Source organism: Scyliorhinus torazame, chromosome 7, assembly GCF_047496885.1.
Source record: "Scyliorhinus torazame isolate Kashiwa2021f chromosome 7, sScyTor2.1, whole genome shotgun sequence".
In the NCBI taxonomy this organism is placed as follows: domain Eukaryota; kingdom Metazoa; phylum Chordata; class Chondrichthyes; order Carcharhiniformes; family Scyliorhinidae; genus Scyliorhinus; species Scyliorhinus torazame.
Window position 1 is genome coordinate 14,950,296 of NC_092713.1, and position 144,179 is coordinate 15,094,474.

At 50.4% G+C, this 144,179-nt stretch overlaps 1 long non-coding RNA gene across 1 annotated transcript; it reads right to left on the reverse strand.

Annotated features, from left to right (window-relative positions):
- Window positions 1–37,721: 37,721 nt before the first annotated feature.
- Window positions 37,722–115,232, reverse strand: LOC140427254 (uncharacterized). The gene is made up of 2 exons (XR_011948409.1): window positions 113,953–115,232; window positions 37,722–38,152 (listed from the first exon to the last, which is right to left on the reverse strand). It is a non-coding gene; the product is annotated as an uncharacterized lncRNA (long non-coding RNA).
- Window positions 115,233–144,179: the final 28,947 nt, after the last annotated feature.

Genomic DNA, 144,179 nt, shown 5'->3' on the forward strand with positions numbered 1-144,179 from the left:
CCTGTTGGAGGTGCGGCCTTTCAGGGGAGACATGAAACGTCTGCCCTCTCGGGGAGACGTAAAGGAGTACATAAGAACATAAGAACATAAGAACCAGGAGCAGGAGTAGGCCATCTGGCCCCTCGAGCCTGCTCCGCCATTCAATGAGATTATGGCTGATCTTATGTGGACTCAGCTCCACTTTCAAAGTGGAGTCTCGGACACTGATCCACCAACAGCGGAGGGCTTCTTGCTTGGTGGCCTGGTCAATGTTAACTCCTCAACCAACATCAGCAGGGCAGTTACCTGGTCATTCATCACGTTGTCTGTCGGACCTGGCTGTGAAGAAATTGGCTGCCGTGTTTCCCTACATTATAACAGGGACAACACTACAAAGGTGGCTGTGAACTGCTCATACCCCAAAAGTCACAATATAAATCCATCTGACTTGTGATGGCCGTTGTCTGTCCACATGCACTTCCTCGTGCATGCTAATTTGTCCATGATTTATGTATTTTAAAAGTGGTACAATTTAAATATTTAAGGATTTTGATGGAAGACTGTTACATCCTGACTACTTCCTTCAACAGCGTTGGGAACCTTAAACATTTTGCGTCACTTTTTTCCTTTCCTATCGTTATCTTTTCCAACTGGTCCATATGCTGCACTCAGATGCACTCATTATTTGTCAACTTTGAAGCCAAATAGAGGAACATAAGATAAAAGGAACTTGCTGCGGATGCTGGAATCTGAAACCAAAAGAGAAAATGCTGGAAAATTGCAGCAGGCCTGGCAGCATCTGTAGGGAGAAAAAAACCCGAACGTTTCGAGTCCAGATGACCCTTTGTGAAATCTAAAAGACAGAGATATTTATACTGTGGGGTGAGGGAATGAAAGATGAGTCATAGCCACAGAAAGCAAGGGGAAAGAGTGCTAATGGCAGTCCTCAGAGAGAATAAAAGGTGTGAAAGGCCAAACGGCAGAGAAACTAAAATCAGAGGGTAAAATGTAGATGTGAGGGGGGAGGGGGGACATGGGTGGGAGAGAGGGAAGCAAAGGGGAGAGAAGGTAAAGATAGGACAAGGGTAATGGCGCGGGAGATGGACCTCATGCTGTTGAGGGCCCTGCCACCAACTGTAGATGGGAAATCACGGTTGAGGAAGATTGAACACATTTTTGAAGCACCAATTTGGAAAGTGGCATCGTCGGAACAATGTGACAGAAGCGAAGGAGCTGTGAGGCCTCCATCCCTTTCTCTCAGCTTCTTGCCCTCTGTCGCCTTTGTTCTGATGATGCCACTTTCCAAAGTGGTGCTTGAAAAATGTGAGGCAGCAGTGCTAACCACTGTGCCACCGTGCCCGCTACGTAATTTAAAATTTGGCGCCAGATATCTTTCTCGTAAATCTACGCTGTCCTTCCTCCAATGTTAACAGCCCTTCCTAAGATATCTCTTTCGAAAAATATTTGTTTGGCCTCTCTACCATGCCTTCATCGACTACATTTAGTTCCCTTACCTTCTGTTATAGTCCACCAAGCAAAATGGCGAAGGATGGAACTGGACCCAATCTTTACACACGTTTAGAAAAATTCACAGATGAAGATAAACATTCATGTCTGAGAAGGACGAATGTGCAGGGTTACGGGAGAAGACAGGAGAATGCATCAAGGGAATTGGTCTGTAGCCGAACCAGATTGCATGATTTGGTCAAGTGCTACAATAAAAAGTGCACAATGATGGAAACAACGGATGTCCAGGCACAAGGCCTACCATGGTGAACCACAAGAAAGATCAGAAGCAAAAGATAACAATTTTGTAGTGAAAGGGAGGAAGAGGCTTTGGAACTAGACATTGTAATCAGACAACAGGACACTGAGAATGAGGGTCATCTGACTTTTGTGGTTGCAAAGAACTAATAAGGTGGCAATTGCATAGGGAACGTGAAACAGATGTGTCCTGTTTACCAGTCATCAGGAAGATTGACCGCAACCACGTGAGGGAAGTGCAGATACATCATCGAATGTTCGAGAAAGTTGCAGAATCATATAAAGGAGGAAGGGGATTGAAGCCTCGGGAGCAAAAACCTTGGGAACAACCATCACAGAAGACGACCCCGAGTCAGTGGCTCAGAGATCAGTGAAGCACCCCGGCGAAGGGCCTAGCCAGCCGTTTTGTTATGGTGATACTTGAGTTTGATTCATGAGATGAGTAACATATATTGGGTTGAAGAGTCTGTGCGACATTCATTGAGTTAAAGAGTTAAGTGACATACATTGAGTTAAAGAATGTATGACAAAATAGTCGGTGTGATATATTAGTACAAATGTAGAATCTTTAAGTGAATACGATCAGTCTTGTGTAGTTTGTGTGACATGTCAGTTGTGAACCCTCAAGGAGTAGGTCATTTGGACGGCCATTGCAGACACGATGGGCCGAATAGAACAATAGACCATTACAGCGCAGTAGAGGCCCTTTGGCCTCATTCAATGCTGTATAGTCTATGTAATTCTCGGTATTGCTTCATTGGCTGTGAGCCACTTTGGGATGTCCCGTCGTCCTGAAAGGCGCTTTATAAAGGAAATTATTTCTTTTTAAACAATCTTTAGGCTTTTAAAACCACTTAATCAGTAATTTGTAACTCACCTTGTCACGTTTTAACAAAAACTCCTCTTCAACCTTCTGGTGCATTCCGAAATAGTCATTGGCCCTTCCCCTCAATTTCTCAATGTAGAGAAGATATTTCCTTTGTGAATGACCCTCTATGACTTATTCATGACTTCCTAGTGTAAGAGTTCTTGGGATATTTTGTACAGTAAAGTCCTCAGGGTAATTACTGACATTCTATATACAAAGACATGCGATTTTAGTAGTTAATGAATCATTTGTGAGCATTATAAGGGGCAGCACTCTGCATATTCAGGTGGGCCCGTAACAGGCACAGCACACAACAGAATATTAATGAAAAGGGATTAACTTTTTTTATGAGATAAACTTAGATCAACTCATATTTCAGTGCTGCTAAGGGCGTCAGGCTAATGGTATAATGTGGAGATAAAATATTCGCCTGAAAGTGAAATTCACTCGTTGCCAAGGTCTAACTGCAAATCATGAAAAATGCCTGTGGAAATTTTTTGAGCACTGAAACTGGTTCAGATTAGTTTGTTTTTCTGACTCAAAATTTATTTTCCTTAGTTCAGGAAGAATGGGTTACCCATTGGAGGGTGACAGCAATCCAGCACCATGGGCATTTTAAAGTAAAAACTGGTTAGAATTTCCCCCTGACATTTCATTCCACATGCTGCTACCACAGCAGGGTGGCAGGAGAAGGTTTGGCTGTGGAATTCCCACTTGTTCACAATGTCATGCCTCGATCCAGCGTGAATTGTACACATCCAGACGGCTGACAGTGTCAAGTCTTCATTGTTTCCTCCTTGACGATATGGTACTACCACACCATGCTGCATTTCAAAGTAAGGCTTTATTTATTGAGAAGAAAAAACGCTAATCCGGCATGCTCTCAGGGCTAAACAAAGTAGAAGAGAATAAAAGGAGGAAAGGACACCGAGAAGGGTGCAGTTGGGGGCTCGGGATGAGGAGTATGCAGCGGGGATGAAGACTTTCCCTGTAATAAACTGGGCCATGCCAACTTATTATGCTGACAGTTAAAGAGCAAGCTAGTTGGAGTTATAAGTCTTAAGAAAGGAAATATTAATTCAGAGACGGGAGGAGAAGAGAAACTGGTAGGGTTTGCACATAAAGAGGAACAGACAATAGAAGTGATTGAAGGGGTGAAAATGTATGCATATCTTGTACAGGAGCAGAGAGAACAGCAGGTGCTGATGTGTTTAAGGATTTTGTATGTGAGGTAAAATGTTTCCTATTTACTGAATGGATAGGGGAACGATATTAGAATTTTAAGAGATACAGTGTCAAGTTAACCTCTAATGTTTTGTTTAAAATGTATTTGTTGTTCAAAAGGGGCATTGAAGGAAGAGATTCTGGTTAGCAGTATTCAATGCAAGATAAAGAAAATTCCTCTAGTGAAAATAAACTTAAGGAGTAGTTTGAAGATGGGAGATGCGATTGTAGGAGTGGTAGAAACATTGTCCATTATGGAGATTTAATTCATTTTCAGCAATGATATAGTTGGATCACATATAGTCGACTTAATAATAATCTTTATTGTCACAAGTAGGCTTACATTAACACTGCAATGAAGTTACTGTGAAATTTCCGGCGCCTGTTCGGGTACACGGAGGGAGAATTCAGAATGTCCAATTCACCTAACAGCACGTCTTTCGGGACTTGTGGGAGGAAACCGGAGCACCCGGAGGAAACCCATGCAGACACGGGGAGAACGTGCCGACTCCCCACAGACAAGTAACCCAAGCGGGGAATCGAACCTGGGACCCTGGAGCTGTGAAGCAACGGTGCTACCACTGTGCTACTGTGCCGCCCAGTACTGTGGTTGAAAATCCGGTAGAAAATCAAGCTGCAGAGAAATTACCAACGGACCATCCGGGGATATTTTCTGATTGTGCGGTAATGAGAACACAGGGACATAAAGTGGGACAAGAGAAGGAGGAGGTAAGAGTACAGGATGAAAAATGTGGGATAAGGTTATCTGATACGCTCTTTCATAAGTTGAGTGAAGATGGAAAAGGCGAAGGGAAAGAATCAGATGTGTTAAGCTCAAAGAGATTGATAGAATTGCAGCACGGCGATAACAAGTCTGTTAAATGGCTGGCTCGGAATTGGAGGCTCAGTGTATTCCTGAATGCTATTATGTAAAATATCACATATTAATGAGGAAATGGCATCCCACACATATTAGTGCAGATAAATGGGCAGAATTACATCAAATTGTATTACCTCCTGAGTGTGGGAAATAAATATTAAGGATTGCTCGTGAAATTGCATCAGGAGGTCTTACACGACCCTGAGTCAATTCCAGCCCAGGTGCCCTGGAGTCACAGCACAATTGAATTAACCAATAATTCTTATAAACATTCCCTTGGATGCCAAATCATTACAGTCACCAGGTTTGCAAGTTGAAATATAATTTATAAATAAACACTGTTTATTTATAACAAGGCTAATGGTGAAATATGCAGCAGATACCGTTGGTCAAATATTAATAATTACCGAATTCCTGTTGCAACTTGTCTCTCCCCCCCCCCGCCACCCCGCCCTCTACACACACACAAAATACAGACAAACACAGAGGGGGATGGGGGAAAAAAACGTAAATGAAAGAGAAAAGAGCCTTTGCTTCAGATGATGGGTCCTTACAGGCTTTCTCCACAGTAAGCTTGGGAATTGTAGTCCTTTGCAGCCTGTAATCACAATTTTCCTGGTAACACAGAGACCCTGTTGCATCAGGCTTTTCTCTAGGTTTGTGGCCTGCCTTCAGGCCCTGTTTTAAGGAATCTGACACCCACAGGCTCATTGGAGAGAGAGAATTAACTGGATCTTTTTTGGAGAGGCTCGGCAACAGTTTTTAGAGCATAGAACATAGAACATTACAGCGCAGTACAGGCCCTTCGGCCCTCGATGTTGCGCCGACCTGTGAAACCACTCTAAAGCCCATCTACACTATTCCCTTATTGTCTATATGTCTATCCAATGACCATTTGAATGCCCTTAATGTTGGCGAGTCCACTACTGTTGCAGGCAGGGTATTCCACACCCTTACTACTCTCTGAGTAAAGAACCTACCTCTGACATCTGTCTTATATCTATTTCCCCTCAATTTAAAGCTCTGTCCCCTCGTGCTAGACATCACCATCTGAGGCAAAAGGCTCTCACTGTCCTCTCTATCTAACCCACTGATCATCTTGTATGTCTCAATTAAGTCACCTCTTAACCTTCTTCTCTCTACCGAAAACAGCCTAAAGTCCCTCAGCCTTTCCTCATAAGATCTTCCCTCCATACCAGGCAACATTCTGGTAAATCTCCTCTGCACCCTTTCCAATGCTTCCACATCCTTCCTATAATGCGGCGACCAGAATTGCACTCAATACTCCAAATGCGGCCGCACCAGAGTTTTGTAAAGCTGCAACATGACCTCATGTCTCCGAAACTCAATCCCTCTACCAATTAAAGCTAACACACCGTATGCTTTCTTAACAACCCTCTCAACCTGGGTGTCAACTTTCAGGGATCTATGTACATGGACACCGAGATCTCTCTGCTCATCCACACTGCCAAGAATCTTACCATTAGCCCAGTACTCTGTCTTCCTGTTATTCCTTCCAAAATGAATCACCTCACACTTTTCTGGAGAGGAATTTGCTGGATCTTTTCCCTCTGCTACCAGAACTAAAAGTGAAACTAAAATGAAACCTCATGGCTCTGAGAAACATTCCAGAGGGATGATATCCAATCACCTCCTGTCACCAGGCAGAGCACAGCCCTTTGGACCAATTCATTGGCCGCCAGCCACATCAATCAAGCCAAGTTATCACCGAGGCCAACCAATCTACAATCACCAGACTAAAACAGCCTCTGGATCCTACTGTTTGAATTAAAGGCACGGGCCATCGCTTTCTTCTGCTTGAATTAAAATGGCAGGTTGCTTTAAAGACTCATGTCTATAAATCGTCCATGGATCAAAAATGTAACAGCAAAAATAAAAGAAAGGGGGAAACAAAGGAATAGTCAGGGAATAAACAAGAAGGAACATCAAGGACCCTCACATCTAGGACTAAAGAAAACACAAGTGAAGATGCAGAAACTTATTTACTGGTCGGGACAACAGAAAGATGTAGTTAAATCTTGTCGAACATGCCACACATGTCAAGCAATAGGGAAACCACAAGTTTCAATAAAACAAGCACTTTTGATCCCAATCCAGCTTTCGAAGAGTCTTTTACAGGAGTTCCGGTCGGCTGCATTGTGCCACTTTCAATAACGTGAAATAGAAATCAATATAGGGCTGGTTTAGCACACTGGGCTAAATCGCTGGCTTTTAAAGCAGACCAAGGCAGGCCAGCAGCACGGTTCAATTCCCGTACCAGCCTCCCCGAACAGGCGCCGGAATGTGGCGACTAGGGGCTTTTCACAGTAACTTCATTTGAAGCCTGCTTGTGACAATAAGCGATTTTCATTTCACGACCGTCACCAACTTCGACAGATGCACCATAGAAAGCATTCTTTCTGGTTGTATCACAGCTTGGTATGGAGCCTGCTCTGCCCAAGACCGCAGGAAACTACAAAAGGTCGTGAATGTAGCCCAGTCCATCACGCAAACAAGCCTCCCGTCCATTCACTCTATCTATAATTCCCGCTGCCTCGGAAAGGCAGCCAGCATAATTAAGGGCAGCACGGTAGCCTTGTGGATAGCACAATTGCTTCACAGCTCCATGGTCCCAGGTTCGATTCCGGCTTGGGTCACTGTCTGTGCGGAGTCTGCACATCCTCCCCGTGTGTGCGTGGGTTTCCTCCGGGTGCTCCGGTTTCCTCCCACAGTCCAAAGATGTGCAGGTTAGGTGGATTGGCCATGATAAATTGCCTTTAGTGTCCAAAATTGCCCTTAGAGTTGGGTGGGGTTACTGGGTTATGGGGATTGGGTGGAAGTGTTGAACTTGGGTAGGGTGCTCTTTCCAAGAGCCGGTGCAGACTCGATGGGCCGAATGGCCTCCTTCTGCACAGTTTATTCTATGATCTATGATCTATGATCTATATTTGCTGGCTATTATGTATGTACCCACTAGATTTTTGAGGCCACACCATTAAGAAACATTACAGCTAAGAATGTGGTAGTGGAATTAACCGAGTTCGTTACTAGATAGGGCTTTACTGAAAGAGATATAATCAGTTCAGGGATCAAATTCCATGGCATGAATATTTAAAGAGGTCACAAATAGCCTGGAAATAAAACGGTATAAATCACCCGCGCATCATCCAGAGTCACAGGGAGCATTGGTGAGGTGGCATCAAACTTTGAAAACCATGATCAGAGCAGAGAGTCAAGATTGCCTTCATTATTGGAACAAAGGATTCAATTTTTATCATATGCCATTAGAGATGCACCAAATGATTCAACAAGACTTAGACCTTTTGAATTAGTTTATGGAAATGGCTTTAGAGGATGTCATAATATGCACCCATGCACATCATGAGGTAAAAGCAGGCAGTGACAGACACCCAAGTGAGCCAATCAACATACAGAACAGAACACAACCAATCACCAGACAGAACACCAGAGGGGGACTTCCAACTATAAAACACACGAGGCATCGGCACTCCGCCTTTTTTCCACTGGTGACAACTGTAGTGACAGTCAGGGTGTACAAATCATTCAACACCTTCTACAAGTGGATCAGAGCTAGCCTGGTCTAGATAGTTAGAGTTAGTTTACTTAGAGTTGTAGAGAGTCAACCCACAGGTAGCTGTGTGTTTCTTTACTGCAGTTCAATAAATCTTATTGAACCAACGCCTACGTTTGGTGTATGCTTTATCGTTTATCTGCATCCTGTTGCAGTCCGTGTTACCCCAGGGTGAATAACATGACAGAGGACATGCTAATAACAATGATCATTATTATTGTCACAAGTAGGCTTACATTAACTCTGCAATGAAGTTACTGTGAAAATCCCCTATTCGCCACACTCCGGCGCCTGTTCGGGTACACTGAGGGAGAATTCAGAATGTCCAATTCACCCTAACAGCGCGTCTTTCGGGACTTGTGGGAGGAAACTGGAGCGCTCGGAGGAAACCCACGCAGACACGGGGAGGACATACAGATTCCGCACAGACAGTGATCCAAGCCGGGAATCAAACCGAGGACCTGGAGCTGTGAAGCAACTGTGCTAACCACTGTACTACCGTGCTGCCCGTCCTGAAGTTACAAAGAAGAGAGCAGCTTTTGGAATAGAGAGTAATAAGGAGGCGACCTTATTGAGGTGTTCAAAATTATGAACAATTTTGACAGGGTGGAGAAGGATATCCTGTTTCCACGGGTTGGTAAGTCAGTGACTTGGGATCACAATTTCCAGATGGTCAGCAAGAGAGCGAGGAGTGAGATGAGGAGAAATTTCTTCACTCAGAAAGTTGTTGGGATTTGGAATGCGCTGCCTGGGAGAGTGGTGGAGGTGGATTCCATTGGAGGTTTCAAAAGAGAGCTGGATATATATTTAAAAGTGATGGATTTAGAGGGCGACGGAGATAGGGATGGGGAATGGTTCTAGCTAGGTTGCTCGTTCGAGAGCCGTTGCAGACACAATGGGCAGATTGGTCTCCTTCTGTGCTGCAAATAACAAATCAATAACAAACAAATAACCATCCTGGATAAGGCAACCTGCCTGATTGGCACCCCATCCACCACTTTTACACTAACCCTCTCCACCACCAATGCACAGTGGCAGCAGTGTGCACCATCTACAAGATGCTTTGCGGAAACTTGCAAGGGCTCCTCTGACAGCACCTTCCAAACCCTATAACCTCTACCACCTAGAAGGACAAGAGCAACAGACGCATGGGAACACCACTCTCTGCAAGTTCCCCTCAAACACACAGCATTCCCCCCCTCCCCCGACTTGGAGTTGTATCGCCTTTCCTTCACGGTCATTGGGTCAAAATCCTGGAACTCCTTCTTTAACAGAACTATGGGTGTATCTGCACCAGGTAGACTTCAGCCCTCTAAGAAAGCTGCACACCGATACCTTCTCAAGGGCAACTAGGGAGCAGCATCATTGACATTGTCAATGATGCCCACATCGCATGAAAGGATAAATAAAAACAGAGATGAGAATTGTAAAATTCAGGCATTGCCAGACCCGGATCATAGCATCATAGAACGTACAGTGCAGAAGGAGGCCATTCGGCCCATCGAGTCTGCACCGGCCCTTGGAAAGAGCATGGTAACCCTATCCCCGTAACCCAGTAACCCCACCTAACGCTAAGAGCAATTTAGCATGGCCAATCCAGCTAACCTGCACATCTTTGAACTGTGGGAGGAAACCGGAGCGCCCGGAGGAAACCCACGCAGACACGGGGAGAACGGGCAGACTCCGCACAAACAGTGACCCGACCATGAATTGAACCTGGGGCTCTGGCACTGTGAAGCCACAGTTCTAACCACTGTGCTACCGTGCCGCCCATGTGGATCAGTCAGGGTGAGGGGTGAACGGCATCTGGCGCAAGCTGGGATGTGGCAACAGAGTTTGAGATGAGTTTTAAAATGCTTAAAAATGCACCAATATTGCAGCAGCAGACATCTCTTCACAGTCTCCGTGATTTTCAATTCGTGACACGGAGCTATCATGGTGGATTGTTTGAGATTTTTCTTTTAAAAATCAGATGCGAATGTCAGCTAAAGTTATAATTAAGGGGCAAATCAGTAACAATTTTAATATCTGATGTAAATAATTACACAATGACATCTGTACGATCAATTTCGGTGCGCAGTGTGCATAATTGTATCATGAAAAATCGACCCAAAATCCAGGTGCCCGTCTCAGCAACTGTGTGGTGTATGCAAAATAATATTATAATGACAGGGTAGCGCATGTCATTTCTCGAGCTAATCTCTCATTTCAAACTCAGAGCAGATTTGCAGAAACAATAGCTAATTAGAAAGGTATTTACAGCAAGTTTACATCCTAATCCCTTTCAGGCCTCTGAATGACACCCTTTGCAATGACATTTCAAAGGCAGTGCGGCAAGGCTCCGGCTTGCTTTTAACACTTTCACTGGTTGAGTATAATATGGGCTGCTGCTGCACTACATTGGTGCTCATACCGAAAGGGTTTTCTGCAGCTAGCCCAATGCCAAATATTCTTGCCAACTCTGGCTGGTCATATTCCTGGAGGTTATGTCACATGACCTTTTACCTCGGACAACCCCCCCCCCCCCCCCGCCCACCCTCCACTATCTCCAATAATTTTGTGACTAATGAACAAAAAATAAGAATGCTCCTGAAATATCATCCGAGGTGCTCGTTTTACGGAGGTTGATTTTCAATTCCAGCAATCTCTAGGGCAACCCTAGAAGTTTGGCAACCTAGTTTCACTATGGCCAGTGGTTGGGGAGACTTGGGTCGGAATCTAACCTAGGTGATGGGGGCCGTGCCTGCCCGCTGGAGAGCTGGAATGATCCCTGCTTTTCCTCTTTTTGGGCAGGCCTGCCACATAGCGTGCCAATTAGGTCCTTAGCTGGGCAGCAGTGGGCCTTTCTTGGGGATCAGGGAACCCGAGGGGGCAGGGGGTCCCACTGCTGAAAGCCTCGGGCCAACCAGAGCCTGCCATTGCTCATCAGCACCAACAATGCACCTACGCGGCGCTGATGCGTATTGTTTGAAGAATAAAGGGATTAAGGGTTATGGTGTTCGGGCCGGAAAGTGGAGCTGAGTCCACAAAAGATGGCGGAGCAGGCGGGAGGGGCCAGATGGCCTACTCCTGCTCTTAGATCTTATGTTCTTATGATAGACCCAGGCTGCAAGTGAGCGATGGGAGAAGGGGTATTGCAACTGGGGTTTGGGGGGGGGGGGGGGGAGGAGGGGGGGTCAGTTGCAGGATGGTCCACCAACGCTACACCCCCACCACAAAAACACATTTTCGCATTTAAAAAAATATATAAATTTAGAGTACCCAATTAATTTTTCCAATGAAGGGGCAATTTAATGTGGTCCATTCACCGACCCTGCCCATCTTTTGGGTTGTGGGGGTGAAGCCCACGCAAACACGGGGAGAATGTGCAAACGCCACATGGCAGTGAGCCAAAGCCGGGTCCCCGGCGTTGTGAAGCAGCAGTGCTAACCACTGTGCCACCGTGCTGCCCTCATTTTAGCATTCTCATCACAACGCTTCTTAATTCCTACATTTCACAGTGACTAACTTTCAAAATACTTTGTTGGCTGCAAGGCATTTTGACGCACCCTGAGGCGTGGAATGTCAGTGGATGAGGTGAATAGCATTGATACGTTTAAGGTGAGGCACAGTCGGTAAATGAGGGGGAAGGGAAGATAGGGTTTTACTGAATGGTCTAGATGAGGACATCCATCATCGTGTTTTGTGGCACTACCACCATGCGAAATTCGATAGACTTCAAACAGATCCAGCAACTCAAAGCTGGGCCTCCATGAGACGCTTTAGCCCAGCAGCAGAATTGAACTCGGCCATAAACAGCAACCTCATGGCCCGGCATATCCCCTGCTCTGCCATTACCACCAAGCCAGGGGATCAACCTGGGTTCAATGCAAAATGCGCGAGGGCATGCCAGCCATACATAAAAATGAGGCGCCAACCTGGTGAATCTACAACATAGAACAATTTGCATGCCAAACAACATAAGCAGCAAGCAATAGTCAGAGCTAAGCATTTCCAGAACCAATAGATCAGATCTAAGCTCTGTAGCCATAAGACCATAAGACATAGGAGCAGAATTAGGCTATTCGGCCCATCGAGTCTGCTCCGCCATTCAATCATGGCTGATATGTTTCTCATCCCCATTCTCCTGCCTTCGCCCCATAATCTCTGACCCGTTATTAATCAAGAACCTATCTATCTCTGTCTTAAAGACACTCAGCCCTGCCCCATCCAGTCCTGAATGGTAGTGGACAATTTAACAACTCACTGGAGGAGGAGGCTCCACAAATATCCACATCTTTAATAACAATAATAATCTTTATTAGTGTCACAAGTAGGCTTACATTAACACTGCAATCAAGCTACTGTGAAAATTCCCTAGTCGTCACACTCCTATTCGGGTACACTGAGGAAGAATTCGGGATAATGGGGAGCCCAGCACATCAGTGCAAAAGATAGAGTTGAAGCATTCGCAAAAATCTTCAGCCAGAAGTTTCTCTTTTGAAACCATCTCAGTCTCCTCCGGAAGTCTCCAGCATCACAGATACCAGCCTTCAGCCAATTCGATTCACTCCATGTGATATCAAGAAATGACTGAAGGCACTGAATACAGCAAAGGCTATGGGCCCTGGCAATATTCTGGTAATAGTAGCAAAGACTTGTACTCCAGAATTTGATGCACCTCTAGCCAAGCTGTTCCAGTACAACTACAACACTGGCATCTACCCGGCAATGTGGAATATTGCCCAGGTATGCCCTGTACACAAGAAGCAGGAAAAACCCAACCCGGCCAATTATTGCTCCATCGTTCGACTTGATCATCAGTAACGTGATGGACAGGGTCATTAAAGGTATTAACAAGTGGCACTTGTTTGGCAATAACTTGCTCACTAATGCTCAGTTTGGGTTCCGCCAGGGTCACTCAGCTCCTGACCACATTGCAGCCTTAGTTCAAACATCGACAAAAGAGCAGAATGCTAGATGTGAGGAGTGACTGCCCTGGACATCAAGGCAGCATTTGATCGAGTATGGCATCAAGGAGCCCGAGCTAAACTGGAGTCAATGGGAATCAGGGGGGAAACTCTCCACCGGTCGGAGTCATACCTGGCACAAAGGAAAATTGTTGTGCTAGTTGGAGGTCAAACATCTTAGTTCCAGGAGTTCCTCAGGGTAATGTCTTCAGCCTAACCGCTTTCAGCTGCTTCATTGATTACCTTCCTTTTATCAAAAGTTCAAATGTGGGGATGTTCGCTGATGACTGCACAATGTCCAACACCATTCGCGACTCCTCAGATATTGAAGCATTCCGTTTCCGTTTTTCTATTTTTCAATGGGCCCCTCCCTTCCACCGACCGTAACATGTACATTCTCAGTATGGTCGACGAGTACTCCAGATTCCCCTTCGCCATCCCAAGCCCCGACATGACGTCTGCCACCGCCATCAAGGCCCTCAGCACCATCTTCGCCCTGTTCAGTTTCCCCGCCTACATCCACAGTGACAGGGGATCCTCATTCATGAGCGATGAGCTGCGTCAGTTCCTGCTCAGCAGGGTTGTAGCCTCCAGCAGGCCGACCAGCTACAACCCCCGGGGAAACGGGCAAGTAGAACGGGAGAATGGGACGGTTTGGAGGGCCGTCCAGTTGGCCCTGCGGTCCAGGAACCTCCCAGCCTCTCGCTGGCAGGAGGTCCTCCCTGACGCTCTGCACTCCATCTGGTCACTATTGTGCACCGCCACTAATAAGGGCATTGTGGATAGCACAATTGCTTCACAGCTCCAGGGTCCCAGGTTCGATTCCCTGCTGGGTCACTGTCTGTGCGGAGTCTGCACATCCTCCCCGTGTGTGCGTGGGTTTCCTCCGGGTGCTCCGGTTTCCTCCCACAGTCCAAAGATGTGCAGGTTAGGTGGATTGGCCATGATGAATTGCCCTTAGTGTCCAAAATTGCCCGTAGTGTTGGGTGGGGTTATTGGGGTATGGGGATAGGGTGGAGGTGTAGACCTTGGGTAGGGTGCTCTTTCCAAGAGCCGGTGCAGACTCGATGGGCCGAATGGCCTCCTTCTGCACTGTAAATTCTATTGAACAAATAACACACCCCATGAATGTGTTTTTACCTTCCCCAGGAAGTCCACATCCGGGGTGTCGCTCCTGACTTGGCTCGCAGCTCCAGGACCGGTCCTTCTCCTTAGGCATGTCCGGCTCCACAAGGCTGACCCCTTGGTGGACAGGGTTCACCTGCTCCACGCCAACCCTCAATATGCCTACGTTTAGTTCCCCGACGGCCGCCAAGATACTGTCTCACTCAGGGACCTGGCACAGTCAGGTTCCACCCCAACACACCCCCCCCCCACCAATGCGCCCCCCCCCCCCACCTCCCACCGCGCCGCCAATATTGACCCCACCAGAACACCCCCCCCCATCCTTTTCCGCACAAGAGGATGAAGAGGACTTCTGCACGCTCCCGGAGTTCCCCAGATGACTGGCCAGCATCAGCACCGCCACCACCGCCATCGCTGCCACCTCCACCACCGCCAGCACCGACTTCGCCGCCACCGTTACGCCGCTCCCAACAAAGCACCAAAGCACCGGACCGGCTGAACCTTTGACGGACTCCGGACCGTCAACATGGACTTTTCTTTCCCTACCACTGTACATAATTGCACTAATTGTATACAGTTTCACGTCACCCCCGCCGGACTCATTTTTAACAGGGGGTGAATGTGGTGAACCACTGTAATAGGGGATGTATGGTAGGGCCTGCACTACAGGTTCGCCGGTAGCTCCTGCCAGCTGGCTCCGCCCAGGGAGAGCTGTATAAATATGCATGATCTCCAGTGCCCTGCCATTTTGCCAGCTGCAGCAGGAGGCCACGCATCTGACTGTAATAAAGCCACAGCTGTACCCAACTTTAGTCTTTGTGCAATTGATCGTGCATCATGTATCTGGTCCTTACTTCGAGTTGGAAAAGCAAGTTTGTTAACTTTTTATTCTGACTGCTGTAGATTGTGTCTTAGAACAAGCTGTTAAGGTCACAAACAAAAACATAAAATACTGGCCAATCACAGCAGGTCTGACAGCATCTGTGGAGAGAGAATGGAGCTAACATCTCCGGCCCTGGACTCGTGGTTGGACGAGGCAGATGTTGCTTTGCCTAAGGTGATGCCGAGCGGGCAGGTGCGCCTCCCATTCCTGTGTCTATGGTCATCAGTCCCATAAGAATGGATATGGCTGTTAACATTCTGTAAACAAGCAAATTACCTCCCCAGTTGTCACCGGTCAGCTAATGTTAATTTTCGATGGACAATTTTGATTGTCACAACTTTAGTTGTGATGAGTGTCTCCGGCGCCCTCCTCCTTGCATGTCCACGCAAGCACATGTATCACTGGTCTTCATTATTTCGCACTTGTGTGGAGTACGGGTTGCTAGGTGACAAACTTTTTAAAGCCATTTTCGCATCCCATAATTGTCCCAAATTCAAATGACAGTGTGGTTGGCTTTCAGATTTCTCACTGAGTCTCAACACTTTCCCATCTTGTGGTCAATTGTTACTAATTGTCCTTGACCTTTGAATTATTTCAAACAGGAAGTCCTTTTTTTCTCCATGATAAATTTAAGATTCTCTGAAGGTTAGTTTCTCTGTTGCCTTGATTTTTCCAAACGTTTTTATTAATTACATTTTTTTTAAGGTTGCCTTTAAAACTCTGATCTTGCCTGTGTCGGGATATTATCAAAGCTTGCTTGTAATGTCGTTAGAAATTGACTGTTGTTTTAAAAGGCAAATAACGGTGGCCCTGCTGCCTCTCATGCATCATTCGCAGAATCCCTGCAGTGCAGAAGGAGGCCATTCGCCCCATTGAGTCTGCACCGGCCTCTGAAAGAGCACCTGACCTCGGCCCAATCCGCCACCTTTCCCCCGAACCCCACCTAGGGGCAATATGGCCAATCCACCTAACCTGCACATCTTTGGACTGTGGGAGGAAACCGGAGCACCCGGAGGAAACCCACGCACACACGGGGAGAAAGCGCAAACTTCACACAGTCACCCAAGGCTGGAATTGAACCCGGGACCCTGGCGTTGTGAGGCAGCAGTGCTAACCACTGTGCCACCATACCACCCCAATAATTCAATAATTATTCTTGAACCTTCTCAAACCTGACTTAGTTCCCATCTTATTCTGTTCTGCTGTCTGGAGAGACTGCACCGCCCAATGGCAAGTTCTCATAACATTTTTAAAGCAGAAATCAAACATCCCTGTTTGATTCCAATCATTAAAGCATTTAATTTTTTTTGCCTTCTTTCCCTGAAACAATGTTTTATTTCCCAAAGGTAGCCCGCTAAATTATGTGTCTAACTTCCTTTTTAATTTTAAAATCGTTCCCGCAATACTTTGAGCTGCCAAATCTACTTTCTGAGCAAAACACAGGGGTCCACTGTGCTTGAGGTGGACCGGTTAAATTCCTCAATCTAAAAGTTTGAGCTGAGAGTAAACTCCGTTTTCTTTTTGTAGGAATGTCTGATCCAGAATGCCTCTTTTTCCTCTAGTAATTGTTCCTTTTGCCGAGTTAGCAGCCCTCCCTCTGATCTTCCCGACCGACACATATCGAACGTAATCAATGTTTTTATCTTAATAAAAGCAAATTACTGCGGATGCTGGAATCTGAAACGAAAGAGAAAATGCTGGAAAATCTCAGCAGGTCTGGCAGCATCTGTGGGGAGAGAAAAGAGCTAACGTTTCGAGTCCGATTACTCTTTGTCAAAGTTTTTATCTTATTGCTTCCTTTCATTTCTTTATCCCACCCGACATTCCTTATGTTTCTCTGGGTCTCAAGCTCAGCCCCAGTCCCCCTTTGTCATTTTTACTGATGATCCCCTTATTTTCTTGGCCGAATCCAAGAATAAAATAAACCCATGAGCATTCACTTAAGGCTAAAGCAACACACATTCTCAAGCTGTAACTTTCAAACTCGGACCTTAAAGGCAGAACACTGCAAACTCAGCAAACTCACAATCCCAGACCACACCTTTATCATTTATCACACTTTCATCATTCCCGAGAAGCACGGGACACACGTATTAAACAAGCCAGGAGTAAACTTAGGTGACATATAAGACCAGACTGCAAGTGGTTAACAAGTCATTAATTTGCTGACACAGGCAGCACTTACAGACACATGAGGAATCATTCCCACACAAAAAGATTTGCGTTTACTTTCCTCTCTTTCTCTTGTTGCCTTCTCGCACGTCATTTGAACGATAACGTGGGCTATGAACTTAATTCCTTGCCCTTTCCCAACTATCTTAACCTAACTTGTGACGAGGTGGGATTTAGATTGTGGGAAACAGATTTGTGTTTTTTTTTCATTTCGTTCAGGCACACCAGTGGCTGGAGGATCAGCTCGCTGTCATCTCGTCTACTGTAATTATAGCTATTACTATTTTCCCAATTCCCCTTGTAATCTCATTATAACTTAGATTTGTTGTTCCATTTAAGGAAATTGTTAATAGCTGATTTGAAGGCTTTGCCTATTCTTTGCTGATTCACCATCTCAGATACATTCTCAAGCAAACAAATTGCCACCTGTAAAATAGCTTGTTCCTTATTTGGGCGATGTGACAAACATAATATAATTCTCCGGCTTATTCCAAATTCCTCTGGGCTATGCTTAAAATTTCCACATTTCTGGGCGGCACGGTGGAGCAGTGGTTAGCACTGCTGGCTCACATCACAGAGGACCCGGGTTCGATCCCGGCCCTGGGTCACTGTCCGTGTGGAGTTTGCACATTCTTCTCGTGTCTGCGTGGGTCTCACCCCCACAACCCAAAGATGTGCAGTGTCGTTGGCTTGGCATCGGGTTGCTGTGGGTGTGTTGGCGAGGCTTAGCTGATGCTCGAGAGAGAGAGGGTCAACAAGCCTGCGCGGCTTCAACACACCCCTCATGTCCGCCCCTACACGTGGTAGTGGCTGGGCCTCTCTCGTGTGACTTTGCCCCCACAAGCCCACCTGCACAGCTCAACCACCTACCCTGTTGTCTCTCACTGCCCTGAGACCTCCTCCCACAGGTTTTTATTGATACTTGTCCAGATTGTTTCAGGCAGGCCTACTGCACTAACTATGGGTGATGGATAAATATACTCACGCTTTTTGAAGAGCCTTTCTGATTATCCAACACAAGTACCCTGCTCGCAGCGCCAATTGTCGTGTTTTAATCTTTTCCATTAATTAATCGGAGGAGTCTCAGATACCAAATGATTGTTTATTGACCAACACGTTTGGCGAGCCCAGCTTCAGAGATAAACCTCCGGCGTTGACTCTGTCAGTGTACAGAATCAGGCGACATTTATACAGAATATGGTTACGTAGGTTAGGTAAATAAGGATATTATTTACATTAGATCATACCTGTTTAAAAGTTTACATTAAGCAAGTTATGCACAGCCAGGCTGCGTGAGTGTTGTCTACCCTTCAGTTTTCTATGGATCGCTCCCTAACCTCTCTACTTGGTGCGAAACCCCCGATAAATGTGTCTGGTCCTTAGGTCAAGTTAGAAAATTATGTTTGTCAACTTTTTATGCTGACTGCTGTAGATGGTGTCACGTCAGCTTTTAGCTGCCATTTTAATGAAAATTGTTTTAGAAATGAAACGAAAATCGCTTATTGTCCCAAGTAGGCTTCAAATGAAGTTACTGTGAAGAGCCCCTAGTCACCACATTCCAGCGCCTGTTCGGGGAGGCTGGTACGGGAATTGAACCGTGCTGCTGGCCTGCCTTGGTCTGCTTTCAAAGCCAGCTAAACAGCCCCTCGTATACTGTACTAAACTATATAGATCCAAAATCTCTTAGAATAAGTGCTGGTTGTGCCAATAGATTGTTGTTAATAAATCCAAATCATTTTTCTTCCCACAACAGTGTCCAAATGCAGCAAGACATGGGCAATATCCAGCTTGGGCTGAGAGATACTCCCCGTGTTTGCGTGGATTTCCTTTGGTTGCTTCAGTTTGGCTGTTTAGCACAGGGCTAAATCGCTGGCTTTGAAAGCAGACCAAGTAAGGCCAGCAGCACGGTTCGATTCCCGTAACAGCCTCCCTGAACAGGCGCCGGAATGTGGCGACTAGGGGCTTTTCACAGCAACTTCATTTGAAGCCTACTTGTGACAATAAACGATTTTCATTTCATTTCATTTGAGTTTCCTCCCACACTTCAGATGTGCAGGTTAGGTAGTTTAGCCATGCTAAATTTCCATTCGTGTCCAGGGATACGCTGTTTCGGTGGGGTTATAGTGTTACTGGAATGGGGTGTGGGTGTGGTCCTTGGTGGGGGTGTTCTTTCAGACTCGATGGACCGAATGGCCCACTTATGCACTGCAGAGATTCTATGATGAGGTGGCAAGTAACATTCACGCCACACAAGTGCCAGGCAATGGTCATCTCCAGCAAGAGGGAATCTCACCATTGCCCCTTGACATTCAATGGCAATACCATCGCTGAATCCCCCATTATGAATGTAGCACCGTCAATATGACGCAAGGCAGGTTGAGGTAATGTCAATTGAAGGCTTTATTAAGCAGAACTTTATCCCCAGCAGCGTGGTTACAGAATGCAGCTGCTGAGGGAAATGGAGGGAAAAGCTGGGTTCTTATACCGGCATTTCTGGATGGAGTCCAGTAGGTGGCAGATCCTATCAGGACCTGGCATCCCTCCACCACTAGCCTGTCGACACGTGGTGTACCGTATTACGCCTAATACATACCACCACATTCACCCTTTGTTGAAAAAAAACCCGGCGGGATGGTGGTTTGCATGGTGGTAGGCGTTTACAGAGTCGGTACTGTGCCGTAACTTTGAACAAAACACAAAATTATCGCTTCAACTGGGCCAACGGGCCAAACAGGGTCGGCATGATGCCATAACTATAACAAGACACAATAACTGAAAACGTTGAGAGTTAAAGTGATTCGATGAGCAGGATGGGCGCCCTGGTCGTCCTTTCCGATCGTCTCGGGCGTGGTGGTGATGGCGCTGGCTCGAGTCCCGTCGACTCTGGGAGCGTAGCGCTGTCCCCTGTGTCCTTACTCCTGGGCGGGTCTGGGAGGAGAACCGAACCCCCTGGGAAGGGGGTGGCTGCGGGATGAACCGGCGGGAGTGAGGAGGTGGTGATTGGTGTTGGGGGGGGTGTGGGTAGCTCCGGCGGGCGCCAGGGAGCTCGCAGGGAGACCGTGTCCTGTCGGCCATCGGGGTACTCCACATAGGCGTATTGCGGGTTGGCGTGAAGGAGATGCACCCGTTCCACCAACGGATCTGACTTGTGCGCCCGCACATGTTTCCGGAGCAGAATGGGTCCCGGAGCTGCTAGCCAGGTTGGAAGTGGCGTTCCAGAGGAGGACTTCCTAGGAAAGAGGAGGCGCTCGTGAGGCGTTTGATTCGTGGTGGTGCACAGCAGGGACCGGATAGAGTGAAGGGCATCCGGGAGGACTTCCTGCCAGCGGGAAATTGGGAGGCTCCTAGACCGGAGGGACAGCAGGACGGCCTTCCAGACCGTTCCATTCTCCCTTTCTACCTGCCCGTTCCCCCGGGGGTTGTAACTGGTCGTCCTGCTCGAGGCTATGCCCCTGCTGAGCAGGAATTGATGCAGTTCGTCACTCATGAAGGAGGACCCCCTGTCGCTATGGATATAGTCGGGGAAACCGAACAGTGTAAAAATGGTATCGAGGGCTTTAATGACCGTGGACGCTGTCATGTCGGGGCAGGGGATGGCGAAAGGGAAACGGGAGTATTCGTCAACGACATTCAGGAAGTACGCGTTGCGATCGGTGGAGGGGAGGGGGCCTTTGAAATCCAAACTGAGGCGTTCAAAGGGTCGGGGCCTATCACTCCATTACACACTACGTAGCCCAGGATGGCTAGACGATCGGTGCGGAACACGCATTTTTCTTTGTTGTAAGTGAGGTTCAGGGCGTGAGCGGAGTGGAGGAATTTTTGGAGGTTGGCGTCGTGGTCCTGCTGGTCGTGGCCGCAGATGGTGACGTTGTCGAGATACGGGAACGTGGCCCGTAAACCGTGCTGGTCAACCATTCGGTCCATCTCTCGTTGGAAGACCGAGACCCCGTTCGTGACGCCGAATGGAACCCTTAAAAAGTGGGAGAACCGCCCGTCTGCTTCGAAGGCAGTATAGTTGCGGTCACCGGGACGGATGGGGAGCTGGTGGTAGACGGACTTGAGGTACACGGTGGAAAAGACCTTGTACTGTGCAATCCGATTGACCATGTCGGATATGCGGGGGAGAGGGTACGCATCTAGCTGAGTGTACCTGTTGATGGTCTGACTATAGTCGATGACCATCCTCTGTTTCTCCCCGGTCTTAACAACTACCCCCTGGGCTCTCCAGGGACTGTTGCTAGCCTGGATGATGCCTTCCTTCAGCAGCCTCTGGACTTCGGACCAGATAAATGCTCGGTCCTGGGCACTGTACCGTCTGCTCCTTGTGGCGACGGGTTTGCAATCCGGGGTGAGGTTCGCAAACAAGGAAGGCGGTTCAACCTTGAGGGTCGCGAGGCCGCAGACAGTCAGTGGGAGTATAGGGCTGCCAAATTTAAATGTTAAACACTGGAGGTTGCATTGGAAGTCCAACCCTAGGAGTGTGGGCGCACAGAGATGGGGAGGACATACAGCCGGTAATTTCGGAACTCCCTCCCCTGCACCGTTTGGTTAGCAATGCAGAACCCCGTGATCTGAACGGAGTGGGATCCCGCCGCCAGGAAAATTTTCTGGGTGCTTGGCCGAATTACGAGGGAACAGCGCCTTACCGTGTCCGGATGAATGAAGCTCTCCGTGCTCCCAGAGTCGATAAGACACGCCGTCTCGTAGCCATTCACTAGGACTGTAGTGGTTGCAGTCTGGAGCGTCCGGGGTTGCGACTGGTCGAGGGTCGTCGAAGCCAGACGTGGTTGTTGAAGTTGAGCATCGTAATCAGGCAGTATGTGGCCGTCTGTGTCGGGGTCCTTCAGCCAAGATGGCAGCGTCCACGGATCGAGCGCGGTCGGGGGTGGACAAAATGGCGGCGCCCATCTCTCCTTCGTGGCGTCCGGGGTCCAAAATGGCGGTGTCCGTTGGTCACACGTGGATCGCTGGGGGGGCTGGGTCTGTGGTCCCGTTTCTTCCCCGGAGATAGCAGCGACCCCGCGGGACTTGCACACCGTCGCGTAGTGGCCCTTCTTCCCGCAGCTTTTGCAGGTAGCCGCACGGGCCGGGCAGCGCTGCCGAGGGTGTTTCGGCTGGCCGCAAAAATAGCAGCGGGGCCCCCCCGGTTGGTCTGGTGTTTTGGCCGCGCAGGTTTGCGGGCTTGGGGGGGTGTCGGAGAGTCGACCGCAGCGGGGGTCCACGGAGCCCAAAGGGCTGTAGTGCGGTCGGGGGCGTAGGCGCAGGCGTTACATGAGGCCACATCGAGGGATGCCGCCAGGGCCCGAACTTCTGTAAGTCCCAGAGATTATTTCTCCAGAAGCCTCTGGCGGATCTGGGAAGAGGCCAAACCTGCCACATACGCATTGCGGACCAGGAGCTCTGTGTGTTCACTCGCTGTTACCGCCGGGCAGTTGCAGTTTCGACCCAGGATCTGCAGGGCGTTATAATACTCGTCCAGCGATTCCCCCGGAAATTGCCGTCATGTGGTGAGCAAAAACCTGGTTGGCGGGCCGTATGTAGATATACTTCAGCGCGGCGATCGCACCGGTGAAACCGTCCTTGTCCTCGATAAGGGAGTAGACGTCAGGACTCACCCTGGAATTGAGGACCTGCATCTTTTGTTCGTCTGTCAGTGTGCCGGGGGCTGTTCGGAGGTATCCCTCAAAGCATGCCATCCAGTGCTTGAAGATAGAGGCCGAGTTAGCTGCTTGGGGTGTGATGCGCAGGCACTCCGGGGTGATTCGGAGCTCCATGTTCCCACGTCGTTTTCTTCAATTTAAATTCTGCTTAATAAATTGTAGCACTGTCAATATGACGCGAGGCAGGTTGAGGTAATGTCAATTGAAGGCTTTATTAAGCAGAACTTTGCCCCAGCAGCGTGGTTACAGAATGCAGCTGCTGAGGGAAATGGAGAGAAAAGCTGGGTTCTTATACCGGCATTTCTGGGTGGAGTCCAGTAGGTGGCAGAACCTATCAGGACCTGGCATCCTTCCACCAATAGCCTGTCGACACGTGGTGTACCGTATTACCCCGAATACATACCACCACAATGAACATCCTGGTGGGTTACCTTTGACCAGAAACTGGCTATGGCTTGCCATATTTATACTTCAGCTACAAGGTTTGTTCAGAGGCTAGGATTCCTGCAGTGAGCAACTCATGTCATGACTCCCCAAAGCTTTTCACCATCTACAAGACAAAAGTTAGGAGTGTGACGGAATACGCTCCAGCTGCCTGGCTGAGTGCAGCTCCTACACAAGAGGCTCGTCACCATTCAGTACAAAGTAAGAATAATAATCTTGATTATTGTCACAAGTAGGCTTATATTAACGCTGCAATGAAGTTACTGTGAAAATCCCCTAGTCGCCACATTCCGGCGCCTGTTTGGGTAGACAGAGGGAGAATTCAGAATATCCAATTCATCTAACAGCATGGGTGAATGTTTGTGTTTGAGGTGTCAATCAAGCAGGCTTTATAGGGTGGCACGGTAGCACAGTGGTTAGCACTGTTGCTTCACAGCGCCAGGGTCCCAGGTTCGATTCCCGCTTGGGTCACTGTCTGTGTGGAGTCTGTACGTTCTCCCTGTGCCTGTGTGGGTTTCCTCCGGGTGCTCCGGTTTCCTCCCACAAGTCCCGAAAGACATGGGGCGAGAAACTCTCCGGTATCGGCGCGATGTCCGCCAACCGGCGCCAAAAACAGCGCAAATCAGTCGGGCATCGCGCCGCCCCAAAGGTGCGGAATCCTCCGCATCTTGGGGGGCCCAGCCCTAACCTTGAGGGGCTAGGCCTGCGCCGGACTGATTTCCGCCCCGCCAGCTGGCGGAAGTGCCCCGCCAGCTGGCGCGGAAATGACATTGCCGGGCGGCGCATGCGCGGGAGCGTTAGCGGCCTTTCACGGCATCCCCGCACTTGCGCTGTGGAGGGAGTCTCTTCGCCTCCGCCATGGTGGAGACCGTGCCGAAGGCGGAAGGAAAAGAGTGCCCCCACGGCACAGGCCCGCCTGCGGATCGGTGGGCCCCGATCACGGGCCAGGCCACCGTGGGGCCCCCCCCCCCGGGGCCAGATCGCCTCGCGTCCCCCCCCCCCCCAGGACCCCGGAGCCCGCCCGCGCCGTCTTGTCCCGCCGGTATGGTAGGTGGTTTAATCCACGCCGGTGGGACAGGCATTCTAGCAGCGGGACTTCGGCCCATCCGGGCCGGAGAATCGCGAGGGGGGGCCTGCCAACCGGCGCGGTGCGATTCCCACCCCGCCGAATCTCCGGTGCCGGAGAATTCGGCAACCGGCGGGGGCAGGATTCACGCCAGCCCCCGGCGATTCTCCGACCCGGTGGGGGGTCGGAGAATCTTGCCCCATGTCTTTCGGGACTTGTGGGAGGAAACCGGAGCACCCGGAGGAAACCCACGCAGACACAGGGAGAATGTGCAGACTCCACACAGACAGTGACCCAAGCGGGAATCAAACCTGGGACCCTGGCGCTGTGAAGCAACAGTGCTAACCACTGCGCTACCGTGCCGCCCTAAAAAGCCTGCTTGGTTGACACCTCAAACACAAACATTCACTCCCTTCACCACTGGTGAGCAGTAGCAGCTGTGTGTACCATCTACAAGATGCACTGCAGGAACTCACCATTATTCCTTAGGCAACACCTTGCAAGCTCCTGACCGCTGGCATCTGGAAGGTCAAAGGCAGCAGATGCCAGCCAACACCGTCCTGGAAGATCCCCTCCAACCACTCAGCACCCCGAATCGGAAATATATCTCCATTCCTTCGCTGCCGCTGGGTGTAAATCCTGGAATTCTCTCCCTAACAGCTCTGTGGATGAGCCTCCACCTCAGGGACTGCAGCGGTTTAAGAAGGCAGCTCACCAGCACCTTGTGAGGGCACTTAGGAATGGGCCTAGCCAGCAATACACACATTCCGTAAATGCATTTTTAAGAATAAAGAAGGATGGGAGGACCTTTGAGTGGAGCGTAAATGCTGGCATGGGCTGTTTGGGCCGAATGGCCGGTTTATGTGTTGTATATACTATTGTCCGATGTAATCCTGCAGATTAACCAAACAGGAACCTCAATGCAGGTTGTACTGTTTTTCAGAAGAGACATTAAATGGAGGCCGTTTCTTTGAGTTAGCTTCATTTCAAAGGAACCATGAGCACCCCTCAGTGTCCTGGCCAGAATCTGTAAATGTGGATTATCTGGCAATCATCACGTGGCTGTTTGTGGGAGGTGGTTGCGTACAAATTGGCTGCCACCTTTGCCCACTGATGGCATTTCAAAGAATTACATTGTTGGCTAAGCTCTTTGGGTATCCTGAGGACTGGAAACATCTTTTTGAAATGAAAGTTCCTTCTAGATGCCAGTGGTCAGGGGCTTGGAAGGTGCTGCCTACGGGATAATGGTGAGTTCCTGCAGTGCATCTTGTAGATGGTACACACTGTTCACCAGTGGATTCACCTGAGGAAGGAGCTGTGCACTGGAAGCCAGTGGTTCGAAACAAACCTGTTGGACTTTAACCTGCTGTTGTAAGACTTCTTACTGTGCTCACCCCAGTCCAACGCCAGCATCTCCACATCTTGTCCAAACTGGATGTTTGATTTAGGTCTGGACAAGTATACTCATGGAACTGGTGCCTCGGTGTGCCAGGGGGTGGAATAGAATCATCAGTCTACTTTCATACCACAGAAAACAATTGGAAAGGCATTGTGAAAACAACATAATTAAATAGGCTTGACCCTTAAAGAAGCATGGTGGACCAAACCTTCCATTCATATCGCTGAAAAGCGATACATGCCACCGAAGCTTTAATCTAACTTGTGAATGAATGAATGAATGAATATCGCTTATTGTCACAAGTAGGCTTCAAATGAAGTTACTGTGAAAAGCCCCTAGGCGCCACATTCCAGCGCCTGCTCGGGGAGGTTGGCATGGGAATTGAACTGTGCTGCTGGCCTGCAATGGTCTGCTTTCAAAGCCCGCGATTTAGCCCTGTGCTAAACCAGCCCCGTTTCCAGCCCACTTGTTGTGGTCATTTGAAATTTGGCATTCTTGTATTTGTCCAATGAGTGCAGGATGAAAATCTTCGCCAACATGCCTCTCTTTTGAAAATTATTCAAGCCCTACATTTAACTCAGGTAAACCCAGAAACAATTTAATAAAAGCCCAGGGTCCTTGTTATTCCCCTGTTTGAGCTCTTATGGGGTTTGGCAGGATTGATGCAGGAGGGATGTTTCCCCTGGCTGGTATGGTATAAAACCAGGTGACACAGTCCCAGAATAAGATGCAGGCCATTTAGGACTCAGATGAGGGGCAATTTCTTCAGTCAGTAGGTGGTGAATCTTTGGAATTCTCTGCCCCAGAGAGCTGTGGGGGCTCAGTCCATTGAGTATGTTCAAGACAGTTTGATAGAATTTTAGATACCAAAGATATCACGGGATACAGGAGCAGTGCGGTGAATGGTGTTGAGATAGAAGATTGGGCGCGATCATATTGAACAGCATGGCAGGCTCGAGAGGCCGAATGGCCTATTCCCTTTCCTGTTTCCTATGTTTCTACGTCCCCTCAAATAAATAGTTAACTAAGAATGGGTTGGGAAAGGGCATGATTGGAGAGAAGTTGTGAAGGGAAAGAGCCACAACTTTTTTAAAACACTGTATAAATTGAAGTAAGCTAATAAAAGGAGTAACCATCCATGGTAAATTCATAACCCCTGCCTCTGGAGTTTGCCCACTTCCTTGACGTAACACTGTTCTACTCTTCCCTCCCTCCAGACGAAAGCTTAAAGTTTGAAACTTTGCATGGTTCCACTTTCGCACAGAAAATGCTATTGGCGTTCTCGGAGCAGCATCTACTAATTTATTCTCAGTGGAAGCTGCTGATTGACGTGGGAGATACAGCCTTCCAAAAAGATATAATGTACGTGGACTGGAGATGATAGGCATTTTACCAATGAATAATATATAATGTGCTCAGAGCCCATTTTCTAGACACTCAATAAATTAATCATTCATTTTGTGACCTCTGGCTTATGCAAAATAAAGCTAAATCCTATTATCGAGCAAAAAACAATATCCACATCAGGGGCGGGATTCTCCAACCCCCTGCCAGGTCGGAGAATCGCCAGGGAGCGGCGCGAATCCACCCCCCCCCCGCCCCGCCCCCTGGGCTGCCGAATTCTCTGGCGGGGGCGGGAATCGCGGCGCGCCATCGGTGGCTGGTGGTAGCGCCCCCCCCCCCCGGCGATTCTCCGGCCCGCAATGGGCCGAGCGGCCGCCCGTTTTCGGCGGGTCCCGCTGGCGGAAAGCACAACAGGTCCTTACCGGCGGGACCTGGCTCCAGGGGATGCCTGCAGAGTCCTCGGCGGGGGCACGGGGGAATCTGGCCCCAGGGGGTGCCCCCACGGTGGCCTGGCACGCGATCGGGCACGCTGATCCGCGGGCAGGCCTGTGCCGTGGGGCACTCTTTACGTCCGCACCGGCCGCTGTCAACCTCCGCCGTGGCCGGTGCGGAGAAGAACCCCCCCTGCGCATGCGCTGGAATGACACCAGCACACGCTGGCGCTCCTGCCCTTGCGCCAACTCGTGCCGGCCGGCGGAGGCCCTTCTGCGCTGGTTGGCGTGGCACCAAGCCCTTCCGCGCCAGCTGGCGCGGCGGCAAACACTCCAGCGCCGGCCTAGCCCCTGAAAGCGAGGAGGATTCCGCGCCTTCGGGGCGGCCCGACGCCGGAGTGGTTCATGCCATTCCTCGGTGCTGGAGTGGCCCGTCCCGTCGGTTTGTGCAGAATCCCGCCGTTCTCCAAGCTACCATTGCCTGTTCAACTTTCAAACCAAACATTACTTTTAATGAATGCACACATCAAACAAGAGGCATATTGAATTCTTCACTTACAGTTTTAATGAGGCGGAAATTCTTAGACAGGGGATTACTATGGGTGTTAGAACTTTTCTATTTCCCCATTCCGCTGAGCCTCAGTGGCACAGACCATTTTGAAATATATTCAACGTTCTTGTACATAACTGAAGCTTTCTGAGTCTCAAATTAGCTGCATTCGAGCAAAAGTATGTTGCCGTCATAATGAAGCAGGCTGATTAGTAAGTCATTAAGAGGGACGCACCAAAGCATTTTCGGGAAAAGTCAGCAAAGGTTAGGGAAATGGTGGCTGGGGAAGTTTGGATAGTTCAGATGACGGCTTTCTATCCTGGGACATATTCTTGGCTTTGCACCTCGTCGCCCGTGACGAGGAAAGTGTGTTGGAGCGAACACACCAGCAACTCGAGTTTTAAACCGCTTCCCCTCGATTCTGCGAGTTTCATTCCTTGCCACTTCATTCACCTTTGTGCAAAGTTTCGATGTTTCCATTTCGAGATTAGCCTTCAAAATCTGACTTCTGCGTTTCGCACAAAGAGAGGAACAAATAGATTGCTTTGGGGGGGGGGGCGGGTTCGTGGACGAAATGAGATGGTGATTTATCGCGGGCCCAGGATGCAGAGGCCGAGCTAGAGATTGGCTGCCCATTATTTGGGGAGGGAAGTGGCAGGCACAGGAATAGTGAAGCCAAACATATCCCAATATTGAGGCTTGTCGACTCTGGAGGGACTGGTTCCTGGAGCTTCTGTCATCGTACCGTTATTGAATGACCATTGACTATCAGTCAAGCGGTCTTTTTTTGGTCACCTTAGATGCTTGTTATTATTTGCAGCAAAATTGTTAAAAACTCCTCTCGTTTTAAAACATTTTCAATTTCTGTCTTTCTCCAGAGTTGCTCTCCCTGGTGTCCTAGAGAATAGCCTTTAATTCCTCCAGATTTGAATCAAGTTGTTGATGTGTTGGGTGTTCTGGATCACATACAGGTCACCAACACTTGAAGTACTGCAACACTATTTTATTAAAAGGTTAACTATTTAAACATACTTGAACTGTGGATAAATATGATACTAGCTTTAACTAAAGACCTTTGCCTTGTCCTAACCAGTTGATGCACTCAGCACAAGGTGAATGTCCGTGTTGCAGGCTGTGAGCTCTGTGCTCCTAGCTAGCTGCTACTCGAAAGAGCGGGAACTCTGATGCCCCCTGTCTTTATAGTGCGTGTGCTCTCACTGGTGATTGGCTGCGGTGTTGTGTATGTTGATTGGTCCCACTGTGTGTCCATCAGTGTGTGTCTGCACCATGATATACTGGTGTATATTACGACAGTTGTGATCTGGACTGTACTTGCTTGAAAATGTAGAGGAGGCAGACGCCATAATAACTTTCAAATGGGAATTGGGTCAAGCGACAGTGGGAGGTCATTCAGACCGTCAAGTCCATAAGACCATAAGACCATAAGACATAGGAGCGGAAGTAAGGCTATTCGGTCCATCGAGTCCACTCCACCATTCAATCATGGCTGATTTCAACTCCATTTACCCGCTCTCTCTCCATAGCTCTTAATTCCTCGAGAAATCAAGAATTTATCAACTTCTGTCTTAAAGACACTCAACGTCCCGGCCTCCACCGCCCTCTGTGGCAATGAATTCCACAGACCCACCACTCTCTGGCTGAAGACATTTCTCCTCATCTCTGTTCTAAAGTGACTCCCTTTTATTCTAAGGCTGTGCCCCCGGGTCCTAGTCTCCCTTGCTAATGGAAACAACTTCCCTACGTCCACCCTACCTAAGCCATTCATTATCTTGTAAGTTTCTATTAGATCTCCCCTCAACCTCCTAAACTCCAATGAATATAATCCCAGGATCCTCAGACGTTCATCGTATGTTAGACCTACCATTCCTGAGATCATCCGTGTGAATCTCCGCTGGACCCGCTCCAGTGCCAGTATGCACAAAGTCAATGCTGGATCGCCATTGTGCAGCCCATCCATCACTCCCATTCACCCACACTATCCCTCATAGTCTTGCAAATTCATTTTCTTCAGCTACTCAACTAATTATTCATGGTACCCTCGTAGGCAGCAAGTTCCAAATCATTATCACTCACTGCGTAAATAAGCTTTCCTCACATTTTCCCTGCATCTCTTGCCCCAAACCTTAAATCTAGTGTCACGCCAGGAAGACTTTAGGAACATTGGATTCTAAGTATTGGGCATTTTGAGGGTTAAAAGCCTGGGGTTAGAGTGTGTTTGACTGCAGTGGCCATGTTTGTTTAAAAATAATTCTGTTTTGCAGGGCCTGGATGCTTACAGCAGCCAGAAGGTGAAAATGACAAAGAAATGAGTTTTTCAGTCTGAGCTAATGGACTGCAGTTTGACTGGGAAAGTCCCTGGGGTATTAACGCGCCTTGCAGCCTGCGGAGATCATTTGTTTTTCAGTTTGGGGAGATGTCATTGCTGGGTGAAGTGAAGGGATGCAGAAAGACATTTTAAAAAGCTTTGGAGAAGAGTTTTTAGTGGAGAAACCTTGGAGAGAGGAATTGACGCTGAGTCCACAATTCTCCCACAGTAAGGGAAATTGAGAGTGTCTGTTTCTTTTCTTGATGTTTAATAGAAAATTGAGTGGTAGTGTTTAAGGTGTAAATTGTAAGCTGTTCTTTTTGGGTGTGAAAAAATACCAAAGCCTAATTTTTTTCCTGCAATCACTCCTGGAGCGAATCATTCTTTCTGGACAAAAATAACATTAAATATTGAGGTTTTGGTTCAGAACCCTAGCCTTAAATCTAAAACTAACATTATCCCTAACCTTTCTCTTGTATGTTTACTTACAGGTCTGAAGATGCTCTGACATCCATGAGCCGGCCCACATGACCCAACGTGACCCGACCCGGCAGGACCCCTCCAGCGACCCAACGCTGACCTCACCCTGGAAGTGGACGAGGCCTGAAGTGGAAGCCTGACTCCGACCGTGCGTGGAAAACGACCCAGCTTCCAGAGCGCCCGACCCGGCCGAGGAAGCGACCCCAGCCCCTGAATCGCCCGACCCGACTTCTGGAACGGTCGACCCGCCCCTCGACCATGAGACCCGGGACCGAGAGGCACGTCCAGCCTCCCAACCTACCAGCAGATGAAGAAGAGGGGTATCAACGTGGAGGTCAGACCAGGCCTACTCCAAGGCCTGATTCCAGGAACAACTAACCAGAGCACCGACGCTGGAACCAACCATGTGACTCAGACCGACCTGACCCAGGAAGACCCTGCCAGCGACCCAAACCCAGACTTAACACGCCCAAAACAGCAAAGACCCCACGTGAGTCCCCGAACATGCTGAAAGGTAGACCCGCCCTTGCGGAACCCCGGGGCCTGACCGGATCGTGAACATGCCCCCTCGGCGACACTGGAATCGCTACCAGCTCCCGGGACCCCGCCAGACGCAACCACTTACCTTCCACAAGGTCAGACTTCTCTCATCTGATCCCAGGACCATCCAGAAGCAGCCACCAACCGAGGAAGCGAGGGAAACGCGGCGGTCTACAGGTGAGACTGAAGCAACGCGGTTTCAAGTCTCCTCTCCCCAGCGTACTCCTGGCAAACGTCCAAGCGATCGAAAACAAGCTGGACGAGCTTAATGCTAGACTGACCTCTGGAGGGAAGTAAGAGACTGCCGAGAGTTCTGTTTCACAGAGACATGGGTCACCCCCGCCTCACCGGACTGTGCCGTGCAACCTCACGGCGTCTCAATACACTGGATGAACCGCACGGCGTTATGGGGCAAAATGGAGGCTGGAGGGTTTTGCCTCCTCATTAACTCCTCCTGGTGCTCGGACGTGGCGACCCTGGCGAACTACTACTCCCCGGACCTGGAATACCTGACTGTGAAATACAGCCCATACTACCTTCTATGTGAGTTCACTTCTGCCAGCACCACGCAGTCCACATCACACCCCAGGCGGAAGTGAAGAAGGCGCTTGATGAATGGTACATCACTATAAATAACAATGAAACAGAACACCTGGAGGCCTTGTTCATCGTGGCCGGGGACTTCAACAAGGCCAACCTCAAGAGTGTACTGCCAAAATTCCACCAGCACATCTCCTGTCCCACCAGGGGGCCCAACATCCTTGACCACTGTGACACAAACATCAAGGGCACCACCCCGGACTGCATGGAAAATTGGACCACAAGACGGTGCTCCTTCTCTCGACACGCACGCAGAAACTTAAGCAGGGGAATCCGGTTAAGAAGCTCCTACGGGGCTGCTTGGAGTCAGTGACTTGGTCCATATTCAAGAACTCAGTGGCCAAAAGGAGTACGCCACCACTGCCACAGACTTCATCAGTAAGTGTGTAGGAGATTGCATGCAAAAGAAGGTAGTACGTATATTCCCCAACCGTAAACCATGGTTGAACCAGGAGATTCACTCCCTACTGAAGGCCAGGTCTGAGATGGTCGAGACAGGTGACCCTGACCTACATGGGAAATCCAGGTACAACCTCCAAAAAGTCATCAGGGCCGCCAAGAGACAATACCAGACTAAGCTAGAGTCACAGACTAACGACGTGGACTCTCGTCGGTTATGGCAAGGCTTAAAGAACATAACAGGCTACAAAGCGAAGCCGAGTAGAATCTCCGGCAGCAGCGCACCCCTCCTTGATAAACTCAATGCATTCTACACTCAGTTCGAGCAGGAAACCAACAACCCATTATCAACTGCCCCACCGCCTCGGACACACCCATACCCACCGTCACAGCTTCCGAAATCAGATCGGCCTTCTTGAAAGTGAACCCTCGGAAAGCAACAGGTCCTGACAGAGTCCCTGGTCATGCACTCAGATCCTGCATGTACCAACTGGCAAGTGTATTCGCTGACATCTTCAACCTCTCCATACTCCGTTCTGAGGTTCCCAAAAGACCATAAGACATAGGAGCACAATTAGGCCACTTGGCTCATCGAGTCTGCTCCGCCATTCGATCATGGCTGATATTTTCTCATCCCCATTCTCCTGCCTTCTCCCCATAACCCCTGATCCCCTTATTAATCAAGAACCTATCTTTCTCTGTCTTAAAGACACTCAGTGATTTGGCCCCCACAGCCTTCTGTTGCAATGAATTCCACAGATTCACCACCCTCCGGCTGAAGAAATTCCCCCTGTTCTCTGTTTTAAAGGATCGTCCCTTTAATCTGAGATGGTGTCCTCTGGTTCTAGTTTTTCCTACATGTGGAAACATCCTCTCCACGTCCACTCTATCCAGGCCTCGCAGTATCTTGTACTTTTCAATAAGATCCCCTCTCATCCTTCTAAACTCCAAGAGTACAGACCCAGAGTCCTTAAACGTTCCTCAAACGACAAGTTCTTCATTCCAGGGATCATTCTTGTTTCCATCTGCTTCAAGAAGACTGCCATCATAGCGGTGCCAAAATAGAACTAGGCAACGTGCCTCAATTACTACCGTCCAGTGGCCTAGACATCGATCGTGATGAAGCGCTTCGAGAGGTTGATAATTAGACACGTCAACTCCTTACTCCCAGAATGTCTTGATCCACTGCAATTCGCATACCGCCACAACCGGTCCACAGTTGACGCCATCTCCTTGGCCCTACACTCATCCCTGGAGCATCTCAACAACAAGAACTCCTACGTCAGACTCCTATTTATTGACTACAGCTCTGCCTTCAACATCAACACCCCAGCCATGCTCATATCAAAACTCTAAAATCTAGGACTTGGCTCCTCGCTCTGCAAATGGATCCTCGACTTCCTGACCCATAGACCACAGTCAGTAAGGATAAACAACACTTCCTCCATGATTGTCCTCAATACCGAGATCCTGCAAGGCTGCGTGCTTAGCCTCCGACTATACTCCCTGTACACACATGACTATGTGGCAGAATTTGGCTCCAACTCCAACTACAAGTTTGCTGATGACACGACCGTAGTGGGTTAGATCTCAAACAAAGATGAGTCAGAGTACATAAGGGACATAGAGCACCTAGTGTCATGGTCAATCTCTTCCTCAACGTTAGCAAAACATAGGAGCTGGTCATTGTCTTCAAGAAGCAAAGTATCGCACATAACCTAATCTGCATCAATGGTGCCGAGGTGGAGATGGTTGACAGCTTCAAATTCCTAGGTGTGCACATCACCAACACTAAGGAAATTCGGCATGTCCACATTGACTCTTACCAATTTTTACAGATGCACCATAGAAAGCATCCTATCGGGCTACGCCACAGCATAGTATGGCAACTGCTCGGCCCAAGACCTTAAGAAACTACAGAGAGTCATGAACACAGTCCAGTCCATCACCCGAACCCGCCTCCCATTCATTGACTTTGTCCCCATCTCCTGCTGCCTTGGGAAAGTGGGCAGCAGAACTAAAAACCCCTCCCAACCAAGTTATTCTCTCTTCCAGAATCTTCCATCAGCAGGAGATACAAATGTCTGAGAACACGCATTAACAGATTCATAGACAGCTTCTTCCCCGCTATCACCAGACTCCTAAACGACCCTCTTATGGACTCAACTGATCACACATTTTCTCTACTGAGTAATACTACACTCCGTGTGCTTCACCCGATGTCTATGTCTATGTATATACATTGTGTATTTGTGTTTGTCCTATGTTTTTTCATGTATGGAACGATGTGCCTGGACTGTACGCAGAACAATACTTTTCACTGTACCTCGGTACACGCAACAATAAATCTAAATCCAAATAAATCTAAATCCATTGTTGGGGTGTGGTCTGGGATGGTACTACGAGACCCCTTGTCCATGTACCATCAGCTAATGGGAACATCGTTTCTTTGGACAAAATCTCTTGGCTGTTTACACCGGCGGGATCTTCCGGTCGCGCGCCCCCTTCGTGGGTTTTGGGCGGCTTTGGGTGGATTCAATGGGAAATCCCACTGACAGCGACAGAAGATCCCGCCACTGGTCAACAATGTGCTGCCCCCCACTGCCGATAAACACGCCACAGGGAAATCCCGCTCTCTCCAGCTTGCAAGGCTCTTTAGAAAGATCATTCTTTGTCTACTTCCAGCGCTTTTGCCATCGATCATTCTCATCAGGTTCAGACTTTCTAAAACATGATTCCTTGTTACAAGTCCACAGAAACTCCAATTGTCTCTTCCTGATCTAGTTGATCAGTGTTTTTCTGGTCTCAGGTTATACCAGCACCTCTTTGTTGGTGGTGCGACTTGTCCACGATAATCTTCATTATCCACCTCAAAAACCACAGCTCTGCGGCCTCAATTCATCTCTGCGTCACTTCACTGATGGTCCAACGCTCACTTCCACATGTCAACATTGATGTCATGTAGCATTCCGGAATTCTCAGATTTGTTTTCATAGAATCATAGAATTTACAGTGCAGAAGGAGGCCATTCGGCCCATCAAGTCTGCACCGGCCCTTACAAAGATCATCCTACTGAAGCCCATGTATCTACCCGATCCCCGTAACCCAGCAATCCCCACTTAACCTTTTTTAGGACACTAAGGGCAATTTAGCATGGCCAATCCACCTAATCTGCACATCTTTGGACTGTGGGAGGAAACCGGAGCACCCGGAGGAAACCTACGCAGACACGGGGAGAATGTGCAGACACCGCACAGACAGTGACCCAGCCGGGAATCGAACCTGGGACCCTGGAGCCGTGAAGCAATTGTGCTAACCACTATGCTACCGAGTTGATCATAACATTTTTCATTAGCAATTCCACTCCTTTGGTTGCACATTCCATTCAATGTATAACATACTTCCAAGGTAACTAAATTTGTCTACCTGTTTGACCTTTTCCTGCTTCCCCGTGACCTCATGTTCTGGTATGATTTTCGTTTTGAACCTGACTGGAAATGTTGTTTTCTTACAACTTATTCTCAGCCCTTTGTCCTCGCTTTCACTCACTGCTCCATCCAGAACCTTTTGCAATTTCGCTTCAGAGTCGGCAATAAGAAGGGTCTCATTGGCGAATCTGATGTTACTAAAGTTGTAACCTCCAACTAATAATCCAGGAAGGTCTCCAGACTCCCTAAGAATCTTTTCACACCACGAACCGATTTGCCCGTAACCTCCGGCTGGCGGCGGGAAGCCACGGGCCGTCGACATTGAAAGAGAAAGGTGCGCACTTACCTGCCCTCTGATGATGTGTCCCGCCTTCCTTTGAGGCCTCCTGCGCCCTGGACTGCGCAGACTCCAGCGCAGCGCAGGAGGAGTGCAGCCCCACCACCTTATGACACAGCCAGTTTGGAAACACCCATTGAGGAGAGGCATTTAAAGAGATAGAAAGCAACAGGCAACTATTTTAACAAGTATTTTAAAGGTATGTAGACGTTTGTTTTTAAATAGTTTTCCTCGGCTCTTTCTGTTAAACCGGCATTACTATTGTTGTTGACTCTTAAAGTAATTTTAAAAATATTTTTGTGATTAAAGGTGATTGTTGATAAGTGAACATCAGTTTGGTTATTTGGTTTAAATCTGTGAAACTATTTAAATCTGCACTATATTATTATATAAATTTACCTGTGCATTGCTTAAAAATGTTTGTATGTTTTAATTTAGATTATGACCATATGATTTTTAAAGTTCTCCAGGGCTTTGTGCTCTCACTGTCCTTGTAACAGCTGAATTTTGTTTTGATTAGTGTTCATAGAATCACCGCAGTGCAGAAGGCTACCATTCGGCCCATCAGCTCAGCACTGACATTCCAAAAGAGTATTCTACCCAGGCCCATGCCCCGCCCTATCCCCACAGCCCCACCTATTCTTTAGCCACTAAGGGCAATTTAGCATGGCCAGTCCACCTAACCTGCACATCTTTGGACTGTGGGAGGAAACCTGAGCACCCGGAGGAAAAGGCAGTGGCAAATGGCACAGTGGTTAGCGCTGCTGCCTCACAGCGCCAGGGACCCGGGTTCAATTCTGCCCTCGGGTGACTGGCTGTGTAGACTTTGTACGTTCTCCCTGTGTCTGCGTGGGTTTCCTTCAGCTGCTCTGGTTTTCTCCCACGGTCCAAAGATATGCAGGTCAAGTGGATCGGTCATGCTAAGTTGCCCTTTCGTGTCCAGGGATGTACAGGTTAGGTTTCAGGAGTAGAGTGGACCCAGGTCGGGTAGTCTTTCAGAGGGTCATGTAGACCTGATGGGTCGAGTTACCTCTTTCTACACTGCAGGAACTCTGTGGTTCTATTCCATGGTTCTAGAAAACCCATGCAGACGCGGGGAGAATATACAAACACCACACAATCACCCAAGTTCCAAACTGAATCCGGATCCCCCGAGGCAGCAACTGTGTTACCCGTGTTAAAGATGTTTCTGCCTTGTTTACTTCAATTATCTTATTCATTTATAATTGTCTCATAATTAAATGTTCTGTTCTGCTGTTTCAGTAAGACATTTGTAGAAGCTTGTAAAGTTTAATGTAAAACATTTATTTACAAAATAATTTTTAAAATTCAAAACTTTGAAACCAGTTAACATTTAACGTAACGTTTAACTTTATCATCTGAACAATGACAGAACTACCGCAACTTTTACAAATTTCTTGCAATAAAATATATTTTCTCACTTAAACACAATGGTTCCATGTATTTCTAAAGGGGAGGGAGGGAAGAGTAGGGAATGGGAGGGAGGAAAGAGGGCAGAGAGGGAAGAGGGGAGAGAAGGGAAGGTGGGGAAAGGGAGGGTTTATACAAATCCATTGTTAATTGAGAATCTCAACGTCTGAAAGCAGCAGCTGCTGAAGCACAGTGACCTGGCACACATCTCCTCTGACATCATTTCTGGACGTCCTTTGGCAGTACACTCTTTGGGGTGGATGATTGATTCGCTACAATACCTGTCAGACAGATAGTTCACATTAGCTCACAAGAGGTTTGCACACATCAACTAAGGCATTAAACTTTGTTCAACCATTTGAAACAATCACTGAGGCTTCTAAGGATGAACATTACATCAGGGAGACTCGAAAACAACTCATCTTAAAATACATTGCAAAATTAACATGTAATTTAGCTCTGAATCAGCTGGGAGGACAGGTGTGCTGACATTAGTGCCCATGAAGGAGTCAATAGCACCAGTATCGAGGGCATGATCATCCGAAACCAACTCCACTGGGCCGCCCAAATGCTTAGGATGTCAGATGCCCGGCTGCCAAAACAAATCTTCTTCACCCAGCTTAAGGACGGATCCCGAACAAGAAGAGGACGAAGAAAGCTCGTCAAAGACGCCTTGTAGGCTTACCTCAAGAAACGGAACATAGATGTCAATGCCTGGGAGACCTTTGCTCAGAAGAGACCTACATGGAGGACCTCCTGATTGAAGGGTCACAATTCTTCGAGAACACCTGACGGCAAGAGGAGGCGGAGAAAAGGAGCCCGAGAAAGGAATACCCTCGACCTAGCGTCCAAGGACCGATCCCACCTTTTGGGAACTCCTTCCAAGTGAGGGATTGAAGATGTGGCTCTGGGATCGGACTCATCCGCCACAGAATTCGTGGCCAGTAACACTGAATATCTTAGGTGGACAATCATACCCGTTAGCGAGTGATCACTGTATTCTATCCATTGTAGTTCCTTTAATGGAATTAACAGCCTCATGACAAACCAAAGTTTGAAATCATTCTTTCGCCTTCTGTGACTTCAAACTCACTTTATACAGTAAACGTATCCTTTTAATGGAATTAACAGTCTCATGATAAACCAAGATTGAAAAATAATAAAAAACATATCTTCCTTTCATTTTATTTGCCTTTTAAACATATTCATAAATGCGAAGCACTAATAATATAAAACTTTAACCTGCCCCAAAAATGTCTCCTGATGTCTCCTGCCTCTGCGATACTGAAAACTTTCCATGTAAATAAAGAGGTGTAAAACCTCACCTAAAATCTAGGAGAGAGAAAGAGAGAGAGGGCCTTGTGGTGACCTCCCCTCCAACCAGTTTGGATCAAGCCTTGTTCCAGTCATATTCTTCATTTCCAACTTTTTCTCATCTCTCCTTCTGGGAATTCTCAGACCTGCAGTTGGAATTAGACGAGGAGTCCCAAAGGTTCACCGTGAACAATACACATGAGGGACTATTTCAGACACAAGGCTGCCTTTCAACACCTCCTCAACCTGCGCTCTTTTCCAGCACACAGTGGAAAACTTTCAGCGTATCCCAAAAGTGATGGTCCACCTAGACAACTGGAGGCACACACGCAGAACACACGTCAAGTTTGGGAGAGGTATTAAAGAGTTTCATAGATGCGGGAGTCTGCCTTAAAAATTAGATGAGTGGAGATGCAAGCGTTGGATTGGGGTGGGCACAGTAAGAAGTCTTACAACACCAGGTTAAAGTCCAACATGCTTGTTTCGAATCGCTAGCTTTCGGAGCACAGCTCCTTAATCAGGACTCACCTGAGAAAGGAGCTGTGCCCCGAAAGCGAGTGATTCGAAACAAACCTGTTGGACTTTAACCTGGTGTTGTAAGACTTCTTAAATGTGGGAAACGTACCTTCCAGGCCCCAGAGGTCACGCACCTGGGGTTGTGAGTGGATTACACACATCTACACCCACTCAAAGAAAATGGGACGTACGGTAGCACAGTGGTTAGCACAGTTGCTTCACAGCTCCAGGGTCCCAGATTCGATTCCGGCTTGGGTCACTATTTGTGTGGAGCCTGCACGTTCACTCCGTGTCTGCGTGGAGCCATAGTGCTAACCACTATGCTACCTTGCTGCCCATTGATGTTCCTCAAAACTTGGGGAAAACGGCCTGGGTGAGGAGGCTCATGTTGGTACACCGATCCTGCCAGTGGATTGGCAGGATTTTGTGGAGGTAATGTTGGTGATATCTCTCCAGGGATTTGAGGTGTCAGCTGTATATTGTCCATGTTTCTGATGCATACAGGTGGGTCTCTGGATTACTAGCGCAGTGTCAATACCACTACGCCACTGCTTCACTGAGTTTGACATACAAATAAAGGCATTGCCTGTGGTGATACCAGGTATTGCAGTACCTGAGAGGGGATGACCATTGGCTAGACCCAGGAGTCTACCATTGGCTGATGTACATAGCTCCGCCTTGAGAGGCGGAGTATAAGAACCAATGCCGTCCCAGCAGCCTTCACTTTCTGTATCGAAGCTGCTGGGTACAGTTCTAGCAGATTAAAGCCTATTAGTTATGACTCACCTTGTCTTGAGAGTAATTGATTGCGCATCACTGCCCTCAATCAGGATCACAGTGCAGGATCAGCATAGAGTTCAGGCTCAGTCTCCGAGTGGGACTTCAACCCACAACTTCCTGATTCAGGGTCAGGAGAGCTACCCCCTGAACCACTGGTGACGCTACAGCTCTATGAGTGATATGACACCAATCCCATTTGCACTAACTTTATGGACATGGTGTAAAGGTAGGCTTACTTTGGGAAGTTTATTTTTGCTGGTAACATGTTCTATTCAGCTCGTTGCATGGTGAAGAGCACTGATAAATGTTCATTCAGATATTTAATGAATTAAATATTTGCTCACTGTGGATCAGAAATTAACCCCTTCGCTATTAATCTCTTCAAGGCGGCCATTCAAAAAAAATCAAGTAAGTCACTCATGACTGACCTGAAATATAAAATCTGTCTGTGAAATAAGGAAATCAATGATGATTTTCATTTAAAGTTGGAGTCATTCCGCCATTAGTTCTGTGGGATAACGTGAAAGCTTCTCATGGTGTTAAAGTTATTACAGGAAAATAGACAATAGAAATTACAGCGCAGTACAGGCCCTTCGGCCCTCGATGTTGCGCCGACCTGTGAAACCACTCTAAAGCCCATCTCCACTATTTCATTATCATCCATATGTTTATCCAATGACCATTTAAATGCCCTTAATGTTGGCGAGTCCACTATTGTTTCAGGCAGGGCATTCCACGCCCTTACTACTCTCTGAGTAAAGAACCTACCTCTGACATCTGTCTTATATCTATCTCCCCTCAATTTAAAGCTATGTCCCCTCGTGCTAGACATCACCATCCGAGGAAAAAGGCTCTCACTGTCCACCCTATCTAATCCTCTGATCATCTTGCCTCTATTAAGTCACCTCTTAACTTTCTTCTCTCTAACAAAAACAGCCTCAAGTCCCTCAGCCTTTCCTCATAAGGTTTTCCCTCCATACCAGGCAACATTCTGGTAAATCTCCTCTGCACCCTTTCCAATGCTTCCACATCCTTCCTATAATGCGGCGACCAGAACTGCACGCAATACACAATGATTGGGAACAACATATGGAACATGATTGAAACCAGAAAATGAGAGCAACCCTTTCCCTACCCCTGCACTATATTAATCAGAAGGAAAAGAACAGTTTGAGAATGTAACCTGACATCTGGAGGGGTTTACTGAAAATATAAACAGGAAAATGAGCCATTTACAGCATGTTATCTTCCTTGTGTTTATTGGTCTTGTCCATTATTTTCAGTGAATGTCGTAATCCAATAGATAGGCCCAAAGAAAAACAAATGAGGGAATTTGTCTGCTGTCCCACCCATCCTGGGGTGCCAACTTTAGTGGGGATTGCCATGATATTCATATTTACATATCATGGTGCAATCACACACACACACTGATGGACAGATCGACGGACCAATCAACACACACGCAACATCACAGCCAATCACCAGTGAGAGCACACGCACTATAAAATGGGGAACACCACAGTTCCCGCTCATTCCAGCAGGAGATAGCTCAGAGCACAGAGCTCACAGCGTGCCACTCAGACATACACCATGTGCTGAGTGCCTCTCTAAGATAGTGCTGGGGCTGGGTCCACAGGTTAACTGGTGAAGTACGAACCACAGCCAGAAGTTAACAGTTGTTATTTTCCAGAATAATAAAACACAGTTGTACCATCTACAACCGTGTTGGTTCGTTTGTATATCGGAACATCCAACACGACAGGGATGTATTCTGGAACATCTCATTGCATGGCTACCTGCTCAGGTAAAGACCTAATTATTTTTCTAATTAGCAAACTTTTAGGGGCTGTTTAGCACAGGGCTAAATCGCTGGCTTTGAAAGCAGACCAAGGCAGGCCAGCAGCACGGTTCGATTCCCGTAACAGCCTCCCCGAACAGGTGCCGTGAATGCGGCGACTAGGGGCTTTTCACAGCAACTTCATTTGAAGCCTACTTGTGACAATAAGCGATTTTCATTTCATTTTCAAACGGAAATGTCCAAACAAAATGGAAAAAAATACCGTCGAGATTCTTCCGCTCCACTGGTGTTGCTCACAGCAATGTCCAGGAGCTTAATCTTTATTTCCTGGATGTAATGATTTATAGATAGACAAGTTAGTGAAGGGTTAATTATTACATCTCAGTGTAATTTAAACACTAGAGGGCACTACCAGTTCTCAGTATAAATATCAGACCTCAGGGAATGCTGGGAGTGTTAGTGAAGGAAAAAGCCTGAGAACAGCACGAGGAGTAGTTTAGATTAGAGAGAGTTAACACGAGGATATCATGAGTGATTTCTAGATTATTGGTTACTGCTAGACAGATTCAAAATTTCTTTATCACTAGTTTTACATAGAACATACAGTGCAGAAGGAGGCCATTCGGCCCATCGAGTCTGCACCGACCCACATTAATCCCTCACTTCCACCTTATCCCCGCAACCCAATAACCCCTCCCAACCCTTATGGACACTACGGGTAATTTAGCATGGCCAATCCACCTAACCTGCACGTCTTTGGACTGTGGGAGGAAACCGGAGCACCCGGAGGAAACCCACGCGGACACGGGGAGAACGTGCAAACTCCGCACAGACAGTGACCCAGCGGGGAATCGAACCTGGGACCCTGGCGCTGTGAAGCCACAGTGCTAATCACTTGTGCTACCGTGCTGCCCCTAGTTATAGCTCATTCGTGTGTTTGAACTTCATTTAATTAATCGTTATCCAATAAATTTGTTTTATTTCATTCTAATGATCGGTGGTTTCTTAGTTATCAACTCAAAGAGCAAAAACAAAGAACAAAGAAAAGTACAGCACAGGAACAGGCCCTTCGGCCCTCCAAGCCTGCGCCGACCTTGATGCCCGTCTCAACTAAAATCTTCTACACTTCCGGGGTCCAATCTGGATCAAAAGGCAAAGAGCAACAACATATTACCACCAAAGGTAATATAACACTGGAGACCCGAGGCAAATTGTGGAAGGTTGTGCAAATTGTGGAAGCGGGCTCCATTGACCATATGACCGTCTTAGGCCCAATCACACGGGAGTGTGTGAATCCCAGTCAATGGGGAGCCTGTGCGGGGCCCTAGGAGCAGGATGCCAGGCAGTGTGCACCAGAGAGTTGATGAGTAAAAGACCTGCTCTATAATCTTTATTATTGTCACAAGTAGGCGCATATTAACGCTGCAATGAAGTTACTGTGAAAATCCCCTCGTCGCCACATTCCGGAGTCTGTGCGGGTACACAGAGGAAGAATTCAGAATGTCCAATTCACCCAACAAGCACGTCTTTCGGGACTTGTGGGAGGGAACCGGAGCACCCGGAGGAAACCCACGCAGACACTGGGAGAACGTGCAGACGCCGCACAGACAGTGACCCAAGCTGGGAATCGAACCTGGGACTGTGGCGCTGCTAAACACTGTGAAATAAAATAGTGGCGTTTTTGTCCAGTATCCTAGCCAATGTTGGGGTCCGATTTGGGATCGTAATAACATTCTTTAACGTCTCTCTCTCTTAGGTACCTCTCTAGTTTCTGCCGAAATGTACTCATGATCTTCGTCACAAACGTGCCGTATAGTAGCATGTTCACATGCTAACCAGTCATTGGCTGAAGATATATTGTACGGTTGTAGTACCTGAATGTCTCGAGTAGATTTAATAATCGCTTATTGTCACAAGTAGGCTTCAATGAAGTTACTGTGAAAATCCCCCGGTCGCATATTGAATTGGGTTTAAAGTGCTTTGACTGTTATTTTGTCGTCAACCCCGGCAGTCATTCTGCTCCAGCCAACATCCCACAGAGACAGCTGACAGAAATCCAAGTTTGTCTGATGTATTTGAAGAGGTCAGAGGCTGAGGGAGGGGGCATTGGGCAAGGATTTACTGTGGCGGCTCAAGATGTACACTGGAGGCTTCCAGTAGTGAACAGAAGGGGGGTAATCCCGAAAGACGTGCTTGTTAGGTGAATTTGACATTCTCAATTCTCCCTCTGTGCACCCGAACAGGTGCCGGAATGTGGCAACTAGGGGCTTTTCACAGTAACCTCATTGCAGTGTTAATGTAAGCCTACTTGTGACACTAATAAAGATTATTATGATTATTATTTAAATTGTAAGGCTGTGAGGAAAGTATATTCTGCTCCAAGAGTGACTCCACGACAATAAGGGATGGGGAGCGGGATTCTCCGAACGCCCACCGGGTCAGAGAATGAGCGGGGGTCGGCGTGAATCCCGCCCCCGCCGTCCTCCGAATCCTCCGGAACCCCAAAAATCGCCCCGGCATGAATCGTGCCGCCCGCCTCGGAGAATGGCGGCGACCGGCGCGCCTCAATGGGCCCCGGGGCCGCCCAAATTCTCCGGGCCGCGATGGGCAGAAGTCCCGCCCGTTTAACGAGGGTCCCGCCGTAAATCAAAGTTGGCCCCTCCCGGCGGGACCCAGCTCCGTGATCGGCCTCCGGGGTTGCCTCCAAGGTGGCCTGGTACGCGATCGGGGCCCACCGATCCGTGGGAGCGCCTGTGCCGTGGGGGCCTCTACTCCTCCGCATCGGCCGCTGTGGTCCTTCGCCGTGGCCGATGTGGAGATGAACCTTCCCGTGCATGTGCCAACTCACGCTGGCCAGCGGAGGCCCTTTGGCGCCGGCCGGCGGGCGCAAACACTCCGGCACCTGCCTAGCCCCTGAAGGTGCGGAGGATTCCGCACCTTTGGGGCGGCCCGTTTCACTCCATTCCTCGGCACCGGGATCCCCCGCCCGCCTGGTAGGGGAGAATCCCGCCCATGGCATGTTAAAACAAATGTAATTACCAACACAGCATTAAATTAACTTTAACATCATACAAGAAAAAGCATATAATTACCATTTAAACAATATCATGAAACACTTTGGGCCGGACTCTCCGCGAACCGGCAGGACGGGCCACTCCGGCACCGAGAAGTGGCATGAACCACTCGGACGCCGGACCGCCCCGAAGGTGTGGAATCCTCCGCACCTTCAGGGGCTAGGTCGGCGCCGCAGTGTTTGGCGTCACGCCAACCGGCGCCGAAGGGCCTCTGCTGGCCGGCACGAGTTGGCGCATGCGCGGGAGCACCAGTGTGTGCTGGCATCATTCCAGCGCATGTACAGGGGGGTTCTTCTCCGCACCGGCCATGGTGGAGGTTGACAGCGGCCGTTGCGGAGGGAAAGAGTGCCCCTACGGCACATGCCCGCCCGCGGATCGGTGGGCCCCAATCGCGGGCCAGGCCACCGTGGAGGCACCCCCTGGGGCCAGATCCCCCCGCGCCTCCCCCGAGGACTTTGCAGGTCACCCATGGAGCCATGTCCTGCCGGTAAGGACCTGTTGTGCTTTCCGCTGGTGGGACGGACCGAAAATGAGCGGCTTTGCGGTCCGGAGAATCGCCGGGGGGTCTGCTACCAATGGCCCCCGACCGGCACAGCATGATTCCCGGCCCCCGCCAAAACCCCGGCGCTGGAGAATTCGGCAGCCGGCTGCGGCGGGATTCTGCGGGCGGGCCTGCAGAGTGCCGTGGGAGCACTCTTTTCCTTCCGCCTTCGCATGGTCTCCACCATGGCTGAGGCGGAAGAGACCCCCTCCACTGCGCATGCGCGGGGATGCCGTGAGTGGCCGCTGACGCCCCCGCGCATGTGCCGCCCTGCAATGTCATTTCCGCGCCAGCTGGCGGGGCACCAAAGGCCTTTACCGCCAGCTGGCAGGGCGGAAATCAGCCCGGGGCGGACCTAGCCCCTCAAGGTTAGGGCTCGGCCGCTCAAGATGAGGAGGATTCCGCACCTTTGGGGCGGCGCGATGCCGGACTGATTTGTGCCGTTTTTGGCGCCGGTCGTCGGATATCGCGCCGATTACGGAGAATTTCGCCCCAGATCTTTTTTTATCACTAATTTAAAAAGATCCATCTCAGGTCAAAAACCACTGTTAAAAGGGCAGCACAGTGGCGCAGTGGTAGCACGGCAGTCTCACGGTGCCGAGGTCCCAGGTTCGATCCCGGCTCTGGGTCACTGTCCGTGTGGAGTTTGCACATTATCCCCGTGTTTGTGTGGGTTTCGCCTCCACAACCCAAAGATGTGCAAGGTAGGTGGATTGAACACGCTAAATTGCCCCTTCATTGGAAAAATTTAATTGGGTACTCTAAATTTAAAAAAGAAAAATCCACTATTAAAGACAATTAGCAAACTCAGAAATATTTACTATATTGAGATATCTTGGAGAAGCTGCTTTGAGAAAGAGAGATCCTTCAGGAACCTGCCTGCAAATTCTTGCCTGTGTTTAATGCCTAATATTTAACCTCCTAATATTAACTTGCCTATTATTTAGCCAAAAGCTCCTGTTCTGTTCACAGCAAAATCTAAAACTGAAACTCAACACCTGACTGCTTCAGCCCCTGGCTCCTCCCATTAATGATGTCATTTCTATCACACTAACTGGGTTATGACCATCTGACTAAGGATAACCACAACCCCTCAATAATCTAACCCCAGGGAACTTTAATTCTCTAAACAAAATTCCATTAGCCCTATTTACGTATGCACTCTACATGGCAGAATAAATGATGATCCCGTCTCCGTGAAGCACCCGGCACAGATGGCGCTATGCTGGGAGGATAGTGGGAGAGCCCCTAACCAGGGTTCGTGCCCATCACAGATCAGTCAGCGTTGCCCCCGACACGTAGCAGGTGATGTGATGGACATGAATTAGATTTGCACATTCAAATTAGCGGTGCCTGAAAGGTGCGTGGCATGAAGGGGCACATGAGGGTGGGTCATGAAGGGGGACGTTACGGACATTGGGGCATGAAGAGGGGCTTGAATGTTGGGGCATATTTGTGGGTTTTGAAGGGGGTGGCATGGAGCGGGACAGGGCAGCAGGCCAATGTGTGGAGGGGTGTTGCTCACCTGGTGGGGGAGGGGGGACGCTGGTACCAGCCGAGGCCTGCTTCCAGCAAGAAATGGGGGAGGGAGTCTGAAGGGAGACACATTGGTGGGTGGTGGGGGCGCCCGATGGCCCAATACCAGTGAGGGTATTGTGTCAGGGAGGGTTGGGGAGAGAGGGTTGATGCTGGCAAGGTTGGTGACACTGAAGCCCCGATGCCAATGATGTTTGGGGGGAGGGTGAGGGTGGCCTTGATTGTCACTTAGGGATCCCGGGGGGGGGGGGGGGGGGGGTGGCCTTGATTGTCACTTAGGGATCCCGTCTTCGGCCAGCGACGGACAGCTTCCCGCTGCCCAGAAACATGGCGCTGAGGAGGAGGCAAGAGAATCTCGGCAAAGGTGTGCCTGGAGGAGGTGCGAATGTCAGAATGATGAATATCTGCCGCCTGAAAGCCAATGAAAGAGCAAAGCAGGAGGGAGAAACCACAAGAAGCAAAGTAAATTGAATCAAAATGGGGACAGGGAATATGGTCTGGAACGATTGAGCTCAAATGTCTGCTCTGGATGGCTGTAAAGTGCTGAGTTGATAGGTGCTGCCCTTGAGCATCATTGCAAGAGTGAGGACAGAAAGTTCAGAGAGGGGACAAGGTGGAGAATTAAACTAAGTTGACTATATTACGCGTCTCCAAGTCCCTGCTCTGACGATCTTCATCTTCACCTGGCATCCTCGATAATTCAAGTGTATATGCAGTTAGACAAATGAGCGAGCCAGTCTACCGAGAAAACATTGTTTAAAATCAGTGATCTCTGCTAAAGTAGCAAGGAAAAGGATTTCAAATAAATAGGTTAAATACTCATGCACAAGTAGCCCATTGTATAACTTATAGATTTGTAAAGCCTTCAATAACTTTGAACACACAAAACAGCCTTTATGAATGTTGAAACCAGTGCAGTGAAAAATGTGCGTGTGAAAGTAGATCTCTCGCCAATATAAATTAGCCAATAACCACGTGTTTTTCCTTACCTGACAACGCCGCCTATTCTCATTTTCCCCTAGCTAACCTCATTATTCTTAACCATACCCCGAATGCTTCCGCGAAGAATGTTACGCTAAAATAAGACAGAGCGAGTTGAGGAAGAAAGTTGAGGGTGACCTGACTTGAGGCCTGTACAAAGATGTCACAGGGAGAGAGAGGGGGCCGAGGACTATCTTTGCTGTGGGATCGCACACGGGTCACCAAATCTCAGACACGGATCTGGGTTTTCCTAACAGGAGATTAATTGTCACTGAGCAAGCTGAGATCTATGTGAAAGTCACCCTTGTGGGCGCCAAACTAGCAATAGATTTTCACAGACTCTTAAATATATTGAAGGTTTGCTTACAATCACCCTGATTACTTGCACAGACCAAGTTGAGACCTACTCTAGCAACACATAAGGCAGTCATAAAGAAGTTTAAATAGTTTATTATACAATTTTATGCTGACAGCACCTCTGAATGGAATACTCTTTCACATTTGGCACCACTGGATGTCAAGTATAAAATATGTGATGGCAACCTTGTGGCTCTGGTCTCAATGAGTGATGTTCCCTCTAATTTCTCTTTGCTGGGCGCGATTTTGTTCTTGAACTGTGCGATCTCGCTCAGATTGTCACTTAGCCCGGATAGGTGCATCTTAAATGGAGCATTTGTAATGTGTGACTTTTCTTTTTTATTATTCATTTATGGGATCTGGACGTCGCTGGCTAGGCCAGCATTTATTGCCCATCACTAGTTTCCTTTGAGAAGGAGGTGTTGAGCTGCCTTCTTGAACCTCTGCAGCCTCTGAGATGTTGTTACACCCATGAACAAAGAACAAAAGAACAAAGAAATGTACAGCACAGGAACAGGCCCTTCGGCCCTCCAAGCCCATGCCGACCATGCTGCCCGACTAAACTACAATCTTCTACACTTCCTGGGTCCGTATCCCTCTATTCCCACATGGTTGCTGTCAGGGAGGGAGCTCCAGGATTTTGACCCAGCCACAGTAAAGGAACGACGATATATTTCCAAGGCAAGATGGCGAGTGAGTTGGAGGGGAATATAGGTGGTGGGGTTCCCAGGTATCTGCTGCCCTTGTCCTTCTAGATGGTAGTGGCCTTGGGTTTGTAAGGTTTCGAAAGAACCTTGGTGAATCCGTGCAATGCATCTTGTAAATGGTACACACTGCTGTCACTGTGCATTGGTGGTGGAGGGATTGAACTTTTGTGGACAGGTTAGCAATCCTTTGTCCTTGATGGCATTTTGCTTCTTGAATGTTGTTGAAGCTGCACTCATCCAGAAAAGTGGAGACTATTCCATCATAACCCTGACTTGTGCCTTGTAGACGATGGACAGGCCTTGGAGGAACGAGGAAGTGAATTACTGGTCACAGGATTCCTGGCCTTTGACCTGCTCTTGTAGCCACAGTATTTATAAGGCAGGTCCAGCTGAGGTTCTGGACTCTGGTAACCCCCAGGATATTGATAGTGGGGGATTCACTGATGGTTATATCATTGGATGTCAGGAGATCATGCTTAGATCCTTTCTCGTTGGAGGTTGTCATTGCCTGACATTTGTTTGGCATGAATGTTACTTGCCACTTATCAGTCCAATTGCCCAGGATATTGTCCAGGTCATAGACTGCTGTTAGTTTAATCAGTTATGGATTGCTACGTAAATAATCTTTATTGTCACAAGTAGGCTTACATTAACACTGCAATGAAGTTACTGTGAAAAGCCCCTAGTCGCCGCATTCCGGCACCTGTTTGGGCACACAGAGGGCGAATTCAGAATTCTCAGCTGGTACGGGAATTGAACCTGCGCTGCTGGCCTTGTTCTGCATCACAAACCAGCTGTCTAGCCCACTGAGCTAAACCAGCTCTCTATGCAGCTGCCCAGCTATATATCTGTATATATATTTGTGGGCAGCACGGTAGCATTGTGGATAGCACAATTGCTTCACAGCTCCAGGGTCACAGGTACGATTCCGGCTTGGGTCACTGTCTGTGCGGAGTCTGCACATCCTCCCCGTGTGTGCGTGAGTTTCCTCCGGGTGCTCCGGTTTCCCCCCACAGTCCAAAGATGTGCAGGTTAGGTGGATTGGCCATGATGAATTGCCCTTAGTGTCCAAAATTGCTATTAGTGTTGGGTGGGGTTACTGGGCTATGGGGATAGGGTGGAGGTGTTGACCTTGGGTATGGTGCTCTTTCCAAGAGCCGGTGCAGACTCGATGGGCCGAATGGCCTCCTTCTGCACTGTAAATTCTATGATGATAATCTATGATATCCTGGAACCAACAAAGGTACATCAAGTAATTAGGAAGATAAACATAATGCTGGCCATTATTACAATGAGGCGGAGTATAAATGTGAGGAAGTCTTGCAACAAGTGTCCACGGTGTCGATGAGGCCACACCTAAAGTACTGCTTGCAGTTTTCATCACCTTAATTAAGGAAGTACATACTTGCATTGGAGGAATGTCGGAGAAGATTCACTAGGCTGATTTCCTGGGATGAGGGGCGAGATTCTCCAACCCCCCGCCGGGTCGGAGAATCGCCGGGGGCTGGCGTGAATCCCGCCCCCGCCGGTTGCCGAATTCTCCGGCACCGGATATTCGGCGGGGGCGGGAATCACGCGGCGCCGGTTGGCGGGCCCCCCCCCGCGATTCTCCGGCCCGGATGGGCCGAAGTCCCGCCGCTAAAATGTCTGTCCCGCCGGCGTAGATTAAACCACCTACCTTACCGGCGGGACAAAGCGGCGCGGGCAGGCTCCGGGGTCCTGGGGGGGGGGCGTGGGGCGATCTGGCCCCGGGGGGTGCCCCCACGGTGGCCTGGCCCGTGATCGGGGCCCACCGATCTGTGGGCGGGCCTGTGCCGTGGGGGCACTCTTTCCCTTCCGCCTTCGCCATGGTGTCCACCATGGCGGAGGCGGAAGAGACTCCCTCCACTGCGCATGCGCGGGAATGCCGTCAGCGGCCGCTAACGTTCCCGCGCATGCGCCGCCCGGAGATGTCATTTCCGCGCCAGCTGGCGGAGCACCAAAGGCCTTTTCCGCCAGCTGGCGGGGCAGAATTTCGTCTGCCGCGGGCCTAGCCCCTTAAGGTTGGGGTTCGGCCCCCCAAGATGCGGAGTATTCCGCACCTTTGGGGCGGCGTGATGCCCGACTGATTTGCGCCGTTTTGGGCGCCAGTCGGCGGACATCGCGCCGATACCGGAGACTTTCGCCCCAGAAGTTTATTTTATGAGGAAAGGTTACGCAGATTGGGCCTATATTCATTGTAATTTAGAAGAACGCAGTTGGCTTTGTGGAAACACAAAGAATTCTGAGGGGGCAAGACATGAAATAGGAGGCACAGTTTAAAGATAAGGGGCGTCATTCTCCGACCCCCCGCCGGGTTGGAGAATGGCCGTTGGCCGCCGTGAATCCCGCCCCCGCCGAAGTCTCCGGTACCGGAGATTGGGCGGGGGCGGGAATCGGGCCGCGCGGGTTGGCGGGAACCCCCGCTCAATTCTTCGGCCCGGACGGGCCGAAGTCCCGCCCAGAAATTGCCTGTCCCGCTGGCGTAAATCAAACCTGGTATTTACCGGCGGGACCAGGCGGCGTGGGCGTGCTCCAGGGTCCGGGGGGGGGGGGCGCGGGGCGATCTGACCCCGGGGGTATGCCCCCACGGTGGCCTGGCCCGCGATCGGGGCCCACCGATCCGCGGGCGGGCCTGTGCCGTGGGGGCACTCTTTCCCTTCCGCCTCTGCCACGGCCTCCACCATGGCGGAGGCGGAAGAGACTCTCCCCACTGCGCATGCGCGGGAAACTGTCGGCGCCCGCTGACGCTCCCGCGCATGCGCCGCATTTCCGCGCCAGCTGGCGGGGCAACAAACGCCATTTCCGCCAGCTGGCGGGGCGGAAATCCGTCCGGCGTCGGCCTAGCCCCAACAAGATGCGGAGCATTCCGCACCTATGGGCCGGCGCGATGCCCGTCTGATTGACGCCGTTTTTGGCGCCGGTCAGCGGACATCGCGCCGTTGGGGGAGAATTTCGCTCCAGAATCTCCCATTTAATACTGAGATGAAGAGGAATTTCCTCTCTCAGAGGGGCGTCGGTGTTTGGAATTCTCCCACCGACATAGCAGTGGAGGCTGGGTGTCATTGAATATATCCCAGGCTAGGTTGGACAGATTATTGATTGAAAGGGAGTCGAGAGTTATGGAGGGCAGGGTGGGGAATGGAGTTAAGACCATGGCCTTGTCGAATGGCAGAGCACGCTCGATGGGCCGGAAGGCCTATTCCTGTTCCTATTTCATATGTTCTTATGTAAATCCTACTATAGTAAATTCCAAAACCCAACTGGAACAATCTTCCTTCCCAGATGCGAACCTGCTGCCCCTTCTTGTTCTGGACGATATACTCTTTGCCCCTCAGCCTGTGCCACCACATCCCAGTGGAGGAATGCACACCTCCCTTCCCTCACTACATTCCCCCGATCTCCCCACACCCCCTCTCTCTAGCATCGTCACTACTTGAAGGATTTTCAATGCCACAGGAGTTTACTTTGCGTAAATCCTGGAAATTCTACTTCCTCTGTGCAGTGTTGCATGGTGTATTGATTGGAGAATCTCTGCAATCCTCGTCAAGTCTCACTTGCAACGCTCCCGAATTCCTGGTCATTAAAATTAATGAAAATGTATCCCATGCTAAGAGCAGCTGATGCCTCTTCGCAAAATCAATTGGAAGCATTGAAAGATTAATCTATAAATTATAAGGATTGCTTAATAACTAGCACTGCAAACACACTAAAAATAACCTCACTGGGAGCTTTGTGGTGGATGAGTGAGGATCGGGGCAGATGGAGAACACTGAGCAGGGGCCTGGAAAGACAGTTGGATGGAATGAAAGACTCGTCCAACACGCGGATTAAGAGGCCTCTGGAGAAAGGCAATGAGGTAACGAGGTGAAGTAATTCATTCAGAGAGAGCAGTAGGTTTTACAAAGCGCCATTCCTCCTGTCGAGCTTTGTGCACTGGGTGTCTGTCAGAATTTGGGGTTTCTTAATATTTTTAATGTTTGGACTTTCATATGCAGCCAGCTGACCTTCATGTCTGGTGTGGTTTGCTGTCTTGCAAAACTGAACATATGCCCACCCTCAAGGCTCTCATGTGCTTCACGGCCAATTAAGTAATTTTGAATTGTAGTCGCTTTCATAATGTAGGGAAACCAGCATTTTTTAGGAATCAGGGCCTAGCCCTCACCATCTGAGGACTTGGCAGGAACATATCGCCGCTTGCTCAGAAATTCCTGCCGTCCCATTTTATGTCCCAACAAGTAGTGATTGGCATCAAGTCGACATCGGCCACTCACTCTGAAGTAAATTCTACCTTGGAGCCAATTAGGTTGGCTGGCACTCTCCCAACGTCGCCGGTAACAGCGCTGCAGTGGCCGGAAGAGGCACTGTAAGAAACCTCCTCTGCCTCAGTCCAGGAACCGGAGAAAAAGATATATGTCAATGGGGCCATAGATGGGGAGGGTAGGGAAGGCTTGGGGGTGGGGGGGGGGGTTTGAAGGGGGCATGGTTGGGGTCTCGAGGGATAGGCTGGCTGCGAAGGGACATTCACAGGTCCGCAGGCCTTAAGGGGAGGATGTCTTTTCCAATTAGAGGGGGGATTATGATGGAGGGATCTATCCCCTCTTTCTACTCAAGATCTAACTCCACTCATTTCTGGCCTTCCCCCACAAGCTGTGATCGGCCCACAAGCCTACAAATTGAGGCTGGGGGGGTTAAAGGCACTTTTGTGGGCATTAAGTGGCCAGTTAAGGACCTTAGTTGGGGCAAGGGCAGACTTCCCACTCGAGGCTCTACTCATCCCAGTATAAAGTCACACTGAGGTAATTACCTTGAGTAGTGTCACAAGTAGCAATGATGTTACTGTGAAAATCCCCTGGTTCAGAGATTGGAAAGGCCGCTATCCGTTGATTCAAGATTAACACCCTACTCAATGCAGTGAGTGTGGGCTTTTGACTCAGAAGCATTAACAATGAGGAATATTTGTAATCACATTCAAATATATGGGGAATGTATCATTGTTTTTACAAAATGCTGGAAAAGGACTTTTTAAAAAATAAATTTCGAATACCCAATTCATTTTTTCCAATTAAGGGGCAATTTAGCGGCTGGTTTAGCTCACTGGGCTAAATCGCTGGCTTTGAAAGCAGACCAAGGCAGGCCAGCAGCACGGTTTGATTCCCGTACCAGCCTCCCCGAACAGGCGCCGGAATGTGGCGACTAGGGGCTTTTCACAGTAACTTCATTGAAGCCTACTCGCGACAATAAGCGATTTTCATTTTTTCATTCATTTCCATTTCAATTTAGCGTGGCCAATCCACCTAACCACATCTTTGGGTTGTGGGGGCGAAACCCACGCAAACATGGGGAGAATGTGCAAACTCCACACGGGCAGTGACCCGGGGCCGGGATCGAACCTGGAACCTCGGTGTCGCGAGGCCGCAGTGCTAACCACTTCGCCACCGTGCTGCTCTGAAAAGGACTTTTCAGAGTTTGTATCAATTGTAAAGGGATTGATGATCATTTTTAGATAACAAGAAATTCTGGTCCATGTAATCTGGTGACTCCTGGGGCGAAATTCTCCCCCAACGGCGCGATGTCCGCCGACTGGCGCCCAAAACGGCGCCAATCAGACGGGCATCGCGACGGCCCAAAGTTGACGGCCTAGCCCCAACATTGAGGGGCTAGGCCGACGCCGGAGGGATTTCCGCCCCGCCAGCTGGCGGAAATGGCGTTTGTTTCCCCGCCAGCTGGCGCGGAAATGCGGCGCATGCGCGGGAGCGTCAGTGGCCGCTGGCAGTTTCCCGGCGCATGCGCGGGAGCGTCAGCGGCCGCTGAAAGTTTCCCGCGCATGCGCAGTGGGGAGAGTCTCTTCCGCCTCCGCCATGGTGGAGGCCGTGGCGGAGGCGGAAGGGAAAGAGTGCCCCCACGGCACAGGCCTGCCCGCGGATCGGTGGGCCCCGATCGCGGGCCAGGCCACCGTGGGGGCACCCCCCGGGGTCAGATCGCCCCGCGCCCCCCCCAGGACCCCGGAGCCCACCCACGCCGCCTGGTCCCGCCGGTAAATACCAGGTTTGATTTACGCCGGCGGGACAGGCAATTTCTGGGCGGGACTTCGGCCCATCCGGGCCGGAGAATTGAACGGGGGGTCCCGCCAACCGGCGCGGCCCGATTCCCGCCCCCGCCCAATCTCCGGTACCAGAGACTTCGGCGGGGGCGGGGGCGGGATTCACGGCGGCCAACGGCCATTCTCCGACCCGGCGGGGGGTCGGAGAATGACGCCCCTGACCTGGAAGCAGTACGAACAGGAAGGAACTTAAAATACATAGACTGTGTGGCAGACACAAAAACAAGGAGACCGAGAGAAGTGAGGAACTGAGGGTGAAGAAAGTTCTGGAAAGAAATGCGGCATTGTGCGGATGGCACCCTGTTATCATGGATGCTGTTGCCTGTGGAGAATTTGCTAAGCCCTTGAATGAAAAGGACTGGAATTCTGCTTGGAAGGATTGTGTGGCTCAAACTGGTACTAGATAGAAGGGGTGGACTGCACATTGCCTCTGTGAGATGGTTTCTGTTATACCTGCTATTCCATGTGTAACTTACGGTTTGTAATGATTGTGATCTGCCTGTTAATCTGAATTTAATTTGCATTGATTCTGATTCATTTCAAAGGAAGAGTTGCAAAAAAATGATTTTTTTATAATGCCATTTCTCCATTTGTGGTTCATTCAGTAAACTTAGCTATTTTGATTTATGGATCCCCATTGGGCTCATACCAAGTGCTGAATTGTAAAATCTATAGGGCGCGATTCCCCCAGGCCGCGCAGTATGGGAGAATCGCCATTTTTTCCCGCGGCGCTAGTCTGACGCCGGCAGGCGATTCTCCGAGGAGCGGCGAATCGGCGCCATTTGCGCCGGCGGGCGCCGGTCGCGGGCCCCTGTCCGGGGCTGGGCCGCCGATTCTCCGGCCTTGATGGGCCGAGCGGCCGCGCGGAAACGGCAGAGTCCCGCCGGCGCCGTTCACGCCTGCTCGCAGCCGGCGGGAACTCTGCCTGTAGGGCCGAGGGGCGGCCTGTGGGGCGGGGGAAAAGCGCCCTTTCACCGGGGGGGGGGCCCCTCCGATGGGGTCTGGCCCGCGATCGGGGCTCACCGATCGGCGGGCCGGCCTCTCCAGCCCCGGCCCTATTTTATTACGCGGCCGGCCCCTGAACCGCCGCGGCATGTTGCGTCGGGGCCGGCGCGTTGAGGAAGTCCCCCGCTCATTTGTGGGTTGGCGTGGCCCAACTGCGCGTGCGCTGGTTGGCGCGGCGCCCATTTGGCACCAGGAATGGAGGCTGGAGCGGCGTGAACCGCTCCAGCGCCCTGCTGGCCCCTTGTGGGGGCCAGAATCGCTACTGCCCACGCCCGTTTTGCGCCGTCATGAGATGCGACGGCGTTCACGACGGCGCGAACGCACTGTCTCCATTTCGGAGAATTGCGCCCATAGAGTTTCACAAAAGAGGGGCTAAAATAGGGAATGCTCACTTCCAATCCTGGAGAATAAAGACAGATGGGTGCAGAGTTTTGGGGATTCCAATTCATCTCACTAGGTGGGAATTAAGTGGACAAGGGGTTATAGTGGAGTGAGGGATAGGAATAAGACCATCAGACCATAAGACATAGGAGCAGAATTAGGCCACTCGGCCCATCAAGTCTGCTCCGATATTCAATCATGGCTGAAGTTTTCTCATCCCCATTCTCCTGCCTTCTCCCCATAACCCCTGATCCCCTTATTAATCAAGAACCTATCTATTTCTGTTTTAAAGACACTCAGTGATTTGGCCTCCACAGCCTTCTGCGGCAAAGAGTTCCACAGATTCACCATCCTCTGGCTGAAGAAATTCCTCCCCATCTCTGTTTTAAAGGATCGTCACTTCAGTCTGAGATGGTGTCCTCGGGTTCTAGTTTTTCCTACAAGTGGAAACATCCTCTCCACGTCCACTCTATCCAGGCATGGATGAGTTGGCAGAGTGGACTGCCTCCATTTTGCGGTGTTGGTTTTGGCAATGGATGAGTTCTCCACCATATGCAAGCTGAGTCTCCTTCATGGACAAGATTGTGGTGGGACGTTAACAGGCACCATGGCCGGGATTCTCCCTTACCCGGCGGGGCGGGGGGTCCCGGCGGGATGGAGTGGCGGGAACCACTCAGGCGTCGGGGCTGCCCCAAAGGTGCGGATTTCTCCGCACCCTTAGGGGCCAAGCCTTCACCTTGAGGTGCTAGGCTCGCGCCGGAGTGGTTGACGCGCCTCCGGCCGGTGGGAAAGGCCTTTGGCGCCATGCCAGCCGGGGCCGAAGGGACTGCGCCGGGCGGCAGAACTCCGCGCATGCGCGGGAGAGTCAGCGGCTGCTGACGTCATCCCCACGCATGCACAGGGGGGGGGGGGGTCACTTCCGCATCGGCCATCGTGGAGGCTGTGGCCGAGACAGAAGGAAAAGAGTGGCTCCACGGCACAGGCCCGCCCGCGGATCGGTGGGCCCCGATCGCGGAGCAGGCCACCGTGGAGGCACCCCCCGGTGCCAGATCGCCCGCGCCCGGACCCCGGAGTCCACCCACACCGCTAGTCCCGCTGGTAAGGTAGGTGGTTTGATTCACGCCGGCGGGACTGGCATGACAGCAGCGGGACTTCGGCCCATCGCGGGACGGAGAATCGCCGGGTGGGGGCCCGCCGGCTAGCGCGGCGCGATTCCCGCCCCCGCTGAATTTTCGGTGCCAGAGAATTTGGCGGCCGGCGGGGGCGGGATTCACGCTGCCCCCCGGCGATTCTCAGACCCGGCGGGGGTGGGGGGGGGTCAGAGAATCCCGCTGCATGTCCTCAGGCCCAAACCTGTATGCAGGGGAGGTGTGAAAGTTTTGAATTTAAAGCAGCCATCCAGTTTCAAGCGTGTGGTTTTCAAAGTACAGTTTGTTTTGAAACCTTTCTTCAGGATTTCCACATGGGAGTGGGCTTGTTTGAGGAGTCATTTGGTCCACCTTTAATAATAATTTAATAATAATAATCTTTATGAGTGTCACAAGTAGGCTTACATTAACACAACAATGAAGCTACTTTGAAAATCCCCTAGTTGCCACATTCCAGCGCCTGTTCGGATACACGGAGGGAGAATTCAGAATGTCCAATTCACCTAACAAGCACGTCTTTTAGGACCTGTAGGAGGAAACCGGAGCACCCGGAGGAGAACATGCAGACATGGGGAGAACGTGCAGATTCCGCACAGATAGTGCCCCAAGCGGCAATCGAACCCGGGCCCCTGGCACTGACAACAATTCTTTGCCTTGGGTAATGCTACCAGATTTCTATCGTTAAAATATATAAGGGAATTGTTGCGAAGAAAATAGTTTACTTGTGTGTTTTGACACAGTGGGGTTTTTTTTGGGTGGGAGGAGATTCTTCTGCAAGATTGTTCTATATGGTTGTCTTAACTATGTAACTTTAACCTTATGTGCTTGACATTCTTTTCGCTGTTTTAGAAATGGTTTAATTTTTAAAAATCTCAAACGAGTTACTGGAGTTCTATGCTTTTGGGGTCAGTAGATGTTCCACCTTGTTTGCAAAATACAAAAAAAAAGTTAATGAACAGTAAGACAGATTTCCCTCTCGGATCTAGCTTACATAAAAAATATTAGCTGTGCTCATTACCAATGCTACACCACTTTTCAAGAAAGGAGGGAGAGAGGAAACAGTGAAATACAGACCAGTTATCCTGATATCAGTTTGGGGGAAAATGCTGCAGAAATGTAACATTAAGGAAGTGTTTGCAATGCACTTCATATGAATTGAACAAACCAAGCAGTTTTAATAAGAGAGTTCCTGTTTAACAAATTTATTGTAGTTTTTAGAAGATGGAGCTGATAAAGGGAAGTCAGTAGATGTAGTATACATGGGTTTCCAAAAAGTATTTGAGAAAGTGGCACACACAAGATGAATAGGCAAGATAGGTGCACGGGGAGCTAAAGGTAACATAATAGCATGGATAGAGGATTAGTGAATAGATAGGAAGCAGAGAATGGACATAAATGGGACATTTTAAAGTGGACAGACAGTGAATGGCAGAGTGCCGCAAGAGCCAGTGCTGGGGCCTCAGCTATTTACAATCTATATTGATGACTTAGATGAAGAGACAGAGGGCAATGTATCCAAATTTCCCAATGATACCAAGTTACATGGAAATGTAAGCTGTGGGGAGGACACAGAGAGGCTGCGCAAAGGTACAGGACAGGTTAAGTGAGTGGACAACAAGATGGCAGATGAAGAATAATGTCGGGCAGGGTTAAGTCATTCACTTTCATCAGGAGAATCGAAAAGCTGAATATTTTTTTTAAAGGTGAGAAACTTGAAAGTGTTGATGTGAAAAGACAATTGGGTGTGCGTGTAAAAGGAAAACAAAACCTTAGCAGGCAGGTGCAGCAAGAAATTAGGAAGGTAAATGGTAAGTTAGCTTTTGTTGCAAGGAGATTGGAGTATAGAGATAAAGAAATCTATCAGGAGTTGTACAGAGTACTATCTGGAATACTGGGCGAAATTCTCCGTTATCGGCGGAAAGTCCGCCGATCGGCGCAAAAAACGGCGCAAATCCGACTTGCGTCACGTCGGAAAAATGGGTCGAAAGTCTCCGGCCCGAAATGGGCTATCAGCGACGTAACGGGATCCGCGCTTGCGCAGTGGTTCACACCGTGCAGCGTCATACGCGCCGCATGGCGTGACGGCTCATAAGGCCGCGCTGCTCCCCCCACCCGACCGGAACACCCGACCGGAACACCCGACTGGATGGCTGGCCGCCGCTCAGCCCCGAGGTTCGAGTCACGGGATGTGGAGGCGCTCCTGGACGCGGTGAAGCAGAGGAGGGACGCCCTGTATCCCGGGCACGGCCGCAGAGTTGCCCCACGCCACAGCCGGCGTCTGTGGAGGGAAGTGGCAGAGGCCGTCACCGCTGCGGCCCTGACACCACGGACAGGCACCCAGTGCCACAAGAAGGTGAACGACCTCGTCAGAGCAGGCAGGGTGAGCCTCCCCATATCCCGCCTCCCCATATCCCTCCTCCCCCATATCCCCCCTCCCCATATCCCCACTTCCCCCATATCCCCCCTCCCCCAAATCCCCCCTCCCCCATATCCCCCCTCCCCCCATATCCCCCCTCCCCCATATCCCCCATATCTCCCATAACCCCGTCCCCCATATCCCCCCTTCCCCCATTTCCCCCCCATATCCCCCCTCCCCCATATCCCCCTTCCCCCATATCCCCCTCCCCATATCCTCCCTTCCCCCATATCCCCCTTCCCCCCCTCCCCCATATCCCCCCTTCCCCCATATCCCCCCATATCCCCCCTCCCCCATATCCCCCCTCCCCCATATCCCCCCTTCCCCATATCCCCCTCCCCATATCCCCCATATCCCCCCTCCCCATATCCCCCTCCCCCATATCCCCCCTCCCCCATATCCCCCATATCCCGCCTCCCCCATATCCCCCCTCCCCCATATCCCCCATATCCCCCCTCCCCCATACCCCCTCCCCCAGATCCTCCCTCCTCCATATCCCCCCTCCCCCCATATCCCCCCTCCCCCATATCCCCCCTCCCCCATATCCCCCTCCCCCCTTATCCCCCCTCCCCCTTATCCCCCCTCCCCCATATCCCCCCTCCCCCATATCCCCCCTCCCCCATATCCCCCCTCCCCCATATCCCCCCTCCCCCATATCCCCCCTCCCCCATATCCCCCCCTCCCCCATATCCCCCCTCCCCCATATCCCCCCATATCCCCCCCTCCCCCATATCCCCCTCCCCCATATCCCCCTCCCCCATATCCCCCTCCCCCATATCCCCCTCCCCCATATCCCCCTCCCCATATCCCCCCTCCCCCATATCCCCCCTTCCCCCATATCCCCCCTTCCCCCATATCACCCCCTCCACCATATCCCCCATATTCCCCCCTCCCCCATATCCCCCCTCCCCCATATCCCCAAGTGAATCCAGCCCTAACCTTAACCTCTGCAATGCACGCGCAACCGATGGCGTGCATTCATATACCTGCCTAACAGTGTTGCCTTTTACCCCTGCCACCCCCCCCCCCCCCCACAGGATAAGCCGCACACAACAATAGGGAGCATGTGAGGACTGGAGGAGGCCCCGCTGATGAGAGGCCACTGACCGAACACGAGGAAAGGGACCTGGAACTGGGTGGTGGACCTGACGACCGGGAGGTTGCTGATGCAGAGGTCGGGGGCGTAGTAGCAAGTGAGCCACCGACAGCCCGTCCCCATATCCCCCCTCCCCTATATCCCCCTCCCCCATATCACCTGATCACTGCCTGATGTCTAACCATGCATGCTTCATTGTGTATCGCAGGACCAAACGTCCAGGCACCCATCCCCGCAGATGCAGACCGCCCGCAGGATGCCCCTCGGAGACCACAGGAGACGGAGAGACCCGCACCCTCCAGCATGCGACGCCCGCAGGATGCCCCTCGCACACCACGGGAGACGGAGAGACCCGCACCCTCCAGCATGCGACGCCCGCAGGATGCCCCTCGCACACCACGGGAGACGGAGAGACCCGCACCCTCCAGCATGCGACGCCCGCAGGATGCCCCTCGCACACCACGGGAAACGGAGAGACCTGGAGCGACAGGGAGACGACACCCCCGTCATGTGCGGGAGCGACCACCCAGCGACGAGGGGGGCAGCCACAGGCCCCCGTCACATCCGAGCCAGGACACCACTACCCAGGACACCACTACCCAGGACACCCCTACCCGGGACAGCACTACCCGGGACAGCACTACCCGGGACAGCACTGCCCGGGAAGACGAAACACCGGACAGTGACTCAGAGTGGATGGGTGGAGACGAACCCCCACCCCAAAGTGCCATGGACTCAGAGTGGGATGAAGAGCACGACACAACGCCACTGCTGTCACCAACACCCTCCACCATCGCAGAAACACTCACCTCAGTTGGGCACTTTAGTGATGAGGCGTCTGGTACACTCACTGGTGCGCACAACACAGCCGTCCCGGTACAGCAGGTGGAGGTAGGAGCAGCAGAGGGGCCGGGCGGTCGGAGGGCAGCCCAGCCCAAGCGAACATCTGCCGCCCAGATGGATCCCGGGTTCCTGCAGTTACCACACCCACACATAGATCCGATGCAACCACCGACCCGGAGACGAGCGAAGAGGGTGACGGGCGGCTTGTGGCGGCTGCAGTCGCAGGTGGAGGAGTCCACCCGCGTCCAGGAGCTGGGAGTGGTGCCGGTCATGCGTGCCACCCAGGCTGACACCGCACGGGTGGCGCCCGCGGTGGAGGCAATGGGTGCGACGGTGTCAGACATGGGGAACAGTTTGCGAGGCCTGGGGCTTTCCGTGCAGGCGGCGTCTGTGGCCCAGGACATGGCTGCCCTCTCACAGGAGGCCATGAGCCAGTGCCAGCGCCAGATGGCAGAGGCGCTCAACGCCATAGCCCAGTCTCGGCAGGCCATGGCCCAGTCTCAGCAGGCCATGGCCCAGTCTCTGCAGGCCATCGCTGAGGGCATCGGCGCCAGTGGCCATGTGCGAGCCGGCGTCGCACTGTCACAGACAGGGTTTGCCAACCTCCTGGGCTCCATGGCTGCAAACCTGCAGACCCCTGTCGATACCAGCACGGGCCTCCAGGACTGGCAGCGCCAGATGTCGGGGGGGCGTCGGATGGCCAGTCCGTTCGCATCCCCCACCCATGTAGAGGCCTGGGGGTCATCGGGCACCCCGAGGGAGGAGGAGGTGGTGTGGTCCGTCCCGGCTCCCCCTGTAGGGGAGGTCCCGGTACATCGCGACACCTCGGACTCCCCCCCCTTCCGTCCCAGGTGCATCGGGTGGGCAACGGGCAGGACAGGCTGGCAGCTCGCCATCCCAGTCGCCCGGGCCGCAGCCTGGCCCATCTAGGCCAGGACGCCCCAGGAAACGGCCGACAAAGGGATCCAGTGTCAGAGGGCAGGAATCACAGGAGTCCACCTCCAGTTCTGCTGTACCGTCTGGGGAACCACGTAGACGTAGTCAAAGGGCCCGTAAGGCCAAACAATTAGACACTGAGTAAGTTGGCACGGGTGCAGGGCACAGATGAGTTTCAGGGGCTAGGGCACGTGCATGAACTCCTTTGGTTATTAAAGTCAATGTTACACCTACAGAAGCTGCCTTTGTGCTCTGTCCAAAGTTGCGGGGGTGTCATGTACGTTGAGCGCAAGTGTGTGTGTGAGGGGTGGTCTTACCTCAGCCCCAGGTGAATCTGCCCCCTTCCCCCTGGGCCGCCATCAACATTTCCCGGGCAGAGGACGGGACCGTGCGATGCAGTGTCACAGCCGCATGCAGGGATGGTCCGGGTGGATGGTGGTACTGTGGCCATGGGTCAGACATAGTCCAACGATGTAGAGCCAGGAGCTCAACGCAGGGCGGGTTGTCATCATCCTCCATGGCCTGCAATAGACACGCGTCCACCCGCAACTGTGTGAGCCCGGCCCTTTGTGCCGCAGGTGGATCGGCAATGGGGGGGGGTGGTGTGCATGCGGGTGGGTGGGTGGGGTTGGGGAGGGGGGTGAGGGTGCTGGGTGGGTGGATGGGTGGGGGGTGTGGGTGGTCGGCTGTTGCCATGGTGTGCGGTCTGTGGCCATACTACCCGATTCCCACGCCCATCTAGTCAGTGAAGCGGGCGGCTATCAGTCTGTCCCGTGCCCGCTGGGCCAGCCGGTAACGGTGGACAGCCACCCGCCTGTGTCTACCCCGTCTGCCCTGACCATTACCCCCATCCCCCTCATCTGGGGAGGACTGCGCCTCTTCCTGCTGCTCCTCCACTCCGCCCTCCTCTGCCTGCGGCACATCGCCCCTCTGCTGGGCTATGTTGTGCAGGACGCAGCACACAACAATGATGCGGCCTATCTGACCGATACTGAAGGGCGCCCCCAGAGAGGTCCAGGCACCTGAAACGCATCTTCAGCACGCCAAAGCACCTCTCTATCACTCCCCTTGTCGCTACATGGGCATCATTGTAGCAGTTCTCCGCCTCATTGCGTGGCCTCCGTATAGGCGTCATCAGCCATGATCGCAATGGGTAGCCCCTGTCGCCCAGCAACCAGCCCCTCAGCCGGGGATGGCGCCCCTCGTACATGCCGGTGATGGATGACCGCGACAACACGTATGAGTCATGTACACTGCCTGGATAATGGGCGCAGACGTGCAGGATCATCATGCGGTGGTCGCAGATCATCTGTATGTTCATCGAATAGGTCCCCTTCCTATTGGTGAACACGGCCCTGTTATCTGCAGGTGGCCGCACGGCGACGTGCATCCCATCGATCGCGCCCTGGACCATGGGGAACCCGGCCACGGCAGAGATGCCCACGGCCCGGGCATCTTGGCTGGCCCGGTCCACGGGGAAGCGGATGTAGCGGTGCGCCATGGCATATAGGGCATCTGTCACTGCCCGGATGCACCGATGCACCGATGTCTGCGATATGCCGGACAGGTCCCCACTCGGTGCCTGGAATGACCCCGTTGCATAAAAGTTCAGGGCCACCGTAACCTTGACGGACACGGGGAGAGGGTGTCCCCCGCCAGTGCCACGCGGTGACAGGTGTGCCAGCAGGTGGCAGATGTGTGCCACGGTTTCCCGCCTCATCCGGAGTCTCCTCTTGCATTCCCGGTCCGTGAGGTCCTGGTATGACTGCTGGGGCCGGTACACACGGGGCACCCTCGGGTGCCTCCGTTGCCGTGGGGCCGCGACGTCCTCCTCCCCCTCCTCGTCCTGTCGGTCAGGTGTCCCTCCAGCCTGGGCGGCTGCCGCCTGTCCCTCTGCGGCAGCCTGCGCCGCCTCTCTGGCACGCTCCAACTCCTCACCCAGGGCAACATAGACATGAGCGGCTGCCGCCACGGCGTCCAACATCGCTGGATGATCGGAAAACATGACGGCCTGGTGGGGGGGAGGGGAACGACGACATGTCATCATTGCCCATATCCCCTCCTCCTCCAGCCAGGTGGCATGGACCGCATGGGTCCAACTGTTGGAGGCTGGCACCTGGCCAGGTGGTCCAACTCAATTGCCCTCGCATCCCCCTCCCCGGCACCGACACCCCATCCCCCTCCCCGGCACGGACCACCCCCCAACCTCCACCCCGGCACGGACCCCCCCCCAACCTCCACCACGGCACGGACCCCCCCCCAACTCCACCCCGGCACGGACCCCCCATCCCCCTCCCCGGCACGGACCCCCCATCCCCCTCCCCGGCACGGACCCCCCCCAACCTCCACTCCGGCACGGACCCCCCTCCCCAACCTCCACCCCGGCACGGACCCCCCCCCAACATCCACCCCGGCACGGACCCCCCCCCCAACCTCCACCCCGGCACGGACCCCACATCCCCCTCCCCGGCATGGACCCCCCCCAACCTCCACCCCGGCACGGACCCCCATCCCCCTCCCCGGCACGGACACCCCCATCCCCCTCCCCGGCACGGACCCCTCCCAACCTCCACCCCGGCATGGACCCCCCCCCCAACCTCCACCCCGGCACGGAACCCCCCCAACCTCCACCCCAGCACGGACCCCCCATCCTCCTCCCCGGCACGGACACCCCCCGAACCTCCACCCCGGCACGGACCCCCTCATCCCCCTCCCCGGCACGGACCCCCCCCCCCAACCTCCACCCCGGCACGGACCCCCCCCCAACCTCCACCCCGGCACGGACCCCCCCCCAACCTCCACCCCGGCACGGACCCCCCCAACCTCCATCCCGGCACGGACCCCCCATCCCCCTCCCCGGCACGGACCCCCCCCATCCCTCTCCCCGTCACGGACCCCCTCCCGGCACTCCCCCGGAGCCCAGCCTACTCTAACCACCCCCCCCCCCCTCCGCCGCGCACACACACACACAACCCGAGACACACCTCTCCTCACGCATTCAGACTGCGGCCACGCCATCGCCTGCCCAGAGCCAACCCCCCAGGCCGTCACTCACCTCCACGCTTGTCGGCGTGAGCCTGGAGCACCGGGTCACGCCGATGAAAAGGAGGTTTAATTTACGTCGACGTGAACGGTCATCACGTCGACGGGACTTCGGCCCATCCGGAAGGGAGAATATCGGCAGGCCGAAAATCGGCTGCCTTGCGCAGACCCATGACATTCTCCGACGGCAGCGGCGACATTAACGCCCCGCCGACTTTTCTCCCTTCGGAGACTTCGGCAACCGGCGGGGGCGGGATTCACGGCAGCCAACCCCTGGGGGGTCGGTGAATGACGCCCACTGTGTGCAGTTTTGGTCTTGAGATGTAAGAAAAGATGTACTTACATTGAGGGGGCACAGCAAAGATTCACTAAGTTGGTCTCTGAAATGTGTAATAATAATAATAATAATAGCTTATTGTCACAAGTAGGCTTCAATGAAGTTACTGTGAAAAGCCCCTAGTCGCCACATTCCGGCGCCTGTTCGGGGAGGCCGGTACAGGAATTGGACCCGCGCTGCTGGCCTTGTTCTGCATTACAAGCCAGCTGTTTAGCCCACTGTGCTAAACCAGCCCCTTGCGTGGCAGGGTCGTGGAACATTCAATGATGTGAGGCTGAGCAAATTGGGTCTGATTTCCCTGGAGTTTAGAAGAATGAGAGTTACCCTCAATAAAACAAATACGATTATGAAGGGATTTGATAGGTTAGGCGCGGAGAGATTGGTTCTGCTGGTCAGGGAATCTAAAACACTGGGGTCACAGTCTCAGGATAAGGGGTCAATCATTTCGGACTGAGGTGGGGAGAACGTTCTTCACTCAAAGTGTTGTGAATCTTCGGAATTCTTTACCCGCGACGGTTCTGGACACCCCCTTATTGAATGTATCGAAGACTGTGGAACAGACAGATTTATGGGCCGGGATTCTCCGAAATCCCGGCCAAGTGTTGACGCCGGCGTAAAAACCGGAGTGGTCTACACTGGCGTCAACGGGCAACAATTCACTGGTGTTGAGGGGGCTAGCATGGCATCGGAGTGCTGCGCGCTGTTCTGGCGCCGAAAGGTGGTCCTGCACAGCCAGCGTGGGTCCGGCCGGCCGTCGCCGCGCTGGCGCGGAGCAACATGTCGGGGACCTTACAGTGGGCCGCGCGGAAGGAGGCAGGCCCCCTCCAGATCGCGGCAGCCTGCTGATCGGAAGCCCCCTATCGGGGGCCTGGGCCCCGTGGAGGACCCTCCCCCCCCCCCCCCGAGTCAGATCCCCCCCGCCCCCCCCCCAGGACGTACAACGCGGCCGCGGGTCCGAGCTCCCGCCGGGTGGTGCCAGGTTGGAACCACGCCGGCGGGACTCGGTGGAGCTGGGCGGGAGTTCGGCCCGTCGCCCGCAGAGAATCGTCGCGGGGGCCTATTTCGGCGGCCCCCGACCGACGCCACAGCAACCATGTGGGCGCGGTTGACGCCGATTCCCTGGTAGCCGGTGAATTGAGGCCCGGCATTTGAGCGGTGTTGCGGGAATTTCACGCGCCCCCGCCGATTCTCCGGCCCGGCGCGAGCTCAGGGGATCCCACCCAAGATCTCTCAGGGATTCACAGGAATATGGGGAATGGGCAGGAAAGTGGAATCAAAAACCTAGATGAGCCATGATCACATTGAATGGCGAGTAACTCACCATCTGACACCCTGAAGCCCGTTCATCATCTACAAGGCTCTAGTCAGGAGTGTGAAGGAAAACGTTCCACACAAGGGGCGGGATTCTCCGCAATCGGCGCAATGTCCGCCGACCGGCACCCAAAACGGAGCGAATCAGTCCGGCATCGCGCCGCCCCAAAGGTGCGGACTTCTCCGCATCTTGAGGGGCCGAGCCCTCACTTTGAGGGGCTAGGCCTGCGCCGGACTGATTTCCGCCCCGCCAGCTGGCGCGGAAATGACTTTGCTGTGAGGCGCATGCGCGGGAGCATCAGCGGGCGCTCACGGCATCCCCGCGCATGCGCAGTGGAGGGGGTCTCTTCTGCCTCCGCCGTGGTGAAGACCATGGCAAAGGCGGAAGGAAAAGAGTTCCCCCACGGCACAGGCCCGCCCGCGGATCGGTGGGCCTCGATCGCGGGCCAGGCCACCGTGGGGGCACCCCCTGGGGCCAGATCGCCCCGCGCCCCCCCCAGGACCCCGGAGCCTGCCCGCGCCGCCTTGTCCCGCCGTTCGAAAGGTGGTTCAATCCACGCCGGCTGGTGTGGGTTGACAGCGGCGGGTCTTCGGCCCATCGCGGGCCGGAGAATCGCCGGGGGATTTCCGCCGACCGGCGCGGCGCAATTCCCACCCCCGCCGAATCTCCGGTGGCGTGAATTCGGGACACGTCGGGGGCGGGATTCACGCCGGCCCCCGGCGATTCTCCGACCCGGTGGGGGATCGGTGAATCGCGCCCAAGAAGCTCAACGTCATCCAGGACAAAGCAGCCCACTTGATTGGTACCCCAACCACCATCCCAAGAATCCACTCCCTCCATCAGCAGCGCACAGTGGCAGCAATGCGCACCATCTACAATATGCACTGCAGCAACTCACCAAGGCTCCTTCCACAGCACGTTCCACATCTGTGACCACTACTAGTTAGGAGGTCAAGGCCATTCAAATACATGGGAACACCACCACCTGCATGTTGCTCACCAAGCCACACATCATTCTGACTTGGAACTATATCGCCCTTCCTTCCTGAGGGTGAAAATCCTGGAAATCCCTCCCTAACAGCACTGTGGGTGTACCTACACCACACAGGCTGCAGCGGTTCAAGAAGGCAGCTCACCACCGCCTTCGGGCGGGCAATTAGAGGTGGGCAATAAAAATGAAGGCCGAGCCGTGACCTGTGGGTGAATGGAACAAAATGGCGGAGCATGCTCGATGGGTCACATGGTCGACTCCTGCTGCTTTGTATTGTCTTCTTGAGAGTGGGGTGAGGTAGAAAGGGGATAGAGGTGCGGAAGGAGGCAGTGGGGGCCAGAGGTCATCTGTTCAAAATTAAAGGTATTAGGCCAGCCCGAAACATGTCGCCATTGCCACAATAATCGTAAAGCTTCAGCCACGCGATGGATAGAATGATATCGGATAATGGTGGAATTCCTTAACTTGGGGGAGGAAGAACATTCAGATATCGCTGGTTAAAGAGCAGCCTTTCGGCTTGGGTGCAGTTTGAAATTCATTCTGTGTAATCCGGAACTGTCAGCCATTTCTCAAGGAGAACAAGATGTTGATTACTCTGCCAGTTCATTGGCAAAAGTTACATTTATGGCCGCTCTTTGCTGAGCTCCACATACGATAACCACAATATTCATGCCATTCTGAAGTGGCTGCCGCAGGAGATTGCCGCTGTGATTTAGCGGTGTATCTCAGCAGCATTCAGTACTCGTGGCACAAAAAAATAAAATAAAACTGATGTTCCAAATGCAACATTGCCTTCAGAATGCATTCTCAACGTTAATCGCAAGTCACATTTCTCTTCGAGATCGGCACTCACTCAGGCTCCATATTTGAGATTCTGTGTGTAATGCCTTTTCAACATCAATCCTAAAACCTTTTCTGCTTTTCTGTAAACACTAATGGCTGTTGCTCTCGTGATTTGCCATCTGTTGGAAATTTATTACCTCTGCTATACAAATGTTTGGTGGTGTTTAGTGTTACACAGAGAAACCATACAACAAGTCTTCATCAAAGGAACTGAGAGGTATCACTGAGGACTGTGCACTGGAATGTCGCTGACTGGATTTTCTTCACGCAATATAATAACGCCGATTTATATGTCGGAACCATTTAGAAACACAGGTGAGGTCAAGGCAGGGGGTGGAGGGGGGGTTCCCAGACTAGGGCTCCCATCAACTCTTGCTGAGTGAGTCGGATTACACTCTAGGGAAGGTAGGAAACTCTCGGATTGGGTGTCAGGTTGACAGACGGATGGGAAAGCAGTGCACTTGGGTTTTTAAAACACAGGAACAAGGTTTGATCTCGGTCAGCGGCCATGTAAAGCAGTGATCCGACTCATCGTCAAGGGGTAGGATGTCAGAGTATTGCCGGGCAGGAAAGGCCCATTATGCTGTCGCCCCACAATGATGACCAATTTGTCCAGTCTGCCCCATTCAGTCTCACCCCCACATCATAGGCTGGATTTTACGCTGAGGCCAGGCTCCCTCACTCGAATGTAAATTTCAGAGGCTATTCCACCCTCGGCTAGTCGGAGGTGGGTAGACTGGCGATGGGTACGTTGTCATAATATACATCTATATATACAATGGAGTGCAGGCAGGCAGTGATTGACACACAGGATTACCAGTAAGCACACAGAACAGAGCAGCCAATCACCAGACAGGACACGACCACTATAAAGCCAGAGGGCACCAGTTTTCCCGCTCTCTCGGGACCCAGCCTCTGAGACAGTCAGAGCTCATGAGCTAGCCAGTGCCTACACCATGTGGTAGCTAAGTTAGCCTGGTCAGGCTAGTGTCAGGTCTCCAGTCAAGTCAGCATAGTGTCGACCCACAATTGAACATGTATAATAGTTTGGTTGTAGAATAAAATCGTGTTGCATTTTATCAAGTGTTGGAGGTCTGTCTCTCGCTACACTGCATCAAGTGCAGTTCACCTCGACCCAGCCTACCCAACACATCATACGTTGCTAGTGACATGGTACTCTAATTCACGGGTCTACCTGCCTGATTTCCTGCTTATGGCTGACTTGTAAAATTCAGCCCCGTGTCTCCAATCCACCCTCACAACCATGTCATCCCTCCTTGATAAGGCAAGGAAAGCACAAGAAGAAAGCCAGGGCCAAGAAGGGGCAAAATATTCTGGACCATTCCTCTCCCACCGTCAATGCTGATTGAAATGCGCTCGGTAAAGTGCTCAGATGCTAACTAGAAACTTGGGAGCCACAATTCACTTGGACAAATGAAGAAGACAACTGCAAACCTCCTATACCTCCAATCCTGAAAATCTCATTTGATGAAGCTGAGTATTCCAATTTGGTAAATTCCATAGAATCCCTACAGTGCAGATGGAGGCCATTCGGCCCGTCGAGTCTTAAACAACCCTCCAAAAGAGCCCACTTGCCCCACCCTCGACCCGTAACCCCACCTAACTTGCACATCTTTGGACACTAAGGGCCACCCCACCCACTGCAAGACTGCCATGGATTCCATGGAAAAATCCATTGACCTCGGGCGGGATTCTCCGGTTGCCGGGTGAACCGTGGTTGGAGAATCCCACGCTAAGGGACAATTTAGCTTGGCCGATTCACCTAACCTGCGCGTCTTTGGACTGTGGGAGGAAACCGGAGCACCCGGAGGAAACCCACGCAGACACGGGGGGAGAACGTGCAAACTCCACGCAGTCACCCGAGGTCGGAATAGAACCCGGTTCCCTGGCGCTGTGAGGCAGCAGTGCTAACCACTATGCTACTGTGCCACTCTACCTGCGAGATTGCCTGAAAAGAAAGCAAAACCACTGCCTTAACTGTTCCAGAATTTAATGTGGAGATTTAGACCAAATTTAGACCAGAGCTGAAGAAATTGTGGACCGAGAAAAACCATTCGACCCACTGCACCCACGACACACCTTCCTCTGAGGCAGTCCCTCGGGATCGAGGGTGACTTGCCTCCACTCCGGTTCGATTGATTCTGAGGTATCTGGTAAATCCAGTGTGCCATCTGAAGACTCTGCCACATGTGGGTCAGGTGGTGTTTGAAGAGCTGGGTAAATGTTGGAGTTTTGTGCGCCCCTCGGGCTTGCCTGTGCAAGTTCCCAACAAATTCTCTGGTGTGGTGGCTTTTAGGCCCGAATAAAATTGGCCATTTTAAAGGAAAGAATTGGACACTTTTAAAACAAGCCACAGTCACTTCAGCACAGCCTCGTGGGAACTCGAATTGGCCAAGTTCAAATACACTAGAGGTCAGACAGGCTGCCCAGGTGTGTCCCGACCTGCCCTGTCAATCGGGCATCAAGAGATCATTGATCCGATTGATATGCACTAGCTTATTGTTACAAACCCAGGCCGGGCCAGACTCTCAGACACCAGGGGCGTCATTCTCCGACCCCCCAACAGGTCGGAGAATGGCCGTTGGCCGCCGTGAATCCCGCCCCCGCCGGTTGCCGAAGTCTCCGGTACCGGATATTCGGCGGGGGCGGGAATCGGGCCGCGCCGGTTGGCGGGCCCCCCCGCTCGATTCTCCAGCCCGGATGGGCCGAAGAACCGCCGATAAATTGCCTGTCCCGCCGGCGTAAATTAGAGTACCTATTTACCGGCGGGACAAGGCGGCGTGGGCGGGCTCCGGGGTCCTGGGGGGGGCGCGGGGCGATCTGACCCCGGGGGGTGCCCCCACGGTGGCCTGGTCCACGATCGGGGCCCACCGATCCGCAGGCGGGCCTGTGCCGTGGGGGCACTCTTTCCCTTCCACCTCCGCAACGGTCTCCACCATGGCGGAGGCGGAAGAGACTCTCCCCACTGCGCATGCATGGGAAACTGTCAGCGGCCGCTGACGCTCCCGCGCATGCGCCGCCCCGACATGTCATTTCCGTGCCAGCTGGCGGGGCAACAAAGGCCGTTTCCGCCAGCTGGCGGGACGGAAATCCCTCCGGCGCCGGCCTAGCCCCTCAATGTTGGGGCTCGGCCCCCAAAGATGGGGGGCCAGAGAAGAGAAGTCCAGACCAGATAGAATGAAGGAAGGGAAGTAGATAGGGAGGAAAGAAGGAAGGATGGACGGACGGGAGAGAGGGAGGAAGGAAGGGATGAAGGGATTAAGGGAAGGAGGAAGGAAGGGAGGGAGGGAGGGAAGAGAGGGAGGGGGGCATGTTCTGCCAGCGAGAACCACCTTTGTGAAGATGGACCAGAGGAGAGCAGTGATCAAACCTATAACCTACCAACCCATCTTTGTGGGGAGTATACACTGACCTTGGGCACCGCTAGTATATTTTGCCGGTAATTAAAGGGTTAACTGTGTTAAATAAATGCTGTTGAATTTGAACTTGTGTTAGTGGTTTGTTCGCCTCGTTAATAAAGACACCCTGGGTAAAACCTTTGAGTAAGTGAACAGGTCGAAAGTATCTGACGTTTTACAGATACAACACTGTTCGGATATGTTTGGAGTTTACCTGGAAGAACCTTCTGTTTTGAGTCAATCATAAGCTCGGGTATCCCATGAGTTGACAGATATATTTGATCTCTTCATTGAGGATATCGCTGAAGCATGTCCGTTGTCCCCCTGTGAGTCTCCTGCTGCGGCTGACTTCCCAACAGAAGAACTGATTATACACCAAAGTCCATCTGTCACATGTGCTTTCTTTGCAACGTCCCCTGCGAAAAAAGCATGGCTCAGTGGGTCGTACACTTACTGCTGTTAGATTGTCACAGGCTCAAGTTCTAGTCCTGGGACTTGAGTGCAAACTCTTGGTTGACTGGAGATTCTCAGATGGAAATTTCACATCTCAATTGGGGTGTTTTGCCTGTCAGGACTCTCGGAGCCTGGGCAGCCCACTGATGCTGAGCAACCTTCGCGGAGACGGTGGCATCGTGGTAATGCCACCAGACTGGAGGCCCAGGCTAATGATCTGGGGACGAGGGTTCAAATCCCACCAAGGCAGCTGGTGGAATTTAAATTCAGTTAATAAAATCTGGAATTGCAAACTTGCTTTCGAACCATAGATCCATAAGATTCCTACAGTGTGGACGGAGGCAATTCAGCCCATCGAGTCTGCGCCGACACTCCGGAAGAGCACCCTACCTAGGCCAAGTCCCCCACCCTATCCCATAACTCCACCAAACAAGCACATCTTTGGACACTAAGGGGCAAATTTAGCTTGGCCAATCCACCTAATCTGCACATTTTTGGACTGTGGGAGAAAACCGGTGCACCAAGAGGAAACCCACGCAAACACGGAGAGAACGCGCAGACTCCGCACAGACAGTCACCCAAGGCCGGTATCGAACCCGGGGACCCTGGTGCCGTGAGGCAGTAGTGCTAACCACTGTGCCGCTCGGAAATGGCGACAAAGGCAATTACCATCGATTGTTGCAAGAGCCCATCTGGGTCGCTCATGCCCTTAAGGAAATCTGCCACCCTTACCTGGTCAGGCCTACCTGTGTGTCCAGATTCAGATCCACAATGATGCGGTTGAATCTTAATTTCCCTTTAAAATGGTTCATTAAAAGCCACTCAGTTCAAGGACAAATAGGCATGGGTAATAAATGTGATGCTCTCCTCCCATGAAAAAAATAAAGAAATAATAATTAGCCCTGGCTTTGAAAATCGGCCCGGTCCCCTGATCACATGAGCGGGCGGCCAGCACAATCTCAGCGGCAGCTCCGTGATTACAGTTTGCCACAGCATCAAAAGCTGGCAGAACAATTCATTGATTTAGATCAAAATAACATCATTAAGAAGATTTATTATACTAGCAAGTTTGCCTGAATGCATCTCGTAAGGTTCGGAAATAAATCAAAACTGTCGTATTTTCTCAGATTTGTCTTTTCCATTAAGCACGTTTGTTCTCAGGAATTAATGAGGATTAGAAGACTCATTTGTCGTGAGTTTTCCTCAGTTTTCCAGTGCAGGCTTTTGGTTTGTTTGCCGAGTTCACGAAGAAATACTTTTAGTGCTTATATTTTGGTTACAAGAGCATGAGGAATAGGACTGGAGGGTGAAGGAAAGGTTCCCGAGGGTGGCCCCGGGCATGAGGAGCCTCAGCTGTGTGGAAAGGTTGGAGGAGTTGGCATGGTTCTCTTTGGAGAAGAAAAGGCCAATGTTGGTTTGTTCAAAATCATGACGGGTGCGGACAGAGTAGGCAGGGATAAACCGTTTCCATTGGTGGAGGGATTGGGAACCAGAGGGCACACATTTAAGGTAACTGGCAACGTGAGGAAAACCCTTTTCACGCAGCAAGTGGTTCGGATCTGGGTAACGCTGTCTGAGCGGGTGGTGAAGGCAGGGCCAACCAAGGTTTTCCAAACCAGGAATTGGATCATTGTCTGAAGAGGAAAAATTTGTCGGACGCCAAGGAGAAGGTGGGGGAGTGACACTTGATGAACTGCTGCTGCAGAGGGCCAGTATGCACACGATGGGCCAACTGGCCTCCTCCTGGGCTACAATCCATTTTGTGACTCGCCCTGTTACAACCTCAATGAAGGTCCCCGGGATCAGGCTCATGCGGTTTCCCATGACCCCCGTGGATTATGAACTTCCCCTTTAAGGGGGCGGGGCCTTCCCTTAACAAGGAGAGCCCCAACTCGTATAAACTCCCCGACCTGGGTGCGAGCTGAGAAAGGAGACCCTTAGGAGGGTGGAGGAGTTATGGAATTGTATTGCAATAAACCTTGTTCACTAATTTCTACTTATCGTCTCTGCGTTCTGCTTAGCGCTGATCCAATACACCCCCTCAAACCTGTTCAACTGTTCAACAAGATCGTCTACCTCAACTCAATTTTCCTGCGCTAGCTCCATATTTCTTAATATCCCAAAATCTATTCACTCCTGTCTTGAATAACAGAACAGCCGCGGCCATCTGGGACAGAGAATGCCAAAGACACACAGCCCTTTGAGTGAAAGAAATTTCTCCTCATCTCAGTCCCAAGCTGCTTGAAAGACAACTTGAATCCACATGGAATAAGTTGCAAAAGCTCGCTGACATCACGAGAACACAGGAAATAAGACCACAGGCGAATTTCTCCGGTATCGGCGCAATGTCCGCCGACCGGCGCCAAAAACGGCGCTAATCAGTCCGGCATCGCGCCGCCCCAAAGGGGCGGAATCCTCCGCCCCTTGCCTGGCTGAGCCTTAACCGTGAAGGGCTAGGCCCGCGCCGGACTGATATATGCCCCGCCAGCTGGCGGAAAAGGCCTTTGGTGCCCCGCCAGCTGGCGCGGAAATGGCATTGCCGGGGAGCGTTAGCGGCCGCTCACGGCATCGCCGCGCATGCGCAGTGGAGGGAGTCTCTTCCGCCTCCGCCATGGTGGAGACCGTGGCGAAGGCGGAAGGAAAAGAGTGCCCCCACGGCAGAGGCCTGCCCGCGGATCGGTGGGCTCCGATCGTGGGCCAGGCCACCGTGGGGGCACCCCCCGGGGCCAGATCGCCCCGCGCCCCCCCCAAGACCCCGGAGCCCGTCCGTGCCGCCTTGCCCCGCCGGTAAGAGAGGTGGTTTAATCCACGCCGGCGGGACAGGCATTCTAGCAGCGGGACTTCAGCCCATCCGGGCCGGAGAATCGCGGGGGGGGGGGGGCCCGCCAACCGGCGCGGCGCGATTCCCGCCCCCGGCGAATCTCCGGTGCCGGAGAATTCGGCAACCGGCGGGGGCGGGATTCACGCCAGCCCCCGGCGATTCTGGACCCGGCGGGAGGTCGGAGAATCTCGCCCCAGGAGTAGAACATTCATCCTCGTGAGCCTGCCCCACCATTCAATATGAACATCACTGATCTTAGCTTTGAACTCCAGTTTCCTGCCTGCTGCCTATATCCCTTGATTCATTGAGGCACTAAAAGTCTGTCTATCCCACAGCCTTAACAGTATTCATTGATGGAACACCCATAATCCTTTGGGGTAGAGAATTCCAAAGATTCACAACCTTCTCAAAACAAAGAACAATATAGCACAGGAACAGGCCCTTCGGCCCTCCAAGCCTGTATCAGTCATGATACCACCCTTGGCCAAAACCCTGAGCACTTCCTCGTGCCGTATCCCTCTATACCCGTCCTATCCATGTGTTTGTCAAGATGCCTTTTGAACGCCGTTAATGTATTTGCTTCCACAACCACCCCCTGGCAACGCGTCCCAGGCACCTACCACCCTCTGTGTAAAAAACCTGCCTCGCACATCTCCTCGGAGCGAAGGAATGTCTTCTCGCCTTAGTCCTAAATGATTGGTCCTCGAGACTGTGCCTCTGCGTTTGCGATTCCATCGGAAGCAATCTCTTAGTGTCTGTCAAGCCCTTTAAGAATATTGTATGCCCCGATGGAATTCTCAGTTGAATGTAAAAGCCGCCAAAGTTTGTGCGAAGCTGGTCTTCCCATAAACCATGTTTTTTCTTTTTTGCGATACGGCAACTGCCTGTGTATAATTACCACAGCTCTGCGTTAATGCACACTGACAGCAACAGGCAATGTCCCATAAGCAATAAAGCTCCAGTCACACTGATGTCCTGGGGTAACAGATATGCTTTAAGCATAGGGTAAAACGTATTTAACAACCTGGACATAAAAGCTGGCTGATGGGTCAGTAACTTTTATTGCAAACCAAGGGCGGCCTGGAAACCGCAGTAAAATTTCACCAGCAATAAAAAACGTGCTGTCAGAACATGCTAATGTCAGGGGTTGTTAGTAAATGTTGCCAGGCGAGATTTACTGCTACAGGAACGCCACTTAAATACATAGAAGTGCCTCTAATTGTAGGCCAAAGCAATGCCTCTAAAGAAGAAAGGGGGCCCTACAATCACACCTCGGGCTATATCCATTCCTGCAATAATAAAAAATACATATACATAAATAAAAAAAATAATGATTGGGAGATTGAAGTGCTGAAATGTATCTGCAGCCATTTTATGCCTGGTCATAACTCACCATTCCAGTCATTAACAGGGACCACCACATAATCGGAGAGTCAGTTTTTCTTCCGTTAGAAAGTATGTTTTCTCTTCGGGCTGCGTGACTTTGTCGTTGGTAATGATGAATAGCAATCTCTGTTTATGAAGTACCTTCAACACTCTCTGAACAAATGTTTCAGACTCCACCATAAATGCAAAGGCAACTCCCAAGATTGTTCCCAGCAATTTCCACCACAACCTTTCCCCGTCTACTCAAAGCGTGCATTTGTGCACTCCGCTGTGCTCATTCGCTATTTTTTTTTTTACTTGTCTGTTCTTCATTCTTAGGCGAGAGGTGCGAGAGGCAATGGTTGCAGCAACAACAAAAACAATAAGGAGTTGCATTGATGTAGCTGCTTAAACGCAGAAATCAACATCCCAACGTGCTCAACAGGGGCACAAAGGTGGAAAGAATGGCAAGGCAAGGTGTGGTGATACACCACTGTACTTCCCTACCATTGTACATAGTATATAATAGTTGTGTGTAACGTGGCCCTGTAATACTGTGTATTGTACTGTAGCTCTGCAGAGGTTCGGTCACTGGTAGGTAACCCGACCTGGCCACGGGGAGCTCCGCCTTAGCCACTCCCCCGGGAGTTAGTCTAAGAACCCTCATCTGGGACCGGCCCATTCTGTCTGGGTTCGTCTGTGTCGGGTAAGCCTCCCATGTAGTATATTAAAGCCTGAGTTAAAGTCTCACGTGTCTTTGTGGTTCTTGACGCTTAGCGCATCACAAGAGGGAAGCCATTGGAGGAAAAAGTGAACAGAACCTGGAATGATACAACACGAAAGAAAGTACTGTGTGCAGAATTAGTCTCTTCATTTAAGAAAAGATGTATAATAATAACCTTTATTATTGTCACAAGTAGGCGTATATTAACACGGCAATGAAGTTACTGTGAAAATCCCCGAGTCAGCACATTCCGGCGCCTGTTCAGGTACACTGAGGGAGAATTCAGAATGTTCAAATTACCGAACAGCACGTCTTTCGGGACTTGTGGGAGGAAACGGGAGCACCCGGAGGAAACCCACATAGACGCGGGGAGAACGGGTAGACTCCACACACACAGTGACCAAGCCGGGAATCGAGCTCGGGACCCTGGAGCTGTGAAGCAACAGTGCTAACCACTGTGCTACCGTGCCGCCCACATATAGGGGTCTCTGATGGAGGGGTCCGATGGGGGTGTCTGATGGGGTACTCTCATGGGGGTCAAATGGGGGAGCTGCAAGGGTCTGGTAGGGGGCTGGTGGGTCTAATGATCTGAAGGGGGACTGGCGGTTTGATGGGGGACTGGGAGATTCTGATGGGGAGTTGGGTGGTTCTGATTTGGGGGGCTGGGGGGGTCCTGATATGGGGTGCTGGGAAGTCTGATTGGGGGATGGAGGGTGTCTGAAGGGGGTCTGGGGAGTCTGATCTGGGGTGATGGAGGGGGGTCAGATGGAGGGTTACATGGCCGATTGGGGGGATGGAGAGAGCCTGATGGGGGGGCTGGGCGCCGTCTGGTGGAGTAACTGTGGGGTGTCTGTTGGGGGGGTTGTGTGGTCTTGTGGGATGGTGCGGGGTATTCATTCAGGGGAGGGGAGGGGGCCTTCTATTGGGTTTTAGGGGGCACCTCCGTTACGCGCTGACCCCCTTGACCAATCGCGGGTCCACTGTGTAGAGCAAAATACCTGCATTATTTCACGCCTGCGAGAATCCCGACTGAGAGCATCATGGGTGTCTGAAGAATTGGGCTCCTGGCCAATTAGTCTGATCCAAATGACCCATTTGATTTCTGTTTGCTGGCGTGGGCCGTGTAGCTCGATGCCATCGCCGCCGGGGGACTGGACCATTGCTGGTCACGTTTTTAGGCCGATATCTCGATTCTCTGCCGGATGGGAAACCCGCTACTGGCAGCGAGCAGCAGAGCCAACCCCTGGTCTCCGGACGTGGAGACCAGTAATGATTCCCACCAACGGCAGCTGGAGAATATCGGGAGCCGGGAAATACGGCTTCAAACAGTCCTGGCATATTTAAAATATGATATGAATGTGCGAATCTGGTTCACGACGTCGCTGGGCGTGAACCAGATGACGTCACTGCAGCAGGTCGGGAGCATCACGTACTGTTCGGCGCCCGGCGCTAACCCCGTTCCGAGGCTCTCCCGCTAGTCTCCCGACGTAGCGGGATTTGCGGCAGACGCAACATGACCAGCGAATTGTCCCCCATACCTTTGGCCCCTCCATCTCAATCATTTAGATGAATTGTAAAGAGTTGAGGCCCCACCACTGATCGAAATGAAATGAAAATCGCTTATTGTCACAAATAGGCTTCAAATTAAGTTACTGTGAAAAGCCCCTAGTCACCACATTCCGGCGCCTGTTCGGGGAGGCTGGTACGGGAATTGAACCGTGCTGCTGGCCTGCCTTGGTCTGCTTTAAAAGCCAGCTCTTTAGCCCTGTGCTAAACCAACCCCTGTCACAGATCCCTGTGACACACCACTCAGTACATCCTGCAAACCAAAAAATGGCCCACTTGTGCCTACTCTCTGTTTCCTGCTCACCAAGCATCAATGCATGTCAATATGTTACCCCCTACATCATGAGTTTTATTTTGCACAATAACATTTGATGTGGCAACTTATCAAATACCTTCTGGAAATCTAAGTACGGTACATCCACCGGCTCCCCTTTATCCACAACACCCTTTACTACTTCAAAGAACTGCAATAAGTTGGTTAAACATGATTTTGCTTCCACAAAAACATGTTGGGCGGGATTCTGCGCCCCGTCGCGACACATTTCTGCCCCGACCGGCCGGCGGGATTCTCCGTTACACCAGCCGGTCAATGGGGTTTCCCATTGTGGGGCAGCCCCACGCCGTCGGGAAACCCCCGGGCATACATAACGCCGGCAGAGAATCCCGGCTGTTGACTCTGCCTCATTAGCTTGAATTTATGTAAGTGCTCTGTAATTCCAACATTTTCCTTCTGACAGATGTTAAGATGGTCAGTAGTTTCCTACTTTGTATGTAATAAGAATAATCGCTTATTGTCACAAGTAGGTTTCAATGAAGTTACTGTGAAAAGCCCCTAGTCGCCACATTCCGGCGCCTGTTCGGGGAGACTGATACGGGAATTGAACCCGCGCTGCTGGCCTTGTTCTGCATTACAAGCCAGCTGTTTAGCCCACTGTGCTAAACCAGCCCCTATCCCTCCCTTTCTGAAAAAGGGAGTTACAGTTGCTATCTTCCAATCCAATGGAACCTTCCCCGAATCTAGCTCATTTTGGAAAATTAAAACCGATGCATCAACTACTTCTCTAGCCACTTCTTTTGAGACCCAAAGGTAAAGATGCCATCGTCCCAGATGCTGCTTTTCCTGTTGAAGGGGAGAGCTGATGGGTGGAGATTTAACCTGAAGAACACCACACCACAGGAGAGGGACATGGTTGGAAGGCAGGGCCTTCATGAACAACCTCAGCCAATACAGGAATTGAACCCATGCTGCTGTGGCTTTGCTCTGCATCACAAACCAGGCGTCCAGCCACCTGAGCTAAACTAGCACTCTTCTGGTACCTCTTCCCTGCTGGTTGTAATTTTCCTGAGTTCCGTTCTCCCATCCATTTCCTGACATACTGCCATTTCCACGATGTTACTTGTATCCTCTACAATGAAGATTGATGGAAAATACCTGTTCACTTCATCTCCTTATTTTCCATTCTTAACTCTCAGACTCACTTTCTGTGGGGCCTCCTTTCTTTTTTAAAATATCTATAGAAATCGTACTACCTGTCTTTATATTTCTAGTTAATGTTCTCACATACTCTATTTATTCCCTCCTCGTTACACTTTTAGTCATTCTTTGCTGTTTTTTATATACTGTCCACACATCTATTCCGTCATTCAATTAGATCTTGGCTGATCGAATTCTGACCTTTAATCCATTTTACCGCCTCCTTCCCATAAATCTTGACTCCTTTGTCAATCAAAAACCTGTCTGACGCATCCTTGGATATATTCACTGACCCAGCCTCCATTGCTGACTTGGCAAAGAAAGACCAAACACAAACAAACCTCTGAGAGAATAAATCCCCCTCTTCTCTGTCATAGGGGGGAGGCCCCCTTATTTTGAAACTGTCCCCCCTAGTTCGAGTTATCCCCTATGAGAGGCAACATCTTCTTGTAATGTTTTGGGGTTCAGGAGGCAGAGATGACCCAAAATGGGTGGTCGAGAATTCTTAAGTGGTTTTAAGGTAGTTTATTAAATCAATTAAGAAGCCACATGTTAGATACGATGGGTAAGCTGAAAATGGAGACAAAACACATGGCCAGTGACAGTGGAGAGCGGTGTACTGATCCCAGAGGATGAACAGATGAATTGTGCAGAATACATTGATCCCTATGGTTTGCAGTGGCAAGATTCTGCTCAGTAGCCGAGGTGTTTGGAAACTTTTCCCAGGCCATCCTCCATCTTCTGTGTTACATTTGTAATGATGTGTAGACAGATATGTAACTAAAGGGTTAATCGCAACACTTAGCTGTGACACCACCGCTAGAGGGCACCACCAGAACACACTATATAACTGAGCTCCCAAAGGCTCTTGGTCTCTTTCCACACAGGAGTAGCTAGACAGCAATAGTATAGTATAGTTAGATCACAGCCTAGACACCACGTGTAGATACAGTTTATATAGTTATATCTCATTACTTTATTTCTAGAGTTAGTTCAGTAGAGTGTCAAACTAATTTATTAGTTTTATTGTTACTTAATAAATTTGTATATTTTACATCGAAGACTCGTGTATCCTTCAAGTTCATCTGCAACTAGTAACGACAGATATTACTTTCACCAAGTAATACAACAAAATTCCCCATCTGATTCCGTAAGAATTCTATATTTATCCTGTAAAGTCCCATCTATTAAAAGCCTTGGGTGGATTTTCCAGTGGCCGGCGGCAGTATCGGGACTTCCGATGGGACGGAGAATGGCGGGTCGCCCTACAAATGGGATCGGCGCTGGGCACCAGACCCGTTGCAATGCTCCGCTGCCTTGCCACTGGCCTCATTGAACTATGCGGCCCACATTGGCAGCACAATGCCAATGCGCGAATATCCATCCCTCACAGCCAGGAGTCACGTGGGCGTTATTTGGTGCAAGTATTTACAAGCGGGATCCAGGCAACATGGCTGTTGACGGGGAGCAAGGAGGTAAGCAAACTTTTGGGAATTGCTGGTTAGGTGTGGGGCCGTGGGGGGGGGGGGGGGGGTGGCGGGGAGGGGGGTTGTTATGCCTGGACCTCAAGGAGTAGCGAAGACCGGCTTCGTGGAAAGTGTATAGTCCTGGGGTGTCTTCCTGGCGATCGGGGTATCCTCGCTGAGACCCCCATTGCTGCATAAATCTTTCAAACTCATACCCGAGGTGCAACCTAGTTGCTGTTGAGATTGCTAACAGTATACTGCAAATGTTGATAAACACTCTTACTATGATTGACAGCTACACACCACATCTAAACAACTAAGTGGTTCCACTTTCTCTTTTTTACAGCAGAAAGCAATTAGCTCCTTTTTAATGTGGTGATGAGCTGTCAATCACAGCAATCTTGTTTAAAAACATTGCGGTTCGCGTCAAAGCAGGGTAATGGGGATGCATTCAAGCGTGAAGGGAAAGATCAATAAATAATCCACAAAGCAGCTATGCCTAGCCGATTAAACTGTTAATCACTGGCTAGCAAAAGTTTTTTTCTCAGTGAATTTGAATGGGAGTTTGACATTTCAAAGGCTGTCGGGGGATTTGAAGCCTTTTCAAGTGTTCTGGCCTTTCAAAGAAGCTTCTGACCCTTCCCGAGACCACTCTTCAGCTTTCAGGCAGGGGTGACTGATGGGGGTGTCTGCTGGGCGAGGGGGTGGGGGTCGCTGGGTGGGTTAGTGGAGGGGATGTGTGAATCAGGTCTCCTTCATGCATGCATGCTGTGGGGGGTGACCCGGTGTCCCTTTGATGGAGGGGCAGCAGGATACCCCTCTGTGTCAGCGGGGTAGGCAGGATTAAAATCATAGAATTTACAGTGTAGAAAGAGGCCATTCAGCCCATCAAGTCTGCACCGGCCCTGGCCTTTTTTGAAAGAGCATCCTACTTAAGCCCACGCCTCCACCTATCCCCATAACCTGGCAACCCCACCTCACCTTTTTGGACACTCAGGGAAATTTTTCATGGCCAATCCACCTAACCTGCACATCTTTGGACTGTGGGAGGAAACCGGAGCACCCGGAGGAAACCCACGCAGACACGGGGAGAACGCGCAGACTCCGCACAGTGACCCAAGCCGGGAATCGAACCTGGTACCCTGGAGCTGTGAAGCAACTGTGCTAACCACTGTGCTGCCGTGAGGACCTGAGGCTGGAGCTCGTGAGCAGGCTGCCCGCTCAGAATGGCAGCCCGATACCGGGGTTCCGACACGATCCGGCGAGCTCTCCCACCATGATGTTTTTTTTGCATGGTTCAGGAGTGAGATCCGCACCTGGGCCTCGCTCCCTGCACCAGTGGAGACCAGTCACGATTCTCCACTGGCGGAAGAATTTTGGTTCCAGAATGGAGAATTCCGACCCTGATTACTGACACTCTCAGCATCCGCCCTGTCAAACCCCCTCAGGGTGTGACATAAGATCACCTCTCATTCCTCTGAACTCCAATGAGTGTCGGCAGGCCCAACCTGCTCAATCTATCCCTTTACAGGTTCTTTACCGCTCACTATTTGCTTTCTTACCCATCTTTGTATTGTTATTTAATTTGGCTACAAGATGGTTGGCCCCATCATGGAAATCTTACCCAAATCCAGGTCATTGCTATTCAAAAAGAGCAGTGGTCCCATAATCGACTCCTGGGGCAATAATTTGTATTTTCCCTCCAACCTAAAAACCAACTACTATCCACTGCCAGTTTGCCCATGCTCCCACATGAAAAATTAGGAATTAGAAATATACACCGAGAAAATCCTGTAAATACTCTCCAGGCCTGACAAGGGGCTGTTTAGCACAGGGCTAAATCGCTGGCTTTGAAAGCAGACCAAGGCAGGCCAGCAACACGGTTCAATTCCTGTAACAGCCTCCCCGAACAGGTGCCGGAATGTGGTGACTAGGGGCTTTTCACAGTAACTTCATTGAAGCCTACTTGTGACAATAAGCGATTTTCATTTTCTTCTATTGCGAGGGAAACAGAGTTGGTCCAGGTCGATGAAGGTTCATCAGAAAAGAATGAAAGTGGAAATCTCTCATCGCCCTTTTTGGAGCGACCTAATGGAGGTGCTCAGGATTATGAGGGGCATGGACAGGGTGGATAGGGAGCTGATGTTCCCTTTGTTGAAGGGCCAGTTATGAGGGGACAGAAGTTCAAGCTGGGGGTGCTGGAGGTTTAGGGGGGGGTGGTGGGATGTGGGAAAAAACCTTTTAACCCAGAGGGTGGTGATGCTCTGGAATGCACTACCTGAGATGGTGGAAGAGACGGGTTGCCTCACATCCTTGAAAAGATACCTGGATGAGCACGTGGCACGTCATAACATTCGAGGTTATGGGCCAAGTACTGGCAAATGGGATTAAGTAGGCAGGTCAGGTATTTTTCCTGCGCGGGTGCAGGCTCAATAGGCTGAAGGACCTCTTCTGCAATGTAATTTATGCAATTCTGTGTGACCATCAGTGATCTGTTAAAATATTTAATCAAACCTAGTTTTAGGGATACGGTTTAATGGGTTAATAGTGTGTGAATAATGCCAATCCATGTTTATAAAATGCTTCAGTTTCAATGCCTTTCCTGCCTGCTCCAATGTTGGTGCCAGGCGCTTTTGCAGAACCCTTTCTTAATGGTCTCACCCCTCCATCGTCGCAGAGAAGTTCGTTTAAAACTATCCAACGGGAAACGCCTGACCACTTTGTAGTCCAAAAGCAGAACTTGGGAAAGAATATTTTGAGAGTGCGGGTCCATTCGAAAGCCGCCTGTTGGATGTGAGTGAAATTATAGCATCCCACACTTCCAGGAGCGCTGATCAATGGCTACAAGCTGCCCATGGTACAATCCAGGCTCTGCTGACTGTTCTCTACATCTCCTATCTTACACTGGTAGCTGGAGCTCCAATCCCCTGGTCTTTTCATGATCAACAATGTTTATTTCCCTCAGTGCACAGAACGTAGATCAAACAGAGCCCACAATGGTATAGTTCTCCCTGCTGGAGTCTGATCATGAAGCAGATTTACCAGTATGGTGAATATGCAACATCATCATTAATGTCTGCAGACAAAGTGCAGCCATGGCTCCCTTGGCGCCTCTTGACAATTTTGGAAATGTTTCACTAATGGTGTTCATAAAGGTTCAGGTTTGTTGTCATATAGCTTGTCTCGGGCTAGCTGCTGCGTTGAGGAGATTGAAACAATACCAGCTGTTATTTATCCGAGCATTTAGGGAGCAGAAGATTAGGCTCTTAATAAAAACTGAAATGCAGTGAAAGCTGGGCAGGTTTGGCAGTAAACGCAATGAGAGAAACAGAGGTAACGGGCTCCGTTTGGCAAGGTTGGCAGTGAGGGCATTCAAACAAGCAGCAGGGTGGTGGTTGTGGGCCTTCCCAACTCCATCCCGATTAGGTCTGTGGCGGGATGGCCTGGGGATGGGCTCCGCTGCCGATTGTGGTGATATGCATCACTGCAAATACACAAGGGGTTAATGTAAATACACGACAACTAAGTAAACTCTAAAGGGAGCATCGGAGATGTCATGACATGCAGACATACAGCTAATGAACACATAGAATAGGGCACGACCAATGGGCAGTCAAGGCACCCAGAGGTGACACTACCACAAGAGGGCATTACGCAACCCATATATAAGGACAGGGCACACATGCTCTGTCTCTTTCCACAGGCGACACTTAGAGAGTAGGACAGGGGCAGATCAGAAGCATCACACCCACCACGTGGCTTAGAGCAGACTGGTTAGTTAGACTGAGTTACGATAGCAAGATTAGCAGGAGAGTCAAACTCATAGAGAACTGTGCTGATGGTTCAATAAATCCCATTGAACTTACTTCAAAGTCTGGAGTATCTTTTGGTCAAAGCTGCATTGAGTTGCAGCCTGTATTATCCCAGAGTGCATAACACATCACCGATAAAGACTCTTTCGAGGGCCTCAACCTGGTGTTAACCTAGTGATGGGTGGGAGGTTCACCATGCGGGGAGCGCGATTGTTATGGGCCATGGTTTCGAAAATTCCAAAGTATATCATGGAATTCACCTGACCTACAACTGTTTATAGATTTTGGTTACAATGAGCACAAGGGCCAACCTGCCAGGTGTTCTTCAACAGAGGCCGTAAGCACTTTTAATCAAAGAAAAAGTTTATTCTACGAATTTAGTTAACATTTTTATAAACACACACAGTCGGCATTTTTATCAACTACAAACATAAATATCCCACACAGCTACAGTACTGTTTTTATAACCTTTAATAAATTTCCCTCTTAAACTGTTCCAATTTAATAACAAGATCCGATAAACCAGAAAACCCCTTTTCAAAGTGTTATAACCTGCCTACTGACGATTGGCTGGGGACTAATGATTATCCCACAATCCTATGGGAGTATGAACTTCCCCAATGAGGGGGGCGGAGAAACTCCTCCTATAAATAAGCTGGCCAGTCCAGGAACCAGGAGGAAGGAGAAGGTAGCAAGGGAAGTTACTGCTATGTATATATTGTTATAGTAAATAAACTTTATTATTTTGTATCCTTAAAACTCGTGCTGGATTCTTCGGGGCCCTTACAAAACAAAGGTATGGCCCATCACACGGCACTCAAGGCCTGGTTTAGATGCTCTTGTGTCCTTTCCAAAACAGCAGGTTTGAATTTCTTCCGGAAAACAATTATTTCTTTTCAAGCTATCAAGTAATCTGGGAGCAGTTTTTAAAATGCAGAAAGAGAGAGACAGGACAAGATGCTTGCCTGTCTGAATCCAGCATCCAAATGTGAAAATGGAAGCAAAAAACTCAGAGCCACAAAACAGCCCCAAGCCAAAGCGAAAGCCAATGAGGTCTCCGCAGGGGGTCCCAACACCCAATGGTCCAGCTGATGATCGTTTGACAGGACACGTGAGCCCGCTGCTGATGGTGGTGTTGTTTGCTCATAATCTGTTGCCATGTAAGGTAACGGCAGGAACTCTGGGTGCTCGGAGTCTGGCTCGATCTGGGCTCCTGACAATAGACCGGTGGATATCAATAGGGTGCGATGATCTCCTGATAGGCGATTGACAGGGCCGGTCCAGACATGCCCAAGCAGCCTGTCTGGGTTTGTGTGTTCAAAATTGGCCAAGTCCGAATTTCCATTAGGCTATTCGCTGCAGTTTCATTTAAAGTGGCCAATTCTTTAATTTATGATATCCAATTTTGGTCAGGCTCTAAACTAAGCCCTGTCAGGTTACCACAGCACTCAGTACCTGGCATGGCATCGGGAAGGAGCCTGCCGTGAACCTTGCCCCAGGCCAACCCCTTTCCCTGCTCCTCTGTGACTCCCACCTTGTTACCCATCACCCCTCCCTCACCGTGCCACCATCACTCACCTAGGGCCTGGGGGCTGGATAGGTTTCGTACCAACAACAGCCGCAGCCACACTTCCATTTAACAGAGCTGTCTATCTCTGTTTGGCCAGCAGCTCTCAGCAGCCAGGTATTCCATTGCCAGGGTCCTTGATCCCAGGGTAGGCCCACTACAGTCAAATTTAATGGCTGGGCAGCACTTAATTCGGCAGACGTTCCCGAGATGAGGCTATGCAGGCCTCTCACTGGCTCCACAGCTGGAAGGAGAGACCGCTGCCTCCTTTCATAGATACCGCCCAACCAATAACTAACCATTCATCAGAAGTTCAGGATCTCCTCACACCCCGGCTTCCCTAACAACATTGTGGTTACACCTTCGTCACATGCATATAGCGATTCAAGGAAATGGTGCGCCAGTGCCTTCCCTGGGGCAATTAGAGGTGGACAATAAATGTTGGCCTCACCAGCGATGCCTACATCCATGAATAAAGAAAATGTAGGGTTGAGTACAGCAAGGTTCTTCTATTAACCCTTCAAAGAAAGAGGCAGCCTACATTTGTGTAAAGGTTTTTGAAGTCCGCACAATATCCGAAAAAGACTTTGCTACCAATTAACTAATTAATCAGTCAGAGTTGAAATAGCAGGATATATCGGATGAATGCGTACTGGTACGATGGTGCAAGGGGGAGGGTTTTAGATTTCTGGGACATTGGGACTAGTTCTGGGGGAGGCGGGGCCAGTACAAACTGGACGGGTTACACCTGGACAGGACCAGGACAGAGGGCCTCGGGGGGAGTGTTTGCTTGTGTGGTTGCAGAGGGTTTAAACTAGAATGGCGGGTGGATGGGAACCTAAACAGGATTACAAGGGAAATAAAAACAAGGACAGTAATAAAAGAAAGGACAGTAACACGCAAAAGGCAGCAGACAAGGTAATCAATGGCGAGAGGCAAATAGAACAAAAATAAGATCGGGTATTAGAAATGGCAAAAAGGCAAGCCTAAAGGCTTTGCATCTTAATGCATGAAGCATTTGGGATACGGTGGACAAACTGACGGCGCAAATCGAGGTAAATGGATATGGTCTCTTAGCCAGTACGGAAGCATGGTTACAAGGAGATTAAAACTGGGAACTTAACATTCAGGGATATTTGACCTTTTGGAAGGTCAGAAGGGAAGGAAAAGGTGGTGGGCGAGCACTGTTAATAAATTAGGACAGTTGGGAGGGGTGATCTAGATGTGGATGATGTAGAGTCCATTTCGGTGGAGGGAAAAACAACAAGGGAAAGAAGACATTGGTCGGAGGAGTGTAGAGATCCCCGAATAGAAGCCACAATGTAGAAAAGAGTACTGTTGCGGGTGAGGCATTTTCAGAACCCCAAAATGTATCATGGAGTTCAACCAGCCTCTCCTTTAATGGATTTGTTGCTTTTCCTAGCACGCGGCTTGTTCCCTAGGTGTGGGATTACAATTATGGACACGTGGGTTTTTAAACACAAAACACTGTTTATTCCATGAACTCAACTTAACATCTTAAATAAACATTGGATCTCTTAACACCCCTTACTTCAAAGATAACTCAGAAAATATTGCAACAGTAAATAATTCCTTAAAATGTTCCTTCAAACTTCCAAGAGACTTAACACCTTGAAACAAAATCACATCAGGTTAAAGCCTTTACTTTAAATCACCCAAATGATCCAGAGATAGTCTTTCATGGCAGAGATCCAGCTCTTTTCAAAACTTGCAGCTCTCTGGAAACACACAGACACACTCACACTGTTTTTTATACTGAAACTAAAAACCTGCAAAATGGCTGACCTGAGTTCAGCCCCACCCACTCTCTGACATCACTGTTTTCTTAAAAGGTACATTGCTTAAATATCCATGTCTTAAAGGTACCCTCAGATGACAGTACAAATCAACAAATAAAGGAGCAAGTAAAAAGAAAAGAGCAATAATTATGGGTGACTTTAATCTTCATGTTGATTGGGTTCATCAAGTTAATAAGGGTAGCTACAGCAACAAATTCAGAGAGTATATTAGGGTAGTTACCCAGAGCAATATGTCATGGAGCCAACTACGGATTAGGCTATCTTGGATCTGGTAATGGCTAATGAGGCAGGTTTAATAAATGACCTCAGAGTAAAAGATCCCTTAGGAAGTAGTGATCATAACAAGATAGTCCAAAGATGTGCAAGTTAGGTGGATTGGCCATGCTAAATTGCCCCTTAGTGTCCAAAGATTAGGTGGGGTTAAGGGGTTAAGGGGTTAAAACCATGACATAGGAGCAACATTTGGCCACTCGGTCCATCGAGCCTGTTCCGCCATTCAATCATGGCTGCTCTTTTTCTCATCCCCATTCTTCTGCCTTCTCCCCATAACCCCTGATCCCCTTATTAATCAAGAACCTATCTATCTAAGTATTAAAGACAGTCAGTGATTTGGCCTCCTCAGCCTTCTGCGGCAAAGAGTTCCACAGATTCACCACCCTCTGGCTGAAGAAATTCCTCCTCTTCTCTGTTTTAAAGGATCGTCCCTTTAGTCTGAGATGGTGTCCTGTGCTTCCACTTTTTCCCTACAAGTGGAAACATCCTCTCCACATCCACTCTATCCAGGCCTCGAAGTATCTTGTAAGTTTCAATAAGATCCCCCCTCATCCTTCTAAACATCACGAGTACAGACCCAGAGTCCTCAACCGTTCCTCATATGACAAGTTCTTCATTCCAGGGATCATTCTTATGAACCTCCTCTGGACCTTTCCAAGGCCAGCACATCCTTCCTTAGATATGGGGCCCAAAACTGCTCACAATATTCCAAATGGGGTCTGACCAGAGCCTCAGAGGTACATCCCTGCTCTTGTATTCTAGCCCTCTCGACATGAACGCTAACATTGCATTTGCCTTCCTAACTGCCGACTGAACCTGCACATGAACCTTAAGAGAATCATGAACAAGGACTCCCAAGTCCCTTTGTGCTCCTAAGCATCTTCCCATTTAGAAAACAGTCTATGCCTCCATTTCTCCTTCCAAAGTGCATAACCTCACACTTTTCCACATTGTATTTTATCTGCCAATTCTTTGCCCACTCTCCTAGCCTGTCCAAGTCCTTTTTCAGCATGCCTGCTTCCTCAATACTACCTACAGATCTTTGTATCATCTGCAAACTTAGCAACAGTGCCTTCAGTTCCTTCCTCCAGGTACATTGTGAAATGTTGTGGTCCCAGGACAGACCCCTGAGGTACACCACTAGTCACCGGCTGCCATCATGAAAAAGACCCCTTTATCCCCACTCTCTGCCTTCTGCCAGTCAGCCAATCCTCTATCCATGCCAGGATATTACCTTCAGCACCATGGGCTCTTAACCTATTGAACAGTCTCCTATGCGGCACCTATGTGGGTTACAGGTATAGGGTGGGGGAATGGGCTCAGATCGAGTGCTCTTTCGGAGAGTCGAATGGGCCGAATGGCCTCCTTTTGCACTCTCGTGATTGTGTGATTCTAATAACGCAGAAAGCTAGCACTCAGGTGCAGTACGTAACCAGGGAGGTCAATGGAATGTTGGCCTTTATTTCAAGAGGGTTGGAGTATAAGAGTAGGGAAGTCTTGCTGAAACTGTACAAGGTACTGGTGAGACCACATTTGGATGACTGTGAGTCATTTTGGACCCTTTATTTAAGGAAATACATTATTGCATTGGAGGTGGTTCAGTGAATGCTCTCTAGGATGTTCCCCAGTATGGAGGCATTGTCTTATGAGCAGAAGAATGTGTGGTGGTCCTCATTGAATCATATAGGATTCTCAAGGGGCTTGACAGGGTAAATGCCGAGAGGATGTTTCTCCTCATGGGGAAGTATTGGACCAGAGAGCATAGCCTCAGAATGTGGGGAGCTGGACTAGTAAACCAGAGACCCAGAGTAATGCTCTTGGGACCCAGGTTCAAACCCCAACACTGCAGATGGTGAAAGTTGAATTCTATTAAAATAAAATCTGGAATTAAAAGTCTAATGGTGACCATGAAACCATTGTGGTTTGTCGTACAATGTCATTTCGGGAAGGAAATCTGCCGTCCTTACCTGCTCTGGCCTACATGTGACTCCAGACCCACAGCAATACGGTTGTCTCTTAATTGCCCCCTCGAGGGCAATTAGGGATGGGCAATAAATGCTGGCACAGCCTGCGACACCCGATGAATGAATTTAAAAGAATAAATTGGTGCCAATTTAAGACTGAGAGGAGGAGGAATTTCTTCTCCCAGAGGGTTGTAAGTCTTCGGAACTCCTTGCCACAGAGAGCTGAATGGGCTGGGTCCCTGAATATTTATGGCTGAGAGAGATAGACTCTTGATCAGTCAGGGAACCAAGGGCTACAGGGAAAGGGCAGGAAAGTGGACGTGAGGGTGCTAGGATTAGCTATGATCCCATTGAATGGCGGAGCAGGCTCGAGGGGCTGGACGGCCGACTCCTGTTCCTATTTCTTATGGTCTGAATTATTTTTGCAGAAGTTGTAACTGTACAATTACCGTTATATTCTGGGCAAATCGAGCGGCTGCCTTGCACACAGCAAGGTCCTACTTTTAAAATGTGAATTAAACCGATACTTGGTGGCTGAGGTGATAATAATGGTCGACATGAAGTCCAGTATTGCACATTTTTTCACAAAATATTTTATTTATCTCACACTGGGTTCAACATAGAACCTTCCTCACCTCAGCCTCTGCTTGAAGCAGTTATGACATCCCCAATTCATCTCAGATGCGGTCATTTGGAAATGGAGACTAGCTAACTCAAGGCCTTGAAGGTAGATTTAATTTCAGATTCACCAATATGTTTTGTATCTCCCTGCTTTGGTTTCTCGTGTCAGCAAAGATCTAGGAGAAAATCAGTGGGCATGGGAGGGATGGGAGGGGATGAGGGTGGTGGGGAGGACATTCTGTAATCTCTAAAATCCAACCAAGTTTAGACAAAGTGAGAAAAATCAGGCGCGACACAAAGGAAAAAATTCAGAGTCCAGTTTCCCTCACCGCTCACTCCCGGTCAACACACAAGCATGGCAGCGCAGCGACCTGCTCCTCGTATTGGGGATGGTGACCTCACAAGGCTTCTCGATGCAACCGACGAGAGTCTGTAACGCTAGTCTGTGGCTCTGGATTGCTCTGACATTGTCTCTTGGCGACCCTGATGACTTTTGCGGAGGTCGTACCTGGATTTCTTGTATGGGTCAGGGTCGCCTGACTCCAGGGGCGTCATTCTCCGACCCCCCAGCGGGTCGGAGAATGGCCGTAGGCCGCCGTGAATCCCGCCCCTGTCGGTTGCCGAAGTCTCCGGTACCGGATATTCGGCGGGGGCGGGAATCGGGCCGCGCCGGTTGGCGGGCCCCCCCGCTGGATTCTCCGGCCCGGATGGGCCAAAGTCCCACCGATAAATTGCCTGTCCCGCTGGCGTAAATTAGAGTACCTATTTACCGGCGGGACAAGGCGGTGTGGGCGGGCTCCGGGGTCCTGGGGGGGGGGGGGGGGGTGCTGGGCAATCTGACCCCGGGGGGTGCCCCCACGGTGGCCTGGCCCGCGATCGGGGCCCACCGATCCGCGGGCGGGCCTGTGCCGTGGGGGCACTCTTTCCCTTCCGCCTCCGCAACGGTCTCCACCATGGCGGAGGCGGAAGAGACTCTCCCCACTGCGCATGCGCGGGAAACTGTCAGCGGCCGCTGACGCTCCCGCGCATGCGCCGTCCCGACATGTCATTTCCGCGCCAGCTGGCGGGGCATCAAAGGCCGTTTCCGCCAGCTGGCGGGGCAGAAATCCCTCCGGCGTCGGCCTAGCCCCTCAATGTTGGGGCTCGGCCCCCAAAGATGCGGAGCATTCCGCACCTTTGGGGCGGCGCGATGCCCGTCTGATTGGCGCCGTTTTGGGCGCCAGTCGCCGGACATCGCGCTGTTTGGGGAGAATTTCGCCCCAGGTCTCCAGAATTAGAATATGACAGAAAGCTACATAGAAATATGAAAACAGATAAGGAAAATAGTAACTAATGTGAGCATGGGTCCTCCAAAGAGTGAGACTTGGGAATTAATAACGGGAAAGAAGGAAACAGCGAAGCATTGGGCAGATATTTTGCATCTATCTTCACTGTAAGTGACACAAATAATATCCAGAAATACTTATAAATCACGAGGGTGGGAGGAAATTGAATCAATTACAACAGTGTACCGAGAAAACTTTCAGAACTGACTTTTAGCTGACAAGTCACTGGGATCTGATGGGCTTCATCGTGGGGTCCTAAAGGAGTCGCTGCATAGTTAGAAGAAGCAAAAAGTGCAGAGGATACTGGAAGTCTGCAGAGGGATTTGGTTAGGTTAAGTGAATGTGCTAGGGCCTGGCAGATGGAATATAATGTTGACAAATGTGAGGTTATCCATTTTGGTAGGAATAATAGCAAAAGGGATTATTATTTAAATGATAAAATATTAAAACATGCCGCTGTGCAGAGAGACCTGGGTGTGCATGAGTCGCAAAAAGTTGGTTTACAGGTGCAACAGGTGATTAAGAAGGCAAATGGAATTTTGTCCTTCATTGCTAGAGGGAGGGAGTTTAAGACTAGGGAGGTTCTGCTGCAATTGTATAAGGTGTTAGTGAGGCCACACCTGGAGTGTTGTGTTCAGTTTTGGTCTCCTTACTTGAGAAAGGACGTATTGGCACTGGAGGGTGTGCAGAGGAGATTTACTAGGTTATTCCCAGAGCTGAAGGGGTTGGATTACGAGGAGAGGTTGAGTAGACTGGGACTGTACTCGTTGGAATTTAGAAGGATGAGGGGGGATCTTATAGAAACATATAAGATTATGAAGGGAATATATAGGATAGATGCGGGCAGGTTGTTTCCACTGGCGGGTGAAAGCAGATCAAGAGGGCATAGCCTCAAAATAAGAGGAAGTAGATTTAGGACTGAGCATAGGAGGAACTTCTTCACCCAAAGGGTTGTGATTCTATGGAATTCCTTGCCCAGTGAAGCAGTTGAGGCTCCTTCATTAAATGTTTTTAAGATAAAGATAGATAGTTTTTTGAAGAATAAAGGGATTAAGGGTTATGGTGTTCGGGCCGGAAAGTGGAGCTGAGTCCAAAACAGATCAGCCACGATCTCATTGAATGGCGGAGCAGCCTTGAGGGGCCAGATGGCTTACTCCTGCTCCTAGTTCTTATGTTCTTATGTTCTAAATGGAGTTTAGTTTCCAGTTCTGGGAACCACACTTTTGGAAGAAAGTCAATTCCTTTGTAAGGGTGCATTTGAGATTTACTAGAATGATACCGACGGAGGCAGCATTTCAGTGATGTGGAGAGGATGGAGAAGCAGGGATTATTCTTCTTGGAGCAGAGAAGGTTAACTGGAGATTTGATGGAGGGTTTGATAGAGTAAATAAGGGGTATAGCTGTGGGATGGGCATCTTGGCTGATTGCCAAAGAACCAGAGGTGACGTGAGGGGAATTATTTTTACACACAGCGAGTTGTTGAGCTCAGCACCGGCTCAAAGGTGGAAGCAGATTCAGGAATAACTTTCAGAATGGAAACGGGCGAATACTTTAAGGGGAACCATTTGCAGAACTATGAGGGAAAGGATAAGGAAAAGGGCGAAATTGGACAGCTCTTTCAAAGAGCCACCAAGGGCAGCACGGTAGCACAGTGGTTAGCACAGTTGCTTCACAGCTCCAGGGTACCAGGTTCGATTCCCGGCTTGGGTCACTGTCTGTGCGGAGTCTGCACGTCCTCCCCGAGCCTGCGTGGGTTTCCTCCGAATGCCCCGGTTTCCTCCCACAGTCCAAAGATGTGCAGGTTAGGTGGATTGGCCGTGCTAAACTGCCCTTAGTGTCCAAAAGTGCCTTTAGTGTTGGGTGGGGTTATTGGGTTATGGGGATAGGGTGGAGGTGTGCGCTTGGGTAGGGTGCTCTTTCAAAGAGCCGGTGCAGACTCGATGGGCCGAATGGCCCCCTTCTGCACTGTAAATTCTATGATCTTCTATCAATAATATACAGGATTGGTCAAATGACCTCCGTCTCTGGTGAGTTATTCGATTATCAGAGGCAAGAATAAAGTCCACAAACAAGCAGCTCCCATTTCTTTCGGCATCTCCTTTTGTATTTCAGCACTTCTGGTTCAAAGTTCAAAGACCGCAATGGCAGCTTTGGCTCAGTTGCACCTCCAATTCTGTGGGTTCAAATCCCACTTTGTTGACTTGAGCACAAAGTCCAGGCTTCTACACCAGAGGGAGTGCTGCATTATTGGAGGTGCCATTGGAAGGATGGGCGGTTCAACACAAAAGATCCTCTGGTGCAATGATAGTGTTGTGGGGGGGGCAAATGTTTAGGTTTGACTAACTGCAATCTATTGGGTTAATGAGCAATTATTCTTCGGGATTTGATTTTACATAGTGCAGCACTGTTTCCTAAAGCAATAAAGGACAATTTTACAAAAATGCCAACTAAAAGCTAAAAACTGACGTGACACCATCTGCGGCAGTCAGCATAAGGGTCAAGCAACATGTTCTAGTTAAACCAGTTTACAGTGACCTTAACAACTTGTTCTTAAGTCACAATCTATAAGTAGTCAGGATAAAGGTTAACAACATGTCTTTCTAACTCGACCTAAGGACCAGGCACATCTGTAGGATCTGGCACCAAGTAGGGAGGTTAGGGAGGAATCCATAGCAAGTCGAAGGGTAGATAAATGTAGATAATATTCACTCTGCTTGGGTGCACATATGTAACGTGTTTAATATAAAATCTAAAGCCGATATGATCAAACGTAAACAATATTCCTGCCTACATGGCCAACACTGTATAAATGTTACCTGATTTCTTACATTGTGCAGCGTCAGTTCCGGAGGTCTTTCTCTGAAGTTGTACTCTCCCAACACGTTGGTCAACAAACGATCATTCTGTGCTTGAGATTCTTCCGATTATTTTGTGGAAAATAGAATAACCACAACAGTCGCATTCCACCTCCGCCCGTGATGGCCATGGAAGGTGGGTTTGTAACTTAACCAAACAGGTTGATTATCAGCCTATAAATCATTCCAATATGCCTGATGGCAGGCAGTAAGAGTGGGAGAATCTCCTGGTCAGACTGCCAAGGGCAATGGTAAACCAGTGCAGTACTTTGCCAAGCATAATCCTGGACCAACCCAATGGCAGTCCACAGTTGCCCTAACTCGACCTAAGGACCAGGCACATCTGTAGGATCTGGCACCAAGTAGGGAGGTTAGGGAGAAATCCATAACAAGTCGAAAGGTAGATAAAGGCATATAATATTCACTCTGCTTGGGTGCAGAAACCATTGAGGATGGTACCAGGAAGAAGGTGAACTACAATGAAAGATTAACCAAATAGACTTATTAAGCTTCCATGATAACGGTTAGTTGCGTTGCTCCAATAGCACTTTGGAGAATTCCTCCCCTTCATCATCAAATAATGCCGTGGGGCCTTTTACATTCACCTGGGAGAACAGACAGGCCCTCACTTGAACACCTCAGATAAAGAACAGCACCCGCAACTCTCAGATCTAAACTCTGCACCCTGGAGCAGGATTTGAAACACAGCCTTTTAGCCGTGTAATGAGAGTATTGTGCCACTGACTCATGGCTAACACAATGGGACTGCTTGGAAAGATTCATGGATATCACAACAAAGTAGCCTTTCCTTACATTATTTTCCACAAAACTTGCAGAAAAGTTTCCGAAAAGCCTTTGCCTTGCAGGAAGTCATTGCGCTAACATTTACTAATGAAGCACATCCTCCATTTTTAAAAGTAGCTATAACTGTGCCAGGATAAGCACAGGCAAAATGACTGAGTGACGCTCCCATGCTGCTACAAGGCAAAATATCTCTGCGAAGGAAATGGCCTTCCTCATTAAGGAAGTCATGAAAAATGTCTGGGAAGGGGAGTGCAGCGAAATTCCCCGGGGGCGAGAGATAAAAATCGACCGAGAGATTATCGAAAAAGGGGACATTGTTTTTCTCGGAGACATTGATGTCCCGGAGTTCAGGAAGATGCATTTATTTCAAAGCCAGACCCAAAGAAAAGAAGGCCAGGCCCCTTAGGCTACTCTGGTTGAAGACGACAGAACCCAGGAAAACATTACTGCAATTCAACAAGGCATCTCATGCGAACATCGGCCGGAGCTATGAATGAATGAGGGGGAAGGATAGTGTCAGCCATGAGCTGTGTAGGGTTGACAGACGGGAGGAGAGTCAGCCATAAACTGGTGAAAAGGGTAAGTGTTCTGCACCTTGGACTGGGGGAAGGAAGATTAGTATCAGCCACAGTCTGGGAGAGCAGGGTAGGGGGTAGGATTTACGCCATGGCCTGGGGGAGAGGAGTGTCAGGGTCTGGTGGCAGTCATGTCCAGGTGGAGGAGGGGTATGCGAGCATAGATGCAGGAATGCAGGATAAGAGTCAACTAGCTGAGCTGGGAGGAGAATTGCCTCAAAGAAGTTGAGAAAGTGGCTGAGACACTACAAAAATAAACTGCAGGCCCTCAATAGCGTGCTTGCCTCTGGATCAGAAGTTTTAAAAAATTCTTTCATGGGACGTGGCGTCATTGGCAAGGCCAATAATTTTTGCCCATCCTGAATTGCCCTCAAAATGAATGGCCTGCAAGACCACTTAAGAGTCAACCACACTGCTGTGATCTGGAGCCACATGTAGGCCAGGCCAGACCAGACCAGGTAGGGACAGTAGATTTCCTTCCCCATAACCAGATGGATTTCTACAATGATCGTTTTATGGTCATCATTGGACTTTTAATTCCAGATTTGTATTGAATTCAAATTCCGCGATCTGCCCTGGTGGGATTCGAATTCTGGTCCCCAGAGCATTCCCCTGAGTCTCTGGATTAGTAGTCCAGTGACAACGCCACTATACCATCACCTCCCCAATGTGGGTTCATAGTTCCACAGCAAAGACTAGATTTGTAATCCAGGCTTGCATTCCAGTGATATTTTTCCAATGAAGCTCTGGATGGATGTTGCTGTCTTTCTAAGACTTCTTACTCTGTAAGACTTTGTAAGACTTCTTACTGTGCTCACCCCAGTCCAACGCCGGCATCTCCACATCATGGCTGTCTTTCTAAAAAGCCATTAGGTCAGATTTTCTGGCCGCGATTCTCCTCTCCCGCGCCGGTTTGGGGAATCGCCTGGGTCGGCAAATTTTCCCGCGACGCCGGTCCGACACCCGCCCGCGATTCACGGAAGCCGCCAGATTGGCACAATCGCGTTTTGCGCGGCACGGTCCAGTAAATCGCCTGAGACAGCCAAAATGGCAATTCATCGGTACCCTCGGGATTCTCAGTGCCGGATGGGCCGAGCGGCCTGCCCAAAACGGCGGGATCCCCCTGGCACCGCCCACACCTGGTCACTGCCGGCGGGAACAGCGTGGGAACTCTGGGGGGGCGGCCTGCTGGGGGGCGAGGGGAGATCCTGCACCGGGGGTGGCCTCAAATGGGGTCTGGCCCGCGATCGGTGCCCACCGATCGTCGGGCCGTCCTCTCTGAAGGAGGACCTCCTTTCCTCCGCTGCCCCGCAAGGTCCGTCGGACATCTTCTTGCGGGGTGGGACTCGGGGAGGACGGCATCCACGCATGCGCGGGTTGGCGCCGGCCAACCCGCACATGCGCAGGTGACGCCAGTTATGCGGCGCCGGCCTCGTCATGTATGCGGCGCCGCCTTTACGCGGCGCCAAGGCCTGGCGCGCGTAAATGACGCGGCGCCGCTCCTAGCCCATTTTCGGGCCCTGAATCGGTCGGGTAGGGGCCGTTTCGCGCCGTCGTGAACCTCGACGGTGTTCACGACGGCGCGCACACTCTGTCTCCATTTCGGAGAATCGCGCCCTCTGTTTCTGAGGCTAAGATCAGAGGATCTGTGGCATTTTACGTGTAAACAAATTGGCGCTGCCTGCAACCAGTGAGGAGCTAGCAGTTGCGGCGCGTAAAACTCCCGGCCTCCATGAAATAAACAGCTGGAGAATGGCCGGGTCTGTGGCCGTGCATGCGCACAGCGACGCCCTGCAGCAATCGCGCCATAAAACATGGCGCCAGCCATACGTGGATCCGACCTGCCTCACTGGCCAACCCCTGGCCACTCCTCACCAGTCCCCCCAGTCCTCGCAGAAGCCCCCCCCCCCCCCCCCCCCGCCGGCAGCATGGTTCTTGCCCGACTGTGGCGGCGCTGGACACAGTCCGCAGCCGCCACGCCGGGTTCCCGCACGGCTGAGACAACATGCCAACCGCGCGGTGGGGAACCCGACCCATCGGGGTGGAGCATCGAGGAGGGCCTTCAGGTGACGCTCTGAGGCGATCCCATCGGTGCGTGGTGCGATGACGCCATTTCGGAGGGGACGGAGCATACGAAACCTGCGTCAAACAGGCGCTGGCCCCCCAATTTCGGCATAAAAAGGGATTTTCCGCTGTGGTAGTATGTATTGGGGGTCATGTGGGACTGGAAGCCCTAATGTCATTGGCTGACAGATCCCGGGTCCTGGTTGGCCGTTGACCTCATACTCCGCCCTGAAGGCGAAGTATAAGAAGCCGGTGCCTTCCCCCGCAGGCCAGTTTACTATCGGGCTGCTGGGGAACAGACACACTTAATAAAGCCTCATCGACTTCACTCTATTCGTCTCACGGAGTCTTTGTGCGCTACAATTTATTAAGCGTGCCTAAAAAGGACTATGGAGCTCAGGATCATTCCAGAATGCCTGAGGATCAGCCCCCACGCAGTGAATGCGGCAGCAGCCTTCAAACACTGGCAGACTTGCTTTGAGGCCTACATCACATCGACCACAGGCCGAGTCTCAGACGAACAAAAACTGCAGGTCCTGCACTCGAGGGTGAGCACAGAGATTTTCACCCTCATTGAAGACACCCGCGATTTCCAGACGGCCTTCACAGCACTGAGAAGTCTCTACGTTCGCCCAGTTAACCAAATCTTCGCTCGCTACCAGCTCGCGACAAGACAGCAAGCTCCCGGAGAATCGATGGACGAGTTCTACGCCGCGCTGCTGATTTTGGGACGAGCCTGCAGCTGCCCGTCGGTGAACGCAAACGAACACACGGACATGTTAATGCGCGATGCTTTTGTTGCAGGTATGCAATCCTCCCAAATCCGCCAAAGACTTCTAGAAAAATAGTCACTAGGACTCTCAGAGGCACGGGCCCTGGCAGCCTCGCTGGACGTAGCCGCACGTAATACCCGCGCCTACGGCCCCGACCGCGCGGCAGGCCATTGGGCCCCGTACGTACCCGCTGCGGCAAACCCCCTACCCCCCCCGGACACCCCACAGGCTTGCGCAGTCCAAACGCCGAGTCGCACCGGGGGCGCCCGCTGTTATTTCTGCGGCTAGGCGAAGCACCCCCGACAACGCTGTCCGGCCCGCGCAGCCATCTGCAAAAGCTGCGGGAAAAAGGGCCACTATGCGGTGGTGTGCCGATCCCGCGTGGTCGCCGCCGTCCCGGGAGAACAGGGAGCCCTACAGGCAGTCTATGCCTCCCAACCCCCCCAGCACGCCACGTGCGACCCGCAGGCGCTGCCATTTTGGGTCCCGACCACCGCGGCCCCGGGAGAACTGGGAGCCCTGCACGCCGCCTACGCTCCCCAACCCCCCTCCCCGCAGCCCATGTACGACCCGCCGCCGGTGCTCCCGATTTGGGTGCCGGCCAACACTCTCCACGGAGAGGAGGGGGCTTTTCGCATCCCGAACGCCACCCTCACCCCCGTCCCGCGCCCCACGCCTGACCCGCCGGCGCCACCTACCTTAACCCCGACCACCGCTGTCCCCGGCGAGGGAGCTCCGCGCGGTGCCAGCGCTCGCGGCCCCACGACTGACCCGCCGGAGCCGCCGACCTGGGCCCTCACCCCCGTCCCGCGCCCCACGCCTGACCCGCCGGCCTGGGCCCCTACCACCGCTGTCCCCGGCGAGGGAGCTCCGCGCGGTGCCAGCGCTCGCGGCCCCACGACTGACCCGCCGGAGCCGCCGACCTGGGCCCTCACCCCCGTCCCGCGCCCCACGCCTGACCCGCCGGTGCCGCCGACCTGGGCCCTCACCCCCGTCCCGCGCCCCACGCCTGACCCGCCAGCGCCGCCGACCTGGGCCCTCACCCCCGTCCCGCGCCCCACGCCTGACCCGCCGGCAATACAACTTACCTGGACCCCGATCACCTCCGTCCCCGGCGAGGGACCTCCTCACGGTCCCAGCGCTCGCAGTACTGACCCGCCGGCCTGGGCCCCGACCACCGCTGTCCCCGGCGAGGGAGCTCCGCGCGGTCCTAGCGCCCGCGGCCCTGGCGCTCGCAGCCAAGGAACTCCGCGCGGTCCTAGCGCCCGCGGCCCGGGCGCTCGCAATGCAGGAACTCCGCGCGGTCCTAGCGCCCCCCAGACCTCCCAGCACTCAATGTGCGACCCGCAGACGCCGCCATTTTGGGTCCCGACCACCACGAGGGGAGGAGGGGCCCCGCCATCTTGGACCGCCCCCGACCTGTACGACGCATGGGGGCGGCCATTTTGTCCACCCCCGACGCCATCTTGTGACCCCTCAGCCACGGGCGAGGTATGGGGGTGGCCAGTTTGTCCATCCCCGACGCCATCTTGGACGGCAACAACGGACCCCACCCCACTACTACAACCACGGCTCGCTTCGGTTACACTCGATCAGGCTCGGCCCCGGACTCTCCAGACGACGACGACAACGGTCCTAATTAACGGCCACGAGACGCCATGCCTAGTCGACTCCGGGAGCACGGAAAGTTTTATACATCCCGACACGGTAAGACGCTGTTCCTTAACTACCTTCCCCAGCGCACAAAAGATTTGCCTAGCTGCAGGATCCCACTCCGTACAGATCCAGGGATTCTGCATAGTTACCCTAACGGTACAGGGGAGGGAATTCAAAAACTACAAACTTAACGTCCTTCCCCAACTCTGTGCCCCCACCTTGCTGGGCTTAGATTTTCAATGTAACCTACAGAGCCTTACGTTTAAATTCGGCGGCCCCATACCCCCACTCACTATCTGCAGCCTCGCCACCCTCAAGGTGCAACCCCCGTCCTTGTTTGCGAACCTCACCCCGGATTGCAAACCCGTCGCCACTAGGAGCAGACGGTACAGCACCCAGGACCGGACCTTCATTCGCTCCGAAGTCCAGCGGCTACTAAAGGAGGGCATAATCCAGGCCAGCAATAGTCCCTGGAGAGCGCAGGTGGTAGTAGTGAAGACAGGGGAGAAACAAAGGATGGTCATTGACTATAGCCAGACCATCAACAGGTACACACAACTAGACGCGTACCCTCTCCCCCGCATATCCGACATGGTCAATCGGATTGCCCAGTATAAAGTCTTCTCCACCGTGGACCTCAAGTCCGCCTACCATCAGCTCCCCATCCGCCCAAGTGACCGCAAGTACACAGCCTTCGAGGCAGACGGGCGGTTATACCATTTCCTACGGGTCCTTTTGGCGTCACAAACGGCGTCTCGGTCTTCCAACGGGAAATGGACCGAATGGTTGATCAACATGGGTTACGGGCCACGTTCCCGTACCTCGACAATGTAACCATCTGCGGCCACGATCAGCAGGACCACGACGCCAACCTCCAAAAATTCCTCCAGACTGCCAAAGCCTTGAACCTCACGTACAACGAGGACAAGTGCGTTTTTAGCACTGATCGGCTAGCCATTCTGGGCTACATAGTGCGCAATGGGATAATAGGCCCCGACCCCGAACGTATGCGCGCACTCATGGAATTTCCCCTCCCGCACTGCCCAAAAGCCCTGAAAAGCTGCCTGGGGTTCTTTTCATACTACGCCCAGTGGGTCCCCCAGTACGCAGACAAGGCCCACCCCCTAATACAGACCACGACCTTCCCGCTGTTGACAGAGGCTTGCCAGGCTTTCAGCCGCATCAAAGCGGACATCGCAAAGGCCACGATGCGCGCCATCGACGAGTCCCTCCCCTTCCAGGTCGAGAGCGACGCCTCTGACGTAGCTCTAGCGGCTACCCTTAACCAAGCGGGCAGACCCGTGGCCTTCTTCTCCCGAACCCTCCACGCCTCAGAAATCCGCCACTCCTCAGTGGAAAAGGAAGCCCAAGCCATAGTGGAAGCTGTGCGACATTGGAGGCATTACCTGGCCGGCAGGAGATTCACTCTCCTCACTGACCAACGGTCGGTAGCCTTCATGTTCGATAATGCACAGCGGGGCAAGATCAAGAACGACAAGATCTTGCGGTGGAGGATCGAACTCTCCACCTTCAACTATGAGATCTTGTACCGGCCCAGAAAGCTGAACGAGCCGTCTGATGCCCTATCCCGCGGGACATGTGCCAACACACAAATTGACCGCCTCCAAGCCCTCCACGAGGACCTCTGCCACCCGGGGGTCACTCGGTTTTACCACTTCATCAAGTCCCACAATCTCCCATACTCCTTAGAGGAGGTCCGTACAGTCACAAGAGACTGCCACATCTGCGCAGAATGCAAACCGCATTTTTTCAGGCCAGATGGAGCGCACCTGATTAAGGCTTCCCGTCCCTTTGAACGCCTCAGTCTCGATTTCAAAGGGCCCCTCCCCTCCACCGACCGCAACGCGTATTTCCTTAATGTAGTGGACGAATACTCCCGCTTCCCTTTTGCCATTCCCTGCTCCGACATGACCGCGGCCACAGTCATTAAAGCCCTGAACAGCATATTCACACTGTTCGGTTACCCCGCATACGTCCACAGCGACAGGGGGTCCTCTTTCATGAGTGACGAGCTGCGCCAGTTCCTGCTCAGCAAGGGCATAGCTTCAAGCAGGACGACCAGCTACAACCCCCGGGGGAACGGGCAAGTAGAAAGGGAGAACGGCACGGTCTGGAAGGCCGTCCTACTGGCCCTACGGTCCAGGGATATCCCAGTTTCACGGTGGCAGGAGGTCCTCCCGGACGCTCTCCATTCCATCCGGTCGTTATTATGTACGAGCACTAATCAAACGCCTCACGAGCGTCTCCTTGTCTTCCCTAGGAGGTCCTCCTCTGGAACGTCGCTGCCGACCTGGCTGGCGGCCCCAGGACCCATCCTGCTCCGAAAGCACGTGCGGGCACATAAGGCGGACCCGTTGGTCGAAAGGGTTCACCTCCTCCACGCAAACCCCCAGTACGCCTACGTGGAGCACCCCGACGGCCGACAGGACACGGTCTCCCTGCGGGATCTGGCGCCCGCCGGCACCACGCACACCCCCCCGGCACCATCAACCCAACCGCCCCCCTTCCTGCCACCGCCGCACCCCGCGACCGCCCCCTTCCCAGGAGGATCAGTCCCCCTCCCCTTTGCACCGACAGCTGAAACCGTGCGGCTCCCGGAGGCGACAACGCTGCTACAAGCACCACCACCACCGCCGGGGCCGAGGCGATCGACACGGACGACCAGACCGCCCGACCGACTCGTGGCGTCGATGTAGAACAAAGATGGACTGTCCAATGAACATTTTGTTTTTCCTATATCCTCTGTAAATAGTTGTAACAGGACGATACTGTCCAATACGGTACTACCATGTAACTGTTCTATCCTCCCAGGACCAGTACTGTAAACCCTTACCACCATACGAAGCATCACCCCGCCGGGTTCATTTTTGACAAGGGGTGAATGTGGTAGTATGTATTGGGGGTCATGTGGGACTGGAAGCCCTAATGTCATTGGCTGACAGATCCCGGGTCCTGGTTGGCCGTTGACCTCATACTCCGCCCTGAAGGCGAAGTATAAGAAGCCGGTGCCTTCCCCCGCAGGCCAGTTTACTATCGGGCTGCTGGGGAACAGACACGCTTAATAAAGCCTCATCGACTTCACTCTATTTGTCTCACGGAGTCTTTGTGCGCCACATCCGCCCAATCGCCAATTACGAAATTGGCTTCGAGGAATGGTAAATCCCGCCCATTCTGCCTACCACACAATTGAGCAATGCCATGTATGAATTTCAGTGCTCGCAGAATGCCTGCTACAGAGGCCGTGTGTCATAGAATCAAAGAATCCTATAGTTCAGAAGGAGGCCATTCAGCCCATCGAGTCTGCACTGACCCTCAATGTCCCAATGATTGGCTGATCAAATTGAACAGCATGCTCCCTTGGTTGTTCGTAATAGGCAGAGCACAGACCACACTCAACCCAGCCCCTGATTGCAAAACCGAAACAAAATATCGACTGCTAGATGTGATTCTGCGATTGGACAGCACTTGCTGAAGAATCGTGAGTGCGATAATAGCAATGCCAACAACCAATTTATGATAATCAGTCAGTCTCCTGACATGGCTCGCTTATACTTGCTGGTAGCGACACACATTCATACAAAGGGACCCGCAGTCTGCAAACAAAAAGAATATGCTCAAGCCTTTCACCTTTTTTGAGTTACCCAGGAATTGTGAGCCTCCAGTTCCCAATTGCTTTAATTCCGGCAATGTCTCCCAAGCTATGCCAACCAATAGCAGAACCCTTTTCCTCTCCAGTCTAAATTTCTGTGATGATTTGAAATTTAGGATTCTTATATTCGTCCTGGCGAATGCAAGTCAAAACGATTTAGCAACATGTCTCGCTTTCCAGCAATATTGTTTTTAATGTTGTACGCCAGCTCCCGCGTAACTAAAAGTGAAGAACTAATCTGTATTCAGCACGAGATGGTTTTCCCCTGCACAGCCTCTCCCTCCTCACCTTTAACCCCACCTCCCTACTTCCAATTATCTGTTCTGGTGCTCTGAGCCTAAACCAGTAATGTTATTACCCAGCACATTAATTCTGCCCGATTATTTCATAAATATATCTTGCCACCAGCTAATGAGTTGGGTACTTCTGTTCTTCCTGAGCACTACTTCCAATAAGGCAGCCAGCATGGTGTCAAGCACGCAATTTCAAAAAACAATTTGCTCGCAGGGTAGGTTTAGAATATGCTGGCGGAGGGGAAAGGGGAGCAAGCAGGTCATCTGCATAGGAAAAATCGCACATCCGAAAGATTTATGTCTTTAATATTTTGCTTTGCAGCTGGAAATTTTTCTGAGGAGTGTTTGCTCATAACCCTGAAACCCTCAGTGGTTTTGATTACACTGTGTGCACTTTGGAACTGCATGAGTCACTGAAGGTACAGTAGCCACATGATGTTCAGATGCTGTGCTTTCTATTTTGAACGATGTTCAAGATGTATTTGCGCTGGTTGGTGTGTTGATATGCGAACTATTAACAGCAGTTTCCTGGTGATTTAGTAGACATCGATTTGAGGCCTGGTCTGCTGGCTGTTGGCATTGTTCTTCAAACTGCCATTTCCTCACTTTGTGCTTGTGGAGCATTTCCGTCATGAGGAAACACTCAATATGCTCATCTTTTAACTCTGTTTTTTCTTGCTTTTTTATTTATTAATTCACACGCCGTGTCTGTGTGTGTGTGTGGGGGGGGGGGTGCACTGGCCAGTCCAGCATTCCCTTGTCAGGATGCTGCATGGCTTGGAAGGGAACCTGCATGCGGTGGTGTTCCCATGTCTCTTGCCCTTGCCCATCGAACATGTGGGTCATGTTAATCAGGAATACATTGTCGAAGGATCCCCAGCGAGTGGCTGCGGTGCAAAGGGGCTGGTTTAGCACAGGGCTAAATAGCTGGATTTTAAAGCAGACCAAGGCAGGCCATCAGCGTGGGTTCAATTCCCCGTACCAGCCTCCCCGAACAGGCGCCAGAATGTGGCGACTAGGGGCTTTTCACAGTAACTTCATTTGAAGCCTACTTGTGACGATAAGCGACTTTCATTTCATTTTCATTTTCATCTTGCAGATGGTGCACATGACTGCCACTGTGCGTCGATGGTGGAAGGAGCAGATGTTTAAGGTGGTGGATGGGGTTGCCAACCAAGCAGGGCTGCTTTGTCCTGGATGGTGTGAGTTCTCCCAGTGAGCCAGAGAAGACACAGCCAGAGTGAGACAGAACCAAGAGTGAGTTTGGGAATTTGAATCTAGGTGGGAATTGAATCAAATCAGTAAGGCAGCTCCTTTTAAATTTCAGGAGCTTAAATTAATTTAAATTAAGCTAGAATTGTGCAGTGTAGGTTAACAAGGGCTGCTCCACCTACTCACATAACTGGTTGGCAGTTAAGTGTCAGCCACTTAAATCTACCTTGATCTAAAAGCAGGTGGGGGAGGGGAGTCAATTCAGGACAGTTTAAAAAGAGCAACTTGTAAACTCACTCCCAGTGAGTTCTCCCAGTGAGCCAGAGAAGACACAGCCAGAGTGAGATAGAACCAAGAGTGAGTTTGGGAATTTGAGTCTAGGTGGGAATCCGAAGCTGGGTGGGGAGGAAGTGCTTTTTATCCCTGGTAAGTGACTGGTAAGTAGTGTTTCTGTTTTTCTGTTTCTTTTCATTGGTATATTTATCTATTTTTTTTTGTTGTTTATTTATTAATTAAATTTTGGGGGGGGGGAAATTGTAATTGTTGAAGTTAACCGAAGGTTTAAGACATGGCAGGAGATCTCAGACCCGTGTCATGCTCCTCGTGTGCGATGTGGGAGCTCAGGGACACGTCCACTGTCCCTGGCTCCTTCACGTGCAAGAAGTGTGTCCAGTTGCAGCTCCTGTTAGACTGCTTGATGGCTCTGGAGCTGCGGATGGACTCACTTTGGAGCATCCGCGATGCTGAGGACGTCGTGGATAGCACATTTAGCGAGTTGGTCACACCGCAGGTGAAAGGTACTGAGGGAGATAGAAAATGGGTGACCAAAAGACAGAACAAGAGTGGGAAGGCAGTGCAGGTGTCCCCTGCGGTCATCTCCCTGCAAAACAGATGTACCGCTTTGGATACTGTTGAGGGAGATGGCTCACCAGGGGAAGGCAGCAGCAGCCAGGTTCATGGCACCGTGGCTGGCTCTGCTGCGCAGCTGGGCAGGAAGAAGAATGGCAGGGCTACAGTGATAGGGGACTCAATTGTAAGGGGAATACAGACGGTTTTGCGGACACAATCGAGACTCCAGGATGGTATGTTGCCTCCCTGGTGCAAGGGTCAAGGATGTCTCGGAGCGGCTGCAGGACATTCTGGGGGGGGAGGGTGAACAGCCAGCTGTCGTGGTGCACATAGGCACCAACGATATAGGTAAAAAACGGGACGAGGTCCTACAGGCTGAATTTAGGAAGTTAGGAGTTAAACTAAAAAGTAGGACCTCAAAGGTAGTAATCTCAGGATTGCTACCAGTGCCACGAGCTAGTCAGAGTAGGAATGTCAGGATAGAGAGGATGAATGCGTGGCTCGAGAGATGGTGCAAGAGGGAGGGATTCAAATTCCTGGGACATTGGAACCAGTTCTGGGGGAGGTGGGACCAGTACAAACCGGACAGTCTGCACCTGGGCAGGACTGGAACCGATGTGTTTGCTAGAGCTGTTGGGGAGAGGTTAAACTAATGTGGCAGGGGGATGGGAAACGATGCAGGAAGTTGGAAGGTAGTAAAACAGGGACAGAAACAAAAGGCAGTAAGGGGGAAAGTGTAAGGCAGAGAAGCCATAGTCAAAAATCAAAAAGGGCGACAGTACAAGGTACAGTGACTGAGGGCAGCTCAGTGAATAGGACCAGGAATACTAAAAGGAATAAAAGGGGAAGTGAAAACATGAATGGTAAGCGACGCGGCAGGTTGTTACATGAAGATATGGGTTCAACGACAAGGAAAATTAGGAGAAAGGTTAAGAGGAAATATAAATTAGGAGAGGTTACTGATCGAGGTGTTAAGATTCAGAACAGAAATAAAAAAGCCAACATAAGTGTACTTTACCTGAATGCTCGTAGTATTCGGAATAAGGTAAATGAGTTGATGGCGCAAATCATCGTGAATGACTAAGATTTAGTGGCCATTACTGAAACATGGTTAAAGGATGGTCACGACTGGGTGTAAAATATTCGAGGGTATCAAACTATTCGGAAGGACAGAGTGGATGGTAAGGGAGGTGGTGTAGCTCTGTTATTTAAGGATGACATCCGGGCAACAGTAAGGGATGACATCAGTGCTATGGAGGATAAGGTTGAATCCATTTGGGTGGAAATCAGGAAGAGAAAGGCGAAAGTCACTGATAGGAGTAGTCTAAAGGCCACCAAATAGTAACATTATGGTGGGGCAGGCAATAAACAAAGAAATAACTGATGCATGTAGAAATGGTACAGCAGTTATCATGGGGGATTTTAATCTACATGTTGGCTTGGTTTAACCAGGTCGGTCAGGCAGCCTTGAGGAGGAGTTTATAGAATGTATCTGCGATAGTTTCCAAGAACAGTATGTAATGGAACCTACGAGGGAACAAGCGGTCCTAGATCTGGTCCTGTGCAAGGAGACAGGATTGATTCAGGATCTCATAGTTAGCGATCCTCTCGGAAGGAGTGATCACAATATGGTGGAATTTAAAATACAGATGGAGGGTGAGAAGGTAAAATCAAGCACTAGTGTTTTGTGCTTAAACAAAGGAGATTACAATGGGATGAGAGAAGAACTAGCTAAGGTAGACTGGGAGCAAAGACTTTCTGGTGAAACAGTTGAGGAACAGTGGAGAACCTTCCAAGTGATTTTTCACAGTGCCCAGCAAAGGTTTTTACCAACAAAACGGAAGTACGGTAAAAAGAGGGAAAATCGACCGTGGACATCTAAGGAAATAAGGGAGAGTATCAAATTGAAGGAAAAAACATACAAAGTAGCAAAGATCAGTGGGAGACTAGAGGACTGGGAAATCTTTAGGGGCCAACAGAAAGCTACTAAAAAAGCTATAAAGAAGAGTAAGATAGATTATGAGAGTAAACTTGCTCAGAATATAAAACAGATAGTAAAAGTTTCTACAAATATATAAAACAAAAAAGAGTGGCTAAGATAAATATTGGTCCTTTAGAGAATGAGAAGGGAGATTTAATAATGGGAGATGAGGAAATGGCTGAGGAACTGAACAGGTTTTTTGGGTCGGTCTTCACCGTGGAAGACACAAATAAACTGCCAGTGACTGATGGAAATGAGGCTACGACAGATGAGGACCTTGAGAGGATTGTTATCACCAAGGAGGTAGTGATGGGCAAGCTAATGGGGCTAAAGGTAGACAAGTCTCCTGGACCTAATGGAATGCATCCCAGAGTGCTAAAAGAGATGGCTAGGGAAATTGCAAATGCACTAGTGATAATTTACCAAAATTCACTAGACTCTGGGGTGGTCCCGGCGGATTGGAAATTAGCAAACGTGACACCACTGTTTAAAAAAGGAGGTAGGCAGAAAGCGGGTAATTATAGGCCAGTGAGCTTAACTTCGGTAGTAGGGAAGATGCTGGAATCTATGATCAAGAAAGAAATAGCGAGGCATCTGGATGGAAATTGTCCCATTGGGCAGACGCAGCATGGGTTCATAAAGGGCAGGTCGTGCCTAACTAATTTAGTGGAATTTTTTGAGGATATTACCAGTGCGGTAGATAACGGGGAGCCAATAGATGTGGTATATCTGGATTTCCAGAAAGCCTTTGACAAGGTGCCACACAAAAGGTTGCTGCATAAGATAAAGATGCATGGCATTAAGGGGAAAGTAGTAGCATGGATAGAGGATTGGTTAATTAATAGAAAGCAAAGAGTTGGGATTAATGGCTGTTTCTCTGGTTGGCAATCAGTAGCTAGTGGTGTCCCTCATGTGTGCTTGATCTACCTGCTGCTGGGTGGGGTGGGGGGGGGGCGCAATTGGTCCGGAATATCGTGCAGCGGGAGGGGCCGGAAAATGTCTCTACATTTTGTGAGTATAAGTTTGAAGTCAATGCTGCCTTTATTGGCAGCAAATTACTGATATGAAATTCCACTCACCCCTTTTAACTGAGTTATGAATGAGGAATATCCCGTAAGATGCTGATATTGTAAACTGGATTTGCTATCGCTGGAGAAGATGATTTACAAAGATGACACCCAAATGAAGAGATCTATCGAGAGAAACTGGATACCGAGGATCTTTTCTCTGGAAAAGAGAGAACCGAGAGATATCCTGATCGAAGTCTTTAAAATAATGATGGGGTTAAAGAGGATGGATGTAGAGAGGCTGTTCTGACCTGTGGAAAAGTCAAAACCAAGGTCCACAAGTCGACAATAGCGAGCAGTAAATTAATGAAGAATCCAGGAGAAACCTTTTGACCAAGAGAGTGCTGGAAATGTGGAACTTGCTTTCACAGAGAATGGTGGAGACGTAGGTGCTGTTCTCCGGCCACGTCCGCCCGGCGACCGGCGAATCCCGCCCAAAGTCATCCCGCCTGTGGCGTTCTTGCGGCGGGGGGGGGGGGGGGGGGGGGGCGGAGGAATCCAGCCCATTGACATGGATGTATTCAAAGGAAAGATAGTTAATTACACGGGGGAGGAAGGAATATAATGTTGATATGATGAGATCCTAAGATCTTAGAGTCATAGAATGATACAGTACAGGAGACCATTCAGCCCATCATGCCTGAGCCAGTATACTGAATTAAGGTGGGAGGAGGCTTGGCTTGTGTGGAGCATGAACAGTCTGATTTGTGCGAAATGGCTTACCTTAAATCAACTCATTGACTGTCTACTCTATCTATGCCCCTCATAATTTTACACATCTCAATCATGTCCCCCCTCAGTCTCTTCTGCTCTGAGGAAAACAACCCCAGTCTATCCAATCTCTCGTCATAACTAAAACTCTCCAGCCCAGGCGACATCCTGGTAAATCTCCTCTGCACCCTTTCCAGTGCTATCACACCCCTCCTATAATGTGGATTGCAGAGCTGCACACAATACTCTAGCCATGGCCGAATCAACATTTTATACAGTCCCAGCATAACCTCCCTGCTCTTATACTCTGTGCCTCGTAAATGTCAGGCAAGTGTACCATATGCCTTCTTATCCACTGTATCCACCTGCTCTGCTACTTTAAGCAACTAGTGAACATGCACACCAAGATCCCTCTGATCCTTGGTGCTTCCCAGGGTCCTGCCGTTTATCCTGTATTCCCTTGCCTTGTTTGTCCTGCCCAAGTGCATTATCTCACACTTGCCCAGATTGAATTCCATTTGCCACTGGTCAGCCCATCTGACCAGCCCGCCTATATCCTCCTGTAATCGAAGGCTATCTTCGTCACTATTTACCACCCCACCAATTTTTGCATCATCTACAAACTTACTGATCAACCCTCCTACATTCATGTCTAAATCATTTATATAAACCACTAACTGCAAGGGTCCCAACACTGATCCCTGCGGGACCCCACTGGACACAGGCTACCAGTCAGAAAAACACCCCTCGACCATCGTTGCTTCCTGCAACTCAGCCAGTTTTGGATTCAATTTGACAAATTATCTTGGATCCCATCAGTTCTTACCTTCTCTATCAGTATCCCATGTGGAACCTGATCAAAGGCCTTGTTGAAGTCCACGGAGACTCCGTCAAATGGGACATGCGGCTGCCACTGTGCGTCAGTATTCCAGCGGGTGAATTTTGAATGTGTTGCATGAGGCGCCACTCAAAGTGGCTGCTTTGTCCTGGATGGTGTGAGTGTTGTTGGGGCGACATTCCTGCAGGCAAGCGGCACAATAAAAGTGCGATATCACTCTCATAGCTGGCAGAAATTAGACTGCTTTCTTTTACTTGTTGATTTTAAATTTGCAGGTTACAATGCTGGGGTAAGGATGTGCAGGGGATGGGTTACTTGTTGGCGGGGGCTGTTGCCAATACTTTAATGCACCTCACTTTGCCAGAACCTTCAATATAAGGTGACGATTGGAATTGTTGCCCTTTAATAGTGAACAAGCAAATTGGTCGGATTTATGTAGGTTCAAAAGGACAATTCCGAAGATGTGCATCATCCACTTACGGTGATTGAGAGTCACGTTGAGGCTGAACGAGTCAGGGATAGCTGTGCCACATTAACAGATTGTTAGAATAATTAATTTCATCGCTTGCTATGCAGCAAGCTAACCAACCTTTGGGTTGCTAGGTTGCCTCTGCAACATCAAACTTACTCACTCAATCCTGATGAAGCTGCAGCAAGAAGTCGAGCCACTTCGACAAGTGCTTTCCAAACACCCATCTACCATCTGAAAGGCAGAGCGCAGCAGACGCTTGGGAACAGCCCCACCACCTCCAACCTCTGCAAGCCACACCCCATCACGATTCGGAAATATATCGGCCGTTTCTTCACCGACGCTCGATCAAAACCAGGAACTCCCTCCCCAACAGCACTGTGGGTATACCTACACCTCACGGACTGCAGCGGCTCAAGAAGGCAGCACCTTCTCACGGGCAGTTAACGCTGGCCTAGGCATCATCCACACCCTGTGGATGGAATTGACAACATTTAAAACAATCCCCCCGTCAGTCATGAAAATATCCTGAAGAGATTGTATTGTACATCACCAGCAACGCACTTTCCACTCTCACATCTGGAAGAAGCTTCATTATAAAGACCAACATTGCAATATACTTAACAATCAGAAATTCATAGAAGTGAAAGATTCCGCTAACGTACAGGTCACCAGACTGTTCTGTCCCATAGACCTTCGGAGGCTGTTTCCATGGTAATGAAAGCTGTCACAGCAGACTGACATTTTGATAGGCTGTATATTCCAATCACACAATGGCCGTGATTTAATGTGGGTGACAGATGCCTTGCCCACTGGTTGGAGAACCAGTGGGAACCCCGCTTGGCTTCTGCGGGTGAGATCCAACTAAACTAAGTGCCCATCAGGCTCTTAATTGGCCAGCGACTGGCCTTCTCCGGGAATTAGGGCCCTGTGGGTGGAAAGACAGGCTGGCAGCTCTTCGTTACGGGCAATGTCAGGGGGTTCCTCCACGGCAGCTTCTGGTGACACTCAAGGACCAAAGGTCATCGCCGGATCCCTGAACGCAGATGAGCGGAGCGAGATGGGGGACGCGGGGCAGCGTGGTTGGAGGCGTGGCCAGGGGTATGGCTTTCAGCAGCCCCGCTTCCTTCCTAATGCCATGTTTGTCCCATGATCAGGCACAGAGTGTCCCACCTCCCACGAGGCACTGGCAAACCCAACAGGGTTTGCTGGGACGACTTGGGAAGAATGGGAGAGTCCCATTTAATCCCTGATCCAGCAGTAAATTCCAATGGCTCAGGGACCATTGGTGGCTATTGGCACATTAATGATCCTGATTGACACCTCACCGTGAGCAGGTTGTGTGCATTCTTGCCTCCGCCTCGATCACAGATAGTTTTCCTGCCCCCTGGGTCACTGCTGCATGGTCTCCCACATTATTTATTGCGCCTGGCCATCACCATTCCTGGCACAATGATTAAAATTCCACCCAATATCTTCAGTCAAGCCAAAGTGCAATAATATAAATGTCTTATCTCTGTCATTTATTAACCAAGCTTTTCTGTTATTGTTTAATTGTTGAAAAGTCGCACAGTCTCATTATTCCATGCAAAGCGGGGCTTTGACTTTGAATTTTGCCATCAGGGGTGGGATTCTCCGACCCCTCACTGTGTCGGAGAATCGGCGGGGGGAGGGGGCGCCGTGAATCCTGCCCCGCCGCTCCGACGCCGGCTGCCGAATTCTCCGGCGCCGGTTTTTGGGCGGGGGCGGGGATCGCGCCGCGCCGTTCTGGGGCCGTTGGCAGTGGCAGCCCCGGCGATTCTCTGGGCCCCAATGGGCCAAGCGGCCCTCCGTATTCGGCCAGTTCCGCCGGCGTGGTTTAGACAAAGCCCATACCGGCGGGACCTGGCTTTGAGGGCGGCCTGCGGAGTCCTCGGGGGGGGCCGCGGGGGGATCCGCGATCGGGGCCCACCGATCTGCGGGCGGGCCTGTGCCGTAGGGGGGGCGCTCTTTCCCTCCGCGCCGTCCTCTGTAAAGCTCTGCCATGGCTGGCGCGGAGAAAAAAAAACCCTGCGCATGCGCAGGAAAAAACGCCAGCGGTTCTGCACGTGCACCAGAACACGCTGGCGCTCCTGCGCATGCGCCAACTCGCGCCGACCGGCGGAGGCCCTTCGACGCTGGTTGGCGTGGCGCCAAACACTCCGCCGGAGTGGTTCTCGCCACTCTTTGGCGCCGGTACGGCCCGCCCCGCCGATAGTGGGAGAATCCCGGCCGTGGTGTCTGAATACATAGCTCTCCTTGTTCTCTGCCAGCAGGTTCACAGGAGCACAGAATTGTTTCGCCGCAAAGAGGAAGCCATTTGGCCCCTCTTGTCTGCATTCTGAATGAGCAACTCACGCAATGCCATCCTCCCAGTATCATTGCATATTCGTCCATTTGAAATAATAGTCAAATTCCCTTTTGAAAGCTTCATTTGAATCTGCCTCCACCCCAAGGCCGGAATTGAACCCAGGTCCTTGGCGCTGTGAGGCAGCAGTGCTAACCACTGTGCCGCCATACCACCCTCATGGGGATATTTGGACAAGATATTGAACGTACAAGATCTCAAAGCACTGTTGTGAGGAAAAGCAGACTGGCTATTGCTCAGGGAACATCACATTAAACTGAACATCTGGGCATTATCAACTTGCAGCCTGCTATGCGTCGGTTGGCTGCCACATTTCCTACATCAACAATGTCTATACTTCAAAACGGGGCTGCAAAGTGCTTTGGGATGTGGCCTGAGGTTGCAAAAGGCCCTGAGTGAACCCTTTGCTGAGGTCGGTTCAGCAATACATTCTCAGCCAGGACCTGACAAAGGGCAGGTCAGGGAACTGGCATGACTGTTGTTATGTCTCTAATTCCACTCCCTGCTGTCTTTGATCTCCTCTTCCCACTGGGAGGCTCTGAATTCACCTCACTGTTCAACTTCTTCCACGCATGTGTCATTGTTAAAAACAGGATAATTGCTAGGTCTGGGCAGCATAATCTAACACATAGGCTTCTGCTGCTGAGGGGGGGTGGCGAGGCTGGTTGGGGAACTATCAAAGAGAAACACAGTCGTCATAAAATCCGAATAGCAACAAAATCTTTAAACCTGGCAACAGTTCCTGGCCAAATTGTCAATTGAAAAAAAAAGATTTGTTGACAGGATGTGGGCGTCGCTGACTTGGCCATTATTTATTGCCCTTCCCTAATTTCCTTTGAGAAGGCGGTGGTGAGCTATCATCCTAAACCGCTACAGCCATCTGGGAGGGAGTTCCAACATTTTCACCCAGCGACGGTGAAGGAACGCAATATAGTTTCAAGTCAGGATGGTGCGTGGTTTGGAGGGGCACTTGCAGGTGGTGGTGTTCCCATCTGTCTGCTGCCCTTGTAGTAAAGGCTGCAGAGCCCTATGTAGTAGAGGTTGGGTTTGGAAGGTGCTGTCGAAGGAGCCTAGGTGAGATGCTGCAGCATGTCTTGTAGACGGTACACACTATTATCACTGTGGAAGGAGTGAATGTTAAAGTTGGTGGATTTGGTACCAATCAAGCGGGGATGGTGTCAAGCTTCTTGAGCGTTGTTGGAGCTGCACTCATCCAGGCAAGTGGAGAGCATTCCATCACACTCCTGACTTGTGCCTTGTAGATGGTGGGCAGACTTTGAGGAGACAGGAGGTGAGTTACTCACTGCTGAATTTCCAGCCTCCGACCTACTCTTGAAACCATTGCATTACAGTATTAATGGCTGGTCCAGATGTGTTTGTAGTCAATGGCACCCCCAAGGATGTTGATAGAGGGGGATTCAGTTATTATAATTCCACTAAATGTCAAGATATGATAGTTAGAATCTCTCTTGTTAGAAATGGCCATCGCCTTGCAATTATTGTGGCACAGTTGTTACTTGCCACTTGTCAGCCCAAGCCTGAATATTGCCCAGGTCTTCCTGCATATTAACGCAGACTGCTTCAGTATCTGAGGAGTCGCAAATGGTGTTGAACAATGTGCAATCGTTCATGAATATCCCCACTTCTGACCTGATGATAGAAGGGAGGTCATTGCTGAAGCAGCTGAAGATGGTTGGGGCCTCGGACACGCCCCTGAGGAACTCCTGCAGTGATGTCCTGGAGCTGAGATGATTGACCTTCAACCACCACAACCGTCTTCCTTTGTGCCGGCTATGACTCCAACCAGCAGAGCGTTTCCCCCTGATCCCCATTGACTCCAGTTTAGCTCGGGCTCCTTGATGCCACACTCGGTCAAATGCTGCCTTGATGTCCAGGGCAGTAACTCTTACCTCATCCCTTCCTCACTCAAAGTTGCAGTTGCTCTCCTGAAAAGTGCAACTTCAACTGTAACAACTTTAAGTGATTAAACATGGAAACTAGGAGCAGGAGTAGACCATTTGGCCCTTCGGGCCTGCTCCTGTTACAACCAAGGTAAAAGCTCTACTTCAGTTCTGTCGAACCTTTCGTGTCAGGAACAAATTGAAACATTATATCCTGTCAGCTGAAATACCGTACACTCCTAAATTGATTGCTCAATGAAATAACTTTTAAAATGAAATAAAGTGAGATATATTTTTTTAAAATACTAATTCTGCCTACTTACCTTCTGTGAGGGCTGTGAGCAAGGACTCAGGGGATGGGTGGCGAGAGGCACGGGGCGTGGCGAGAGGCACGGGGCAAGGCGAGCTGTGAGTGGGAGGGTCAGGGAGGGGTGATAGAGTCATCCAGGGAAGAAGCCAACGGTTGGCAAATGGGACATATTGGCAACCAGGAGAGAGTGGGAGAGGCCAATCCAAAATGGGGTTGATTGGGGCACGCACGTCCCTTTGGCGCTGGTGTACAATGGCGTTGTAGCGATTGTCCTCGCGCTAAGTGTGCACGCCGGCGCTTTTATGTCCCTGACGTCATCGGGAAATTATGCTGGATGAGCCAACTCACAAGGCGTAACCAACAGAGAATGCTGGGAAAATGCAGCCGGTCTGGCAGGATCCGTAGGGAGCGAGAAACTGAGTTAACGCTTCGAGTCGGTTTGGCCCATCATCAGAACTGAAGAGAGGGAGAACTGAAGAGAGGGAGGGAAAATCTGGTGGGTATTGTACTGTAACTCGGGAGTTCCCAATACATGGTTCGTGATCCACTGGTGGTCCACGAGGGTACTGCAGCTGGTCCTTGGGGAAAGAAATAATATACATACACGAGGTACACATTACTGTCACAATCGATGTTACGTTATTATTCGCAATGTCATTTGCTTCACAAACATCCTTGTGTAATATAATCCGCAACGTATTCCCGAGTGTGCATCATAAACTATTAGAAGGGCAGCATGGTAGCACAGTGGTTAGCACTGCTACTCACAGCGCCAGGAACCTGAGTTCAATTCCGGCCTTGGATCACTGTCTGTGTGGAGTTTGCATGTTCTTCCCATGTCTGTGTGGGTTTCCTCCGGGTTCTCAGATTTCCTCCCATAGTCCAAAGATGTGCAGTTTAGGTGCATTGGCCATGTTAAATTTCCCCCAGTGTCCAAAAGACTAGGTAGGGTACAGGTATAGGGTGGAGGCGTGGGCATAGCTAAGGTGCTCATTCAGAGGGTCGGTGTAGACTCGATGGGCTGAATGGTCTCCTTCAGCACTGTCGGGATCCTATGAGTTCTTTTTTACTAGAATAAATAGCTGCGTTTTTAATACCAGTTGATATTTAAGTTTGACTCCTGTAAGCTATGTAAAAAATAATGTTTAAAACGGCTTGTGTTGTGGTCAGCAAGAGCTTTTGATGATGATCTATGGTCCGCATTAAGGAAAAGGTTGGGAACCAGTGCTGAAGCGGGAAGAGACTGCAACAAAAGTGCAGCCACCTTCAGAACAAGAGACAGATGACCAGGTGTGTGTACGTGGGAGGAAGGAGTGTTTTTGCATTGAATCAAAAATGCGTGTGGTATGAAAAAAGAAGGGTTTAAGATAGAGGGGAATGTTTACAGCCTAAAGTTGTTGAAGTCAGTGTTGAGCCCTGAGGGCTGTAACGTGCCTTTATCGGAAGAGGAGATGCTGCTCCTCCAGATTGCGTTGGGCTTTAATGGAGCATCGCAACAGGACAAGGACGGATGCCCGAGCACGGGAGGAGGGTGCTGAGTTCAAATCTTACAACACCAGGTTAAAGTCCAACAGGTGTGTTTCAAATCACTAGCTTTTGGAGCACTGCTATTCACCTGAGGAAGGAGCAGTGCTCCGAAAGCTAGTGATTTGAAACAAACCTGTTGGACTTTAACCTGGTGTTGTAAGACTTCTTACTGTGATCACCCCAGTCCAACGCCGGCACCTGAGTTAAAATGGCAAGGAAGGCCGGGGTCACGCTCGCGGACTGAGCGCAGGTGTTACGCAAAGCGGTCACCCAGTCGGCATTTAGTCTCCCCGACGTAAAATGGGGGCCTTCGGCCGTTCTTGAATAAAGCCGGAGGAAAACGTTTGAATTAGAAGAATTATTCAGACTGCCGTTGCATATTCTGAACATCTTTTATTGTCTGCCGTTAAAATTTGTTTCAGTAATTATGTGTCAAGGCTGTTTTTACTGAAATGCAAGTTAATTGGAATAATTTACCGCATGTGCCCAGTTTGGAATGTATAATATTCTATCTGCCTTGTTACTAATTTCTCAGTGCCTTGTGGTTACTTTATTAGAAGTGTAATAACCAGTCTCATCTGATTACAATGGAGTCTTTGCTTGACGTGAAGCTAACCCAAAATCAGTTTAGAAAAGCTATTTAATGTTGTTATGCAGTCATGAATGCCCAAGGTAATTATATTGTTTTGCTCTGTTTAACTATTTGGGTTGAAGTGCAAAGTCTCACCTTACACCTCTCCATCAAATAAGGTACAATTCAAATTCCATGTTTAGGTTAGGGTGATATTTTTTCCCAGTGAATAAGGTTTGGAAACATTTTATTTATTAATACTTGGAGAAAAAAAACCCCAGCAACGTTAAAAGCTCAATGTCATGCTTAATTTTGATGAATGTTCATGTATGAGTTTCATTCTGGTTTCAAGGACTAGTAGAATTAATATTAAATAGTCCCGGAGAACCAGAATTGTACCCCCAGCACTGGATATGAAGACACTGCCCAATTCTCGACAAGTCCCTCTGCAACCACCCACAGTAAACAGCTGCATAAATCACCGTACCCACCACATCCCTCACTAACTCTGCTTACCAACTCCTGGCATCAGTTTCGCCTGCGCCCCCTCAAATCTCTGACCCCCCCCCCCCCCCACCCCACCCACAGACCACTGACTGACACCTCGCACCCTCCGCACACCGATCTTTGCGCTTGTTCCTCAGCACCCCCTGGCACCCAGCAGGACAACCCCTTCATGTCCAGAATGCGGTGCCCACACATGCCAGCTGCTATAGACTCCCCTAATCCATCAAGCGTGCAGCTCACAATGCCCCTCTCTTTATCCCTGCAGGAGAGGCCCATAATAAATGGGAAAGGGCCAAGACGGGGGACGGATTACTAGAGATCCGAGTCCTCACCCCCAATGAGATCACCGGGTTGGCCGCGGAGAGAGCAATCACTGACAGCGAGCTTGACCTGTGCCAGAGAGGTGAGGCTCCACTGCTACTACACCCAGAGATCTGTCTCAAGTGAGTAATTCATGTCAGACAAAATTATCCTTTCCTCTCGCTGACCACATGTTCGTTGTATCACAGGATGTCCACCTATTGATGCCAAGCCACCCGGAGCTGTTTCCCCCCCTCTCCCCACCCAAGGAACCACCTCAGAGGAGAGATCCACGGAGAACACCAGCGAGACATCACAGCTCTCACCCCACCTTCCACCAGCGCAGAGCCACACACCTCGGTCACCAACATTAGTGGACAGGTTTCTGGGGCACCAGCTGGTGAGGACCGCACAGCTGCTGATGCACATCAGGGGGAGGCAGGAACATCCACGAGAGATGGCAATCAGAGGTCTGCTGGATCCCAGGACTCAACTGAGTCCCTGTCAAGTGCTGAGCCTCTGGACAAGGTTCCTCCAGAGCTGATGCACATGGTAGGACACAGCCGTGACATTCAGGAGAGGATGTCAGCGACATTCGAGTGACTGAATAGCCGATTGGAGGATTCCCAAAGGCTTTGGTCGCAGGAGTTGTTGCTGACCATGTGTGGCACCGAGGTCAACACTGCTAGGGTGGTGTCTGCAGTGGAAAACCTGGAACACGAAGTTCGCGACTTGAGTGGTGATATCTAAGGCATGGCTCAGTCTGTGACATTCACAGAGGAGCATCACTGAGGGCGTTGACACATCGATGAAGACAATGGGGAGCCGCCCCGGGCTGGGAAAGCCAAATGACTAAGAGGTCTCATGGAGTTCACTCCAGCTGCCCCTCCATCCCATGGAGACCACCAGGTCCCTACGGGCACTGTCAGGGCCTGCCACCAAGTAGACGACGGCGGTCTCCCACTTCGGCCCTTTCGTGGACGTCTGCCAAGGGCATCAAAAGCCACGGAGCGTGGAAAGCGGCAGGCTGCCTCCACCTCTGATATGCATCCTGGGGACACATCTCGACATAGCAGCAGTCCACAAAAGATCAAAAATATTGAGGAGCACTGGGTCAGGGGGCGGGACGGAGTCACTATCTGTAGCTGGGGGGAATGGAAATGTCAAATGTTCACTATTAAAACATGTAACACTTGATACATGTGAAGCTTCTGTCATATTAATCTTCACAGCGGGCCTGCCTGCTCCCCCACTCTGTGTTGCCCTCTGCTCCCCACACCTACTGCCCCCCCCCCCCCGGGTCCAAGATTAAATACCCCCGATGCAGACCCCTTTCAGAGGATGGGTGTCAGCGCGCTGTCAGCAGAAAGACAGGAGTCAGACTTTTGCATCAACTGAGGATCACCAGAGCGTTCCTCACAGCGAGTTAGCATTACTCTCCTGCCTTGTATATTGACCGGAGGACAGTGCCTGTGGTTTTCTTTGTGTTGCTTATTTCAGGATGGTTGGCGCAACATTCACAAAGACCACCAAAAAGCTTTATCTTAAACAAAGCTATGATTTTATTTACACGACTAAACTGGGATTCAACACTTAGTCCTTAAGAATACAGAATTGATCAATAACTTTTAACTCCACTCATCTACTGCTAATCTCACTACTATTATAAACTATGCCCTCGGAGATGCTGGGGATCTCCGGGTGTCCCAGGATGTAGCTGTCAAGCACTTTTATGTTGAAATTGGCTAGGATGAACACAATATCCTTCACTTCAGGTGTGATTCATCAGACTTCCTAGGTGCTTTTATCAAAACAACGTTTATTATTAGAAAGTAGTTAACATATATAAAATACAGCAAGAATTTGTTATCAATTACAAACATAAAGAAAACACAACAGCTACAGCAATCTATGTGTATAACACTTAATGAATCCCCCTTAGTAGCTGTTCCAATTCAATACAAAATCCAATAGACCAAAACCCCTTTCAGGGCGTGGCCCAGCACACTGTAATCTCACTGGAACGGGACTGGGCCTTTCCCCGAGATTCTGGTCCAGTTCCATCCAGCAGATTCAAAACTCCTTCCGGGCGGCAACTCGATCTTTAAAGTTACCCAGGCAGTTTGCCACAGTTCACTTTTAGTTCACTACAACAGCTTTTAAATGAAAACAGGGAAACACTGCTTCTCTTCTGCAGTCAACAAACCAAAACTGAAACCCAAACACTGAACCCCCTCTCGCCTGACAGCCGCAGCCCAGCTCCACCCACAAATGACATCACTGAAGCCATGCTACAAGTCATGTGATGAAACAAACCCTTTCTTAAAGGGACACTCACATGATATCATTAATGTCCTTCAGAGAAGGAAATCTGCCATCTTTACCCGGTCCGGCGTTTGATAACTAAATACGCTGGCCCAGCCGGTCGGTCAACTGATGTCCACACCCCATGAAAGGACTAAAAGAAAACACCATCCTACCTTGGAGGTGTACTGCTGTTCTTTCACTGGCGTTGGGTCAAAATCCTAGAACTCCCTCCCTAACAGCATTGAGGGTGTACCTACACCACACGAACTGAGGTGATTTACGACAGGTGGCTCACCGCCACCTTCTCAAGGGCAATTAGGGATGGGCAATAAAGGGCTGGCCTAATCAGCGACACCGTGAATGAATGAAATCTGATGCGGTTTGCAAATTCCTCCAACTGAATGGGACACAATTTATTTCGCAACCAATGATACCCGTTCAACAGCAGGGTAGCATAATGGTCAGCACAATTGCTTCACAGCTCCAGGGTCCCAGGTTAGATTCCTGGCTTGGGTCACTGTCTGTGCGTTCTTCCCGTGTGTGCGTGGGTTTCCTCCGGGGGCTCCGGTTTCCTCCCCCAGTCCAAAGATGTGCAGGTGGATTGGCCATGATAAAATTGCCATTAGTGTCCAAAATTGCCCTTAGTGTTGGTTGTGTGGGGTTACTGGGTTATGGGGATAGGGTGGTGTGGACCTTGGGTAGGGTGTTCTTTCCAAGAGCTGGTGCAGACTCGATGGGCTGAATGGCCTCCTTCTGCACTGCAAATTCTATGTAAATGTAAATTCAACTGTGAGTGTGGATAATCGTTTATTTCCACTGGTGACAGCCAAGGTATTTGGGTTTATCTGTGAAACACTGGAGTTTGTTCCTCATTTTACAACTGCAACATCTGCTGTGCTGTGCCAGCCCAGTTAATGAAGCCATCTCGATTCAGTGGGGGGTATCCAGAAGGTGTTGATCACTTAATAATTCATGAACAGTGATAGAAATTCTAAATGACAGACATACATGTAAGACAATGGCTAAACTAAGCTGAAACTGCTCCAAGAAGCAGTCAACTTTGCACAACAGAATCTAAACAGGGAAGGGGAGGCCGCAGGGAGGAAGACATTTCGTGCCGAGCGTTGCATCATTTTAAGGTGCAAGAATGTTCAGGAAAAAAATTAACTTTCTTGCCACTATCTTCTTCAGGTCCTTCAATCTTGCAGAGGGTCGGATGTCATGTTCCGACAGTGACTTCTATTGTCGGAAACAGCAGTTGTGCAACTCAGTTTCATCGTTGACTATGGGATGATTCTCAGCAAAGTCCCTTTTCCGAGTTCAGTGGCCACGTCCGCTGCTATGGGCCAGGGTTTGGAGAACCCCAAAGTGTATCATGGAGTTCACCTGACCCACAACTTTTAATAGATTGCGGTATGGGGAGCACACGGCCCACTCTACAGGTGTGGTACAGCAGAAATGGAAAAGTATTTTTTAAAGCAAAACAATGTTTATTCTCTGAACTCAAGTTAACCTTTCTAAAACAAACAGTGAACATCTTAGCAACCAGTAAATCAAATACACCCCCCAAAGAATACAACACTAAGTAATCTGTATGCTGTCCTTTTAACACCCAGAAGACTTAACAAACCTTTAAACAGAAGCACATCAGGGTTTACATTCAATACTGAAAACATTTATAATTCTGAATTCACCAAATGATCAAGAGATAGTCCTTCATGGCAGAGAGCTCAACAGTACAGCTGCTTTGGCTGACTTCAGCTGCAACACACTGAAACTGAAACCAAAAAGACAGACACACCCAAGCTTTTCTCAAAGTGAAACTAAAAAGCAGAACCAGAGCTCAGCTCCACCCACACTCTGACATCACTGCAGTAACATGAGCAGCCAAACATTTCTTAAAGCGACATTCTCATGATACCGCTTCATCAGGACTTACCGGGGTTTCCTCCGGGTGCTCTGGGGATTCCTCCTAAAGTCCAAAGATGTGCAGGAGTCCACTCCATTGTCTTTCGGAACACTCTTGTTTGACCAGCCATTAGCCCATTGCAGATCTGATGGTCTCTTTTGTCCATAAATGGATTTTTTGTCCAAAGATGTGCAGATTAGGTGCATTGGCCATGTTAAATTGTCCCCTAGTGTCCAAATATATGTAGGTTATGTGGGGTTCAGAGATAGGGAGAGGCAGTGGGCCTAGGTAGGGTGATCTTTCAGAGGATCGGTGCAGACTCAATAGGCCGAATGTCCTCCTGCTGCACTGCAGGAATTCTATGAATTCTACTGACACCAGAGGAAGCTGCCGATACCCTCACTTAAGTTAGTTTGTTCGTGCAGGTGAGGTACCAGGGTATGGCCACTGCTATGCCTTGCCAGCCGCTTGAGGCATTAGGGAGAGCTGAGAGCACAATGCGAACCCCGCTCCCACCACCCCCCTCCAGTGAGTCTCACCCACATCCAAAACTGGAGTGTGTGGCTGGCAATGACTTGGGGGTACCAGTCCTTTCACAAAAATCATCCGTACACCCACATGCCCTCTTAGGTCAATGTAACTCATCCTTGACAACAACTTTGATGGCGCCTGTTTCTTCTTCACTTCTCTGCCCAATGACAGGTCTGACCCACACAATGGAGGAAAGCAAGGTAGGCGAGGTGGCGAGGTTTAGGGAGGGAATTCTGCAGTTTGGGGTCCAGGCAACTGAAGGCATGGCTGCCAGTGATGGTGCAATGGCAATTGTGTATGCTCAGGAGGTCAGACTGAGTGGAGCGTAGATATCTCGGAGGGTTGTGGGGCTGGAGGAGGTTACAGTGATAGCGGGATTTGAAAATAGGGATGAGAGTTTTAACATCACGGTGTTGCTTGACAAGGAACCAATGTGGGCTGGCGTGAACAGGGCAAAAGGGGAATGCCACTCGTTGCAAATTAAGCAGAGTTTTGGGTGAGCTAAAGTTTACAGAGGGAATAATTTGAGAGACTGGCCAGGAAAGCACCGAAATAGTCAAGTCTAGAAGGTGAAAAAGGAATGAATGAGGGCTTAAGCAGTGGCTGGGTTGAAACAGAGCGAGGTTGGGCGATGGTGTGGAGGTGGAAATCGGCAGTGTTAGCGATGGCATGAATATGAAGTGGAACGTTCATCTCGGGAGCAGGTGTGACAACTGGACTGGTGAAATCTCAGACCGTAGCCAGGGAGAGGGATTGAACCAGTAGGCCGGGAACGGAGGTTAGGTTGATTGTACTGCAATGACTCGGTCTGTCCCTTTCTCCATTTGAAACAATGGTACAACAACCCTTCAAGACCAGGGCTGTGGCCAGAAAGAATTGGAGATGGATGGTTGGAGCCTTCACCATTTCCTCCCTTGTTTCACTGACATTTCAGCCGGGTCACTTAAGCCCTTTAATATTTCCTCTCTCACTAAGTTTATACTGTCCAATATTTCACTCTACGACTCCTGAACTATAATGACTGCATCGTCCTCCTTTGCCATGAAGACTGCTGAAAGTATATATTAAAATCCATGTCCACATCTTCTGCCTCAGCACACAGGTTAGCTTTTCCGGTCTCTAATAGGTCTTACTCTTTCCTTAATCATCCTCTTGATCTTTATGCATTGACTTAACGCCTTTAGGTTTTCCCTGATTTTACTTTTCGTGCTCTACTTTTGCATTCCTAGTTTCCTATTTAATTTCTCTGCGCCTCTAGGCTTTCTGCAGTATTGAGCTCTCGGTATCTGGCAGAAGTCTTTCCTTTTTTAATCTTTATCTTAGCCCACTTGAGTTCCAGGTGACTCTGGACTGCGAGACCCAACCTTTTCCTTTCTGGAAGGGGCAGCAAAATGACAATTCTGCTGGGGGTTCACTGTTACGAGAGGGAGACATTACGAGCTTGGGTCCAGAAATAGCACCGAAGATGTTGTCGGCCGTTTAGGGGTTAAACAGACTGAGGGTAAAACTGCCAGCATGGTGTCAGAGGGACACGTCCACACCTGGCCTGAGTTACATTATCCCATTCAGACTTAAACTAGAGTGTGGGAAGACACAGGTGGCAGGATTCTCACAGCCCAGGGCCGGGCCGGAGAATCCGCAGATCCGTCGTTGGCGTGGCGCCGGGCGCGGGCTGCTCTACGCGGCCGGCTGATTCTCGGCCCGGGATGGGCCGAGCGGCCGTAGTGAAAACGCAGAGTCCCGCTGCCGCCGTCCACACCTGCTCGCAGCTGCCGGGAACTCTGCGTGGAAGGGTTGTATGGCAGCCTATGGGGGGGGGGGGGGTGGGGTGGGGTGGGGGGGGGGGAGAAGGGTTCCGACCCCGGGGGGCGGACTCCGATGCGGCCTGGCCCACGATCGGGGCCCACCGATCGGCGGGTCGACTTCTCTGTCCACTAGCCTCTTTTCTTCCGCACCGGCCCCTGTATCCCTGTGTCATGTTGCGTTGGGGCTGGCACGTTGAAGGAGGCCATAGCGTATGCGGCGTTGGCGCCGACGCCACTGCGCATTCGCGGATCCCGCGGCGCCCAGTTCGTGCCGGGATCGGCAACTGGCAACGGCCCGTTCACACCATCGTCAAACGCGACGCCGTTGACAACGGTGTGGACACTCTTCCGCGGGATGGGAGAATCCCGCCCCACATGCCCCTGTTGAGCCAGGATGATCCACTCCATTGTCTTTCGGAACACTCTTGTTTGACCAGCCATTAGCCCATTGCAGAGTCTGATGGTCTCTTTTGTCCATAAATGGGAGGTTGGTTGCATATGAATAGCATGGCTCTGTTCTTTTGTGTAAACAGGAGTGGGAAATCAGACAGCCAAGATAACAATAATGGGTTCAAATCTGGACACCCCAGGAGAGAATCCTTTTTGACGGGCTGGGCGGAGCTCAGAGACAGAGGTAAAGAATCCTGTTTGAACAGGTAGAGGAGAAGGATTGGAAAAGCCACAGAGAGAGGTCATGCAAAGCTGCTCCAGAGACACTCTATTGAAAAGGGGTCTGAAGGCACTTCACGAAACAAAGAAAACAAAGCAAGCACCACCTAATAATAATCTTTATTATTGTCACAAGTAGGCTGACATCAACTCTGCAATGAAGTTACTGTGAAAATCCCCTCGTCGCCACATTCCGGCGCCTGCTCGGGGACACGGAGGGGGAATTCAGAATGTCCAATTCACCTAACAAGCACATCTTTCGGGACTTGTGGGAGGAAACCGGAGCACCCGGAGAAAACCCACGTAGACACAAGGAGAAGGTGCAGACTCCGCACAGACAGTGACCCAAGCCGGAATCGAACCTGGGACCCTGGCACTGTGAAGCAACAGTGCTAACCACTGTGCTATTGTGCCGCCCCAACTTTGCCTGCCTGTGTCAGTGGAATGAGAGCTGCAAGTTCCTTTGCAGTGCTGTTATGGTTAAGATGTTACATGTAATATGTTATTGTTAGGTTGGAAGTTTAAAAGTTAAATATTGTTTTTCTTTTGTTTTAATAACATTTGTTTATAAAATAATCAAGCCCTATTTCCTATGTTATCACTCCTGGAATGAGCGGGTTCCTCCCCCAAGTCCCGAAAGACATGCTTGTTAGGTGAATTCGACATTCTGAATTCTCCCTCAGTGTATCTGAACAGGCGCCGGAATGTGGCGACTAGAGGATTTTCACAGTAACTTTGTTGCAGCGTTAATGTAAGCCTACTTGTGACATTAATATTATTATTGAAATGTCCCTGGTTCCACGTGGACAAGCTGACCTGCCATGACTTGCCCTTCGATCACTCCCCTTGGCACTTCAAGGCACAAGGCGCACACCTGGGGCGGGATTCTCCGACCCCCCGCCGGGTCGGACAATCGCCGGCGGCTGGCGTGAATCCCGCCCCCGCTGGTTGCCGAATTCTCCGGCACCAGAGATTCGGCGGAGGCGGGAATCGCGCCGCGCCGGTTGGGGTCCCCCCCCCGCGATTCTCCGGCCCGGATGGGCCAAAGTCCCGCAGCTGGAATGCCTGTCCCGCCGGCGTGGATTAAACCACCTCTCTTACCGGCGGCGTGGGCGGGCTCCGGGGTCCTGGGGGGGGGGGCGCGGGACGATCTGGCCCCGGGGGTGCCCCCACGGTGGCCTGGCCCGCGATCGGGGCCCACCGATCCGTGGGCGGGCCTGTGCCGTGGGGGCACTCTTTTCCTTCCGCCTTCGCCATGGTCTCCACCATGGCGGAGGCGGAAGAGACCCCCTCCACTGCTCATGTGCGGGGATGCCGTGAGCAGCCGCTAATGCTCCTGCGCATGCGCTGCCCGGCAATGTAATTTCCACGCCAGCTGGCGGGGCACCAAAGGCCTTTCCCGCCAGCTGGCGGGGCGGAAATCAGTCCGGCACGGGCATAGCCCCTCAAGGTTAGGGCTCTGCCACTCAAGATGCGGAGGATTCCGCACCTTTGGGGCGGCGCGATGCCGGACTGATTTGCGCCGTTTTTGGCGCCGGTCAGCGGACATCGCGCCGATTACGTAGAATTTCGCCCCTTATCACTGTTCCTTCACTGTCACTGGGTCAAGATTCTGGACCACCCTCTCCAACATCACTGTGGATGTACTTACTCCACATGGATGGCAGCGGTTCAAGAAGGCAGCTCACCACCATCTTTCTCGAGGGCAATTAGGGATGGGCAATCGATGCTGGTCTAGGCAGCAAAGTCCACATCCCGTGAAAGAATTAAAAAACAAAGGACCTCTTCACCTCATTCTACCAACATAACCTTCTATTCCATTCTCCCACATGTATTTATCTGGCTTCTCTTTAGATATGTCTAATCATGACAAGTTAAAGAGATAATAATTTCAGAAAGGGGTGACAAATACAGAAGGCTGAAATGAGGAGGGATGGAAGAGAGAAACAAACAAAACAATAGAAATAAACCGGCAAAGGAAGCTGGCGTGTTCAAAGAAACGCAAATTCCTAAAAATATTTCCCTCTCGTTCTTTGAAGGTGAGGTCAGATTTTAAACTCCAACACGCAGAACACACGTCACCCTGATTGTTTCGTTCAACATGTTCAGTCCAATTGTATTGTCATCGGGGACAATTGTATTGTCCAATTGCCGGGAATGGGCAATTGAAAAACTAGCTATTTAGATTTTATTCATGACACACAAACAGAATGACTTTGTGTATCTGAGGAGGGCGACTGAAGATGGAATTGACAAAACCTACCTTGCTTAGAGCTGGATTAGGAGAGTCTAATTTTCAAAATGAATAGCAATTACTTGGTGCAATAAGACTACCTGATTTGTACGCTAATTAATTATATAATGAGAGCTCAGCCTAGTGGGGAATCTGAGATGGCAATTTGCAAGATTTTGCAATGTTGGTTTGGAGTTAATGGGAGATATTGCTCATTACCCATTCCCGATTCACCAAGAAATAGTTTTCATCTCGCTACATCCCGTTTATGCCATTTATGTTTATCTTGTGTGCTATCTCGAATGGATCATGCTTAAGAGTACTATGCTCGATGGCCATTACAAAATGAATGTAGAAGAATTGGAGAGGCTGCAGAAAAAAGGTTTATAACATTCATACCAGAACTGCAATGTTATAAGTATCAGGACGAAACAGATCAGGTTGTGCGGAAGGAAGGCTGAGGGATGACCTCACAATGGCCCTTGAAAGGGGTTTGGGAGGGTAAACCGATGGGGTGAAGAATTATGCCTGTTTTCTGTCAGTTGTCATGATGTGTGATCACCTCACTCTGTTCCCATTGAGAAGTCTTACAACACCACAGGCAGCACCCAATCTTTGTGTTGCTTTCTTAAGGAAAGATACACTGGCATTGGAGGCAGTCCATAGAAGGTTCACTGGGTTGATGCCGGGTATGGAGGGATTTTCTAATGAGGATAGGTTGAGTAGGTTGGCTCTGTACTAGTTGGAGTTTAGAAGAGTGAGAGATGACCTTATTGAGACATATAGGATTCTCAGGGAGCTTGACACGGTCGATGCTCAGAGGTTGTGGGAGAGTCTGGGACAAGAGGGCGTAATCTCAGAGTAAGGGGTCACCCATTTAAGACAGAGATGAGGGGAAAATGTTATCTCTCAGAGAATAGTGAATCTATGGAATTCTTTACCGCAGAGGGCTGCAGAGGCTGGGCCGTCGGTATGTTCAAGGCTGAGAGAGACAGAGTTTTAGCCAAGAAGGGAATCAAGGGTCGTGGGGATAAATCAGGGAAGTGGAGTTAAGCATTATTGTATCATATCAGATCAGCCATTGAATGACTTGCTGACTCGATGGGTCGAAAGGCCTCCTTCTGCTCAATGTCTTCTGGTCTTATGGGCTCCTCCTCAACATAATAATAATATTATTAGTGGCACAAGTAGGCTGACATTAACACTGCAATGAAGTTACTGTGAAAAGCACCTAGTCGCCACACTCCGGCACCTGTTCAGGTAATACTTTATCGGAAAGAGTCTGCCTCGGTTGGTGCGTTGAAGAATTAGTCTTTTCCATTGAGAGGGAGTCGACGATGGGCAGGGTGGATCATCCAAATGCCAATTCCTTTTTTGTGCAGCGGAAGCTTTGATGCTCTTGAATGCAGCTCGTTGTTTCGCCAGGTCCGCGCTCATATCTCGATATATCGTAATAGGTTGGCCCCGGTAGCTGATGTTGTAGTGTTCTCACGCCCATCGACAGACCAGCTCTTTGTCTTTGTAGCTGTGGAAATGGGCTATGATGGTTCGTGAGGAGTCACCATGACAAGGGTTCGGACGAAGGGCCCGGTCCAACACCGGGATCTCGCGGAACATGTCTGCCCTGGCCCAAATTGTTTTAAATTCTAGGTATACGAACTGAGCAGGGATATGAGCTGAACATGATTGTAGCTAGCAGTCCAGTGCCCAATGCACTTCTAACTGGCTATATGCTCCAAAGGAGGTGTGTGTCGTAAAGGAAATATGCTCCTCTTAAAGGGGAGCTGGTCTCATATCAGAACTTCTGATGACTGTCGAAGGCATGGACAGGAGCACAGCAAATGGAGCAACAAGTAAGGGAATAAATCGCCCCAGTTTTTTAGAGGTGGTGCTGTAGGCATTCGTCCAGGAGGTTGAGAGGTACAGGCCAGAATTTTCTAGCCGTTCGTTGGTGGCGGGGTTCTCTGGTTCTGCCGGCAGTGCACCCCCCACCCTGCCCACAGGTTTCCAGGGGGTGCGGGGTGGTTTCAATGGAAATTCCCATCGACAGCGGCAGAAGCAGAGAGTCCCCCTCCGCCAGCGAAAGGCCCACCTCCTCCCACTGCTGAGAAACACGCATCTAGAAGGCTGGAGAATCCGCCCACATTGTTTCTGCAGGGCCCCAGGAGGGCTTTAAGGCACCCGTAGAGAAGGGACTAAGATGTGGTAGCCAGAGAAGTTATTCCCGGAGTCGGGTCCTGATGACCTGGCAGCAGTTTTTAAAAATGTGTTTATTTGTTCATGGGACATGGCCATCGAAGACTGGCCCAGCATTGATTGCCCATCCCTAATTACCCTTGAGGGGGCAGTTAAGAGTCATCGACACTGCTGTTGGTCTGGAGTCACATGAAGTCCAGACCAGGTAAGGACGACAGATTTCCTTCCGTCAAGGACATTAGTGAACCAGATGGGTTTTTACGACAATCGACAATTGTTTGATGGTCATCATTAGACTTTTTAATTCCAAGTTTTGTTCTTGAATTCAACTTTGCCACCTGCAGTGGTGGGATTTGAACCTGGGTCTCCAGAGGACTACGCTGGGTCTCTAGTTTACTAGCCCAGTGACGATGCCACTATGCCACCGCCTCCCCCTGCAGTGCCAGCAGAGGTTCAATGACTTGCATGGGTGGTCGAGGTTCGTGAATGCATCTTCTTACAACATCTTCTGCCACTGCACCACCACAGCTGAAACACATAGCACTCCGCAGCAGACAGTGCTCCGCGAATGTGGCCAGCTGTCCCAGAGTTTGTTGTGCCCGGAATCACCGAGAACGTTCCGGATGATGGTATGTTCCTCTCTTCCTCCCAACTTCCCCTTAGCCTGCTATCTGGCAGAAAATACTGCGTCATGTGCTCTACGAACAAAAACAGGTAACTTTAAGTTCTGCCGTCAACTTTTCCAACAGGTAGATACACAACCACATCTGGAGATTCATCTTCAAAACAATCTTCAATGGGGATTCCACAATCAGTAGATAACATCCACATCAAACAGGATTCTTGGATATCCAAAGAGGTATCTTTGTGCTTGCGACAAAAATATCAGAGTTAAAGTTACCCGAACATTAATTCGTCCAATCCTGGAGTATGCAGATTGTGCGCGGGATTCTCATATGATGAGAGATAGAAATAAGATTGGCGTGATCCAGAGACACCGTTCTTTTCCTTTATTCATTAGTGGGATGTGGACGTTGCTGGCTAGGCCAGCATTTATTGCCCAGCGAATGAGGCTGAACATTGTGCAGTCATCTGCGAACATCCCCATTTCCGCCCTTATGATAGAACATAGAACAGTACAGCACAGAACAGGCCTTTCAGCCCTCGATGTTGTGCCGAGCATTGTCTGAAACCAAGATCAAGCTATCCCACACCCTGTCATTCTGGTGTGCTCCATGTGCCTATCCAATAACCGCTTGAAAGTTCCTAAAGTGTCCAACTCCACTATCATAGCAGGCAGTCCATTCCACACCCTAACCACTCTCTGAGTAAAGAACCTACCTCGGACATCCCTCCTATATCTCCCACCCTGAACCTTATAGTTATGCCCCCTTGTAACAGCTACATCCACCCGCGGAAATAGTCGCTGAACGTCCACTCTATCTATCCCCCTCATCATCTTATAAACCTCTATTAAGTCGCCTCTCATCCTCCTCCGCTCCAAAGAGCAAAGCCCTAGCTCCCTCAACCTTTCCTCATAAGACCTATCCTGCAAACCAGGCAGCAACCTGGTAAATCTCCTTTGCACCCTTTCCAATGCTTCCACATCCTTCCTACAGCGAGGTGACCAGAACTACACACAATACTCCAAATGTGGTCTCATGCACAGTTGCAGCATAACCCCTCGGCTCTTAAACTCAAGCCCCCTGTTAATAAACGCCAACACACTATAGGCCTTCTTCACGGCTCTATCCACTTGAGTGGCAACCTTCAGAGATCTGTGGACATGAACCCCAAGATCTCTCTGTTCCTCCACATTCCTCAGAACCCTGTCGTTGACCCTGTAATCCGCATTCAAATTTTTTCTACCAAAATGAATCACCTCGCACTTATTAGGGTTAAACTCCAGCTGCCATTTTTCGGCCCAGCTCTGCATCCTATCAATGTCTCTTTGCAGCCGACAACAGCCCTCCACCTCATCCACTACTCCACCAATCTTGGTGTCATCAGCAAATTTACTGACCCACCCTTCAGCCCCCTCCTCCAAGTCATTGATAAAAATCACAAATAGCAGAGGACTGAGCACTGATCCCTGTGGTACACCGCTGGTAACTGGTCCCCAGTCTGAACATTTTCCATCCACCACCACGCTCTGTCTTCTATGAGATAGCCAGTTACTTATCCAATTGGCCAAATTTCCCTCTATCCCACACCTCCTTACTTTCTTCATAAGCCGACCATGGGGAACCTTATCAAATGCCTTACTAAAATCCATGTATACGACATCAACTGCTCTACCTTCATCTACACACTTTGTTACCTCCTCAAAGAATTCAATGAAATTTGTGAGACAAGACTTACCCTTCACAAATCCCTGTTGCCTATCCCGAATTAAGCTGCATCTTTCCAAATGTTGCAAGGAAGGTAATTGATGAAGCAGCTGAAGATGGTTTTTCCTGGGACATTACACTGAGGAACTCCTGCAATGATGTCCTGGAGCTTGGGCGACACGTGGCCCAATGGTTATCACTGCTGCCTACGGCGCTGAGGACCCGGTTCAAATCCTGCCCTCGGTCACTGTCTGTGTGGAGTTGGCACATTCTCCCCGTGTCTGCATGGGTTTCACCCCCACAACCCAAAGATGTGCAGGTTGGGTGGATTGGCCACGCTAAATTGCCCTTTAATTGGAAAAAAAAAAAATTGGGTCCTGTAAATATATATATTTTTTTAATGATGTAATGGAGCTGCGCTGATTGACATCCAACCATCACAACCATCTTCCTTTGTGCCGGGTATGACTCCAACCAGCAGAGCGTTTCCCCCCGGATTCCCATTGACTCCAGTTTTTCTGGACTGTTTGATGCCAAGGGCAATCACTCTCACCTCCTCTCTGGAGTTCAGCTCCTTGGTCCTTGTTTGAACCAAGGCTGTATTGAGGTCAGGAGCTGAGTGACCTTGGCAGATGACCCTTCCATCACTTTGTTGATGATCAAGAGCAGACTGACAGTCAATGGCTGGTTTGGATTTTGTCCTGTTTCTTATGTACAGGACAGATCTGTGCAATTTTCCACATTGCCGTGTAGATGCCAATGCCACTTTCTGCATGAATCAGTTTGACCAGCACCATAGCATTGATCAAAGATTTGGAATGTGAATCGCAGCATCAAAGGAGGGAGTAAAACAGACTGATCGTGTTCTATAAAATATGGAATGGACCAGTGAGAATCAATAGAAACCAAGTTCCCAGTGCCCTCCCTCAATGATGAAACACAAGGTCACCATCCACACAAACTACAAAGAGCAATTGTTTCCAAGACACTGCAGCAACAATCTTTCTTCTCAAGAAGAATCTCACAACGGAATAAGCTGTCAAAGGAAATAGTCACAATTTGCTGTTGTTTCTTAATTTGGCTCTATTTAATTACGTTTGATCAAGAGTCGCCAGGTATCTTTCGATACCGCCACAAGGTTCAAAACCGAATACTGATGAAAGGCTCGATACACCAGTTAGTAAGTTCAAAAGCAATGCTCGTTTATTTACACACAGTCAAATCTACTCATGCATAAAACTCTACAACCTAAACTATCACTATTACTAAAGCCTATACTTAGCTTCGGGTGCCCACTCAGTCAGAGGAACAATGGCCGTTGCTCGGTTCTGAGGCTGCTGGGTTGAGCTGTTTACAGGATAGCAACTAGGAGCGTCTATCTCGTTGCGTGCATTGACTCGGAACTTACTTGGTCTTGAGCAGCTTTGGCAGGTCTCTCCTCGCTGAGAGCCAAGGCCAAGAGAGCGATTCTCTCTTGGGGAATCCTTTTTATACCCAAAAGGGCTTCGCGCGCTTTTGGGCAGGCCTTGAACTTGGCCCCAATTAATTGGGCCATTTCCCAATCGTTCTTATCGATTTTCCTCCAATAGAGGGGTGGGTTCCCTGGTTGCTGGGCGTGTCCTAGGTGGATGTTGGTTTGCTTTGTTTTAGTCTCCTCTGGAGCCGAGGTGTCTGTCTTAGCATTGTTTACCTAAATGTTGCCTTTTTGTTCCTGGGGATGGCTCATTAGTCTGTAGATGGTTCTGCAGTACCGGTCCTGTCTGAGAGCTACAGCCCTAATCAACAGACAGACCTTGCACCTGCTTGCTTTTTCGGTATTGTCCAATTTTCCCTGCATTCTTTGCAAACTGTCCATTTTGGAATCGGGACGTGGCCATCCCAGATGGCTACAACGCTCAACATTTGAAATCTTCAAGAACCACCTTTAGATTATATCCATTTGAATGTTTTCATTATCACGGCTAGCATCTCAGCAGCTCATGCCTGGATTGCTGGTGCGTTACTCAGGCAAATGTTGGCGGAATACGGATCTTAGTCTGTGATGCCGATATAACTGAAGCAGAAACAGAAGCTGCAGATGGTTTGACCATGGACTACGTTACACCCCCACCCCCAACACCGAACCTCGTCTGCTTTTCAGCTGATGAAGCGCCGTCACTTTGCCAAACAGCCACCAGTTCTGATGTGTATACTTTGGTGGATAGTGTCAGTGACAGCATGTGGTGAACCACTGGGTACATGTGGGCTGCAGGTAGAACGGGGAGAAAGGGTGGTTCATGTCCCCTGTAAGAACACTATTCACGATGCCCTATGCTGCTCTTGCTCATGTATTTGCTTTGTTTGGCCCCTTGTTCCGCACTGTTTGTTGATGCACCATTAATCTAGGACAAAGGTTCGGCACAACATCGTGGGCCGAAGGGCCTGTTCTGTGCTGTATTTTCTATGTTCTATGTTCTATGTTTTCAATGTTCTCTGTCGATTATTCTTTCTTTGTCTACTATGTACGGACTGTGTACGTTGCCTTGGCCACAGAAAAATACTTTTCACTGTACCGGTCCTGTACCTGTGACAGTAATAATAATAATAATCGCTTATTGTCACAAGTAGGCTTCAATGAAGTTACTGTGAAAAGCCCCGAGTCGCCACATTCCGGCGCCTGTTCGGGGAGGCCGGTACGGGAATTGGACCCGCGCTGCTGGCATTGTTCTGCATTACAAGCCAGCTGTGTAGCCCACTGTGCTAAACCTGCCCCACGTCGAATCGAATCAAATCAAACAGCACTCAGCAGTGTGAGCGGCCAGGAGCCTGTAAGTAACGCCAAAGGGGTGCGTTTAAAAGACAGAGAACAGCAACGGTGGTCTGAGCCAGGTCCGAGGGGGAAACCCCAATTCCACGGACTTGGCACCAGGCCACTGCCCACTACTGCCCTCAGCACAGGTAGTCATCCCCCAGCGAGCCGGCCAGTTTCCAATGGTTTTTCAGTGTTTTTTTACCCTCCCGCCTGGCTCTGCAGCCACGACAGCCAGTCCACTTTTATAAATACCTGTAGCAATTCACACCCACAAGACCTCCATCTGAGAATATTATATTGAAAGGGCGGCACGGTAGCAGAAGTGGATAGCAATGTGGCTTCACAGCGGCAGGGTCCCAGGTTCGATTCCCCGCTAGGTCACTGTCTGTGCAGAGTCTGCACGTTCTCCCCGTGTTTGCATGGGTTTCCTCCGGGTGCTCCGGTTTCCTCTCACAGTCCAAAGACGTGCAGGTTAGGTGGATTGGCCATGATAAATTGCCCTGAGTGACCAAAAAGGTTAGGAGGGGTTATTGGGTTACGGGGATAGGGTGGAAGTGAGGGCTAAAGTGGGCCGGTGCAGACTCGATGGGCCGAATGGTCTCCTTCTGCACTGTATGTTCTATGTTTTATTACTTGATTTGAGTAATATATGTCGTTACTAACTGTAGACGCTGGTGAAGAACACGCGAGCCTTCGAAGTAAACTGAAAGAATTTATTAAGTAATGACAAAACTAATAAATGATTTTGACACTCTACTGATCTAACTCTAGCAACAAAGTAAGAATTGTTAACTGTACAAACTGTATCTAAGCTACATGTGGTGTCTGGACTGAGATCTCTCTGCCACACTGATGTTCTTCCTGTAACTCCTCTTGGAAGTGAGAGAGTTTCAGGGAGCTCCGGATATATAGTGGGTCGTGTAATGCCCTCTAGTGGTTATGCCACAGCTGGGTGTTGTGATTAACCCCTTAGTTACATGTCTGTCTACCATTACAGAGAGGAATGGAGCAGCGCGGAAGGGCAGACTATACTGTGTCGAATCCGCTAATCACATTTAAATGAATGCAAATGCTGGTTTTGTGTGCCGCCGCCGCGGGATGCAAATCTCATTATTGTCACCAGCGAGGGACCCGGAGCATGGCGACCGAATCGGCGCCTGGCGCAGACCCTTGATTTTGGCCGGACCTGCGATGCTCTGCCTGATCACGGTTCGCGTTTGCGATGTCGCAAGGTGGAGAATTTCACCCGCAATTTGAATGCAGAGTCGGAGACAATGGTGCGTCGTGGTCATGTCACTGAATGACTAATGTAGTAAACGCAGACTAATGCTCTGCGGCCAGGCATGGGTTCAAATCCCACCAGCACAGCAACTGGTTCATGATGTTCTGGGTGGTTATCGCGGTCGGCATTCTCTGCGTCGAACCTGGCGGCCCTGACCCTCGCGAATTCGCCCCCCTCAGAATTGTCAGTGTGGCCGGCTGTTCCCCACACCCTCAGGGGGAGGTATCCCACCGGTCAGCGATAGCACCAGAGATTCTAACCCTGCTGCAGAATTGCCTCTGAGGCTGCCTCTTTGGAGGAAGTCTGGCCAGGCCAGCACCATCCCGGGATGCCGAGGGATTCTGGAAGGAAAGGACCCCTTTCTGCACCTGCTCTCGAGATAGTGAAAGTTTCAAATCGAGGATTGTTTTCGCCAATAGTGTCCTCTGTGTGGCCGTGTTATTGATGCCGCACATGAGTCGGCCCCTCAGCATCTCAGAGAGGGACGGTCCAAACTCACAGTGTTCAGCCAGACAACTTAAACGGGTCAAGAAGTCAGTAACTGATTCGCCGAGAGACTATGTTAAGGCAATACTGCTGCATAATTATGGAAGGTGTGGGGTCATAGTGTTCCAAAACCATCGCGGCCCGCTCATCAAATAATTTGGAATCTGAAGCTACTGGATTAGTCAGCCTCTTTACGATCCCAAGTGTCTGGGCCCCACAGGCATTCAGGAGGAGGATCTCCTGCCGTTCTTCCCCCCAAATCCCGTTCGTCTGGACCTCATGCGCTTTGAATCCTGGTTCCAATCTTCCAGGCATGTGACAAAGGCTTCTAACTTTCTGAATAACGGCATCTTAAATGGTTATGATGTTAGGTCCCAAACAGCAACTTCCGGCAGTTAGGCAGTTCTATGAGCGATTCCAGACGTTCCTTTAATCCTCGTCGCCAGCTTGATAACTTGAAAACGCCGGAGGTAAGTGAATATTAGTTTATTAACTATTCACTGAGTTCTGCTCAAAGCAGCATATTGGTCCCAGGACAGTTCTTGCTGGGACAACTAACCACACCAGGCCCTGCTTTGGGCCCACTTTTATATCAGTACACAACGAACCCCAGGCAGGTGGCCTCCGCTCCCTATCTGGAGAGCTTGTACTCCATGCATCCCATGGGGAGCTCAATGGTGGTTTCCCCATGGTCCTCGTGGGGGTTATGACTCCTTCAAACCAGGATTTTTATAAATACTACCGCAGCAGTCACACACACACTAACTCAGGCTTTTAACCCTTACTGTATCAAATAAATATAATACAATGGGCTGGATTCTCCGCTGTCGAGATTCTCCATTGCGCCGGCAGCCCGGGGATTTCCCGACGGCTTGGGATGCCCACAGTGGGAAACCCCATTGGTCGGTTGGCGAGACAGAGAATCCGGGGGGGGGGGGGGGGGCGCACCAGAAATCTGGTGCGGTGGGATGGAGAATCCTGCCCAATATATCAGAAATTCCTACATTCATCACACCTCCCACTTTAAAAAATTGAACCAACAATATAAAAAGATGGCTTCATTTTCCAAAGCCTTTTAACACTAAACATTCCTTATTAATAAACGCTACTAATTCACTCTAAGACACATTACATTTAAAGATGACATGAATATAGTCCACTTCTTTTTCACCTTTGAATGTTCCATTGTTCTCACATTTTAAAGTTGTGAAGGAGCATCTGCAATCACATTTTCTCTTCCTGTTACATGTATAATTTTAAAGTTAAACGGTTGTAGCAATAAACTCCTTCTAAGCAGTCTTGCATTTTGATCCTTAAACTTCTCCAAAACCTTTAATGGATTACGGTCTGTATGTACAATTGTTTCTGATGAATTGTTAGCAACATAACTAAAAAATGTTGTGACATCAATGCCAAACGCAATGTCTCTTTCTCGATGGTCGAATATTTATTTAATGAACATTTAGTTTCCGAGAAAATAACCAACAGGCCTGTCGATTCTTTTGTCGTCTTCTTGCAACAGTAGAGCACCAATGCCCACAGCACTCGCATCATTTGCCACCTTAAATTATTTGGCATAATTAGATGTCACCAACACTGGTGCAGTGGTTAACACAGTTCACTAATGAGATCTTGAGGCTTACCTTTAACATAACACTACTACTAGTGGGTTTGAACTATGCACAGTTTCAAATATAATCCTGCATGGGATTCTTCCATACAGGATTGCTGCTTTCCAAGTCCTGTTTCAGACTCTGCACTGACCAGGAACTACGTACTTTATTCTGCAGACAGTGTCACTCTCCCACCCTTCATTGACCCTTTTCTCTGTCGTGCACTTTACTCTGCAGTGCATGCAGGTACCATTGTCACAATGCAACGTAGTCTCATGTCTTGACAGCTCATTCACAAACTTGGTCTGTCACATGTGAAGGAATGGTCATGGTACACTGTTCCTTGCACTTAAGTTGTGTGATAAAGTTTCTTCTCCTCCCAGTATTTCCATGCAGCATCTTTTCCACCGACCATGTTATATCAGCTCTTGTGCATTTCTATCAATGTGACCATTTCGGCAATCTTCTTCTGACAGTGTAATCTCAGTCTCCTTCTGTACCTGAATTGTTGCTTTGTCTAGTTCTCTCTGGCATAACTCATTCAACAGGGTGGCTTCATTTTCCAATCTCTTCCTTGTGTCTTCTGCATCAACCAATCTTCCACTTCGACTTGAGTAGTTCTCCATTTAATGCATCCACTTCCTCCTCCGCCTGTATTTTACACTCAGTCTCCACCAGTCGCAGTTTGATCTGAGCCATTTCCAGCTGCGCAATTTATTTTGGTCAGGATTACTTCCTCCTGTCGAAGAGAATCACAGCCATTCTTTCGTCCATTGCTCTGCTTTTGCAATCCATTCAGTTTATCCGTTTCTGCGTTTCTTCCGAGGTGAATTGTGATGAATACTGGGCGGCACAGTAGCACAGTGGTTAGCACTGTTGCTTCACAGCTCCAGAGTCCCAGGTTCGATTCCCGCTTGGGTCACTGTCTGTGCGGAGTCTGCACGTTCTCCCCGTGTCTGCGTGGGCTTCCTCCGACAATTCCTGAAAAATGTGCTGTTGGGTAATTTGGACATTCTGAATTCTCCCTCTGTGTACCCGAACAGGTGTCGGAATGTGGCGACTGGGTGCTTTTCACAGTAACTTCATTGCAATGTTAATGTAAGCCTACTTGTGACGATAAAGATTATATATAGGAATTTCTGGTGTCGTAATGGTGAACAGCCTGGGTTTCGTTGTGTGTATGACTGCTGCAGTAATTTCTTTTTAACTCCTGATTTAAAAGACAGGCTGATGCTTTGGCTGCAGAACATGTAATTAAGCTGAGGTAAAAGTAAGATCATCATTCATTCCACCCATGTATATTGTCTTAAATAGGGCTAATGGAATTTTGTTTATATAAAGGAGGTTCCCTGGAGAGCAGGTAATTAGAGACATTGAGCACGATTTAACAAAAAAAAAAAGAGTCAATTTTATGCGCAGTAACTGGGGTGTTTCACCCTGCCTTCAGCACCGAGAACAACCCCACTAATAAATGGGACTCTTTTTTTTTAGATCTCTGTGAGGAATGCCCACCAAGGCCGCACTTACATTCATTTCCATTTCTAAATGCCGCACGATCTCTCGACCCCCGCTGTGGCCTCCGGACCGCCCCCCCCTCCAACGCCCCAGATTACCAATTAGAGGATTCTCAAGCCTCCCCTCACCCCACCTCATAAGGGAAGGTCACCCCCAGGCCCAATCCTCGGCATGGGCAACCTGCCACCTTGGCACCTTGGCGCTGTCAGCCTGCCACACTGACAGTGCATCTGACAGCCTGGCAGTGCCATCTGGGAAACCTGGCAGTGCCATCTGGGCAGCCTGCCCAGGTGGCAGTGACAAGATGCCAGGCTGGCAGTGCCAAGATGCCGGGTGTCATCAGGAGCATCAGGGTACCACCCTGCCCAGAGCCCAACTACCCAGGGCCTCCAATTGCCAAGGAGACCCACCCAGGCACCATTACACCTGGCCCACATTTGTGTGAACCAGTACTTAACAGGACTACGACACGTACTCCGAGGCACGGGCGTTCTATCCGGGCCTTAGGAGACTCCGACACAGGCATATTGAAGTGAAACTAACTGCTCGCCTAAATATGCAAATCTGGATCCTACAC